Source organism: Myotis nattereri (assembly GCF_964212035.1).
Source record: "Myotis nattereri genome assembly, chromosome: 6".
Classification (NCBI taxonomy): domain Eukaryota; kingdom Metazoa; phylum Chordata; class Mammalia; order Chiroptera; family Vespertilionidae; genus Myotis; species Myotis nattereri.
In genome coordinates, this window is record NC_138081.1 from 70,992,391 (window position 1) to 71,136,569 (window position 144,179).

Here is a 144,179-nt window from a genome sequence, read left to right on the forward strand (position 1 = left end):
CCTGATAACTGAAGTGTGCTAGCCTGTAAATACTGGATTCCAGAATCCCATCACAACTCATCCAAAGTTCCTGTCTTCACTAGAAATCTGATGTGTCGGGTGTACATGGAAATGGATAGACAATTGGCTGGGGCCTTTAAAAGATCTGCTGGTCTCTCTCGTATGGTACTTGCAGAGTAAAGCGTGATGCGATTTCCTCCCTGTTGATGGGGGTCCGCTTGGGGTTTTCCATATGGGTAAGGTAGCAGGTAGCATGCAATGAGGGAAAGAGCGTGAGCTTTGAGGTCACAAAGATTTTGGTTTTGGTTCTACTACTTTCCTGCTACCTGTGGGACGGACTTGGGTGAGTTACTCCACCTTTCTAAAGCCAGGTTCCTTATCTAAAAGTGATATATCGCTATGTCATGCGGTTGCTATAAAGATGAAATGTGATAGCGTGTGTAAACAATGCGGCACTGGAATGGCATGAGAGTTCACTTCCTTCTGACCCCGCCACCTGCACTCTGGCATCCAAGCCCCAGCACTAGCACGCCAAGGCGGCTGGCGCATGCCTGTTCCTTGGGTTCCATCATCACCAGCAGGAGGCTGGGCTGACACTCACCAATTCCCTTTCACAGTTTTCTGTACATGTCACACAGCGTAGTTTGCCCCATATCCTCAGAGAAGCTCTAGTTATCTCATGAGTAGAGTTTTAAAAACACGACTAGTTCTGTTTGTTGTTTATTTTTTGGTTAATCCTCACCTGAGAGTATTTTTTCCCCATTAATTTTTAGAAAAAGTGGAAGCAGGGTGGGGGGGGGGGCGGGGAGAAACATCGATCATCAATGTGTGAGAGACACATGGATCGGTTGCCTCATGCACATGCCCCAACCCAGGCCAGGATGGAACCTGTAACCCAGGTACATGTCCTTGACCAGGAATTGAACCTGGACCCTTCAGTCCATGGGTCAACACGGTAACCAGGAAGCCAAACTGGCCAGGGTGTTTTGTTTTATTTTAACACATTTGGGAATAATAGCTTTTGCCCAATATTCCATTTATATTTTTTATCACTTTGCCTATTTTTTGGTTTATAAGAATTTACTAAAACTGAAACTTTGATCTTCTACCTCATGTGCTTCTGTCCAGCTGCCTTTCAACTGGCCAGCTGCACGACTGGCGCCAGCAATGCCTTGACATCTCCAGGGTAGCAGGTCTGCCTTTGCTTAAAACTCTTTACTCCAGGCCTCGTAGCCAACCCAGCTCTTCACACCATTTCATTAACGGTCTCCAAAGTCTGCACCCCAAGCATGCCCTCCACACATAAAAATGGGTAGCCAACAGCAAAAAAAAAAAGAAAAGAGGCCAGTGCAGACCTGCCAAAGCCTCAAGTCCACTATTCCAACTTCCCGTTAGTTCTCTCTGGTGTCTATCTGCCCTTGGCCAGGGTGTGATGCTTGTGTTTCAGGACCTGGGAAGAAAGTTTCATGTCAACTTAGGTGCAATCTTTATCTTCTCTAAAACACCATGATTTGCAGATATTCGGTGTCAAAAGCACTGACTTAAGGAATTTATGCATTCATTTGGTAAATATCTAGTAAGCACCCAGTATATACCAGGCCCTGCATTAGGCACTGAGAATACAAATATAAATATTAGTAAAACACACTTTCTGATTTCAGTGTTCTTACAGTATGAGGAAGGAAACAAACCCATGCATATTTTGAATATACCATAGTAAGTCCTGTAACAGAAGTGTGCAAAGGGTGCCATCATTTACATGGCACTTAATTAAAAACATTTTTAAAATATATTTTTATTTATTTCAGAGAGGGAGAGAGAGATAGAAACATCAATGATGAGAGAAATCATTGATAGGCTGCCTTCTGCATGCACTACACTGGGGATCGAGCCAGCAACCCAGCATGTGCCCTGGCCAGAATCGAATCATGACCTCCGGGTTCATAGGTTGATGCTCAAACACTGAACCACAGGAGCCAGACTACATGGCACTTTAAAGTTCAAGGGCACTTTTCATACAAGAACTCTATGAACTAGGTGTTGCTGTTACCAGCCATTTCCAGGTCAGATGTAAGGAAACCAGGCAGGAAAGGGAGGGACAGTAAATTGACCAAGATCACACTGATAAGGACCATGACTCTGTGTCCTAAATCTTAGCTGTCTGTCTTCTTTCCTCCATTGTCCCTCCGTGTCCATGTCGGAAGACACTAGAACACACCCCCGTCAAGCTTGCAAACGCCTTACAAATGTCACTGAAATCGTGTCTCCCAGGAAACATTCAGCTGCAGGAACCTATCATCCTCTGGCTTTGGCCTAACTCCCTAATCTCCCTTCTCTCCCCTCTTTCGCGGGAACCCTACCGAGAGCCAAAGGAACCACTGGGGGTTTTCTGCTGATGTTGGGTTGTTTCAGGCCTTGGTGCTTTTGTGTGTACTGTTTCCTCTCCCAAACGCTCCTCCTCCACCTCACCCAAATCCATCTACCTGATGATGGAGACAGCACAGCTTTCATCTCCTCCAGGAAGCCCTCCCTGGTTACCCTTCCCAAGCCATTTCCTATAGCTGAGTCTCCTGGGTTCTCTTCCAGGACCAAGGCAGGGCACAAGTCATCACTCTTACTTTATTGCACCTCAGTTGTTCGTTTATTTACCTGTCTTCCCCTCACTACACTGTGAGTTCCTTAGGGATGTGTTTGCAGCCTCTGTGTTTAGCTCATTCGCTGTTTATTGATTGAATATATGAACTAAAAAGTCAAGATATGCTCTCTCTCCTAGAGTAACCCCTGCAGTAGCTGGAACTCAAAATAAATCCCATGGCTTCGCTATCAGTCTCAGAGCTACTATTGAACTACTGACGCAAACTAGAGTGTGCCCAGTTCAGGTATAATTAGCAAATCGTGCATCCTCTGAAAATAAGAACAAGAGTAATCACTATCATCATCATCAGTCATTTTTCTGGCATAATCACGGCAAATAACAATGGCTTAGATCACTAGACATGCTGCTGTATCTGTCCTGCCACACCTTGTCTGCCCCCAGAATTGCAGAATCACATCCTGTTACCTCTGTACACCCAGTGCTTAGAACAATGACCGGCACACTCAAGACCAGTTGAATGAATGAATGAACGGGACCTTCCCTGACTCAGTCCTTTCTAAGTGGCCATATTGGCATTGTGTGATGACTTCACCTTCTAGGCCACAGCTGGTTTGAGCTCGGGTAGGTGTCACCCGATGAAGGACAGACACATAGGCTGCACTGAGGTTTCAAATAGGTCTTTTCTAGGAAATCTGAACCAAGGAATACAAAGACATTTTCCCCCTAAATGTAGGGACAAGAACTAAGAGGAAGCCAAGATAAGGATGGGGTAGTGTAGACAGAAGCCACAAGGTGGTGTTTGTAAATAGGTGGATGAGGAAGCACCTGTGAGGAGAGTCTGTTCAGACTGGACACCCCGAAGCAGAGTGTGTTCCAGCCTTGACTACTGGTTCAGGTGAAGATGAATTTTAAAATGTGCCAACCTCACGTACAGGACCACCATCAGCTTCTATAGAGGTCTTTGTGAGAATTAGATAAAAGATATGCCTTCTGGGATGAGGCCTGACCAATGGTCAGCTCCTAGCTGGCTAGAAGTCCATGGCCTTTGGGCAAAGAGAAAGGGTCCCTCTTGGGGAAGGGGCACAGGGAGGCTGTGCATGTCCACACCAGGGGGCACTGCTTGACCAGGGCTGGGCACAGGCTTGACTTGAGCCCCCCTGTGTGCTCTGCCCATGACTCTTTGTACTCCCAGGAGGGAGGCTTTGGTCTTCTGTGAATAGAAACAGACAGAAAGTAAACTTAGAGCCAGATGGTCTTTGTTTAGCAAAAACCATTCTGAGTTTAGCAAATGGAAAGTGAGCAGGCATCCATTGTTCCTGACCTAGGGCAGCTCCAGCCCAGCTGTGACTGAGGGCCCCTGGGACCCAGCCTCCCAGGCACAGCATTATGCTTTTAGAACAACGGCTGAGCCTGCAAGCATCGACTCCAAGAGTTATAACCTTGGAGGTCAGGGAGAGGCACTCTGGGAGCACCAGCAAGGTGTGAACAAGCAAGGACTCCCCTCAGTGGGATAGATCACCACTGGCTGCTGACAGCAGCACTGGCTTTGCAGTTACCTATACACCGATATATACCATGGCATAGCAGGGCAAAGGGATGCTGGAGAGATGAGTCAGGGTACCAAACATCTATCCATCAAGCTAATAAAGTCTTCTACTCATTCATACCTCCCTTTTTTCTAAGTGGCCCCAATAGTTCTCTGCTCTGTGCATCCCAACATGCAAGACTGAGAGTCGTCACTTGGCGATGGCACCCCTCTTGGGCCTCCCTATGGCCTGACAAGTCCAGTACAGTGCCTGGCACACAGTAGGTCACAGTCAGTACTTGCTGAAATCTGAGAGCGGGAACTGCCCTGGGTTGTATCCTAAGGTTCTTTACTCACTAAGCATTGGGCTTATCAGAAGAGCACATCAGAATCTACTGAGTATATTCAAGTCTCTAACATGAGGAAAGATTGATCTGAAAATTAATAAAACACCTGTGCATATACCACCAAAAGCTTATTTCAGGATTTTATTTTTAATGATAAAATGCCACTAGATTTACAAAGAAATACTTGGTTTTTAAAATCCAGAACTTCTGTTGAGTTCCAAAACTGTGAGTTCCAAAACCATAAAGCAAAATCAATCTGTGTTTTTATAAAGCAAAAAAAAAAAAAAAAAAAAAAATCTCAGTTTTTATAAGCTCAATGAAAGGGCTGATGTATTTAAATAACATCTGTAAAGAGCATTTTATGAAAATATTTGGTTTCTTGGCACTTTTTGAGTGGATTTTACAAAATCCACAAAAACGTGCCTGGCCAGTGTTGCCCAGTGGTTAAGAGTGGTTGAGCATCAACCCACGGACCAGGAGGTCATGGTTGGATTCCCAGGCCAGGGCACATGCCCAGATTGTGGGCTTGATCAGTAGGAGGTGTGCAGGAGGCAGCCGATTAATGATTCTCATCATTGATGTCTCTATCTCTCTCTCTCCCCCTCTCCCTTCCTCTCTCTGAAATCAATAAAAACATACATTAAATACAAAACAACATATAGGTTATGCTGACAACACGCATGCATTTTTATCAAGTGAAAAAATAACTGCTCACATCACAAGTTAAATAAAAGCCATTAAGTCTGAGGTGCTCTTTTTTGACAACAATCTAAGCATAAAGCACAGACGGGGAAAATGGATCCTCTTGTGATATCCCCTCAGCATCAACACAGTGCGAGCACAGAGCTGGTCTTTAGAAATATGTGTCCTATTGGAATAATTCTTATTGCCATAGTTGGCAAAGTTTTCGAGGTCAAGTTGCAAGTTCTTAGTTATTTTTTCATGGGAGAGGGGTGGAGAGGAGGCTGGGTGGAAGGTGGGGTGACAGATGAGGGCAGCAGGGAGGGCACGGTTGTTTTGGAGTGAGGTTCTCCTTGGCCAGCCCTTGGAGAACACCTTCAGTCTTCTCTTCCTTCCCTCCCTCTCCTCCCTCCCAGACACACATCATTGCAAAATGTGATGTTCCCTCCCCTCTCCTCCCCCACCCCTCACCCCACACCCCACATTCTCCCAAGGACTCACACCAGGTCATTGACTCATTATTAGAAATTAACCCTTAGAAGAAACTTGTTGACAAGAAACTGGAATTGAGAAAGGGAGTGAGAAAGGCTGCTTGGGAGGTGGCAGTAGTAGGAGAAAGTGCCAACAGGGATGTGAGAAGGTCCTACACCTGTGATGGCGAACCTTTTGAGCTCGGCATGTCAGCATTTTGAAAGCCCTAACTTAACGCTGGTGCCGTGTCACATATAGAAATTTTTTGATATTTGTAACCATAGTAAAACAAAGATTTATATTTTTGATATTTATTTTATATATTTAAATGCCATTTAACAAAGAAAAATCAACCAAAAAAATGAGTTCACGTGTCACCTCTGACACACGTGTCATAGGTTCGCCATCACTGTCCTACACCAAATCCATCAACCTTACACTGGCCCAACCCTGGCCACAGCATCACAGGACAGACTGACATATACACGCCACAAGGCAGTGGTTCTCAAGCTTTGTTACACATTAGAATCACCTAATACCAGGCCGCACCTGATGCCAATTAAGTCAGAATCCTGGGGGGGGGTGGGCCCTGGCCGTACTCTCGTTGTGGTTTTTTTTGTTTTGTTTTGTTTTTTATTCCCCACGTGACTCCTATGTGTAACCAACTTTGAAAACAAGTGTCAGAGAGTCATGCTTCTCAAATATGAATGTATCCAAACACAAGCGGGGGACCTTGTGAAATGCAGATTGGGGTTAAGTAGGTCTGGGGTGGGGCGTGAGATTCTGAGATGAGGCGGGTGCTGCTGGTCCCGGGCCATTCCGGTGAGGCTACATATAACGAACTCTGGGCACTACCCAAGTGTCCACGGCTTCTGGGGAGGGCCTGGAATTTAGGCTGCTCTCCCCCAGGCCAAGGGATGTTTTCAGAAGGTGGCGTCACCTCCCTGTTGTGCCTGTAGGACAATCCCGTTACCCAGCCCAGTCGTCTGGCTGAATCTCGCATGCCTGCAGAGGATACAGTACTCTGGGAAAACACTCTGTGTGTGTCCACGAGGGACCAGACCACTTTTTTCTGAGTCTAAGAAACGCAGGAGCTCCTGGTCACGTTTAGCCTGCTCTTCCAGAATCCCAAAGCCCCGTTCTGAAAATGGAACACAGTCACATGGGAGAAGTTCGCTCTTTTCCACGTGGGTCAGCATCCAGGGGCACCAGGACAACGCAGCGGACAGTTGTCACTTCCAATGTCCTTCAAGAACATACAGGAGACACAGAGCTCTCGGAAGCAAAATAATGTTATAAAATGAAGCCCATAGCTCACACGATGTGCACTTCGCACACTCACATTTAAAAGGGTTTTCCTGCCCTTTTTCTGTTACATGTGCCGAATGAAAAATGGTGACACAAGCTATGCTTATTTATCTACAACTGGACTAATTTTCAGTTGTCCCTTTAGAGCAGTGGTTCTCCACCTTCCTAGTGCCGCGACCCTTTAATACAGTTCCTCATGTTGTGGTGACCCCCAACCATAAAATTATTTTCGTTGCTACTTCATAACTGTAATTTTGCTACTGTTATGAATCGTAATGTAAATATCTGATATGCAGGATGTATTTTCATTGTTACAAATTGAACATAATTAAAGCATCGTGATTAATCACAAAAACAATGTGTAATTATATATGTGTTTTCCGATGGTCTTAGGCGACCCCTGTGAAAGGGTCGTTCGCTCCCCGAGAGGGGTCGCAACCCACAGGTTGAGAACCGCTGCTTTAGAGTCATCTGAACAGTTCATTTTTGTAAAAATCAATCGAGATTATCCACAGGCCAAGTTCAGTTTGGCCAAGACATAAAAAGCAAGAGGTAAAATAATTTCCTTTCAATGCTTTCCACAGTATGAATTCACCAGAGGGGTCTTTCTTTTAATATATATTTTTTATTTTTATTGATTTCAGAGAAGGGAGAGTGAGAGAGAGAGAAATATCAATGATGAGAGAGAATCATTGATCGGCTGCCTCCTGCACGCCCCCTACTGGAGGTGGAGCCCACAACCCGGGCCATGCTGTTGACTGGAATCTAACCTGGGACCCTCCAGTCCACAGGCCAATGCTCTATCCACTGAGCCAAACCGGCTAGGGAGCCAGAGGGGCCTTTACACAAATCCCACGCCCTACCTCCCATTACCTGTACTGAACAATTTTAACCAGCTCTACCCAATTTGATCTGCAAAGTCGGATCAACAATGCCTTTAATGTTTTCTAAGTATACACATTGTGCTGCAAAACCAATATTACAAGAATAAGAAACCTGAGGTCTTTGGTGGAAAACAGAGCTAGCTGGCCGGAAACATGCCCTTTTTGACCAGGAAACTCGGATTCGGGTATGAGTGGGGTTGAGTTAGAGCTCTGGCCTGAGCCTGGAGCCTGAAAGGGGTCATGGTGGGGGATAGTGTACACCTGCGCGCCACTGTGAGGGCCTTTCGCTGCTAAGGGTGCACTTGATGCTCGTTTTATTTTCAACTTCCAGTTCCCATGCATCAGCCCTCAACGGAAAATTAGAAAAACATCTGTGGAAACTTAACCAATCTGGTGGACTTTTTAAAAGTTCTGCAGTTCTTAGGGTAATGCGTTGTTCCACCGCATTTAAAAAGGATTAAGTATCCGATCCTCATGACCTCCCCATTTGGTGGGTAGTTCCACACTCTTCATTCCCACTTTGAACACCGAGATGTGAGAGACAAGGTGAGGTGATGCGCCCCACGTTACACAGCGCCTGGCACCTGGCCGGGCTCCTGGTCCCGCCTGTCCCGGGCGCAGGGCGGCCCCCAGCGCCCGCCGTGCCAAGCGGAGCCCAGGGTCCGCGGTCGGGCTACGGCTCAGCGAAGGACCAGATGAGCACACAGGCCGGCCGAACCCTCGGCACCACCTGCACGGGCTTTTACAGGGAGCCCTCTGGCCAGCAGCACCCCCACCCCCACCCGCACCCCCGAGAACGCTCGATTTCAGAAGCAGAGCAGTTGGGAGCGTTTCCAAAACCTGCGCTGGCCCAGCCCCGCAAGCGACAGGACCGCACCCTTCCCAGGGACAAAGTCGCGCTCAAGACCAAGAGAAGGTTCCTCTTCCTGACGGCCCAGCCGGCGAACCAGAGCCGCCGCGGGAGCGCCCCCTCGCCCGGCGGCAGCACCCTGCCCGCCGGCCGCAGCCCGCAGCCCGCAGCCCGGCTCCAGCATCTCCGAACCCGGGGACCGAGCCGCGGACAGCCTAGAAGGAGGGCGGCGGGGGAGTCCAGCTTCGCCCTGTCCCTACCTCCCAGCCCCTCCGCTCCCGCCGCCAGCCTCGGAGACCAGCGCCCGAGGACGCCCCGGCTGCAGCCTGGCCATCGCCGCCACCTGCCCGCGCCCGCCCCCCGCTCCCCCGCCCCGGCCGGCCCCCTGCGCCCCAGCCCTTACCTGAGCCGGAGATGTGCACCCGGAGGGGGCGGCCCCTGCTGGAGCAAGTCGACAGGTCGCTCTGGGAGCGGCCACGGGGGCTCGGGTCCCCGGGCAGCCGGCGTAGGGGCCGCGGCGGGGCGGACGCCTCGGACTCAGAGGCTTTGGCCGCCACCTGCCCGACCGGCTCCCCCGGGGGCTCCGCGGGGCTCCGGCCCGCCTCGGCCATCGGGTCCTCCGGTGGCCGGCCCGGAGCGCGGGGTGGGGCTGGCGCCGAGGGCGGTGCTGCCGGCCGCGCCGCGCCCCCCAGGCAGTGCGAGGGGCCGGGAGGCTGGACGCCGGGCGCCGAGCAGCTGGGCGGGAGGGCGGGAGGAGGAAGAGGAGAGAAAAGTTTGCACAGGAAGGAGCCGCCTACAGCCTGCTCGCTCCCGCCGGCGCAAGCCGCAGGGCTCGGAGCCGGCCGCCCTCGGTGCCTGCGAACCTGCCCAGCCGCTCCTCCCCCAAGGGCCGGCTCTGCCCGGTGCGGGGCGGCAGCAGGGGGGTCCCTCTGGCTGCCACCCAGCCAGCCGATCAGTGGGGTGTGGGCGTCCGGAGCTGGGATGCAAGGTCAGGGTTATCCATGCCTTGTCCATTAATGGGGCGGGGGGAGGGGGATGTCATACACACACTGGAGCCGCCGCGCAGTGGCACGGAAATGATCAGACCCGGTTCACAGGTAAGACACCGCAGGGCCAAGGCGCCGGTGGATAGTGGCAGACCCTGGTGTCCCTTAAGTCAAGTGCCATGGCCTTCCCTTGCCTGGAAACTCCTCCCTTCTCTCCCGCTCACTGTGCCCGCATCCCTGGATTTCTGTCTGCTGGGTAAACTCAAAGGCCATGTTTACAAGACAAGCGCCCGAGAACTGAATAAATAACACAGACGTGATGTCCGAGCCAGTGCTTTCTAACGGAAGGACGGGTCTCTGATTGGAAACGTCTTAGTTGACTCCATGCCTCGCAGGGGTTTGCAAAATGGGCAGTGGGGATTTTGCTGTTTCAGCTGGTGATTTCACAACCTAACCTTTATCAGTTTCCTGATGAGGCCCCCAAGTTAGGACTTGCCCAGAATCAAAAGGCTGTAAATCAGGCTCAGAAGTCACCATTCATTGCAGGCCATAGATGGGCCGCAGGAAGAGAGGAGGGGATGTGTGTGTGTGTGTGTGTGTGTGTGTGTGTGTGTGTGTGTAGGGGGCGGGGGTAGGGTTAACAATGAAACTTTGATACACACACACCTATATTCCAGGTGCTGCTTCAGACACTTTGCACATATTATATCTTTTAATAAGAAAAGCAACCGAAGCAGAGGACGTAAGAAAAAAGAGGGACAAAAATAAAGGGTGTGGGTCAGTAGACAAGCAGATTAAAAAGCTGTGGTACATTTATTCCACGGGATACTGTGCAGCAGTAAAAAAGAAGAATTTCTTACCTTTTGAGACAGCTTATCTCCAGGTGAAATAAGTCCATCAGGGAAAGACAAGTATCACATGATCTCACTCACATGTGGAATCTCATTAACAAAATAAACTGGTGAGCGGAGTGGATTCAGAAATGTGGAAGCATGGAGCAAACTTCGGAATCTCGGAGGGAAGGTGGGGGGAGGGTGGGTGGATGGGAGGTAATCAACCAAAGACCTTGCACGCTTATATGCAGAACCCATGGACACAGACAATAGAGTGGTGAAGGCCTGGGGGATGGGGGGCGGGCTGGAGGGAGTCAAAGGGGGATAAAGGGGGACATACGTAATACTTTCAAAACTAAAGATTTTTATATATATTTTATTTTTTAAATATATTTTTATTGATTTCAGAGAGGAAGGAAGAGGGAGAGAGAGATAGAAACATCCACGATGAGAGAGAATCATGGATTGGCTGCCTCCTGCAACTCCCCCACTAGGGATCGAGCCCACAACCTGGGCATGTGCTCTTGACCGGAATCGAACCTGGGACCTTTCAGTTCGCAGGCCGACGCTCTATCCACTGAGCCAAACCGGCTAGGGCAAAGATTTTTTTAGAAGGTGGTGCAAGCTAGAGAGGTTCATTAATACCCACTAAGCCCTTTGTAGCAACTAGGTCATAATAACAACAGTTCACCCTTGATCACTTATAAAGGACTTTCACATTAACTCTCACAGCAACGCTGTGGGGAGGGTATGATTATCTCAGTTTTGCTGTGAAAACTGTCCAAATACAGGTCCATTTCCACAAAGTCAGCCATGCTTGCCTGCTCCTGCCAGGCAATATTTTCTGCTTTCCCACCTTTTAAACTTTACTCCAAATATTATGTCACTTTCTTGATATCTTGTGTTGTTTCAGAAAAAGATGTCCGTGTGTCTCAGCATCGACTTGCGGTGTTTTAGTAGACAGGTCACTGACAGAGCTGAAAGGGCAGAGTTCCCACTCTGCCGGAATACTCCACATGGATTGCAGCGTACCGTGGGCTCTCCTGTGTATCGCTCGGTGATGCTGTCTGCACTCCTGGCTTCCCCTTCCTCAGCAGTTACCCACCCAGGTTGCCTTCTCCCTGGAGCAGCGGTCGCTGACCTTTCAGACCTCACGGACCGACTGCCAGTGTCCGCGGACCAGCGGTTGGTGGCCGCTGCCCTGGAGCACACATTCCTGTTCCCTGCACATGGGTCTCACAGTGGGAGTGCTCCCACCATCCTCCAGGCCACCTGCTTCTCCTCTGGTTTATTCTCTCTGCCATCTCTTCTGAATATAAATAATTAAATGCCTCAGAACACATAAAGTCTTCCCTGGCTCTTACCCAGTTATTCAGCAACTTATCATTTCAACGTTTACTCAGTACATACATATGTGAGTGGGCCAGGCACTGTGCGAAGTGCTCCACACCCTCAAGGAACCCCTCCACCCTCTATCTCTCCATTTTCCCTTCACAGTCAAGCTTCTAGAGAGAGTAGCGTCCACTTGCTAGTCCCCTTCTCCATTCGTTCCCTTATTATCTGCATTGTGACTTCTGCCCCCACCGCTCGAAGGAACTGTTTGGGCCAAGATCACTTTTGAGCACTAGTTGTCAAATGGGCTGGGGACACCTTGACCACCTGCTCCTTTTCTGGACTCTGCTTCCCTGGTTTCTGGGATATTTATCTCCCTGGGTGTTTGTTCCTCTAGCTTCTTGGACTCCTTGCTACTCACATCTCAGGATCTCTGATTTCCATCTGTTCCTACCAAATATTCCCCAGGGGTCCAGCATCAGCCTCTTCTCTTCACACTTGACATATTTTTTCCTAGGAGATGCAATCTTTAGCTTTGAACCATGTGCAGATGCCTCGCAAATCTCTCCCTCCAGCCCAGACGTCTCTCCTGATCTCTAGACCCCAATGTCCAGCTTGGAGAGGTTTCCTGGTCATGGACGGTCATGCATGCCTATTTCTTCTCCATGAACCTGTTCTGCCCATTCTCCATCTGAAATAAATTTCTCCAGAATCCATTTCCTCCCTGCTCTCCATTGCCACTTCTTCAGCTTCAACCTTCATCTTCTATTTCAGCGGTTCTCAACCTGTGGGTCGCGACCCCTTTGGTGGTCGAACAACCCTTTCACAGGGGTCGCCTAAGACCATCCTGCATATCAGATATTTACATTACGATTCATAACAGTAGTAAAATTACAGTTAAGAAGTAGCAACGAAAATAATTTTATGGTTGGGTCACAACATGAGGGACTGTATTTAAAGGGCCAGAAGGTTGAGAACCACTGTTCTATTTCCTCCTAAAGAGAGGGACCTCGGCTCACTTCCTTTTATTATGCCCCCATCTCATTCTTAGAATAATCTTCCCAAAATTCTCACGAGATTTACTTCCCTTCAAAACAAGTATCCATGACACATATTCAAGGGTATACTCCTCAGTATGGTATATCAGGATGTCTCTACCCTGCCCCAACTGTTCCCTTGCTGCTGTTATGCACACTCTGCTGTCTGGCATGCAGGCATATTTGTAGTTTCCTGTTCCTCTTCTCATGGTACCTCTGCACCCCCATTCCCTCTGCCTGCACCATCCTTCCTCACCTTTCATTCTGAACTGACCGGCCATCACTATCCTTCCAGCCTCAAAGCCAGGCAAGCCCCCACCCCCACTCCCCACCCCCCTCCACCCATCAGTGCCATATGGCCCATGTGTATCTCTATTTGGCCACTTTTCACACCAGAATGTAATTGTTGGGATGCTAACCTGTCCTACTCCCTGTGAACTGCTCCAGGGCAGGAAGTACCAGACTGGCCTTTGTTCTCCCAGCAGGCTGTGTGTTGAATGAATGCATCGATGAATGAAGCCTCTTTGGGGAGACAGACCTTCACAAATATTTACCTGGCAATCCATGGCAAGTGGCAAAACCGACATGTACATGGAAGTCACTATGGAAACCCAGAGGAGCAGGCACCTCACTGGCCTGAGGTGAAGGATCAGGGAAGGCTTCCCAGAGGAAGTGCACCTGAGAGGGGAAGGCCCCCCAGGCTGAGGGAGGGTGCAGAGTCTTGAGAAAGTGGGGCTCCTCAGGACACTGCACTATAATGTGAGGTTGCAGAACAGGAGTCCAGGTAGGGAGTGCCCATTTGAGCCTGAAAAGGTAAACAAGAAGTGGATTAGGACTCACTTTTCAAATACTGTCTCGCTTGTACAATCCTAAAATGATTAGCCATTAAATTTATTTGGGGTTTGGTTTACCTGGTATTTCCGGTTTTGTTTATCCTGTCTCATTCCTGCCATAAGATTTCTATTTCCTTAGCAATGTCCCTGGGCCCAGAGGACAATATTTTGCCCAGCACCTAACAAATGTAAGTTATTTGTCAGACTAGCAAAAAAGAGAGGCATGTGGTTCAGTTTTTCAAAACAAAATGTTTATAGATATGATTAGTTTGCTTTTTATTCAGCTATTTCCATTAAATGTTATTTCTGAAAGGCTAGAAATAAAAACTGAAGATGAAAAAGGAGTTACTTCTAATTATGTAGTGTTGCAACAGGGACTTAACACACCAGAAAGAATTTCATAGTTTTACCATTTTCTTTGAAATTATGATTTTTGTGAGATGATACAAGATTAAATGAACATGTCTTCATTCATTTCATTTAATCATTCATTTCATAAATGCAAATGTAGTGTCACCTGGACGTGGTGTGGAATCTGTCTGCTCTGCGGCCAGTGTCCTCCTCTTCCCGCACTGGGCCAGGTGGGCCTTTCCTAAAGCCATGAGCAACCAGAAGGGCTCTTTGTATATTACAGTTTAACTGATGGAAGGAGGAATTTTTAAAAATATATTTCTATTGATTTCAGTGAAGAAGGGAGAGGGAGAGAATAGAAACATCAGTGATGAAAGAGAATCATTGATGGGCTGCCTCCTGCATGCACTACCCTCCCCCCCTACCCCCCACCCCCACCATGGGGATTGAGCCCACAACCTGGGCATGTGCCCTGACCTGGAATTGAACTCTGACTTTCTGGTTCATAGGCCCACACTCAACTGCAGAGCCACGCCGGCTGGGCTGGAAAGAGGAATTTTTTGTTCAAATTCTTTAATGCATAGTAAACGGTACTGGTAAGTTTTGTGTGTGATTTTATAAAATATTTTTTCTGCATGCTCCACACTAGGGATCGAGCCCACAATCAGGTATGTGCCCTGACTGGGAATCAAACTGTGACCTCCTGGTTCATAGGTCCATGCTCAACCACTGAGCCACGCTGGCCAGGTGGTAATGACCGTTTTTTAAAAATTGGACACATTAGGGAGCTGAAGGATATTTTGTGACTGATCAGTGTTTTATTTTCTGGCAGTCTTCAGACAGGAATGGTATGCAATGCAAACAGTTGTGCTGCTCAAATGAAGATCAAACTTCCTAAAGACATTTCTTAAAGACAGTACTAACTCCCTTCTAGCTTGGGTTATTTTGATGATTGCAATTTTGTTTTGCTCCCCCTACATTTATACAAAGTTCCTTTTACCAGACTTTATATATAAGACACACACAAATACAGTATAAATTTGATTTTTAGGAAACATAATTCCAAAATGAAAGCATTAGAAATGAGGGTCTTTCATGGGCAATACTGTTTCCTTAATACAGGTGGATAAAATCACCATGAGTGAGAGAAGGGAAATCAAAGTAATATTTGAAAAGAAGTGGCAGAGGTCAGATGGGTGATGTACACAATTAAAATGAAATAACAGAAAGACAAGGAATTCAGGCAATAAACAGAGCTTGGTAACAAAGGAAATGAAACTAAAGGACCACAATATAGTAAAAGTAGGCCAGCATTTAAGGTCACATTACAAAGAAGAAAAAAATGCACATCAAGAAATAGGAAACTAGTTTTGATGACCTCTGAGGTTTCTTTTGCTCTGAGATTTGATGGTTCTATGAATGCTTTTATTTGTATTCATTTTAAAAATGAATGGCCTGGCTGGTGTACCTCAGTGGTTGAGCACCTACCCATTAACCAGGAGGTCATGGTTAGATTCCCGGTCAGGGCACATGCCTGAGTTGCGGGCTCAGTCCCCAGTAGGAAGCATGCAGGAGGCTCCAAGCAATGATTCTCTCTCATCACTGATGTTTCGATCTTTCTCCCCTTCTCCCTTCCTCTCTCTAAAATCAATAAAAACAGTTTAAAAAAGTGAGCAGGGTTGAAAAAGAGGAAGGGCAGGAAAAACCTCCCAGGCCGAGGGGCCAGGGCAGGAAACAGTAGAGAGAAGGAGGGAGGTGGGTCTGGAGTCTTGGGTACATGCTGGGATATGAAACAGAGAGAGTTGTCAAAGGATGAAGCAGAGTGGTAACAAGATCAAAGTCATGATCTTTCGCTTCAGTTTTGATTCCTAAATTTGATACCAAAGTGAGGCATATACTGAATTTGTTGGGTGGTTTTAAGGATCGAAAAATAACGTATATAAAGTGCTGAGTGCCATAATTGGCATATACTGGAAGCTCAATACAATACCCTAAGGCATTTGGGATATGCAGTCTATTTCTTTGTTTCTATAAATCATACCTGGCTCAGCTTCTCCTACAAAGGTTGCCCCAAAGACATCTTCGAGAATTAATTACTTCTCCCTGGATCAAACATGAACCTTAGTACTTAAGACTTTAGGGAGATAGGAGGGGACTGTTCTGATTCTTAGTCCAATGGTTGTCAGGCTCAGCTATAGGGTCCTTCACCTTGACTTCCATGTAGCATCCAGGACACCCAATCAGCATGGAGGCCACCTCTCCCAGGTCCCGAATCCTCGGAGACACGCTGTTAGAGGGGGGCTAGGGAGCCCATCAATCACTCAGATGTCAAGGGGTTGGAAGTACCCAACATGCCTGGGGATTGGGTCCTCCTCCATTCAACCCTTAAGACGCTGGAATCAATTGTTGGTGGGAATGCAAAATGGCACAGCCACTTGGGAAACTAGTTTGGCAGTTTCTTATCAAGTGAAATGTGACTCAGCACCCTATTCGTAAGTATTTATCGAAGGGAAATAAAAATGTATGTGTATCCAAAGATCTGAAAGCATAGAAGCTTTACTCATACTCCTCAAAAACTAGAAACAACCCCAATAAGTGCTTCCATACAATGGATACCGCTCAGCAATACAGAGCTACGAATGACTGACACACACAGCCTGGAGTGTCTCAAAGCGTTATGCTAAGTACACGAAGGAAGACCCAGAGGACTTCCTGCCGTGTTGTCTCCCGGTGGTGATATTCTGGAAAAAGCAAAACTCTAGGAACAGAAAGCGGAGCAGAGACTGTCGGGGAGAAGATGGAGGGGGTGACATTTTGCACTAATGGAGCTGTTCTCTCTTGATTGTGGTGGTGATGACACAGGGTATTTGTCCAAAGTCATAGCATTGTATGTCAGAAAGAGAGCATTTTAGTGTGTGAAAATTATATCTGAGGGAAATAAAAAGGAAAACAACAACAACACACCACCAAACTGGTTTCCCTTCGGAGACAATCCAGCCTAATTTCCTTCACTGGCCGAGACCCTCAGCACGCAGGGACCTGCATAGATTGTTCTGTGCTTAGAAACGTCTCTGGTTTGGAGGCCTTGTACTCACACATAAACACATCAAAGATGTTCACATGCTATTATATGACTCTCAGGAAGCAAAGGTCCACCTCTGCCTTTCTGGGTGGGAGATAAAATGGTCTCTTCTCCCTTCTGGATGCATCCCCAGCTGCATGGGGAGGGGGGTTGGGGGTGGGGGACAGCTTAGGGGTTGTCCTTGAGACTTGCCAATTTCTGGTTTGTTTTTAAGCTTGAACTCCCAGAAGGGAGAGGAGTAGATAAAAATTACCTTTTGGGAAAATTCGACAATGTAACTTTTCGTAAGTTTTCTGCTACATTGCTGTCTCAGAATAGCATCCCCCCCCCCCGCCCGCTGCGCGCCCCCCCCCTCCTCCCCACACAGGATTTATTCTGAAGGCTGGTTCTGTGGGATGAGGGGGGAAGGGGTGGACTGCCAGGAGAAACAGAGAGGGCAGCAGGGAAGACGGAAAAACAGTAAGCACACAAACAAGGCCATTTCTCATAGGCTGAATACTTTGAAGAAACTAAAGAGCATGATCCGGTAGGAAACAACTGGAAGGAGGGGTCCTTTAAACCCTAGAGTGCCGGGGAGCGCAATCTTTCGCCAAAAGTGCCGGGAGCGCTTTATTTTAACATTATATGTTTTGTTCAATTTTTTTTTCTACTAGTATTTTGTAATACAATCCGCAAACAATATATGTCAAAGATGAAAACAAATGTAGTAAAGGTTTCCTTAAGTTTTTGAATATGTAACTTCATTTACTTGCGATTCATAATTTTTTTCCTAAACTGCTGTAAAATCAGCAAAAATGCCTTGGCAATTTTAGCATAGTTCCTAGGATATTGGTTGGCACTCAAAGGGTTAACTAGCATGGCCAGAGGAGGCCTTTCTGAAGATGTGGCCTTTGTCCACACCTGAAACATGAGGCATCGTAGGCACCAAGAGCACAGAGGGCACATTACAGGCTGAGGGAATGGCAGGTGTGAACACTGCAGGAAGAATGAGCCGCAGATGCACTGAAGGAGGCCGGATGTAATGAGCAAGGGGTGTGTGTGTGTGTGTGTACAAGTGACACAGAGAGGTGAGGGGACAGCCAGATGCTCTGCTAATCCTAGTGGAATGAAGTCCATGAAAGACTTCTAGCAGGAGAGTGGCAGGATCGGAATTACACTTTAAATATCTTTCTGGCCCAGCCAGTGGGCTCAGTTGAGTGTCGACCTATGAACCAGGAGGTCACGGTTCGATTCCCATTCCCGGTCAGGGCGCATGCCTGGGTCGCAGGTTAGATCCCCAGTAGGGGTCATGCAGGAGGCCTCTCTCATCATTGATGTTTCTATCTCTTCCTCATAAAAAGTTAGAAGAAAATATGGGATAGGTAGAAAAGCATTTTCTAGAAATGAAAGTCATTTGAAAAATTACAAAGGAAAAAAAATCAATATGTTTGACTTCATAAAAACGAGACACTATAATGTAAAACAATGTAAAACAAATGTAATGTAAAACAAAATGAAAAGTGCATTGCTTTCCAGAAATATTGCATCCACCTTACATTATGGCTCACAAGATTGTATCAATTCATGCCCTGGCTTGCAGTATTCGAGAGTGCCCATCATACTTTGCCAGCTTTGGCCATAAAAATTTTTACCAACATTTTTTAGATTGACGAAAAAGACAATGGTAAACATCTGTTGCTATAATTAGCATTTTAAAAGTGTGGTGACTTTGAACACCTGTTTGATCTCTTTATTGGCCTTTTGTATTTCCTGTTTGTGAAATGGTTGTTCGTGCCCTTTGTCTGTGGGGATTTTAGTCTTATTGATTTGTATGAGCACTTTATAGATCGAGAAGAGTACAGGTTGTTTTTTTCTTTTCATATTTGCAGAAAATGTATCTTCCCCGTTTGTTGTTTACCTTTTAGTTTCTACTTCACATTTTTTGCTGCAGTTGTTAATGGCCCGCCCCCGCCCCCCCCCCCCGCCCCCGTCCCCGCCCCCTTCTCCAGCCAGTGGTTGTGTATACAGGAAAGCTATTGATTTTTATGTCTTTGTAACCTAGTACCTTATTGAACTCTTTTTAGCTCTAAGAGTTTTCAGCTGATTCTCTCTTGGGTTTTTTGAGTCTACGATAATATCATCTACAAAAGGAAGGGAGTGACTGAGTGAGGAAAGGAGGAGGGCTATTTTTTCCTTGCTAATAATAAACTCTTACTTAGGCTTGATATGTTAATTTTTTAGCCAAAATTTACAGAAATTTGGTGGTAATAAGTACCATAGTTTTTTCCCCTTATTCTAATAAGGATCTCTAGAATTTCACTCTTATCTGTGAAGTTGGCTCTTGATGTGATATAGATAATGAATGATTATTTTAGATCATCCATCCTTCTATTCTAAGGTTTTCATTTTGTTTTGTTTTAAGGACATGTTGTGGCAGGATATCATTCCTATCTATCAAAGATGATAACAGAAATAAAAGCAAAATTTTAAACCTCAGGCAGAAAGTACACTAGCAACACCATATATTTGGTTTGAGGACAAAAAAAAAAAAGTCCTTGACTATTTTTTGTGTGATGTGGACTTTTTATTTTTTTAACCAGTCTCTTGATTTTCCTTTGAATAGTACTCCTCACCCCTTTAAAAAAAAATCAACTTCCTTGAAGTTTAATTTACATGCAAAACATTGTGTCTATTTAAATGTACAATTTTATGAATTTTGACAGATGGAAACACTGGTGAAACTGCCACAATCAAGATACTGACAATCTCCATCCCAAAAGATCCCTCCTGCTTCTGAATTGTAGTCCATCCCCCCTTTTGCCCACAGCCCCAGGCAACCACTGATCTGTTTTCCTGTCATTATGGAGGAGTTGGCATTTTCTAGAAGTTTATATAAATGGACATACTATGTGAACTCTGTGTCTGGCTTCTTTTACTTAGCTCTACTCCCACTCCTAGAAGGGTAGATGCAGCCCCTTAAAAGATGAAGAAACTTGGTGTTTATTCATAAATCTCTATATTTATTCTCTCTCTCTCCCCCTTCCTCTCTCTCTAAAAATCAATAAAAAAACATATCCTTGGATGAAGATTAAAAACAAAATAAAGCCTGGGCCTTAGTCTATTTAGGTAAGTTACTTAGCCTCTCTGTGCCTCTTGTCCTCATCTGTAGAATGGGATATATGCAGATATTTAAATATATATATATATATATATATATATATATAAGAGAGAGAGAGAGAGAGAGAGAGAGAGAGAGAGAGAGAGAGGCATGGTGCATGAAAATTCATGCACTGGAGCGGGAGGTCCCTCAGCCAGCCTGCCCCCTCTCACAGTCCGGGAGCCCTCAGGGGCGGGAGGTGACCCGGCCATCAGGAGAAGGTGACTCCCCATCACACCTCTACTGCTGCCACTGCTGGCAGTGCAAGCCTCAGCCAGCCCTGGTTACCTGAGCCTTGGGTGGCCCTGGGGGGCTGGGGGGCTGAGGGGACTGGGTGCCGCCATATTTGAAGGTGGGGCAGTCAATTAGCATATTCCCTCCTTATTGGCTGTGGGCACCGCCATCTTTGTGATAGTGTGAGGGTCAATTAGCATATTCCCTCTTTATTAGATAGGACATATTCATCAAACACTTAGAACAATGCTTAGCATATAGTAAGAATGAAACAGTCCCTTAAAAACCCACCTCTTTGAAATCATGGAATTTTCATGATCACCTCATTCAGTGTTGCTATTCTAACGCACTTACCCTGGCTCACATTATTATAAATATTTCATCTAATCTCTTTGTATATTTTTAGTGCTTACTATCCTGTGTCTCTCAGTTCTCCAGGGCTGACTTATCTATCCACCCAGCAGGCACAGTGCCCAGGGCCACAGCTCTTGTAGAGGCCCATAAACATGTTTCCATTTCTCCTAAAGTCTGAATGGGGGGAAAAGGGAACTTTTAGCTTAAAGAAAATGCTTTAGTATATAATAATAATATATTTGCCTTTATACCACCATGTTCATGAAATACACTTTTTAATCTGTGTGGGTTTTCTGTGGAGGAGGAAGGGCCCAGCGGCAGCCAAAGTCAGCGTGCAGCCAGGCAGCTCCCACCTTGCCGCTCTGCACGGGAGCCTTCACTCCTCCGTTAACATAAAGGAGAACAAAGCTACCTGTGAGGCTGCAGCACTGCTGTCCTGCACGGTGTGAACATCTGGGCAAGGGCAGGCTGCTCCAGAAGAAAAGACTTCCCCGCAGTAGGCAATCTTTGCGTGCAGGCGCCACCCTCAGGGAAACAGATGCCTCAGCTAGAACGGAGCTGGGGGAGGAGTCCCCCCTCTGTCTCCTCCACCCACTCCCTCTCACTGGTTCCTCAGCCTCCACTTCTCAGCCACAGATTTCCTGCCCACATCACCTCCTTTCCCCTTCTCCCCGTGTCCTCCTCCACCTCGGCTTGCAGGCATGCCTCCAAGGAGCTTGGTCCCCTCTCCTTCTCCTCTGGGATGCTCCCCTGTGTCTGTCGCCTTGCTTTGTCTGCACCTCCTCTGGATCCTCCACTTGGCCTCCCCTGTCTTCCTTCTCGTAACTCCCTATTCTTGCACACTGCATGCTTTTCTTTGCATTGTAGTTTCTTTCTGAATCCAATTTTAGGCACTCGTTATTTCTCCAGTTTGTTAACTTTTTTTTTTAAGCTTCATGGTCTTGTAATTTTTTTTTTTTTTTGCTTCCTCTTGTTCCAAGGACCTGGCCCCTTCTAACCAAGGCTGTGGAAACTTCCCTCTGTGCTCTGATCCACGCAGCCCAGAGCAGGTTGTCCCCCTCAGCCAGGAGGGCCTGGGAAGGAGGCTGAGGTGGGACACCTCTTCGCCCTGGGCTGGGCCTCCATGCACAGGCCCTGACTGGGGCATTGGTCTTTCCATGGACACTGGGAAGGAGAGCAAGAGAAGATGTGTTGCACATTTGGAAGCTCAGGCTCCTCAAATTACCTGGCGGAACCCATGGCTGTGCAGAGAAAATGGGGCTCCTCTGTGTTGTAGATAGCCAAGCTGCCCGCCTTCGCAGAGCAGCATACTGTCCGTCTCCCCCATGCACACGCCAGGTGGTGGGTGGCCAAAATTGATTGTTCATTCAGGATTAAGTGTAGACAAGTCCTGTAAATTAAACAGCCTCTTTAGCAAATATTGAGGTTCTCCTTTGGGTAAAACCTCTCCGAGTCTCAGATGCTTCCCCAGGCCTTGCTTTTCCCTGAGGTGGAAGGGGCTGCAGGCAAGGAGGCCTTGGTGATGTCCCCCCCTCCCCCCGCCCCCAATGCTGGGGTACCCACACGCTCCTGTAGGTGCTCCCAGATGAAGCCTGAAGCTGCTCCTATTCACGTTCTGGTCTCTCTTGGGCCCGCCTCAGCTTTTGCTGGTGAGCTGGAGACCTCTGAGGATGGCTGCGAACTCCATATACTCGGCACAGAGGCCTGCCACAGGGAACCACTGGGGCCAGATTCCCTGTTAGGTTCACAGCGACTTCTGGGTTCCGTGTGTATCACTTGAGTTTCAAGGTCATCGGGGAAAGCTATACAGCAGCCTCTCCCTTCACCTGACCACACAGCTTCGCCTCGTGAAATCTGCCAGTCAGCCTCAGAGCCTTCCTCTGGGGTCCTCAGTGGGACCCCGGACAGAAATGCTGGTCCCTTAGCCTCCCCTTAGTGACCTAAGAAGTCTGCACTTGGAGGAGGCTTCATATGTGCTTTGCATGACTTAATTTTCACAGCAGTTCTCAGGGGAGGATCTACCACTATCATTCACATGCAATTGGTGCAGAAACAGAGGCCCAGAGATGCTGAATGACTCCCCAGGGATCGCACAGCCCCGCGGTAGAGCTGGTATGGTGGTCCGGGGCCTGGCTGCCAACCTGTGCTCTCGGACTCGGGGTCCTGCTGCTCTCCTGCCTCCCCTGAGCCCTGTGGCCTCCTCCTCCACTCCTCCTTCTCTCCCCCGGGCCAGTAAAGGGAGGATGCTATTTCCCCCATGTCATCTGCTTGTTCTACCATAAACTGGGCTATTTACCATAGAAAGGACGAAGTGGGCTCAGTTTGATTCGAATGTTGTTCTTCTGCATTTCCAGAGCGAGACTGTGTTGATGTCAGTGGTGAGGCAAATGTTTCACTTCTCCGACTACCCACTTGAGAGGAATTCTGGGATCTGCTGAGGCTGGCGGTGGCAGTCACCCAGGACCCACATGGAGATACAGAGTGTGCCCTCCAGAGCCTCGCTCAGACGTCAGCTCCACCTCGGCAGCTGATGGTACCCCTGAGAGGACAGCAGCATCGTGATGACTTCCTCCGGCAGCAACAAAGAGGCTGTGCAGGGCTGGCCTCCTGCCCTTGTCTCCTGGGAGATCCAGGAGATCAGGAGCAGCGACCAGGGTAAGCACCCTGTTACCTGCCACTGCTCAGCACGTGGCCGCCGACCGGGATGGCTTCCCGGTGAGGAACACCTGTTGCTACAGGGACGAAGTGCCTCTCGGTGACCTCAAACAGGATGGGATCAGGGCTCGTTGGCAGAGTTCCCCAATGAGGCCCAAGGCCCCCCCAAAATGAGCCACGTGCACCTGGGGAATCTGTCCTTTCTCAGGTATCTGGATCCTGGATCAAAGCCTTTAAATACCGAGGTGAAGCCTCAGTGCAGTGTGGTGCCATTGCTCACTGAGCAGTAGCTTTAAGTGCAGAGACTGTACGTTTGTAATGCATTACCAGTCAGCGGTTGCCAAGCGGTGGTGTGCGGACCACTGGTGGTCCATGAGGTCCGAAAGGTTGGCAACCGCTGCATTATCTGGTAAAATATGAAGTGCAATCTATTGCATTTGGTCTCTCCATAGTGACCATATTTTAAAATATTTTATAGATTTTCATTCTTTTAGTCATTTAACAAGTATATTTGCAGTAGAATCTCTTCTCCATCGTCATTTTCAAATAAATCTCTTTCTTATTTCTTCCAAATCCTGTTTCAATGGCGCCCCATGTGGTATTCTAGGATGCTTATGTGTCCTCCAGGGCACTAAGGAAGACCTTTCATCTGTTTATTTCCTACAGAGGTTGTAATTTTTTAAGGTTGTACTTACTGAGGGAAAATATTTCATTGCCTTCAAGTGAAATGATAAATGACCCAAGTGGCATTTGAGCAGATCAGGTCTGATTAGCACTGATGAACCAACATACATGGAAACGTAAATCATTTACTGACTGATAAATACATTTGTTTGGAAGACGGAAACCTTCAAAATGTGGGGTTTACGTGGGCAAATGCTTGATGAGAAGACAGGCCTCTCCCTGCTGCAGTCACCTAGCCATGTCTCCTGTCCCTTTGAGAGTTCAAAACCTCATCGTCGCTGTGAAATATGTCGTTTACGCTTGTTACACAAACATCTGTTTCAAGGGATGTCAAGACGCAGTGACTGAAAGGTTCACCTTTTTGTTGAAATGTGCCACTGAGCTCCTAGGTCATTCGAGCGTCAAAGACTAAATAATGAAACTCGTCACCTACTTTATCGGTAACGGGGGTTTTGCCGTTGCTGGTTGTGCATGTTCAGTGGATTCCCTGACCCCTCTCTCCCAGGAGACCCTCCACCTGGGGAGACTGGGGGTCCCATGTGCAGGTGTGGTCCCGGGGAGTCATTAACACTGCATCAAGTCTCTTTGCAGAGACTGGAGAGTGAGGGCAACAGCTACTGAGCATCATTTCCTTTGTCAGCAAAAATTCCAAAAGAAATTAAGAGAGTTTTAGCCATATATGATTTGCTATGCAGGGACTAGCCCACAGTATGACCTGAAGACATGTGCCGAGGTGGGAGTGGGAGAACAGTTTTTTTGGGTTTTGTTTTTTTTAACTTGCAGCAAAGAGATGGGTTGCTAAGGGAAACAAAACCACAAACTCACATTATGTGTTTTCTAATTGGTGGACAGCCGGCTCAGTGGTCAGCAAGGGGGGGCTGTGAGATGAGAACAACGGGTAACAGATCAGTCATCTGTCAAGTCCCAGTTCTGGTTCAGGGTTCTAGAATGAAAGCTCTGGGGGGCTTACCCACTGAAATCCGACAGCGCAGAGAGGCGCTGGTTCTGCAGGCGGTTTCTAAGTCCAAGGTGCAGAGTTATGCACTATGAAGTAGCCTCAGATTTCAAACTGCACAAATCCAAATGGTGGGCCACAAATTGTGGTATTAAAGTTCCTGTAAGTCCTCATCTTCTTTGTTCTTCCATAGGACCTCATCATTAGAACCCTGGTTCTAACCCACTGAAGGCCTTCCATCAACATGCCTTGAGTGCTGCTCTCTGCTTTAAATGCAGCGGCCGCAGAAAGGAAGGTCGCTATCCCTGTCCTCAGGAAGCTCACAGCCTGAGGAGAAATGAGAGCTGTGTCCCAACTACAAGGCAATTTTTGGAATCCTCTGCTAGAGGTTGGCAATAGATGCTAATGGGAACACACAGCAGGGAGTAAACTGTCTGGCAGGGAAGGTGTTGACAGAAAGCTGGGAGGAGGTGACACTGAACTGGCCCGTGAAGGAGAGAGATGCTTTGCGGGAGCAGAAGCGGGGAGGGTTCTGGCTTTACTCTGAAAGCAAAGGAGACGTGAGCCCTGATGATGCGCCCTGATGGGTCATTCCACATTTCTGGCTTCTTTTCCCAAGCCTTCGGATTTCTTAAACATGGACCCTGATACGGGATTTTTGGACAGGAACATGCGGGGTTCCCCTGGGCAGGATGGCTTCCCCAGCTTCGTTGTCCATGGACAGAAGATGGGATAGCAGAGGTGGAAATTTATTGAAGAACAAGTACAGACCTCCACGTGGGGAGAGGGAAAGACTCCCACCGAGTTCCTTTTTCCCAGGTTTATAAAGGCTGCAGTTTTTGTGCCTCGATATCCCCTGAGATTTGCCACCATTCTTTTTTGATTTGGTCACTGCAGCAACTCCTGAGCTCAAAGATCAAACCTCACATGAGAGGTATGAGGCCCTCCTTCTTTATTTTGTAACTATAGACCTTTGGCTCCTCCCAGTTCTCTTATCTTATGGAAGTGTAACTTCTGCCTTTCCCTTGTCTTATGGAAATGTACCCTTTTGTAATTCTGTGGTCAGGTGTTTTTTCCATGGACCCCTTAATTTAAAAAGATCCCCTAAACCTGTCTATTTCACCCATAAAAATTCCTATTTCAACACCACTGGTCTTGTTAGAGGCCAGTAAAGAGCTAGGAAAATTCCAGGGCAAGTAGAATAGGGAAACTGAGACAGGAACGTTAAAACAAGGCCAAACAGTGTGGGCAATCTGCAGTCAGCTTGTAAATAACAAACCATTATCTTCCCCAGCGGAGACACTCTAGAGCAAATGGTTAAAGGCCTCCCTAACAAGAGAATGCAGGAAAGGAGGGGGGGGAGGGGAAAGGGAAAAAAGGGCAATTTTACTCCCTAAGCCAGTGGTTCTCAACCTTGGTTGCACGTTAGAATCACTTGGGAATCTTTTTAAAATCCTGATTTCTGGGCCTCATCCTCCGGAAATTCTGTTTCTTTGTTATGGGGTGGGGCCACAACATTAGTAACAAAGAAACAGAATTTCTGGAGGATGAGGCCCAGAAATCAGGATTTTAAAAAGATTCCCAGGTGATTCTAATGTGCAGCCAAGGTTGAGAACCACTGCCCTAAGCAGAGAAGGCAGCTGTCTTGATGCTTGGCAAGATAAAATTGCCAGGTGCTGCTCATGAAATCTGGGAAGGCCACAACAAAATAAAAAGAATTAATCTGTACCAAAATAGTCAGCAGAGGAATTCTGAAACCTATAGACAGGAGGGTACATAACACCTCAAACCCCCACCCAACTCACTCTTCTGATTAGCTGAGAGCCGTCTGTGCAGCATAAGCCAGGTGTGCAGATTTGCTTGCCTTGCTTCTTCAATACAGGTCATACATTAATTGCTTTAATAAAATTGGCTTCATCACAACGCCATCAAGGCCTCTCGTATAAATTCATTTATAGGAGAAGACAAGAATCGAGGCTGGGACAGCCCTGACTCGGGGGGCTGTCCGGTAACACCTCGGGGCGTCCGTGAGCGGTGCCTCTAACCGTCACCGCCGTGGCCCGCCTGGGTTTCGGACGCAGTTCTGCTCAGAAGCTGGCGCCTGAACCAGTACAGCGACCAGCGCTTGGTGTGAAATGCCCATTCCGGGGCCCCGCCCTGAATGAGAAAGTTGCAATGCCACCTGACACAGACTCAGGCGCCCAGAGCTAAGCACGGCTCCGGGCGTGTCGGTCCCCTGGCCCTCTCGGCAGGCTGCTGTCCTCGCCCTGCAGCTGGAGGAGAGCTCCTCCCACAGGTCCCCAAGCCCGATCATTCTCGCCCCCCCACGGACAGACTGGCCCGGAGCCTTAGCTCGGCGGGCACAGGGCTGGTGGTGCCGGTGAGCGGTGCAGCCCTCCCGGGGCGGCCCGTCCAGCGCCCGCCCCCAGCGGCCGCTACCCCCGGACCCGGGCCGGAGCGGGACGTGCCGTCGCCCGGACAGTTTGGTCAGGTGACGGGGGCGGAGCCTACTCAGCCAGCGCCCCGGATCCCGGGGGCGAGCAGGCGGGACGCAGCGGCGGGGACATGGCGGCCCTGGCTCTGCCTGGGGTCGGGGTGCGGGTAGGGGTGGGGGTGGGGGTGCGGGTAGGGGTGGGGGTGGGAGTGCGGGTAGGGGTGAGGGTGGGGGTGCGGGTAGGGGTGGGGCTCGCGCTCCCGCTGCTGCTGCTGCTGCCCGCACCCGGTCCCGCCCGCGGCGCCCCGCGCTTCGACCCCACCTGGGAGTCCCTGGACGCCCGCCCGCTGCCCGCTTGGTTCGACCAGGCCAAGTTCGGCATCTTCATCCACTGGGGCGTGTTCTCCGTGCCCAGTTTCGGGAGCGAATGGTTCTGGTGAGTGCCTCCTTCCGTGTCTCCCCGGGCCCTCTTTCTGTCCCCCGGCCTCCAGCCGCCACCCGGCCACCGCTTGCGGTTTCGCCTCCCAGTGGGTTATCCGCGTTTAGAATTTCCGGGTGTGAAATGTCTAATTTATTGTGTAAGCTTTCGGCCTGGGTAAGCATTGCCTTTTCCTCCGTGTGGCTGCGGTTATTGCCAGGCACTTAAGGTGGCTCTGACTTCTCAGCTCCTGGATGGTTGCACTTGCCAACTTGTATTTATCACGCTACAGTGTAACCATCCAACGAGGAAACTAGCAGAAATTAATGGACTGTGTAGGGGCACAGGATGAGCCCTGAGGCTTGCACCTTAACTGCCGCTGGAGAGGGCGTTGTCCCCTCTGCCACCGGCGCATTTTCAGCCGTTTTGCCATGAAGTGTGGTGACAACATAAATGCATGGGTATGGGAAACATCTGTTCATTTGGGCATTCACTGGCTCTTCAATGTTAAAATGTTACCATGTGTGCCTCTAGGAATTTTTAAAAAAACGTTCTAGAATGTAGTTTAATAAAAATAACACCTTACTATATGAAGAGTATTGCCCTTTAGATAGATTTTACCTTGAGGTCTGTATAAAAATGTGCATGTAATCTCTTACAACTTTGAAGTGTTTCACATACCTTTCCTGATTAAATACTTTAAGGTGTTAAATTCTTCAAGATAAATGCTATCTATAGAGTATATATATGCAAATTGACTCAACTCCGGTAGAAAGACTGGTCGCTATGACCTGCACTGACCACCAGGGGGGAGCCGCTCAATACAGGAGCTACCCCCTGGTGGTCAGTGCGCTCCCACAGGCGGACAGCAGCTCAACCAGAAGCCTTGAGCCAGACTCACTGCTTGAGAGCCTGGTGGCGGCAGCGGGAGCACACCGCCCACCAGAAGGCAGCTCCTGAATTAAGCATCTGCCCCCTGGTGGGCAGTGCATGTCATAGCAACCGGTTGTTCTGCTGTTTGGTCAATTTACATATTAGGCTTTTATTATATAGGATAATACATTAAGTTATCATTTTGTTCAACTATGAAGATTAGGTAAATTATACATTTGGTGCTAGAAGAGGATTTGATGTTCGTTAATTGAGACCCATGCTCTGCCACAGACAACTAGTTTTGAGTAATTTTATTCTTTGCAGTGGTAAACTTTGTATTTTCTTCCAGTGAACACAAGACTTTTTGTTGTGACCGAGAACAATAAAAATACTTCTCAAACAAAACAAGATAGAGTATATTTCTGATGGTCTGTAAGTGCATTAACCCTGTAGACCTGTGGTCACCAACCACTGGTGGTCCATGAGATCCAAAAGGTTGTTGACTGCTGCTGTAGACGATTCTTTAATTATCATGATTTCCCTTTGTGTCTTTTCTAAACCTCTACCCTTCCCAGTTTGAGTCGTGGGCAGTCAACAGTGCCGATGAGTATATCTGGCTGTCCTTATAGGCAATGCAAAACCAAATATAAATGATGGACTGTTCAAGTGCCTCTTTTCATGTCCATTTGGATGAAATTTGAGAAGTGGCTCTAGACACTATAGAGAATGTAGGTTCAAATTAGACTGTACTAGGAGGAAATAGGAGAAATCCCTTATCCTTGTTCAGCTTTCTGAGTGTCCCAGTTTTTTCTTCTGTAGTTCAGTTTAAAAGGTACAAATGTGTCGTGGATCAATTAGGATACTTTCACTTCAAGGTATAGAAAAATAAAATGTGCGATAGTAGGGGCTTGTTATCATACATAAGGAGAATTTGAAGTAGTTGGCTCATTGATGAAATCAAAGACATAGACACTTTCTGTTATCATCAGCCTCTTGTTCCTTCATGGTCTCATGATGGTAGCCGGCCATAACTTGACATAACCTTGTCCAAAGGCAGGAAGGCCAGTTTTTCTTATTATTCATTTCCCAGAATCTTCCAAGTTGGCATCCACTTACATTCCATTGACCAGAATGGGTCACATGTCCATGTCCAAACTGCAGTGGAAGCTGGAAAAATATGTATCTGACTGGTGGTGGTGGAGAAAGTAGAAGGTGGGTCAGAGATGGGGCTTGAGACTGTTTCATAAGGAAAGTTACTGCTACATCTGTCTAAAATTATGTTTTTGATACAGTTTTCCTCATGAAGCCTTGCTTAGGAAGTTTAGGCCCCATTGCTCAGAATAAATGCAGTTAACAGGGAATCCTTGAAGGCTGAGTCAATAGATTAAAATAGCAGCATCTTCTTGATTTTACTGTTGCCTACTCCCCCATTTGTTCTCTGCTAGTGAAGGTAGTAGATCCATGTTATGTTTTAGGCACTGAGTTTTCCCTTTGAAGCTTTCCTCACTTATGTTACAAAGATATAAACCTCATGTTGCTATTTAAAAGTGGGGATTAATAGCAAATGCGTGGCTGGGTTGTTTAGAATGTTCTAGTTTATGAGTTGAGCAGACTTCACAGAGGGATAGATGGAAAACGAGGGGGATTGTGGTTTACATAAACTTTCTTTAAGGAAATGCCAAACTAGTGGGGAAGTGGAAAAGTGAATCTGGGGAATATTTGAGGGAGGGAGAATTAGTAAAGGGAGCTGGCCTGGTCATTTCAAATGTTTCATATGCTGTTTCTGTTCGTCCCTTTAGGTGGTATTGGCAAAAGGAAAAAATACAAACATTTGTGGACTTTATGAAAAATAACTACCCTCCTGATTTCAAATATGAAGATTTTGGACCACTATTTACCGCAAAGTTTTATGATGCGAACCAGTGGGCAGATATTTTTCAGGCTTCTGGTGCCAAATATGTTGTCTTAACTTCCAAACATCATGAGGGTAAGTAACTGCAATATTTGCAAACATGGACGATGGTTATGAAGTGTAAAGTAGTTCATTTGGAAGCAGAAACTAAAGCAAGGCCATCTACACGAAACCAGAGTATTCTCTTGGGATCAACCATAAGTGGCTACTGACATTTGCTTATAACTTAAGGGACCACATGTTCCACCAATTAAGAGGCATTAGGCAGGCAGAAAGATCATACCCTCCACATAACAGAGGAGGGAGGAGATCATATTTTTGTTATAGGCATATTTAGCAATATTTCTAAAATTTGATTAAAGCTATTTGAAATGGGATGTGGGTTGCAGGTCAAAGTTTATAATTGGAATTCTGCTCTTTCCTTTCATTTCACCTCTGTAATGCATTCTGGGAAGGCATCATGGGCTAAGGCCTCTGTAGTCTTGTGTCATTACTGACACACACGGCCGTGCTTTTGGCCAACTCTTACATGACCAAATGGTGGACAGTTTGCTAGTGATGAAAGTGACACAGATTACCTGAAAGAAAAAGGATTATGGAACTGTAATGGTGCCCAGAAATATCAGAAATGGAAGAATATCTCAAAGGAAACACAGTGGTGTATTAGTCAGGGTTCTCCAGAGAAACAGAACCAATAGGAAGTATAAGAGATATAAAGAGATTTATTACAAGAAATTGACTCACACAATTATGGAGGCTGAGTGGTCTAGACACAGGAGCTGATGGTGTAGTTCCACCCTGAGCCTGAAGGCCTGAAAACCAGGAGAGTTAATGATGTAGGTTCTATTTCAAGCCTGGGTCCAAAGGTGGAGAAGTCCAATATCTCAGCTCAAAGACAAGCAGAGAGAAAGAATTCTTTCTAACTCAGCTGTTTATTCTATTCAGGCCTTCAGCAGATTGGATGAGGGTGATCTGCTTTACTTAGTTTATCTATTCAGATGTTAATTTCATGCAGAAATACCCTCATAGACATACCAAGAATAATGTTTAACCAAATATCTGGGTACCCTATGGCCTACTAGTCAAATTGATACATAAAGTTAATCATCACTGTGGTCCTACATTAATAGGATCATTTCCACCCATTATCATTCAGCATTCAAGTATTTATAAGATCAAAGAAGCATCAATGAATTGTTATTGTTCCAACTTAATGTTAATTCACTTGGCAATTTCCTCTGCAAGATCATCTTTGCCTTGGTATAAGAAATCTTGCCCTATTGCTTCTTTCAGGAGTGGGGAGGGGCGTAGGAGGGAAGAACCAAAACCACAAATCTGGAATTATCTTAGAATATTTTCCTCTTTACCTGAATTCTAGTGGCTTAATGATTTTCCTATGGACGTTTCTCCTATTGGATGAATATGTATGATGTGTATTTGTTTGTGAATGTGTTGACTTCCTTGCTCTTAGAACTTCTCTCAGCTGTAAGGACAAGGTATTACACAGTGAGCTTATTCAACCAACAGACAAAGCCACTCTTAGTCATACTGTGAGGACAGACGATGAAGCTCACATGTATAAACTTTCTAGGACCCATGCTGTCAGATGTTTTCATTGCTCATGGAACAGATCCTGCTGGGCTTGTTAGGCAGGAAGACCACTGTGTGAGCATCCAGTGGTGACACTGAGCTGGACACCCATGTGGTTTCAGCACTGCTTGACCTTAGGGCCTGACAAGTTGAAACATTTTGAATCAGGGTTTAAAATATCCACACTGCACCTTCGAGACAGCATGGAAGGACCTATGTGGTTGGTAGATAATTCACTTTTAGGTAATTTAAGAAGCAACATCTTAGCTTATGACTTTAGAGTAGATGAGATTACTAATGGTGGGTCAAGTATTTTAAAGTACAGACTAGAATCTTACTCACCCCCACTCTACCCCCTCGTGAAAAGATTTATTGCTACACAAGGATCACCAGCGTTCTAAGAATCACACCATACTAAAGTAACCCTAAAAGCGGGGAATCTACTTTAATCTTAGCTGTGACCTCCTAATGTTGATTGCTGATTTCGTGTTAGACCGAGTGCTTGCAGCTGGTGGGGACTATAACATGGAACAGGGCAGACATGATGCCATTCCTCAAGGAGCTTATATCCTATGAGGAAAACACAGAAGACAGATTAGACTCTACAGATCTTGTCAGTACCCTGGGAGTTACTTTTATTTATTTTTTAAGTATGTTTTTATTGATTTCAGAGAGGAAGGGAGAGGGGAAGGGATAGAGATAGAAACATCAATGATGAGAGAGAATTAATGATTGGCTGCCTCTCGCATGCCCCATACTGGGGATTGAGCCGCAACCCGAGCATGTGCCTTTGACCAGGAATCGAACTGTGACCTCCTGCTTCATAGGTCAAAGCTCAACCCCTGAGCCACGCCGGCCAGGTGAGAATTACTTTTAAAAACCTCGGTTTACCTTGTTTAAATTCTCATTTGTTGTTCATATAAAAGCAGAATATATATCATGAAAAAAAAATTGCCATAACAGTTGTTTGTAGAAGCAGTTATTTATATACCATGGGTATGATTAGATATGTTTTTGCATTTGCATAGGTAGAGATTTACCTAAAATAAAGTGGACCTACTTACACAGGTTGTTAACCTAATTGTGCAGGCTTCACCTTGTGGGGTTCAGAGCACTCGTGGAACTGGAATGCTGTAGATGAGGGGCCCGCGAGGGACGTCGTCAAGGAACTGGAGGTAGCCATTAGGAACAGGACTGACCTGCGTTTTGGACTCTACTATTCCCTTTTTGAGTGGTTTCATCCGCTCTTCCTTGATGATGAATCCAGCTCCTTCCAGAAGCGACAGTTTCCAGTTTCTAAGATGCAGCCCGAGCTCTACGAGCTGGTGAACAAGTACCGGCCGGAGGTCCTGTGGGCAGATGGCGATGGAGGGGCACCCGATTGCTACTGGAACAGCACAGGTTTCTTAGCGTGGCTGTACAATGAAAGGCGTGTATGCTGTTAGACTGCTGTAGCTACCTTAAATGTTCCTAATACATGCATAACATTTCATTCCCTTGCTTCTTGAAATATTTCCTTTCAGGCTCATGTATCATATGGGGGAGGAAATCTTTATAAATAATTCTTATTAGATATATCAATATTTACTCAAAATAATCAAGAATTACAAATCAAGAGTTACAAATCGGGAGTCAAATACAATTCAGAAGTCCGATTTTGAAGTCAGACCAAAAATCACAGAATGCAGAATTTTGAAGACATTAATTTTGTGGGTCCCCTTTTTCATCTCCTGTCCTGGGACAACTCTATTTACCCATGACTGTTTCTGCTTATGTGCTCTTTAGTCCCTCTACTTGCTTCTTCTGTTCATCCTCTTACTCTTTGATAACCAGTCAATGTCCCCCTTGTCTGTCTCCTTTTTTCCTTCATCATTCTCACCTCTTCCTGTTCTTTCCCATTGCTTTCTAGCGTGTTCCAGCCTGTCCCATTGGCACAGGGAGTTCTGACTGAGCTCTGCTATTTAGGCTTAAACTAGATGGAACAAATTTATATTTGTAACTAGAAGGTACCTGGTACTGTGTTATGAAGTCAGGGAGTGTTCTGCTGTGTTCCCTGGGCCCACGAAGGGCGGACATACAAATACTCTGGATAGGCCTTGATATTTAGAACAGCAGGTACCCCTTCCAGTGGGAAAGACTGGGAGCCATCCACTTCAATTTGTGAATCAAAACGGGGGTCCCCTCTCAGTAGAGAGGTGCTGGAGGTACCACCTCTTATGAGAAACAATATTGTAGGATATTTCATACCACAGTGAATTTCATGATTGCAAGTCGACTTACCTGAAATGTTTCAGTATTAGGCACAATTGTATGAGAGAGAGATGAGATGATTCAGGCAATGGTGAGAAGAATGTCTTCAGTATGGATTCAGTTTTGGATATCATTCACAATATTGGGGGCAAGCTTCAAAAAATAGCGTAATACTCTTATTCGTGCTGGATGTGCTGGGCACTGGACTAGGTGTGTTATATAAATTTTTCTATTCTAATGAGAGCTGAAGAAATTGTTCACTCAGAGGAACTAGGTACCTTGCTGTAGGATAGGAAGCTTAGTAAGTGAGAGGGACAGGACTGTAGGCAGTCCAGGTCCATTTGACTTCAAAACCATGGGCTTTGTATTATATTACACATTTATTAGTGCATTTTTAGGAGTAAATTTCAGTCAGACCACTTTTCAGTGACATTTCCTCTTGTGTTGAAAAATTTTACTTTTTGTCTTTAAAAAGTATGTTTTTCATTCCAGCCCAGTTCGGGACACAGTAGTCACCAATGACCGTTGGGGAGCTGGTAGCATCTGTAAGCATGGTGGCTACTATACCTGCAGTGACCGGTATAACCCAGGACATCTTCTGCCACATAAGTGGGAAAACTGCATGACAATAGACAAGTTTTCCTGGGGCTATAGGAGGAATGCAGGAATCCGTGACTACCTTACAATTGAAGAATTGGTGAAGGTACAGTGAAATGTCTAGTAACAATTATGGTAATATTCTTAATAGTGTGGGTGTGTGAGAATCATTTTTTGTTTGTATAGCTCAGTGGCTTATAAATACAGGGCCCTGTTCTGCCTTCCATGCTTGTTCTCCTAGATAGTGACCAGATATTCATGTATAAACCCATACGTACAACATATTAATGCATTTGTGATGGAATTGCTTTATCTCTCTAAAAACTGTATGTATTCTTATTTATTCATTTTTTTTAGCAACTTGTAGAAACAGTTTCATGTGGAGGAAATCTGTTGATGAATATTGGGCCCACTAAGGATGGCACCATTTCTCCAATTTTTGAGGAGCGATTAAGGCAAATGGGGACCTGGCTAAAAGTCAATGGAGAAGCCATTTATGAAACCAACACTTGGAGATCCCAGAATGACACTGTCACCCCAGATGTGTGGTAAGTTATTCTTGTTATCAGTGCTATCTGATAAAAGAAGGCACTTAAAATTTCTCAGAGATATAAAGAGAAAAATAGGATAAAAGAGGAAATTGGATGAATGCCTTTCTATACAAAACACTTTCCAAACTTTATTTTCTATGAAGAGAAGGAAGGGGAAGCATGTTTTTGAACACTTACTGTTTAGCAAATTGAGCTCAAATCATCTCTAGATACCTCCTAATAGTTGACAAATTTTAGTGAAAAGTCGTCAACTCTTATAAAAATTATAAGCCACTTAGAAAATTGAAAAACCTTGAGTGGTTAATCCAAAAGAGAGACTTCTGTTTAGTCAGTTAAGTAAATTCTAACATTTGCAGGTGTCGTATCACATCAAATTAGCAAGCAAGAAGTGCCAAAGGGCATGAAAAAATATTAAAAATCAGCTCCAATAACAGCACTAGTTGATTGAAATAATTGCAACTTGTTTATAGTATCCAAGTAAATCTAAACCTTAAGTTTCTTTAAAATGAATTATCTTAACTTGATAATTTTTCTTTTTGCTGTAGTTTTCTTTAAAGGCCTTGCCTCAGACCCCTATCTGAGTTTTGGAAGGTTCTGTGGGCCAATGAGAACCTGAATCAGACTCTGCATATGTGATGGTTTCTAATGTGAGGTTTTATATATACACTAGAAGCCTGTTGCATGAAGATTTGTGCAATAGTCCTTCCTTCCCCTGGCTGCCAGCACCCAGGACCCAGTGAGGTTTGGCTTCTCCGCTGCAGCCTCTTCAGTCTTTAGTCTTCAGTCTTCACTCTGGCTGGAGCCTTCAGTCTTCGCTCCGTGCCTGCATATGCAAATTAACTGTCATCTTTGTTGGGTTAATTTGCATAGTTGCTCTGATTGGCTGGTGGGCATAGCGGAGTGACACCAATTTGCATGTTTCTCTTTTATTAGTGTAGATAAGAGTAGTATGAGTGGAGCTCTAAAAATTCACCTTGTGTTGCTACCAAAGTGAGTATAGCTGATCAAGTATAATTCAAAAGATTAGACTAACTGTTCTTTGATTTCACTTGATTGTGACTTAAAAAAATTGTTAGCCCATTGAAGAAAATAAACTAAGGCAATGCAGACAGAAGCAACCTGTTGTAGAATTTTAGAACTTTGGGTCTGTGAGAAGCCAATATGAGAACTCAGTACTGAGCCTTCATTTCACAGAGCCCAGTTTAAATCTGGTTGTGGAATTTTTTTTTCTGTACTTATATTTGACTATGAGAGTGTCTGATCTGGGACTTCACAATCATTAACAGTTATTCCATCAAGTTTCCTTTATTATAATATGTAAAGATAAGCCTGGCCAGTGTGGCTCAGTGTTTGAGTGGCAAACCATGAACCAGGAGGTCATGGTTTGATTGCCGGTCAGGGCACATGCCTGGGTTGCAGGCTCAATCCCCAATAGGGGGTATGCAGGAGGCAGCTGATCAATGATTCTCTCTCATCATTGATGTTTCCATCTCTCTCCCTCCCCCTTCCTCTCTCTAAAATCAATAAATACATATCTTTAAAAAAATAAATAACGATAAAAAGTCAAGGCATTCAACAAGGCCTATAAAGCCCATGTCTGGCTCCTACCAATCAATGTCCCCTACCTGAGGTGGCCCTGCTCTCCCCTCCTCACTGTGAGAGCTCTTTCCCTCTTGGTAAATATTTACCAAATGGAAGTATCTCTATAAATAACTCAGACCTGACCTATAAATAATGAGAAATATTACTATGCTTTCCTCCCCTTTTAACCAGGTACACATCAAAAGCTAAAGAAAACTTGGTCTATGCCATGTTTCTCAAATGGCCCACATCAGGACAGCTGTTTCTTGGCCAACCCAAAGCTACTCTGGGGTCAACAGAGGTAAGAGGGAATTTTATCTTTATTGTTCCTTTAAATTGTTGACTAGAATATCCTGATAAAAACATAACTTTTAACTTTAAGGAGATCCTTATATGTGTTCTTCTTATTTACCCATAAGAGTAATTTTAAAATGAGCTTCATTAATGGAAATATTTGGCCAGAACCTTTGAAAAATTTTTTTCATTTCCCAGAAAACTAAACTTATAAAGCAGATAAGTCATCTCCATTCACATCAATGTAAAATATTCTTCCTCACAGTTGTTTTATGTTGTTCGAGTTCACTGTATGCATCCGAAATGATTCTTCATAAAACTGGAATTTGTATTCTTTCCCTGACATCCCACCCAGAACACATTAGAATAAAAGGAAGAAGTCTTAGCCCTACTATGTTAAGTTCATAAAATACTTTGGAGAAAGTTAAAGGTTAATCTAATAGTTATAACCACTAAGTCTGGTATTGAATTCATTTTGATATATTTTATAGCTTATTTTAAAGAAATCAACAATTTTCTTGGAGGTGAATTGTCCACATGCTTCTCCTTGCATCGTATTTTCATATTTCATTTCTAACGCTTATGGTTGATCAGGCCAAAAAGAAGATGGAGTTGAAATCTAATGTTTAATAATAGCTTGTGAACTACTAAATAAAAGTAAAAAATGAATCTTCTGTCTACAATGCTTTTAAGGAATATCAACCACCCCTTCTCAATAAAGTGGGCGAGTCACAGATATACCTGGAGACATTTGTGTGTGTGTTTTAATTTCAGGTTAAGCTACTGGGACATGGACAGCCACTTAAATGGATCTCTTTGGAGAAAAATGGCATTATGGTGGAACTGCCACATCTCACCTTTCATCAGATGCCTTGTAAATGGGGCTGGGCTCTAGCACTAACTAACGTGATCTAATGTGCAGCGGAGTGGTTCATGCTGCAGTTACATCTAAGACTAGAAAATATCAGGTTTCTATAATTATAGCACATGGAGAAAGCAAATGTAAAATGTGTCAAGAAAAGTCAAGTACTTATTTAGGCAATACAGTCCCTTTCCCCTCTTACTCCTTAAATTACCCATGTAACTGTTGTAACTCTCCAGTGACCTTGTGTTCAGAACAGGCCTCGCCAAGATGCGCCACTTTGGAATGTATTCTTTTGAGCTGAAGGCAATTGAGACTCTGAGGCTCATGAGAAACTTTTATCTCTCCCTTAAGGAATTTAAATTTGGGGCCTTGCCCATAATAAGAGTTATCACCAGAGATAAATTTTTGGTGTTTTTTTTTTTTAAATATATTTCTCACCATTTTAATGTTTCAAGTAAACTGACAGATCTACAAAGTAAACAAAGAATATCTTAAAAATCTTTGATAGGATATTTAATTTTGTTAGAATTAATATAGAAATTAATTTTAAAAACAAAGGAGAAAATCCACATAATTCCAAGAATAGTGTTGTTACAAGCCTTCTTGGGTCAGTTAACAATCTTTACCATCTCCACTTAATTCTGCAATCACAAACCTTGCACATGTTCTCCCACTTAAGACATTTTTGACAAAGAAATGTCAGTCGTCGCTGTACACATCGTGGAAAGAAATAACTTCTTATGACCTTTCTATGATAGGTCAGGACAAACTTCAAAGTACTGAGCATCTGATTCTCTTCATCCTGCAAAGACCTCCCTCCCTCTGAAGCCTCCATGGGCCTTTCCTTACTCCTTAACCTTAGCTCAGAATGTCATAAATGCCTCATTTTAACTTCCTGTCTCTGAACCTCTCATATGTGTGGAGTTCTCATATGCACGCATGTGATTAAATTTGATTATCTTCTCTTATCTGTTTAATGTTGATTTGATTAAACCAGCTGGAAGAACCTAGAAGGGTGGAGGAAATTTTCTCTCTCCCCCATATTTGCTGTTAAAGTCTCTCCATAGTGAATTTAATTTCATGTGCAATTCAGAGTTGGAAATTTTTGTTTTAGAGTAGCTAGCAGTTGGTGGTGTTAAAGACTGAATTGTGTCTGCTTCCAAATGTTGAAGCCTTAATCACCAGTGCGACTATATTTGGAGGTGCAGCATTTAAGGAGATAATTAAGCTTAAATAAAATCAGGGGTGGGGGCCCTAATCCAATATGACTGGTGTCCTTATAAAAGGAAGAGTCACCAGGGATGCACAAGCAGAGAGGAAAGGCCATGTAAGGATACAGTGAGAAGGCGGGCCCTCTGCAGGCCAAGGCGAGGCCACAAGGGAAACCAAACCGGATGACACCTAGAATTGTCCGCCTTCAGAACTGTGAGAATATAAATTATTGTTGTTTAAGCTGCCTAGTGGGTGGCATTTTGTTATGGCCATCCTAGAAGACTAATACAACTGGAAGGTATATAATAAATTTGGCCCAATATATACATCCAATGCTTATAGTAATTGCATTTTTATTTTAAAAATTGTTTTTTTTCCTTGTGGTAATAAAACTAATAAATGTTCACTGTAGATATTTTAAAACTCAGAAATGCTCAAAGGTAAAGTCACTGCTCAGATCACTACTATTAACACTTCAGTACATACTCTTCCAGGAATCAAACCTGTGACCATTCAGGCACAGGATAACATTCCAACTAACTGAGCCACACCAGCCAGGGCTATTTATTTTTTATGATCCCTGTTTTAGTGACTTTTTGGATTAACCAAACAACTAAGGGTCCCAGACAAGAGGGTTCCTACTGTACTGAGAGAAGACAAGTTTGTAATGTCTAAGGTCAATTAACTTCAAATATATGTGGTTTTTACCTTGTCATCTCTTCAATTGCCATAACTACAGATGCAGATGATGGTAGGTGATAATTTTCAGCTGATCACTTTATCTTTAGAAGGCCACATCTGTTCAGCCTCAAATTTTCTTTGGACGAAATCCTGGGTTAATACTGCTGGAAGAGACACCCTATTATACACACATTGACTAGTTTCCCAAAATGCAGTTGTTATATCTCCCTATTAGAAATAACATCATATTCTGTCACATTTTGAAAAGAAGCATTTGCCCTCCTCCCACATTTAAATCTTTTTTTAAAATATTTTAGACATAGACTCTCTAGCTGTGGCGTCAGGCCTAGCCTGGACTTAGAAGACTTCATAATTCATTTTCTGCCTTCCACTATTGAGCTACATTTATGTTGGAGGAACATAAAATGATGTTACTGAAAATATTCTTATATTATTGAAAATACTAGTACTAGTATATCTAATATACTAATGATACATGATTTATTTCTGTTCTAATTTCCTACATAAATATAGCACTATAGATTTACTAAAGAAAATGAATTATTTATTTTCAGAAGGAAATGCTTATTTTTTTCTAAACAAATTAAAAGACATCAATTATATTATCAGTTAAAGTGAAATTTGAAAACTAGTGTCTCCCCAACATAACAGCAAAAATGCTATGGATATTGTACCAACCCTGCATCCCTGGAATAAATCCCAATCGATCACGGTGTATGATCTTTTCAACGTATTGCTGGATCCAGTTTGCTAATATTTTGTTGATGACTTCAGCATCTATGTTCATCAGGGATGTTGGCCTATAATTTTCTTTCTTTGTAGTCATCATCTGGTTTTGGTAAAATTCACCTGTGAAGCCACCTGGTCCAGGGCTTTAGTTTGTAGGGAGGTTTGTTTTTTTTTGTTTTCATATAATTTTATTGATTTCAGAGAGGAAAGGTGAGGGAGAGATAGAAACATCAATGATTAGAGAGAATCATTGATCAGTTGTCTCCTACATGCCCCCTACTAGAGATTGAGCCTGAAGTCTGGGCATGTGACTTGACGAAGAATGTAACTGTGACCTCCTGGTTCATTGATCAGCGCTTAACCACTGAGCCACACTGGCTGGGCTCAATACAATTTTTTTTTAAATGGGCAAGGACTTGTATAGATATTACGCCAAAGATGATTTACATATGGCCAACAAGAATATGAAGATCACTAATCACTGAAATGCAAATCAGAATCACGAGATGTCACCTCACACCCATTAGAATGGCTACTGTCAAAAAACAAAACAAAACAACTAGTATTAGCAAGGATGTAAAGAAACTAGAACCCATGTACACTGTTGGATTGTAAAATGGTGTAACCACTATGAAAATCAGTATGGAAGGTCCTCTAAAACTTAATAACAGAACTACTACATGATCCAGAAATCCCACTTCTGGGTAAATATCCAAAATAATTGAGAGTAGGGTTTTCAAGAGATATTTTCACATTCATGCTTATAGGAGCATCATTCATAATAGCCAAGAGGCGGAAGCAACCCAAATGTCCATCAACAGATGAATGGATAAACAAAATATAGTTTGCTATGGAACAAATAAATTAATGGCTATAAAGTATTAACAAAACCATATTTTACTAAAATATTTTATTGCAATATCCACTGTGCTTAAAATCAATACAAAGTAAGTTATTAAAGTTATTTACATACAAATGAATGACAGTATATAGTTAAAATAATATGTGAGTAAACGACATCAACACAATTTAGCCTCTAAATCACTATGTGATTTTCTAAGGATTGTTAACAACAGTGAAGAAAAAGGAATGCTGGTCATGGTTGTTAAATTCACTGATTTCTATAAAAAGCAAAGTCCTCCATCAAATATATTTAAGACACATAATTTATTCCTTTGAGGAGTAACTGCAGGAAAGTCTGATTTACTACTGTATGCTGCAGTTCAGTGAACTTTGATTCGTTAAATAGCATATTTTCCAAACTTCACACCTACTTCCCAAAGAGATTTTACCTCAGTATCAATGTCAAAGTATACTGAGTTTCATATTATACAAAACAAGTACCTATATTTAACTAAATGTCCATTTGGAACTAATATCCATGGTATAACAAATTCTGATCTGTGTGCTGTGTACATTCAGATATGCCCACAAAAACTAGTTAGTCTGTTGATGACTTTAAAAAATAAAGATGACAAATAAATCTTTTATTATGAATGAAGACTTTCAGAATATTTTTTATTAGGCATTTTCGTAACAAATCATTACCCTATATTTATATAGTTGACTTATTCAGTGTACATTTAAAAGTAAATTAATTCCACTGTAGGTTTTTTGAAAGGAAAAAGTCATTTCTCCAGTTGTTGAGAGGTACTAAAAGCTTCGTAGACATTAGCTGCAAAGTCTTTCACTTGCTCCATCATCAACAGATCCTACAAAGATGACAACAAAATGTTATAGTTTGAAAATGTGTAGATAATCTGAATTCACTTCTGCAATCAAGAAAGGAATTTAGCGCTAAGTTTTGTGGTGTTTAAGCCAAAAAAAAACCCAAAAGCCATTTAATGAAAGGAGTATTTTTTTCTTATAATAAATTCTAGGAGATATTTATTGGTTAGGTTCTTATATGAGGGATGCCATCTTTACCCTTACGCCTAGGGACTCTTCTCACTGCACATTATTGAGGTAGTTTGGAATTGAGGTATACTGCAAGTAATTCTTTACTTATAATACAGTTTCCAAGTTTGCAAATGACTCAGATAAAAAACACTTAACACGGATTTAAAGTTATCCATTTAATAATATCAGTCTTAACCAATGCATTCTAAAATGCGTTCCTAAGAAAGAAGATGGAGAAATAGGTAGTCTAGGGAAAAATTTAAACAGCCCACTGTCTATGTAGCTTTAGTGAGCAAATTCTTGGTGTATTATTAATAGTTATATTAATTATTAAAATGCTTCTCCATAAAAGTTTTTTTATTCTCAAAATTTGAGGACTTGTATACTGATCTGCCTTAAGGCTCAATATGCTAACACAGCTTAATGCAAAACATTAACACTGTAAATTCAACTGACCGCTAGATTTTATTAGGGCTACAATACAGTCTGTCAGGTGTTGGACTATAACATGGAGAAAGGTATTCCCAACCTCATAAATTTGCCATGATACATTATTACTTGCATGGGCATTCTATCACACTTAACATATGATTTTAAGTTTTTTATTTCTTTGAACAAGTATCACAGGAGGGAAGTGCAATTTTATATTAGACAAACAGGACAATATCCAAGAATACAATTTAGTTTTTGTATTTTTTTTAGATAAGAAAATAAGTGTATTTAACTAACCTTAAAAACTTCATAATCAAAAGACACCTTTACAAAAACAAACAAAAAACCCCCAAACATCCAAGAAACAAAAACAAAACCCAAATACAACCTATGTATCTGACAATGGACTTTTATGAGCATTTATAAAGAACTTCTACAACTCATTAGTAAAGAGAAAACCACATCAATAAAAGAATGGGAAATAGCTTGAGCAGATCATTAAAAAAGTATAAACAAATGACCAACAAGCAATGAAAGATGCTCAATTGACCACAGAAGATAACACTTCATATTTTTCCAGATTGTTAAAATTTAAAGACTGACAAAAACAAATGTTAATGCAATCTAGTTTTAATACCCCAAATATCCCAAAGCTTTCTTCTTACCTGAACAAAATGACTAGGTGTTTCACTGCAAACTGAATGGATCTGTCCATTTACTATTGGAATTATCTTAGCTAAAGGCAGGCTGACACTGGAAAGACTGAAACATCATCACAGTAATTAGGATTGTCTAAACTTTATCTTATATGTATTTAACATTTTAATTATAAATTCATAAGCAGCTATTGAAAAATACTTACAGAAATGTGTTAAGAAAATAAAAGTCACACATAATCCTACCACCTAGAAATAACAACTGTAACTCACATCATGGTTAATTTCCTTCAGTAATTTTTACACATATCTGTTTTTTTTTTTTAACATACAATTATAACTTCCCAAGTAACACTGTTTTGAATTTTTATTCATATATGCATGTTTTCATCTTATTAAATGTCCTTCCAAATTTTTTGTCTGTTTTTAATGAGTATATAGTAATCAAACTAGGTTTGATAATTTATATTATCAATCCCCTAGAATTAGGCATTTAAGTTTTTGCCTAATTTTCCTTAATATAAGTAACTCTTTGTATTAACATGGAATTACTGGATCAAAGGGTAGGAATGTTTTCAAGGTTTCAAATGTGTATTTCAAATGCCTTCTGCTTCTCCAGCAGTGTGTGAGAATACTGGTCTTTCATGCCTTCTTTCTGTGTCAAGCATTATCTTTTCTTTAATCTTTGTATGTCTGATAGCTGAAAATGGTATCTCACAGTTGTGGTCTGTATTTTCCTCAATAACTAGCAATGTTGAATGTTTCTTCCCTCTATTCCAGTGAATTGTGCCATGATCTATCTGAATGTGTAAACAGGAAACCTGAGCATTATCCTTGGTACTTCCTTCTCCTGTGTATATCCAATCTCTCCACAATCTTAAATATTTCTTAAATGGGTCTACTTCTCCCCACTGCCAAACTTAGTCCAAGTTAAGCATTATCTCCTGTCCAAAATACAGCAATTATCTTCTAACTTGTGTTCAGTAAGCATTTGAGATGAATAAATTATTGTGTGATTATATATGATATAATTACTGTTAAATGATAAAATGAATTTTTGTGTGTTGGTTACAGACTTAGGTTTATTATATTAAATATTATACATTATACATTTAAACCTAAGGCTAGACTAGAAATTTTCTTTTAAATATAATGAAAATGCTGAAGCAATGGTGTCTAGTGAGTATGCTATTGCTGAGATTTGAGGCAATGCTTAAAAAGAAAAAAGCAGGGAGGTTTTTTGAACTCCTGAAGAAATTAGTCATTCTCTTTTCATAGTACCTATGTAGCCATTTTTCAAAATCTGTCATGATTTGTTTGTTTCTTTTTTTTTATTTGTGAATTTGTCTTCAATAGGAATCGAAGACACCACTATCATACAAAATATTAGTACAAGGTCCATGATGTTAGGTACCATGTGTGCTCAATACATACTCGTTGAATTGATTAATAAAAGTCTTCATTCATCCATTGCTATGTCCCACCCCAACTTCCCCTTTCCCAATTCCTTTTCCACAAAGCAATCAAAATACTCCCATCATGTCACTCTTTTCTCACTTCTCTAGTAGCTCCCCAGCATTTCAAGCCAACACCCATAATCTGCATGTGCCGACTTCTCCAACTCCATCTCACACCATTCTTTCCCTAGTTCCATCTGTTCAGGTGCCATATCAGCCTTCTTCCAGGTCCTCAAATTGAACCTTGGTCCTCCTGTTTCAAAGTCTTTGCCTTGTGGCTTCTGCCCTGAATGTCAATTGCCTCTTTCGAGTTCAACACTATATTAAAGAGTTATAGTTCTTAGTTCAAATTATTTCCTCTCCCGCCTCCCGGCAGCACTAAGGATGTCTGACAGCAATCAGTAGGACATCCTCTGAGGGCTCCTGGACTGCAAGAGGGTGCAGGCCAGGCTGAGGGACTCCCCTCCCCCTGACCCCACAATGCACAAATGTCGTGTACTGGGCCTCTAGTTAAATTATAAACTTGTTTGATTTATAAGTTTTAAATTCTACATTTGTAAAACCTATCATTTTATTTATCTAAAGTTCTTTCAATCTTAGAATTATTTTTTCTCCATTTTGATATCAGACAAATATTCACCTGTTTTCTATTTTCTATCAGTTCATTTATGTTTTTATTGTTTAAACCTCCTGGATATATATCTACACTAATAAAAGAGAAACATGGTAACTGGCGAACGACCGCTACCCTTTTCATTGGCTAATTAGCGAGATATGCAAATTAACTGTCAGCCAAGATGGCAGCCGGCAGCCAGGCAGCTTGAAACTAACATGAGGCTTGGTTGCCTCAGTGACGGAGGAAACCAAAGTTCCCCGCCTGCGGCTGCAGGCCTCTGAGCAGGCAGTTTAAGAAACTCTGTAGCAAATACCGCCGGACTTCAGCCAGCAGATTCGCAACATTGTAAGCAAACTTTCAGCCGCGGAGGCCTAAGAGCTGGAGCCAAGCCTCAAGGTAAAGCTGGCCCAGAATAAAAAAAAAAAAGAAAAAGAAAAAAAAAAAGCAGTTGGGAGCTTCAGTCACCCACAGCCTGAAAACAGCCCTCAGCCCCTCACCCAGACTGGCCAGGCACCCCAGTGGGGACCCCCACCCTGAAGGGTGTGTGACCAGCTGCAAACAGCCATTATCCCCTCACCCAGGCTGGCCAGGCACCCCAGTGGGGACCCCCACCCTGATCCAGGACACCCTTCAGGGCAAACCAGCCGGCCCCACCCATGCACCAGGCCTCTATCCTATATAGTAAAAGGGTAATATGCCTCCCAGCACCGGGATCACCGGAGCCATGAGGCCTCCTGGCACCGGGATAAGCATGACAGGGGGCAGCGCCCAAACCCCCTGATCGCCCTGCGGCTCTGTGTGTGACAGGGGGCGGGGCCACAACCTCCCTACCCACCCTGCTCTGTTCATGACAGGGGAAGGCGCCCCAACCCCCTGATCAGCCCTGCTCTGTGCCTGATAGGGGGGAGCTCCCCAACCCCCTGAGCAGCCCTGCTCTGTGCCTGATAGTGGGGAGCTCCCCAACCCCCTGAGCAGCCCTGCTCTGTGCCTGATAGGGGGCAGCTCCCCAACCCCCCCGCCCCCTCACGGGCCCTGCTCTGTGTGTGACGGGGTAGAGTCATAACCTCCCCATCGGCCCTACCCTGAGTGTGAGAGTGGCGGCGCCCCAACCCCCTGATCGGTCCTGCTCTGTGGGTGATAGAGGCCGGTGCCCCAACCCCCTGATGGGCCCTGCTCTGTGCGTGACCGAAGGTGGCGCCGCAACCTCCCCATCGACCCTGCCTTGAGTGTGACAGGGGGCGGTGCCCCAACCCCCCAATCGGCCCTACCCTGAGCGTGACTGAGGGTGGTATCACAACCTCCCAATCTCCCTGCTCTGTGCATGACAGGGTGCGGCGCCCCAACTCCCCAATCGGCCCTGCTCTGAGCCCGACCAGGGGCTGCACCTAGGGATTGGGCCTGCCCTCTGCCACCCAGAAGCAGGCCTAAGCCAGCAGGTTGTTATCTCCCGAGGGGTCCCAGACTGCGAGAGGTCACAGGCCGGGCTGAGGGACTCCCCCTCCCCCCCGAGTGCACAAATTTTTATGCACCGGGCCTCTAGTATATAAATAAAACTCTAATATGCAAATAGACCAAACAACCGAACTGATAGCTATGACGTGCACTGAACACCAGAGGGCATGTGTGGAACATGGTGGGCTTTGGCCGTGGCAGGATGATGAGCAGAGGTGCCAGACCAAGGCAGGGCACTGGTCGCTGTCATCAGGGCGAGCCTCTGGTGGTTACTAAAAATTCTTTGCTCCTGTGTGCTGCGGTCCTGCCTGGCGCCCACACCTGCTGCCAGCGCCGGCCCTGCTCGCACCCGCTGCTGGTGCCAGAGCCACCTCTCAAACCTGCTGCTGGCACTGGGCACTGGCCCTGATCGCTTGGCACCGTAAGCAGGTGGGAGCAGCAGCTGCTGGCCCCAATTGCCCCTCAGGGCTTCTCCACCACCCCATGCTCCTGAGGGGTGATCAGGGCTGGCAGCTGCCTCTTGTACTTGCAGCTGGCGCCCGAGCCACTGCTTGCACATGCTTCAGGCACCCAGCGCTGGTCCCAATCGCTCAGCACTGTCAGTGAGTACAAGTGGCGGCTGCCAGCCTCTATCACCCCTGAGGGCTTCTCCACCTCCCCCAGCTCCTGAGGGATGATCGGGGCAGCAGCCACCACTGCACCCACTGACAGCGCCGGCCTGCTCGCACCTGCTGCTGGCGCTGGCCCCAATCGCTCTGTGACATAAGTGGGTGCGAGCGGGGCTGGCACCATCAGTGCATGGGAGCGGTGGGAGCGGGGCTGCCGGCAGAGAGGGGACCAGGGGCTGTGGCAGGAGGTGCTGGGAGGGGGCGTGAAGGATGGGCCGAGACCCGCCCCTGTGCCCACTGCAGCCTCGCGGCCCACAGTTCCTTTCAAGGTGCACGAATTCATGCACTGGGCCCCTAGTTGATTTAATACCTATTTTCTGAGTTTAATATAAAGGACAGAGGTTCTTAAATATTGTAAAGTTTAATAGGAGATCCAAAGTGCTATGTTAAGATAAGGATATAATAAAATCATAAAATACCTTTGGCAGCATAAATCCATGACTTAATAATAGTTATAATTAAAATTACTAACAATGGAACTAACTAAATATTCTCAATTCTACAAAATGAATACACTGACGTAGTTATAGAACTAGGAGATAATTCATCAAAAGGAAACCTATTACAGGAATGCCTGGTTATTACAATGCCCAATAGTATTGAATTATATAGGCCAATTATGGCTTGCAGAACTGGAATAAAATTAGAGAATGCATTAAAACATTTTCAGTTTTGTATTCTAAAGAGTTAAAAACACATACCAATAATTGGAATTTGGCTGATAGAAGGGTAGTTTCACAATTTAAGTACATATCTATATTGGGAAAATTTTTACAAGGAATTAAAGTTTTAATACTGAGTCTAGAAATAGTTCTACTCATGAAGGTGTAATTGGGTTAATGAAGTTTAACTTGTTGAAAAATGAGCATTCAAATTTACCCTCTAAGATTTTTTTGTTACAGAAAATAAACAGAACCAAAGCTCTACTTTATTAGAGTATTCATTAGACTGGTAACATTTTTACATGTTATCTTACCTATTCATGGAGTTCCCATGCTGAAGGTCCTGTTCCGTAGGTCGAAAGAACTCAGCCATATTGTCTAGCAGTCTACTAAAACCTCGGTTTAAACAGGTATTCAAAACTGTACTAAAATCTGGACTACACAAAATAAGAAGGGTAAGTTACTTTTTAGAGTCTCAATGGAAAAGGAAATAAATTCATGAACTGTGGCTACCACTGAGAGCCACCATTTCTAGTCACAATCTAGGTTTTATAGCCTAAAACACTATAAAAATATATCAAGGAGTCAATCCTTAAAAATTAGTATAAAAAGAGAGCTTATTATTTAACACAACACAATGAGAATATTCATCCACTTCTTTAAATTTTCTTACATTGGTTAGCATTTTGTACAATTTATTTTTAAAATTTCAGTAATAGTGTTTCTTCTCTTGAAGAAACTCTTAAAGAGAAATCCTCTTATAGCCATAGATTACTGGTTTGCTTTACATATTCCATCATGAAATACCAGTATTTTAGAACATTTTATTATCCTGTACAGATGAGGAACTGGATACTTGAGGGATAAAGAAATTTGTCCAGTGGTTTGAAATTAGTAAATGGGGGAGTAGAATTTGAACCCAAGCCTTTTTAAATTTAAAGTTCAAGCTCTTTCTGTTATGACATATTAGTACTTCACAAAAAATTGTATATAATAAAAGCCAATATGCTAAGTGTCCAGTTGGCCGGTTGGCTGTTCAACCAATCAAAGTGTAATATGCTAATGATATGCTAAGGCCACTCAACCGCTTGCTATGATGTGCACTGACAACAAAGGGGGCAGACAGTCGACCAGTCTCTATGATGTGCACTGACCACCAAGGGACAGATGCTCTGACTGGTAGGTTAGCTTGCTGCTGGGGTCTGGCTGATCGGGACTGAGCGAGATGGGCTGGACACACCCTGGAGCCGCCCGTGGTCCCTCCCCAGCTCTGATTGTGCACCAGTGGGGTCCCTTGGCCTGGCCTGTGCCCTCTCACAATCTGGGACCCCTTGGGGGATGTCGGAGAGCGGTTTTGGCCCAATGGTGGAACAACCGGCTGCTATGACACGCACTGACCACCAAGGGGCAGACGCTCAATGCAGGAGCTGCCCCCTGGTGGTCAGTGGGCTCCGACAGGGGGAGTGTTGCTCAGACAGAAGCTGGGCTCATGGCTGGTGAGCACAGCAGCGGTGGCGGGAGCCTCTCCGCCTCTGCGGCAGCCCTAAGTAATACCCAATTTAGGGAAGATGTGAAAAAAAAATTTTTTTTAAAATATATTTTATTGATTTTTACAGAGAGGAAGGGAGAGGGATAGAGAGTTAAAACATTGATGAGAGAGAAACATCGATCAGCTGCCTCCTGCACACTCCCCACTGGGGATGTGCCTGCAACCAAGGTACATGCCCTTGACCGGAATCGAACCTGGGACCCGTGAGTCTGCAGGCCGACGCTCTATCCACTGAGCCAAACTGGTTAGGGCAAGATGTGAAATTTTTATCAAAGTTTTAGAAACATTATATTCTATCCTAAGATAAAGAGAGAGAGAGGAAGAGAGAGAGAGAGAGAGAGAGAGAGAGAGAGAGAGAGAGAGAGAGAGAAGACACTAGTATACACTGGGTATACCAGAATCATCCCTGAAAGCTTTATTCAAAATATAAACACTATTTTCCAGTCCCTCTACTAGTATATAGACTCTCTAGGCTAGGAAAGTAAGTGGGCCAGGCATGAGTATGCTGAAAAAAATCTCTGCTTCCCTCCCCACCCTAATAAGAGAACCACTAGTTTCAGTAGGAAATCCTACCTAAAGGCAGGGCAACAGATTCAAAATTTAATTTTGACAAGAGATTATGTTGAATATGTTTTTCAAGAAGGACTAAAAATGGTAAGAGTACAATCAAAACAGAAACACATGTTCTCTGTTACACACAGTATACATACCTTTCCAACATGTCTCTAGTTTCATTGAGTAATTTAATAGTGGTAACATCTCTAGGAGAAAGCCCACAGGCCTATGAAATTAAAATGCCATACTTCAGGTTTCAAATATTAGCACAGGGTTATGATGAAAATAGTCATATTAATAAACTCCAGAGTTGATGAAATCCTAAAGTCTATGTTCTACCAACAAGCAAAAAATGTTAAACTATAAAAGAACTGTAAAGACTCATGTGCTTTTAAAGATAAATCAAAGAAAATCATAATACTTTGTAAGATCTTTGTTTATCTGGGCCCTCTTAGACACATTTCTAGCATATATTTGCAAAGAACAAAACAGTCCTTATGGTTGCAGAGGCCTGCGATTTTTTTTCCCCTTTATTGGAAAGACATTTTATCAGGATATATATGTATCTTTTGGACCAATCTACGCTAGTCTGGGGCTCTGTGTGTCCTTTCAATCTGAAGTTTCAGGTTTTAACTCAATTCAGGTAATATTTGGCTCACTATTCCTCTCTACATCTGTTCTTTTGAATCATTTTTTTTTTTTTTTTAGTTCCACAGCTGAATTTTAAAATTCCAGAATGCTTTTTAAATACTCTTATCACACCTCCTTGAGATTCTGGCTTGTTAGTAAGTTTTCTCCTATTTCTTTTATTAATTCTGTCCCATCTGTTCTGCTGGTTCATTTTAGCCTCCATCCATCCTGCAGGGATGCCTTAAACAGGTTGCAATTTATTTTTGGCCTCCTCATGAATACAAAATATCTCAACACCCAACAGGTCTATCTTTGGGGTCTTTAGGGAGGGGGTTGGGAACCTGCAGGCAATGAAATATATGGCATTCTTTTCTTTTTTTTTTAAAATATATTTTATTGATTTTTTTGCAGAGAGGAAGGGAGAGAGATAGAGAGTTAGAAACATCGATGAGAGAGAAACATCGATCAGCTGCCTCCTGCACATCTCCTACTGGGGATGTGCCCGCAACCCAGGTACATGCCCTTGACCGGAATCGAACCTGGGACCTTTCAGTCCGCAGGCCGACACTCTATCCACTGAGCCAAACCGGTTTCGGCAATATATGGCATTCTTTGTTCTCATGCTAAGGTATGGCATAGGGACCTTTCTGGTCTAAGCCTTCTCTAGTTGTCCAGTGAGAGATGCATGGGTGCAATCCACTTACATATGAAAAAGCCAATAACTATTTTAAAATGAGATACAGAACCAGCACTCTTTGGCATTTTTATTATTCTTAATCAATGAAAAACGTAAATCACAACTGCCTGAAACACACAGGTGCAGCAACACCATGGTGGGCAACTGCTAGATTAGGCTTTCTTTGTTTCTCAACTAGATGACAACTTCCTTCAGTCCACTTAGATAGTGCCATCATTGATTTATTTTAAAAAACAAATGTGATAGTGGTAACTGGCCTGATTAAAATTTACCTTTCTTTTTTTTTAAATATATTTTTATTGATTTCAGAGAGGAAGGGGGAGGCAGAGAGAGATAGAAACATCAATGATGAGAGAGAATCATTGATTGGCTACCTCTTGCAGGCCCCCTGCTGGGAACGAGCCAGAAATCCAGGCATGTGCCCTGACTAGGAATTGAACTATGACCTCCTGGTCTATAGGTTGATGCTCAACCACACGGCTGGGCTAGCTCTATCTTCTGCTACTTGATCTCATAGAAATACAATATTCTCTAGCCACATGAACTGAATTTGTCTCCTGAGCTTCTCACATGTAATGAGCATGTCCTATTCATTTTATATCCTAATCATACATCATAGTACTTGTCACATAACTAATACTCAATAAAAATTTGATGAATATCTAAAATTATAAATGTTTCTAACTAGAAATCATATGAAATTTGTTTTCTAAATTAATGAGTTTTATTTAAATTATTGAAATATATATTTTTCAAATATTTACCTTTTAAGAGACAGTAAAAAATTTAAATATATAGAGTAAGAGCTTTGGTTAAATGGTCATGAATTAAGTACCTGAACCGCTAATGGAGTTTCTTCATCTGGCATCATATAATGGCATAATAAAGATTTATATCCATTGTTATTAGTCCAAGAGGAAGAATTATGCTCCTCAACGAGATTTCTGATTTCTTTCAGATTTTGCTCCAAGTCCAAAAGGGACAAAGAATGTTTAAGAGAAACACTAGAAACAGAGAAAAGGAAATTGGGATTAATTGAAACTATACCATACATCCTACACACACTTTTTTCCTATCAGGTTACTATCTGAGATCCTGTTTCATCCAGTCAAACCTGAAACTGCTGACTGTGAAATCACTTGAGTAGATTAAGAAATTAGCCATCAGTTAAGGGGCATTACTACAGAGCCAAGAAAAATCTTGCTGCAGATTTCACAAGAAAATTCCCACTGTAATTATAGACATTACCAGTATAAGTGGGAGATAAAAGCCTCAGAGGCAAATTTTAAAGTAGGTTTTTACCCCACAATCCAAATATTTCTGGTTTGGAAATCAATACAAAACAATGAAACATTAAGAGTTTATCCTCAGTATCAAAAGGTTGTTACTAACGCAGAAAATGGATTCCACAATGCAATATCCAAGGGCTATGTCTCTTACTAGCTTACAAAGAATTTCATGAACAACCTTTGTCAAGTTACTAGCTTCGCTAGAACAATTCTAATTTTTCTTTTATTCATTAGAATCAGAAGTCAGAAAAGCCAAAGCAAAATGCCTCACCTTCCTAAAGTCTTACGCACAGCTTGTTTAATGACAGTGATCAGCTCTGTCAGGCCTATTAAAAGAAAACAAACATAAAGCCTTGTTTACTTTTCAAATTCCTCAATAATACAAATGAATGAATTACAATTAGTTTACAGGTCACAAATAAGAATCTTACCATCTCCAAGGAGGTGTTGAATACTTGATAAATATTGCTGTTGGACATCTGGGGGAGCAAGGACTGTCTGTACAAAATAGAAGGTTAAATTACACAATATTATTAGTAAATAATATTTTCAATGTAACTTGAGCTGAGATTTTCAGGACCTGGATGAATGGGCAATATAAAATTCTTTAACATAACAAAAAGTCTAGTTTCAAAATATAAAAAAATAATAATGCTAAAAGTTTAAAATCACATGAAATATAAAGATATTTAATTTAGAGAAATTATCAAAAGTAGTAATATTCGGTTAAAATTAGAACCTCTTAAAACAAAGGGCACTATCTATTTAAGTTTATTCCACTTACAGTGCCATTTTTGCCAACTGCTGCATTATCCAGGTAAATATATCCACCAATAATGTTTAATTGGACTCGCAAAAGAACCACCAGCATACATGTACTATATACAGCTACAATACTTCTTGTAAAACCTTCATAGAGGAAAAAAAACAACCATTGGTACTATTATTAAAACACAAATAAATGTGTAAAGACACGAATCATTGCTATGGTTATTTTTTCATAAGATGACTTAAAAATACATTTGTAATTGTTTCAAATACAAAAATATGTCAATTCAAAATATTTCAAAGTCTATCTCATAACTTTTTAATGTACATTAGGTATGATCTCTTAATTAAAACAATAACCAATATATTGAATGAAGGATTACATATTATTAACTTTAAAAAGTTAAATAAGAAAGGACTGGGAAGCACTAAGAGTTGCAGCCTCAGAACTCTGGTTTTCCCAGGGAGCTAATTCAGAGAAAAAGAATTTTACTAAGCTTGGAATAACTCCAGCTTTCAAAGGCAGGCAAAGGAGGATGAGCCCATTAAAGGGTAGGGGAAGGCACAGAAACACAGGGAGACATCTGGAGATGAGGTGTCACAGTAGCATAGAACAGTGTTCAAAACAGAGGAGAGTGCAAAGGTGTTGACTGCTGCCATGAGGTCTACAGGAGAAAAATGTCCACTGGATTTAGCAACATAAAAGTTACTACTAATGTTGCAAGATCTGCATGGGTGGAGACATGGGAGTAGAATCCAGGCTGTAGTGTGTCAAAGAGTGAGTGGGAGTGAGGACAAGGAAATGTAGAAATATTTGGTATTATATAGGGGTGGAGACTGCATAATAGATCAAAGGAAAAAGAGGGTACTACAAAGATTTAATTTATTTTCAAACAGGAAGCCTTAAGCATGATTCAGTTGATAAAGTTTAGTTGAATGGATAGGAAAATGGAGGAATGATAGTATGAAGTTATAAGACATGGATATATATATGTGCTAGGACAGTTCTTTGCTTCAAACTTTTATCACTAATGAAAGTGTGCACACAATACAAAGTAAAGTTACTATCTGGGTTGGAATAAAAACTTTAAAGTATAATATTGCAGATATCAGTACCTAGTATAAGCATATATAGTCTAGGACAGGTGTACATATTATCATAACAATCCAATAATACTACCTACACTATTAATACTCAGTACTTTCTATGACCAGACACTGAACTACTTGTTTTATGAAAATTATCTAATCCTGACAACTCTATGAGATAAAGAAGAGTCATCAACATAGAGTACAAAATTTTCCCTTCAGAAATATTTTAAGGATGTGCTGCTGTTATAGAGTATGCAAGCTTACTTATTATCTTCAGATCTTCCCATATTTCTAACTTGTTTGAAGGCCTAAAGGAAAAAATCAGAATATATGAAAATAATATTCAGATCATCTAACAGAAAACTTTGCATTTTATAGCTGTATATTTAATTATAGTTTATTACAGGGTAACTGCAAAAACAAAACCCACAAAATATAGTAAAAAACAACTATAATTTCAGTAACCAGTGATAACAACTATTTGCACTAGCATATTGGTATATATCCTTCTAGTCTTTTTTCCTCTTTCAGAGCATATGCATATCCTATATAATAAAAGGCTAATATGCAAGTCAATCAAACGGCAGAACAACCAATTGCTATGACATGCACTGACCACCAGGGGGCAGACACTCAACGCAAAAGCTCTTGGCTGGCGAGCACAGCAGCAGTGGTGGGAGCCTCTCCTGACTCGGTGGCAGCACTAAGGATGTCCTACTGATGGCTTAGGCCTGCTCCCCAGAGCTCCCGGACTGTGAGAGGGTGCAGGCTGGGCTGAGGGACCCCCCTCAAGTGCACAAATTTCATGCACTGGGCCTCTAGTATGTATTATAAAATCATGTAGGAAAAACAGAAACAATGTTTATTTTTCCCCACATTTACCATTTTACATATAATGAAGTAGATTCTATAATCATTCAAAGGTAAATAATGAAGTATTTTTTTGCTTTAAAGTATCATTACAGACACATGAATTTAAATATATATTTGATGCATTTCAGCTCACTTATTCTTATTAATGTTCAAATTGTCCATCTTTGACCAAGTGGGGGGGAACTATTCAGGTTAGTTCCTGAATCCTTTTGACATGACCCCATTTAGTCTTTGATAGCTTCCTTGCTTACTGACATAAAAAACTGTCTGTGTTTATCTTGTTCATTTCTTGCTTCAGACCTGAAATCAGCTATTTCTCCAAGAGTCCTACTTCCTGGTTGCAGGAAAAGGTAGTCTGAGATGGCAACCTTTGATTAAAGATATTCATCACTACTGGGTAGCAATTCTAAGCTTCTTCAGCAGACTAAGATAGTACATATATGTGTATTTATATACTTATATGAACATACGTTCAAAGAGATAAAATACATCATGAATTCATACTTTGAATTATTTAGTGTCACTAAAATGTCTTAAGAATTAAACTAACCTTTCAAAGTGTTCTATTTCTTTTATGAGAGAAGATGTTAAAGATTATTTGTCACCAAAACATCATTGTCATTATCGATCTTCAATAAGAATGCCAAGTACTAAAAACAGTGACGGAAGCCTATTTGCTAAACTTACAAAATAGGACTACCAAATCTTTTCTTTATTTCTGATCAGCTATTATCATAATTAGTTTAAAGAGAAAAGTAACTTGCTTGACAGACTTATAAGAGACCTTAGTTGACTGAAAACTAATACAAAAACAATCATTAGGTTGGAGGCCTATTTAATTATACTTTGTAAGGGTTCAAGTCCCGCTTTATGCAAATGTCTTTCAAATGGACATTTTTTTTTCTTCAAACTGCAAACAGTAATTTCAAATCAAAAGGAAGGTAAGGAAAAATAATACTGAGATATAAGAAGGAAACTGAATTAGAACTGTTGCCCATTTTAAACTCTTAGGAACTTAAGAAATTCTCTTCTCTGCAATGGAGTAAGAAAAGAGGAATGACACCTTTTCTGTAAAGCTGTCCAAGATTAGCCTTCAAAACGAATCCCTGTTTTCTCTAGCCCAACACATCTTCACCCCACATTTTGCTTTTGCATTTTTTAAACCACAGATCAAACATACTATGTCTTGAATTATAATTTATTTCATCTACTTCTTTCCTAGGATGGCAATGTCTTAAAGGGAAAGAGACGCTTTGTTAATTATCACAGGGAACCTAGGGCCTTGCAGGAAAGAGTCACCAAGAAGGATGAATGCCACTGTTTTTATGTTGCTTTTATAAAAGTGCTACTCACTTATTTCATTTGTCATGTCTCCCTAATAAAACTAAAACTTAAGATAATTAAAATACATTTTTATTCCCTACTTATATACATATTTATTTATCCCCTATTTATGGACATACATGTGATAATTAAAGATTTACTTGGGAGTAATCTGCTGATATGTTTCTTCTTCATATAATTATATGAACTAACATAAACTGAACTTACATCTGTAAGTAATGGTGAAATTATGTCAACCTCTAATAAAGATGAAATTTAGAAGGAAAACCCCTTATCATAGGATTACATTTTAATCAGATAAAAAAATTTCCAAGTACACAAATCTATTGTTACTTTGGGAGGTATTCTCTGAATACAGAAAATGTTTCAAAGACATTTTCCAGCTTGCTATTGAAGCTATCTGAGCAGTAAATTCCTATGTGCAAAATGAATGAATAATCTTCCTCACAAGGATATTGTGAAAATTAAATGGAACAAATGTGAAAATTAATTCGATGTGAAAATTAAATGGGAGCATGCATGTAAGGTATCTGCACTGGGCCTGGCACAGAGAGAGTTTAGAAATAGCACTTTCGCCCTGACTGGTTTGGCTCAGTGGATGGAGCGTCAGTCTGCGGACTGAGGGGTCCTGGGTTCAATTCCGGTCAAGGGCATGTGCCTTGGCTGCGGGCACATCCCCAGTGGGAGGTGTGCAGGAGGCAGCTGATCGATGTTTCTCTCTCATCGATGTTTCTGGCTCTCTATCTCTCTCCCTTCCTCTCTGTAAAAAATCAATAAAATATATTAAAAAAAAGAGAAATAGCACTTTCTTCCCCTGGGTATTGAAGGATGATTACTAGGAAAGTGAATATTTCAGTAAGGCCACAATGATTAAAACTTATTTAAGACCATTTCCCTCCATCTTGTCCATTAAAATAAGAAGCCATTTCTTTCTAGAGCTCTTCTCAAATTTACACAGCACCACCAAATTAGAATACCCAACACATACTGCACTCCATATACAAGGTCCTATGTGTGAAAGTGCTGTGTAGCCAGTAAACTGTCATGGTAAGGTAAATTATCATTACTTTTGCTCATGTTGTATTTGTACTTCACTTTGTAAATAATATAAAATGTAAGTTCAGGGTGGTGGTGGGGGGGAGCAATGGGGTGATAAGGACACATATGTAATACCTTAATCAATAAAGAAAAAAATAAAATAAAATGTAAGTTCATATGCCTTATTTACCTAAAATGCATGTTCACATGATTTACCTCTTAAATTGTAAACTCTCTAAGAAGCCCACTGTTCAACATAACTTAGTATTTGGTTCAGAAACACATTCCATAAGGACTCAATAATTACATTTCTGAGTAATGTCAGTGATATAAGATTTATATAAAAACCAGAATGTATATAAATATTTGTTCACCCAAATATTTTGTGCATCAAGGTAGAGTATAAATAAATGGACAAAATAAAATATGAATTCAAAGATATAGTATTTTTTTTCAAATAAGCCTATATATTGTAAGCTTTAATTAGAAAAAAAACAAGGAAACAAAGATGTTTGAAAAGTATTTCAGTGAATTGTACACACTTTAAGTGCAGAATATAAGTAAAAAAATACTGTACCTTGCATTTACCTGTTTTTTAGCAGAGCTGTGAGGCTCTCAGAATTGAGTTGCTGCATTAAGGCCTCTCTCAGTGTTGGAAGCATGGACAGCACTGTAACACAAACAGAAAATAAGAGAGGTCACAGTGCTATGATTGACTGCCTTCCCTGAGAAATGCACATTGTTTTAGGCTGGGGGGAAGGCCAGGATTAGAGTTTTCAAATAATTATTATTAATGTTAATAAAAATGGATAATATGCTAATAAATCATTTATCTGCTTATGTTAAGTGAACAAAATTTTATACATACTATGATTATAGAAATGTAAACAAGTATACATAGGAAAAAGTATGGGAAGAATTATTCCCAGATGCTAACAGTGATGGCATCTGGGCTATGGATTATGGGTGATTCTTTTTTTTCTATTTTCTGTACTCTCCAAATTTTCTTTACAAAAAAAAGTCTATTTCTGATATAATAAAATAACATTTTTATGTTTAGCTATACTTTTTGCTTCACATTTTACTTCTAATTTTAGAAAAACACTTATATATTAAACACTACAAAGTGATAAGCATTTATTATAGGCTCAGCAAAAGTCACCAGGCTAGGAATGAAGAGTTGCTAAGCCGTAGTTCTAGTTTTGCCAATGGCTACTGCCTGTAACTCCCAAGAGTAACATGAAGATAAAATAAAATACAGTACTCTATGGAAGAAAGATTACATGTAATTTATAGGAGTTGTTTCATTTATGGCTCTATGCATGGTATAAGAAGTATTGGGAAATGTACACATATAAATTTAAAATGAGTTTATAACACTAAATAAGTAATAATTTTAAAAAAGTCGATTATAAATCTCACATTCTTAAAGGGAAACTTAAGTGTATGTTTTTTACTTCCTGTAGGCAAGGCTTATTAATTACAAAATCCACATTATTTTTTCTATAGAACATTTAGCTTTTAACCGACTCTAGACATTTATTTCAGTACTGTACTATGCAGCTTTAGCATACTTCCTCAAGCTGTATGATTAAATCACTCCAGGTAATTGTTTTTGTTAATCCTCACCTGAGGATATTTTTTCCTTTGACTTTTTAGAGTGGAAGAGGGAGGGAGAGAGAGAAAAACATCAATGTGAGAGAGAGACATTGTTGGTTGCCTCCTGCACACACCCCAACAGGGGCCTGGGTTCAAACCTGCAACCCAGGTACCGGCCCTTGACTGGGAATTGAACCTGTGACCCTTCGGTGCACCAGACAACACTCCAACCACTGGGCAATATCTGCCAGGGCTCACCTGAGGTATTTAGAATGTTAACTCAAGTAGTAGCTCAGAGCCAACTGAGTAAAAAGGTGGCTTATCTCTTAGTGTACTTATCTATCTATATTTGGCCAAACATGATATGTGACCTTCCCCAGAACAAGCAAGGCTAGAGTCCTACATTCAGCAAATGGAGTTAGTAGGGAATGAGTTTAAAGATTGTGTAGTAAAACATGATTTGAGGAGAATCTCTTCAATAATTCTCCTGAGAGGTAGGAGCTTTTTACTTTCCACTTTAGCCTATTGAACCAAAGACAAGTCTACTCTTCTCTTCTAGCCGTCTGTATGAACACTGAACAAATATAATTCTGTATCTGGTTCAATACAGCATTCATGTCTTTTTTAGCCATTTGGTCTCCATGATAAACATATCCAGTACAACCACAAATCACAAGACAACCCTTTGCCAGCCATGTATGTGTATGGCCCAAAGCAAGTAACTTAACCTCTCTGTGCCTCAATATCCTCATCTGTAAACCAAGAATGACACTAGCTGTACCTCACAGGATCGTTGTAAGGATTGAGACATATAAAGCATTTAAAACACTGCTTCTCTGCACATGGAAATGCTCAGTGTTTGTGCTTATTATTACCCTTACTTAGCGTCTTCTGACACATTCTAGTTTGTATCTTCTTAACATGTGTGTGAGAGGCAGAAATGGACCCGTACGTACTCTGACTACCGCAGAGCATGCTGTAACTACTTTTGATCTGAACCACAGACTTTCTTACTAAAGTCTCAGATTAAATTAGTATCCCTAAATAAGTAACAGCATACTATTTGTTCAGAACAAGCCTATGCTCATTTAGAATTCCCAACCGTTACTCATACACCCTGCTTCCAAGCAAGCTTAGATAATTCTATATCTGTACCACTGACTTTTAATGCAGACAATTCACTTATCCCAATCTAGCACTTATATGTGACAAGACTATTTTGCATCCTAAAACTTTATTTACAGTGTCAGCTATGCACCCAAGCACTGTGTCATTTGTAAATTTGATAAGCATTCCTTCCAAATCTTTAGTAAAATCATGAAGAAGACAAAGCCAACAGTCAGGGCACAGAAGCACAGTCATTAGATGCTATCTTTCAAGTTGGAGATAATTTCTTGGGCAGAAAAACTAGCTACATTTACCTAAAAGTACCAAATTTGTTATAGTATATCCATTACATCTTATTCAAAATGATAGAAATTTAATCACATGATTTGTAACCCCATTATCAATGCATACCAGAAAGCTAATTTGGAAAGTTTTTCAGAACCTATATTTTGGCTTATATTGATTACCATATTTTATTTTGAATTGCCTGTGGTCAGCTATTTATTCATCTGAGGGCTGAGATGGTCATGGAAATGTGCCACCACATCTTCTTCTGGGAGGAGGTTGTTAGGTGATAGCCACAGCTGCCACCCCTCATGGACCATTACCATGCCTGCACTGCTCCCAGCCAATGAGAATGCTCAGTGGGGATACTGAAGCAGGCCCATTCCCGTGGGACTCCTCTAACAGGGAACTTTGAGTCTGGTGCCTTACACCATTCGGCCATCCTGACACACACCTACCAGGGGACTTTGGCTTGAGAACTCCACACTGGCCTGCTGAAACCTTCTGAGAACTGCACTGTACATAGAGACTCTTCTTCCCGAATCTTCCTTCCTTCTCCCTTTCCATTCACTGGTCAGACCTGTATTGTGGTCTAAAGGATTTCCTTGTCTACTTCTGCTCCCTCCCCTTTATTCTTCATAGGTGCTTCCTCCAATTAATTTCTCCCACATCTAATCCCATCTTAGTATCTGCTTTCCAGAGGACAAACTGACACGTGGATCCATGCCAAACCGAGATATATTTTGAGACTCCAGGACCTACCTTTTTCAATTTTCTGAAGCAAAACTGGATTGTTCTTAGACTTTAAAAATGCATTAAAATGTCTTTGGTAGCACCACTGTATTCAATGCTAACTATCAATTTAAATGATTATGCCATTTTAAAAAACGTTCTTTACTGCGTATTGTATACAAAGCACTTTATCTGTATTATCTCATCACATCACAAAACATTCACGAACTGGGTTTTATGATGATAATTTTATAAAGGAGAGAACTAAGATTTAGATTCCCCCCCGCCCCCCACCCCCACACACACAGATATTACAAGGCAAAACTGGGAACTGAACCAGATCTGACTTACCCTTGAGCCTTTGCTCTTACTCACTGTGCCTTATCCAGTATTTATGATTACTATTTGCTTTATAGAATTAAGTATTATCATTTTAAATATAAAAATCATACTCCAGCTATTTTAGATGTGTCTCTTTACCTCCTAATATCAGCCTCTATATCTGTCAAATGGAGCTGAACTAAAAATAAAAGTCTTTTCAACTCTGAAAAATTATTTAAAATTTCACAAAGAGAATTTACCTTTATAAATTTGTTCTAAATTAACTGTTCTTGAAAAAATGTTAGTGAAAGGATTAAGCTTTAAATATTTTTTAAGCCCCGCCTTCCCCCCAAAATAACCCCACCAGGTTTGACATGGATTTGAGAACTAACTTTTTCAGGAGTTATGCCATTCGAATGATTTGGTATGGCATTCTCCCAGTAGGTTTCTAGCTCTGGAGGTTAAATTATTAGCATTAATTAACACTGCTTGACTATATACTATAGTGCTAAACTTACAGGTGTGTAGTTGCTTACTGTAAATTTAACAAACTTATGACTGTTTACTATGACAGATAAGGCCCAATGGGATCAAGCCTACCTGCAGCCTTACTTCCTATCACTCTTTTACTGCTCATTGCTCTAGCTCAGTGGTCGGCAAACTCATTAGTCAATAGAGCCAAATATCAACAGTACAACAATTGAAATTTCTGAGAGCCAAATTTTTTAAACTTAAACTATATAGGTAGGTACATTGTTATTAACTTAATTAGGGTACTCCTAAGCTGGCCTTTGCTAAAAACGTCCTCAATCTGATTGAGGTACATTTGCTGAGGTCGACCCCTTCCAACTCTCCCATCCACACTCGTCTTGTATACTTGTTTTTGTCTATCTCCTTCCCGAAAACCGACTTCTGTGCATGGGCCATGAAGTTTCAATCACACTGTACGTACACACCCGCACGTGGTATTTTGTGGAAGAGCCACACTCAAGGGGCCAAAGAGCCGCATGTGGCTCGCGAGCCACGGTTTGCCACCACTGCTCTAGCTACATAGCCTCTGTGCTGTTTCTTGAATGTGCCACGCTGGTTCCCACCTCAGGCATTTTGGCTTTTGCATGGCTTCCTCCATTGTATCATTTGATTTCTCCTCAAAGAGGCCTGACTCTCCAGACTGCCTTATCTTAAAGAGCAACCCCACCCTTCCCACACCTTTATTCTCCTTATAGAAGCTGTCACTGCTCAAAGTTACTTATTTGATGATTATTCTGTATCCTGTTTTTCTCTCACTAGCACATAAACTCTAAAGGTCACGGACCTTTTTTTTTTTTAAATCATTCACCTTCTGTTTTCAAAAAACACTGTTGGGTACCCAAATTATTTGCTGAATGAATAAATAAAATGAATGAGTGAATGTTTATATTGCATATTGATTTTAAAAATCCACATGTAATTTAGTTAAATCATGAATTAAATACTTGCTGGATTTTATCATTCTTCCTTTGCCTTTTCTGTCCTGGAGGTATAAAAATTAATATAAGTCAGGAGAAACCAAGATGGCAGCATAGGTAAACACCTGAAATTGCTGCCTCGCACAACCACTTCAAAAATACACCTAAAGACAAAACGGGCATCATCCAGAACCACACGAAGGCTGGCTGAGTGGAAATTCTACAACTAGAAGGAAAGAGAAAAGCACACCGAGACTCAGAGAAGGTGCGGAAGTAAAGTGCAGAGGTATGGAGGCGCGCGTGGAAAGGGCTGGCAACTGAGGAAACGGTTGTCTTTTTCAATCGGGAAGGAGACACAAGCTCCCGACTGCTCTGAACTCCAGTTCCAGGCGAGTCTCTGGGGACCCAGACTCATACGGGGAGAAATTAGACTGTCTGGAATCGGGCAGAACTCAAGGGCGGCTTTCTCTCAGAGGTGCTTGCAGCGATTATTGCTGGACACTGAGACTCAGGGCCTCTTAGGGCAGGGCTGAGGATCAGCCATAGCTGTTTGCTCCACCCTGTTGATTCCCTGAGACCCCACCCCACCCAAGCTGTGCCCAGAGGCTTTTGTATATGAAAGGCCTGGCCCTTTGCAATCTAAAAGAGAGCAAGATATTGAAAACCTATTTGAAGAAATAATGACAGAAAACTTCCCCTACCTGGTGAAAGAAATAGACTTACAAGTCCAGGAAGCGCAGAAAACCCCAAACAAACAGAATCCAAAGAGGACCACACCAAGACACATCATAATTAAAATGCCAAGAGCAAAAGACAAAGAGAGAATCTTAAAAGCAGCAAGAGAAAAACAGTTAGTTACATACAAGGTAGTACCCATACGTTTGTCAGCTGATTTCTCAACAGAAACTATGCAGGCCAGAAGGGAGTGGCAAGAAATATTCAAAGTGATGAATAGCAAGAACCTACAACCAAGATTAGTCTACCCAGCAAAGCTATCATTCAGAATTTACGTCAGATAAAGAGCTTCACATATAAGAAAAAGCTAAAGGAGTTCATTACCACCAAACCATTATTATATGAAATGCTGAAAGGTATTCTTTAAGAAGGGGAAGAAGAAGAAAAGGCAAAGATAAAAATTATGAACAACAAATACATATCTAGCAACAAATGAATCTAAAAATCAAGTGAATAAAAAAATCTGATGAACAGAATAAATTGGTGAATATAATAGAATCAGGGGCATACAAAGGGAGTGGACTGATAATTCTGGGGGGGAAAAGGTGTTTGGGGGTACGGGAAGAGACTGGACAAAAATCGTACACCTATGAATGAGGACAATGGGGGGTAAGGGCAGAAGGTGAGGTGGGAACCAGGTGGAGGGGAGCTATGGGGGAAAAAGAGGAACAACTGTAATAATCTGAACAATAAAGATTTAATAAAAAAAAACATAAATAAAAAAATTACTATAAATTATTAAATAACTTTGTACATGTGTAAATTTTTCTCTGGCCTTACCTGTCATATTGCAAGTCCTCTGGTTACTTTCAAAGTGATACTGTCGTCGTGCTTGAGCAATATATTCTGCAGCCTCCTTTTCTTGTATTTCTCTGATTTTCTTCTGTCCATATTTCCCCAGGATATATATTCCTAAAATTTTATATTTAAAACAAGCTAGTATATTAATCCAATAACTAGTGTATTAAATATTCCAAACAGTATTTTAACCTGCTTTATTAAAATACTAGTGGCCTGGTGCAAGACATTTGTGCAGGGGGGGCGGTGAGGGAAGGGTGTCCCTCAGCCCAGCCTGCACCCTCTCCAATCTGGGACCCCTCGGGGGAAGTCTGACTGCTGGTTTAGGCCCCATTCCACAGAGACTGGGCCTAAACTGGCAGTTGGACATCCCTCTCGCAACCCGGGACCACTGGCTCCTAACTGCTCACCTGCCTGCCTGGCCTTCTCACCCCCAACTGCACCCCCTTGCCGGCCTTATCGCCCCCAACTGTCCTCCCCTCCTGGCCTGACTGCCCCTAACTGCCTCTGCCTCGGCCCCACCACCATGGCTTTGTCCAGAAGGATGTGGGGAAGGTCTCCCAGTCTAATTAGCATATTACTCTTTTATTAGTATAGATAATGCTTATATTAGCAAAATGCTAAAATTACAACTTTTAAAAATATAAATTAAAGAATTATATAAGAATTGTAACTTAAAGAAAAGGAAAAGGAGATTATCATTTTAACAGCCAAAGATAGACAGGTACATAAGGACTAGGTATGAAAAACAAAGGAATTAAGTCTACAAAGTCTTTAATAGTAAACTGGAAATATTCTAAATGACCAGCAATAGGGAACTGCTTAAATAAATTACGGTCTATCCATACAATGGAATCTGATGTAGCTATTAAAAACCACATTATGAAATGGTTAATGACTCAAGGAGATAATCATGTTATATTTTAGATGATAAAATAAGAAGTCTTTCTTTTTAATGTAAGCAAAGCAACTGCATAGAAAAACAGATGGGCTTTAATTTCTAACATATAATAAATAATTATCATTGTTGAATAGTGGGATAACAGATGCTTTTTTTCTTCTGTTCGCTCCTCTGTATTTTTCATCTTTTCTTCAATCAATATATAATACTTTAAAAAATATAAGACAAAATGTAGCACCAAAAAGGACATTGGGATTTCACTGAATTCATAAAACAAGCTTATCATACTGTTTTACCTATGCCTTGCTAACAGATGTTTTTATGTGTGACAGAATTTGCTTCATTATAAACTGGCAAACAAGATTGTAGGGGAGTAACTAATCCTCACCTATCTCCAACTGGCTGGGCCCCTAATATCTACCAAAAAGAACCTAATAATTGTGCATGACCTAAATAATTGAATTTGGTCTGTTTGTCACAGATGGGGAGGGAGCATTCCTCTAGGAACTCTAGAGGAGCGGTTCTCAACCTGTGGGTCGCGACCCCTTTGGCGGTCGAACGACCCTTTCACAGGGGTCGCCTAAGACCATCCTGCATATCAGATATTTACATTACGATTCATAACAGTAGCAACATTACAGTTATGAAGTAGCAACAAAAATAATTTTATGGTTGGGTCACAACATGAGGAACTGTATTTAAAGGGCCAGAAGGTTGAGAACCACTGCTCTAGAGCAAAAAACACACATCCACAATTATTTTCACTAACATAAGCATTATAGATGAACAGATAACATGTTACGTATCCTTAAAAATAAGTTCAATAAAAGGGTATGTAGTACAAATAATTAGGCAGAAATAAAGTATGATTGCTGTTATGTTTGTGCACAAATAAAGGCATTATAATCATGCTTAAGGAACAAATAAATTTCATATAATTGTCTTCATAGCTACCTTTCTTTTTACTCTATCCTAAACTGATGATGGTGTCACAAAACCAACAAAATGAAGAAATTGACTGATGTTTCACAAAGTAACTCTTTGACAGGCAACTGTTATATAACAGTTACTTCTCAATGAATTGCTTATATTTTCTTTATACAACAGATTGCTAAAAGTTATGTGTAAAATTATTACTTCTCAAACAATGATAGTGTAAAGTGAAACACTACAATAATGCCCTGTGTGTAGCTTTGTATAGCTAACATTTTTCTGGAATAATAGTAAATTTGATTAGTATGTGTTTTCCAGGAGGGAGGTCCACTGCTTTCATTAGATTCTCAATGTGTCTGATAAAAATTCTTTAGGAACTACTGTATTTGTTTAATAAGCGTAGTATATTCTATCTAAAGCTAAAAGGAGAAAATGAATTGCTATGGTTGAACTGTGTGCCCTCCTAAAGTCCCATGTTGAAGCTCCAGTACTTCCAGAATGTTACGGTATTTGCAGATAGGGTCTTTACAGAGGTAATCAAGTTAAAGGGAGGTCTTTAAGGAGGCCCCTAATTCAATGATTGGTGTTCTGATAAGAAGAGAAAATTTAGATACAAGCATGTGTAGAGAGTAATCCAATTTGACTGATGTTCTTTTAAGAAGAGAAAATTTAGACACAAGCATGTGTAGAGAGATGATGATGTGAAGACACAGGGATATGGATGAAAAGGGGGCTCTCTAATAAATATGACTGAAAGTAACCTCACAGGGTGACCATAAATCCCTAATTGGGCAGGTCACACCTACCGCCTATAAAAAGGTTTATCTTTGCCTGAAGCAAGCCCTGTCCATTGTTCTTATGCATCTAGGTAAACACAACCTTGAAATGCCAGAATAATCCTCTTTTGTACATAGCTCAAAGGAGTAACCACCCTGGAGGGAGCACATAATCTTGTTAACTATTCTGTATCTTGCTTTTCTCACTTTCACATAATCTTCCATACATTCCCTCTTTCGCCCCAAATTTATAAAAGAAACTGCAAAACTGTCATTCTCTGGAACATCTGAGATCTTGCTTCCTGGCATGATGTCGGTTTGGCTGAAATAAACTTTTACAAACTTCTCCACAGGTTTGAACGTTCTTATGTCAACGGGGAGGAGATGGCCATCTCTAAGCCAAGGAGAGGGCTCTGAAACAGATTCTTCTCTTACAGCCAAAAGGAACAAATCCTGCCAACACACTGATCTTAGACTTCTGGCCCCCAGAACCATGAGACAATAAATTTCTGTTGCTTAAGCCACTCAGTGTGTGGTACTTTGTTATGGCAGTCCTAGTAAACTAGTAAACTAATACTGGATTGAGGGTAAAGTTCCACAATCCATTATTTTTCTTGAGTTAGGACTTAAGTTCCTACACAAATTCTAATTTACTCAGGTTCTCATTCTCAAATTTTATAAATTCTGATTTGTCAGATTTGTCTCTCTAGGAAAATAAGAATGAAGAAAGAAAATTAATTAGCTAAATTATGGAGCTCAGGAGCATCAGATTGTGACTGGGTGCCAGAATTCTGGCCTGGGGATTGACCTCACAACCCAGGCCTGTGACCTGACCTGGAATCCAACCCTGATGTCCTGGTTCATAGGTCGATGCTCATTCTCATTCTCTCATGAGTTTACAGTGGCATATTCTAGAGGCTATATGACCTGTGGCATTGCAAATGACTAAGTACAAAATGAAATATGAGAATCCAGCTTTCGTCAATTAAGCCAGACAGTAAAGACATTTGCAAAAATTTAAAACAATACCACTCTTCTTGCTAAGTTAGAAAAATAATTATGTTAATATGTTACAAGTTTACTATTTTTTAAATTATTATTTTAAAAAAATTCTTAGTTCTAATTTCTAATATGGCAACTATTAATTAGATACAAGTTTTAAAAGCCTCTTTAGAGTCCTTAATTTTTAAAAGTGTAAAGAATACCTCCAGTCAAAAAATTTGAGAACCAAAATCTAGTCTTTGCATAAACTGCTCAAATTGTACAAATTGGTCTAAAGCAATTACTCACCCAAAATGCAGGAAATCCCTACTTAAGAAGGCCTGCACCTCAAAGTTTTTACTTAGATTTTTCCCCCTACCTCTTGGAGCATACATGTTGATATCTAGCTTTTGAACCTGTTAATATGTGGCTTTCATTAAGCCCTTTCTTGATTTTTTTTAATAATCTTACATGCTACCTGTTAGTTTGATCTGTATAATATTTTTTCAGCTTGTTTTGTACTTTAATTATTTGTATACTTGTTGCTAGATTGTGAATGTTTGTGTGCCCTCCTGCCCCGAATTCATATATTGATTTCCTAATGCCTGATATGAGTGTATTAGAAGTTGGGGTCTCTGGGAGATGTTTAGGTAATGAGGGTGAAGCCCTTCTACATGGGATTAGTATTCTTATGAAAGGGTTTCCACAGCACCTTCTGCCATTTGAGGCTACAAGTGTGCAACCTGGAAGCAAGCCCTCAATGAACCATTCTGACTCCCCCATCTTGGACTTCCAGCCTCCAGAACTGTGAGAAATAAGTTTATGTTGTTTATAAGCCACCCAGTCTGTGGTATTTTGTTACAGCAGCATGAATGGACTAAGACACTTCTCATTTCTAACAGACTATTAAGTCCGTGAAGGCAAAACAGTATAGTGTGGAAAGAGAATGTGCTTTGGGATCTAACACACTTGGATTTGAATTCTAGCTTCCTTCTTAGCAACTGAGACCCTGAGCACATTTCTTAAATTCTTAGGGCTCTAGTTCCCACATTCTTGAATGGGGATAACAAGAACTATCCTGTTGTCATCCCCACTGAATACAAGAGCTTAGCACACAATGGTAACTAGCACGATTAGAAATCTCTGTAAATCCTCTATTTCCAATCACATTACTTTGTTTGATAAGTACTACAGGCACTTGATAAATATTTCTTGAATTAGATGAATTGAAATGTAACATGTTATAGGACCTTTCCCCGTGAAGCAGAAAAAAAAATGAGGCCATAAGGTCATCTACTTTTTGTCTTTTAGATTAACTTTTTTTGTTATAAAACACTAGGATTATTTTGTCTCTCTGAACCTTGTCTTTCTTTCTCATTCCTCTTAATCTGTAACTATAAAGTTCTCAATAGATTTTTGACAGAATCTATAACTACCTCTTAAGTATAATCTTTTGCTTCCCCTATGATTGCTCCTAATGTACCATTAGATTTTTTCCACAAATTTGAAAGGTATACTAGTCTTTCTGAGATTGCTAAAGAGAGATTCTTTCATTTCCTTTTGTGGTGGCAAAAATACTTTTTTATACTTCTTCCATCAGACATACATCTTTAGCTTCTACAAATAAAATGGATTCAATGGTCTTAGCATAACCTAAATACACAGATGTCAGTGGCTGAATATATCAGAAAAACACATTTTATCTGTAAAAAATTTTTTCAAAAAATTCAATGAAAATTTGCATTTCTTCATTATCAAATTATGACAGATCTCAGAGACTAGGAAAAGCCTCTCTCCTTGCCTCATCAAACTTTCAAGAATCAACAGGTCTAAATCACTGATGCTAAGAGTACTGTTAATTTCAAATTGTTGCGGGGAGGGGAGGGAAATAATAGAATAGAATCTAATAATAGTAAAAGAAAAACAGCCCAACTCCTTGGGAAATTTCTCTCCTTGTTTTTTTTTTTTTTTTTTTTTTTACACGCTTCTGTAACCAAAGCATGTAGTTAGTGACAACATTTCTCAAACAGACTCAAATTCTAAAAATTTCTTTACATCCCTGCATTTTCTCCTATATCTCGCCGGGCGTTTTATTCGCTCCTTTACATTCCTGTCATTATGCAATGACTGCACATGAGGAAACAGGCTCTCGGGATGGTTATCTGTTCCTAAATCTCCTTTCAGCCTCTGCAGCGCGGTCCTGCCTGGGCGTCGATCCCAGCCCCGCGGAGCCGGGGGGAGGACGGCACACCGGCGCGCTGCGTCCGACCGCCCAGCTCACTGCACAGCTCGTGTTCCAAACGGCAGAAGCAGAGCTGAGTACTGCCTTGTGCCTCTCTCGTCTGGTGTATATCGTCCTGTCCTTCTGCACCAGGGTGCTATTTACAAACGTGCAAATCGCCTTCACACAACACTCGACGTACAGAGCCGAGGTAGCTCCTAGAAAATCATTATGAAACTTGTACGAAGGGGGAAAGCCGAGCCAAGCGCCAAAGAGCAACCCAGGATCTCAGGAAAAACAACAGAAGAGCATTAAACAACAACAACAACAACATGTGCCTATACGAGAATGGTGCCTTAAACAGAAACTTATGGTGGTGAGTTCTCCCAGGTCCGTGAGAACAAAGGACAGGCGACCAGCAGAGTCAGGGCAGTGTCAGGGCGACGGCCACGCGCGCCACAACTGGGGAGACGGGGAGCACTGGAGGTGTGTCGCCCGCTCCCCAAAGCGGGTTGAACGACTCCCCTCTACCTATGCCGGACCGCGGCCCCCGGCCTCTCCATTTTAGAAGACAGCCACCCCTCTCCCATCCCCTCCGCCCCACGCTCCGTTCCAAGAACGCTGTCACCCACCTCCGAGGACCGTGCCCAGGAAGATACATTTCTTTTTGTGACGTTTGAGAAAATTCCACGTCGATCTCAGCATCTTCAGGCCCTGGAGGTGCGGGCTGCCTAGGGGGAGGGGCGGGGGGGCACCAGGAAGCCGTTTCTCTGTCTCCGGCCCTGGACCACCGACCCGGCAGGAACGCCGTGGCCCCGCTGGGCGCTCTCCAGAAATCGCAAAGGCGACTTTCCGCGGACTGTCACCCGAGCGGGAAGGGGGCGTGGACTGCAGCAGCCCGGCGGCGCTTTCTGTGTGGCCGCCGCGCCGCCGCCTCCACTGATTGGGGCCACCCAGGTCCTCCCAGAAATCGCTCCCGAGTGCCTCGCCGATCGAATCCCCCCGGAAACCGCAGCCTGTGCGCGCCGGGTTCCGGGCGGGGGCTCAGTGGGCGCCCGGGCTTCCGGCGCTGAGCTCGCTGCCGCCCCAGCGCGGTATGGAGGCGAAGGAGGCATCCACGCCAGCTAACGGCGGCGGGTGCTCGGTGTCAGCGGAGGAGATCGGAAAGTGGATGGAGGAGGCCATGCAAATGGTGAGGAGCCCGGGAGGTCGCTGCCGCGGGTGGGAACGTCCCCGGCTCTCTGCCCAGCCTGATCGTTTGAGCAAACGCCCCATGTGCTTTCTTGTCACCATAATCTCGTTGGCGCCACGCTCTCTGGGTAAACTGCTGGCTTGAGGCCATTCCCACAGTGGCTCTGGGGAAGGAAAAGAGGAAATACAGAAATTGTTTCTTTTTTGGCTGGCATGAAGTATGCGCCAAATGTCCCTATTCAGTTGCTGTTGGCACATACGTGCCGCGCTCCCTTTACTGTGAACACACTAGCAAATCCGCCAAATCACATTATTTTGTATTTATGACCCCTTGGCCCCGTAGAAGGAAGGAAACTGAGGGTGTTTCTGGTAGAGTAGATAAACCAAGCCCCTGTATAGCCAGCCATATGCTACCATCCATCCATCCATGCATCCATCCATGCATCCATGCATCCTGCCGCTTTCCCTTGCTCTGGACTGTTGATTGAGGAGGGCTCTAATCAGATTTGTGTATAATCCAAGCTTTCCCCACACTTACGTGTGTCAACCAGCTTTTTAACAAGGATAAAAGTGCATTCGGCATACATACAGATATCCCCCCAAAATGTGTACACACTTTGAATAATTATAAAGGCAGTGTTTCAGCCCTAACCGGTTTGGCTCAGTGGACAGAGCGTCAGCCTGCGGACTCAAGGGTTCCAGGTTTGATTCGGGTCAAGGGCATGTACCTTGGTTACGGGCACATCCCCAGTAGGGAGTATGCAGGAGGCAGCTGATGGATGTTTCTCTCTCATTGATGTTTCTAACTCTCTATCCCTTTAACTTCCACTCTGTAAAAAATCAATAAAATGTATTTAAAAAAAATAAAGGCAGTGTTTCAAAACGTAATAGAATTTACAAGCATTGTGTGTATACATTTTGGGGGGGACACCCTATCAATAATAATAAAAGCATAATATGCTAATTAGACCGGACGTCCTTCCAGACTACCTTTTGGACGAAGCTGGGGGCGGGTCCTGGGTGCCAGCAGCTGGGGCAAGGAAGGCCTCTTGCACGAATTTCATGCATTGGGCCTCTAGTTAATTCATAATTATGTCTTCATTCACTCCACAGATGTTTCTTGAGTGCACTGTGCTTGGCAGTGGGGATTCAATCCTGAAACTGTTTTCGGCACCGTCTCTGTTCTCTTGTCACATTATTTTCTCTGCATTCATGCACTATTACAGCCAAACACTTTTCTCTAAGCCATGAGGCATTACAGCATCTATGCATTTGTTACATAATGTTCTTCTAAACTTGTTTCTTATGCTTTTTTGAAAGTGAATCATAGTAAAAAAAAAAAAATCTATTTTATATTACAGCCCAGTAAACAGAATACAAATTATTTTATACTATACATACAAGCTTAGAGGTTAGACTAGCCTATGTGCAAACCCTAGAATGGCCACTGACAGCAAACTAAGATTCTTAACCTTCCAGCCTAGTGCCTTCTATAAAATGGGCAGATAGTATCTATCTGTTAGGGTTGTATAGGGAAGTTCTTCACTTGTTTGTAATAGTGGAGATTTGAAACAGTGTAAATGTCAGACAGTTAAATGAATACAGAGGAACACTGTGCAACCTTAAAAAAAAATGTGCTGAAAAATATTACCTAACATGGGGAAATGTGTATATTTCTAAATGGAAAAGGTAGACTGCTGAACCTGTATATACAGTATAAATCTATTTGACTTTTTAAAAAACTACAAACATGTATATGCAGACAAGAAAAAACTTGAAAATCTTCTGTTACAGAATAATAACTAAGTCATTTTATTTTTTAATGTGGATATTTTACCCCTAAATTTTCCCCCTTGAACATATCTTACTTTATAATTAGGAAAAAAGATGGAGTGTGTGAGTGTTTATCAATATCTATCTATCTATCTATCTATCTATCTATCTATCTAGTTCTATCTATTTGAGAGAAAGCAAGTGTTCTAGAATAAATCAATTACATATTACTAGAGGCCCAGTGCATGAATTCGTGCACAGGTAGGGTCCAGCTGGCCTATTGGGCTGGGGGAGGGGACACAGGAGGTTGGCAGGCCGGCCCGCCCCCTGGTCAAGCTCCCGGTAGAGGGGACAATTTGCATATTAGCCTTTTATTATATAGGATTGTAGTATTCATTTTCTGGGTGTCTGGTATTGGTATAATATTGTGCTAGGTCTGAGGAAAATTCAAAAAGAAATCAAGCACAGATACTTATCCATTTCAACAATTGTGCTGTAATAGTTTCCCATGTTTTAGGTCTTGTGCCAGGTACTAAAGCTGCAAAGGTGAGCAAGTCAAGTTTGCTAGTGCGAGGATCGGGTGCTTGCCTCCCAGGAACATACTGTTTAATGGATGAACGTAAAACATGCACCAATGCAAAAGTTAGTAAGTAACATGTCCAGGGTCCAAAATTAGAGACAGGTATAAAGTGCTATCAGATAACAGGCAACACAGTCCTGAGCAAGTCAGTGAGATCAGTTTGGGATGCTTACTGCGTTTTAAAAAGAACAAAAGCAATGTGAGCTGGTGAAAAGGAAGGGAGTGGTTAATCAAAGCAGGGTAACTGTCAAGTGCCAAGAAATAGAGGACTTTGTCTTGGGTGAGCAGGTGAGCCAGCTATCTGTCTAGAAAGGGCTTCCTAACCTGAAACTATATAACAACGTTCTGTGCACGTGCCTGTTCCATGCCATGTGAGTCATCAGGTGCTCAAAGGGGGTTTGACTGCAGTTTGCACAGACTCTTGATGAGTCCCCAGATATAATTCCTATGAAAGAAAGAAAAAACAAAAAGCTGGAGAAAAAACCAAGTTAGCCAGGAAACTCTTAGGTAGAAGGTAACAACATCCAAGAGATTACACTACAGCAGTTACTGCTAATGCATCGGTTCTCAACCTGTGGGTCGTGACCCCTTTGGGGGTCGAACAACCCTTTCACAGGGGTCGCCTGAATACATCCTGTATATCAGATATTTACATTACGATTCATAACAGTAGCAACATTACAGGTATGAAGTAGCAACGAAAATAATTTTATGGTTGGGGGTCACCACAACACGAGGAGCTGTATGAAAGGGCCGCGGCATTAGGGAGGCTGAGAACCCCTGTGCTAATGACACTCAGAAGCTCTGTTTTCCTCTCTCACCTTTAAATTCCTCCGCCTGCCTCTGGCAGCCTCCCAACTTCCACCTATCCTCCCCGCCAGCCTAACTTTTCTTTATTCTTCTAGGTTCCTGGTTCTTAACCTTTTCACCTTCTACCCAAACTTGCCTCCATATCACTGACCCTTCTTTCTGGGCCTGTTTTTTCCTCAGGTCTTTCATAACACCACACACTTCCGGTTTTCCTCCTGCTTCACCAGGCATCTCTTAGTCTGCATTCCAAGATACTTCTCATTTGCTCCACCTTTTTTTTTTTTTTTTTAAACTTTTCATTTTGAAATAGTTATAGTTTCACAGGAAGTTGCAAAAAAGTGTCCAGGGAAGGCCCATATACTCTTCACCCAGTTTCCTGCAATGCTAGCATTTTATATGACACTAGTACAATATCAAAACCAGGCAGATGACATCAATGCAGTCTGAGTTTATTCAGGTTGCCTCAGCTTTATAGGCACGCATGTGTGTGTGTGTGTGTGTGTGTGTGTATGTGTGTGTGTGGTTCTGTGTAATATTGTCACGTGTCTAGTTTTGTTTAATTACCACCAGAACTGCCCTTTTATGGCCACCATCTACTCCCAACCCTAAACCCAGGCAGCCACTTGTCTGTTCCCCATACCTATAATTTTGTCATTCAGGAATGTTATATACAAGAATATGTAACCTTTTGAGATTTTTTTTTCCATTCAACATAATTTCCTTGAGATTCATCCACGTTGTCGAGTCAGTCAATAGTTCATTCCTTTTTATTGCTGTGTAGTTTTTCCATGGTATGGATGTAGCGGAGTTTGTCTCAGTATTCCCCCACTGAAGGATGTTTGGGTCATTTCCAGTTTTTGGCTATTATGAATAAAACTTCTACGAGCATTCGTGTCTATATATGAAATTATGTATCGTATGAACCTAAGATTTTATTTTCCTGGCTAAATATATGTGCAAGCGTGCAATTGCTGGGTTATGTGTTAAGGGCATATTTAGTTTTTTAAGAAACTGCCCAACTGTTTTTCAGAGTGGCTGAACCATTTTATATTCCTACCAGCAGTGTATGAGTGATCCTGTTTCTCCATAGCCTTCCCAACATTTGGTGTTTTTAACTTTTCATTTGAGCCACTCTGATAGGTATGAAGTACCATCTCATTGTGGTTTTAATTTGCGTTTTCCTAATGGCTAATGTTGTCGACGTTTTTTCATGTACTTATTTGCCATTTGTATGCCTTCTTTGGCCAAATGCCTGTTGATATATTTTGCCCATTTTTTAAGGGGCTTGTTTGGAGTTTCTTGTTTAATTTTTGAGAGTTCTTTACGTAGTCTACATATGAGATCTTTGTTCAGTATGTGGTTTGCAAATATCTCCTTCCAGTTTTAGTTTGTCTTTTATTCCTCTTAAGGGGGTATTAGTTTCCTATGGGTTTGTAACAAATTGCCACAAACTTGGTGGCATAAAACAGTAAGTTTATTTTCTTGTTTTTCTGCTGGCCAGGAGTCAGCAATCAGTTTCTCTGGGCCACTAATGTTTCAGCATGGCTGAGCGCCCTCTGGAGGCTCTAGAGGGCATATTTCCTGGGCTTAGACTCTAGAGCAAGCATGTCAAACTCAAAGGCTAACATGAGCCAAATAAACAGGGTTTAAGTCTATGTGGGCTGCAAAAAAACAAAAGCTTCACTTTTCATAGAAACGTAGTTTTATTTCGATAGAGACATGCTGAATACAAAGGGCTGAAATAAATGAGTCATCATGAACATAAAATAATAGAACATTTTAATAAAAATTAATATTTTTTCTTGAACATTAACTTACCAGACACTGAATAACTGCACAAGTTAATTAGCGCAACATAAATAAACCTATTTTTCTTGTCCTCTGAAAGCGAAATATTTCCTGTTGTGCACACCAAACAAGTCAGTACAAGACTAATGACGTGGCAATCGGCTGCTAAAATATTCGCTGCTAGTATTAGAGAGAAATGGTGTGCCTGCGCATAAGGCGCGTAAGGGAAATGAATACAACATGATGATAGTAATCAGTCATTATCGAATGTTGTAGTTCATTATTAATAATCATGTATAACAGGATATTGTAAAAATTAAGTTACAAAATTTTTATTAAAACCTTTCTTAAATACTGTTATATTGGCTGGGCCACAAAAATATTCGTTGTGGGCTGCATGTGGCCCGCGAGCCTCGAGTTTGACATGCTTCTTCTAGAGCAGCGATTTTCATATCATGGCACACAAACTAATTACTAAAATTCTGGAGGACACAAAAAAATTGGTAAAATTTTGATTTGTTCACACTGGACAGCTATTGTATTGGCTGTTGTCATTTTTTTTACTTGACAGTCTGAGGGAAAAGAGGTCAGTGCCCCTTACTAGTCAGGTATTGCATGTGTTAAAAATTTTTGCGGCACACCAGTTGAAAATCACTGTTGTAGAGGGACATACCTTGCTTGGCTCATGGCCACTTCCTCCCTCTTCAAAGCCAGCTGTTGCATCTTCACATCTTTTCTCTGCTTCTGTTGTCACATTACTTTCTGCTTTCTGGGTCACATCTCTCTCTGCCGCTCTCTTACAAGGACACTTGTGATTGCATCAGGATCATTTCCTTTTCTCAAGATCCTCAACAAATATTTTTTGAACAAATAAATGATTCACCTCTCATGTGTACTGGGGTTATGTGTAATTCTAAGCTATTTTAAATTACAATATTGGCCCTGGCTGGGTAGCTCAGTTGGTTAGAGCATCATCCTGATATGCCAAGGTAGGGGGTTCGGTCCCGGTCGGGGCATATACAAGAATCAACCAACGAATGCATAAATAAGTGGAACAACAAATTGATGTTTCTCTCTCTCTAGAAAATTAAAAGTTGCACCTTTGTGTGATGCTTGCCTTAACTGCACTGACACTTAGCATCACCATCCTCCCCGCTGTCAGTCCTTCTCCTGCTCTCCTTTCAATAGTAGGCTATGGTGCATGGTCGTATTTATTTGTATGAATTCGCCAAACTTGGAACTCTTTAAACTCTCAAACTTGGCATCAACTGGGCATGCTTTCACTATTTTTACAGGGACAAGATTAGCCAGGGGGCAGTTCGTGACACAATTCTGAAGGATGTAGTCTTACTGCTTTAAATACTGCCACCTTGCGTTTCACCATGCCCCAGCCCTACCCCACCACTCAGAGGGGAAAGGAGAGGTTCAGTTCACACACTACTATGTACTTCTCCTTTTTCCTCTTTTGGCCAAATGAAAAGTGTCAGTTGAGCATGCTTGAAGTAGCTAAGGAGCCCATGTTAACATTATGAAAAGAAGTTATTGCTATTATAAATAAAGTATAGCTGGAAGTAAGAGGCTAGTGCAGGAGACAGAACACTGTTTTCAGCAATGCCTTCAACTTTTCAGTACATGTGCCCTATGGTGTGTGTGTGGGTATGCCCTACACTTACATGGGAATCTAGTCTTCTAAAGTGTCTTCTGGCCTGCCAAAATAAGAAATGCCGTGCCTTCCCAGGAACAGCTGTCCTTGGATTCTTTTAACTGTACTGAGATGGAAATCTAAAGGGTTGCACTCTTCCTTTATTCTCCCCCAGTGGCATTATCAGGACATTCCCAGATAAGACCTGCCTGCTTCCGTTCTCTGCCCCCAAAAGGTATTCTTTCCTGTCCTGGGCCCTGGAGCCACAGTGGTTCACTCAGCAGAAGGGATAGAAGTAAAATGGCAGCTGGTGGTAGAGGGGAGACTTTGCGAATAGAATAATTAGCTTGCCATTCCCAGGATGGTGGTGGTGGAGTTGTTCCTCAGCTTATTTTTCATTTGGGCTGTACTTTACATGCAGTGAAATGCATAGGTCTTAAAGGCATTGTTCATTCAGTTTTGAGAGATGTAAGCATCTGTGTAACCCAATTTCCTTATGTCCCTTTCCAACCGATCAATGTACACACCCCCTTCCAGGAAGCAACCACCATTGCAATTTCTCTCATTGTCTAGTCGAGTGCTTCTCATCCTCTGCTTTGTGTTGAACTTCTTTTATCCAGCATGTCTGAGACTCATGCGTGTTGATGTGTGTATCAGCACCTCATTCCTTTTTATTGCTGGGTTGTATGCCTCTGTGTGCATAGACCACAGGTGGCTCATCCATTCTTTTGTTGATGGACACCAGTGCTATTTCCAGATTTGGGCTGTTGCGAATCAATCTATTATGACCATTCTTTTGCTGTTTTTTTTTTTTTTTTTTTTTTGGTAGATATACAATCCCTTTTATTAAAGAAACACTCGGGAGTAGAATTTGTCCATAGGCGATACGTTTGTTTACTTTTAAAGGAAACTTCCAAAATTTCTCCAAGGTGGTTGAGCCATTTTCCCCTAGAGTGCTCCTCAGCTTTTCTTGTCTCCCTTAGCACAGAAGTCACCTGTGTGTTACTGGAACGCTAGAGGATATTTTCTGTCCTTTTTGGAGAAACAAAATTAAGCAAGTAGAATTTCAACAAGGAAAGATTTTTAAGAAAGGATTTATATCATTGATTCTTCTACCTCTTTGCAAATATATATATATATATATATATATATATATATATATATATATATATATTCTCTCTGAAAAGGTGCATAGACCCTGGAAATTTAAGAACAAGAGTCAATAAGTCTTTTGATCACCTCTGCTTCCAATGAGGAAAAATACATCAGGGGCTCAGGACCTATGAAGGGATTTGTTCCTGATCTCCCTTCATATGGACACCCAGAGAGCAAAGGCACCAAGCACGGAACTGTATCTGAGAGAAGGGAAAGGCCAGTCGCCTTTCTTAGTTCTAGTATTTATACAAGCGTTTACTGCTCTTGCTGCATCTATTTCTTTCCTGTAGTCCTTTCAAGTATTGAACATTACATCTTAGATTTCCCACTTTGTTTTTCAGGCCAAAGAAGCCCTAGAAAATATTGAAGTTCCTGTTGGCTGCCTTATGGTCTACAACAATGAAGTTGTGGGGAAAGGAAGGAATGAAGTTAACCAAACCAAAAATGTATGTGAGTATAATTGCATATACAGGGCAGTGACAGTAAAAGTGGATGCAGTTATCACAGCTGGTGAGACGATGGGTCTCTGTAGAGTCCAATAAGGTATCAGTGGAAGGGTAGTTTCCCTAAACATCTCTTTTTTTGAATGCTTTTATTTCCTTCTGATTCTAAAAGTGACACATGTTGGCTTTAACACTTGAGTGAAAACCTAAGAGGCAGTTTTATTACATTGGTATGTCAGTGTAGAAGAAATGAGTCTTCTCCATTTTAAGCAAAGCTAATATAGGAAAATTTCACTTTATAAAACATCTCTCTTTAACTCATATCATATTCTTTAGTAGCTCTAAAAGGATGTGTAAAGAAGCTATTTCTATTTCAGATAATTCAGTGGGATGAAGTCTCCACTACGTGGAGTATGTACACTTTACTAGGTTGTGAGACTTTTCATTTATTGTGGCTAGGGTGGGAAGTGCATGAATTAAGGCAGCCCTTCTTTTTTTTTTTTTTTTTTTTTTTTTTTTTTTTTTTTAAATATATTTTATTGATTTTTTACAGAGAGGAAAGGAGAGAGATAGAGAGCCAGAAACATCGATGAGAGAGAAATATCGATTAGCTGCCTCCTGCACATCTCCCACTGGGGATGTGCCCGCAACCCAGGTACATGCCCTTGACCGGAATCGAACCCGGGACCTCTCAGTCCGCAGGCCGACGCTCTATCCACTGAGCCAAACCGGTTTCGGCAAGGCAGCCCTTCTTGAATGTGGTATCACAACAGTGTGTCCCAGTAACTATAGATGAAGTGTCAGATTTTATGATTATGAGAAGTACCCGGTGGACTCAAGGAGAGCATAAGCCCACTCTCACAGACTTTGATCATGTTGTGTGACCTTGCCAGCCAGGGAATAAGCTGGTGTTGGTGCTAGTGCTGTGTGGACTTTCAAGTTCATCCATCTTATCTATCAAAGACAGAACTGAGTCTTAGCAAAACACATGCAAAGTGGGACACAGATTCCCAAAGCAGTTATGTGGGTGTCAAAATACCCATGAGATAAGTAATAAAGATAATACAGCTATTAGTGACTATATAGATACTATATTTGGGAGTAGAATTTTGTATTTTAGATAATTGTCATATCTCCCCATTTATATTTTGTGATTTATTTGGCAGAGTATCTTTAACATAAGAACTTTGAATGTCCTAACAATATCCATCTTACGGCCCATGACATGTGTTTCTTCTTTACTTTGAAATTAACCTGGATTTATTTTGGTATTCTGTGTCCTATAATAGATACCCTATAATCCCAGTATAGAAAGATTCCTGACCCCAAATGAGGAGACCTGAGTCCTACTTTGGCTTTAATGCCACCTCCACTCCCCTGTTACCACCGTTACCACCTGTTCCATTGTGCGGCTCTAATACGTTCTGTCTTAGCTTCTGGTTCTTCTGCCATAAAAGAGGAAGTTGCTTAATATGATTCATTCCAACAATTACTTATTGAGAACTATAGGGAGATTTGATTTAGTCATTCTGAATCTGATTTATAAAAAGCACTTGAGTTGGGGAAACTTTTTCAAGCTCCCCGGTGGGTTCTAGTATGCCTCCAGGTTTGGGAACCTCTTTTCTAAAATCCCTTCTGACTCTGAGTTTATAATCCTGGCTTTCATGGTACTTGGGCCATTGTGCCAGCATTTTTCACACCCTGTCCTTGGTCACAGGTAGATGAGCAACTTTCTGTTTACCCTACCAGACTTTAGTCTTGTTGAGGACAGAGAGTTTTTATTCCACACAGAATTTAGCACAGTGGCTTGGACATAGATAACACTCAATATAAGTTTGTTGATAAATGTGATGATCATGAATATATATATACATATATATTTATATATATAAAAGCTTAAGTGACCGGTCCACCAAACAACCGGTCGACCTATCACTATGTTATTTTTTTTAAAATACATTTTATTGATTTTTTACAGAGAGGAAAGGAGAGGGATAGAGAGCTAGAAACATCGATGAGAGAGAAACATTGATCAGCTGCCTCCTGCACATCTCCTACCGGGGATGTGCCCGCAACCCAGGTACATGCCCTTGACCGGAATCGAACCTGGGACCCTTCAGTCCGCAGGCCGACGCTCTATCCACTGAGCCAAACCGGTGCTGGCTTGACCTGTCACTATGACACACACTGACCACCAGGGGGCAGACACTCAATGCAGGAGCTGCCCCCTGGTGGTCAGTGTGCTCCCACAGCCAACCTCCCATGGTCTGTCCCCCTGGCCATCCGGGTGATCAATGTTCTCCCACAGCAATCTCCTGCGGCCAGCCAACCTCCTGCAGTCCCTCCTCCCAGCTGGCCAGCCCTGATTGGGACTAGGCGAGACGGCCTCCATCACCGGTCAGGCCTAGGAACCCCACCCATGCACGAATTCGTACACTGGGCCTCTAGTTATAAATAATTATTGCATAGCAGAGTATATTATAGCATTATACAGCATGTGCTTCCCATAATTCAGATTGCTTTGAGAGGTATAGAGACCATTGTACCCCATTTTACCTATGGGTAAACCAAGACTTAGAGAAGATATGTAACTTGCTCAAGGCCACATAATTAGTAATGTCACAGTAAGGATTCATATTTAAACGTGGTTGATTCCAAGTGCTGTGTGATTTCTCCTGTATTCTACTGCTTACATGAGGTATCTGAGAGCTATACCAAAAATCTGCCAGTATATACAATCTTACCCCAAAGAAAATGGGAGACATTCAGTAAAAACTAAATGTAGATTTGCTTAGAGTGAAGTCAGTGATAACCTTGAAAACATTTGAAACCGGAGCACATTCTTATAAAAGTTTCAAGCTTTCTCTAAAATATTCAGAAATACTAGGATCATTTTTTTTTAGACACATCTTCACTGTGGCATTTTAATTGAAGGAACATCCCCCAACTTCTTAGGTACTTACCAGTAACTAAAATATAGCATGATTCGTACAGCATTTCAGATGAAATGTCTTTTTTGGTGATGTTATTTCTTTTTTAAATTTATTTATTTATTTTTTGGTGATTTATGGTACTTGACCTGGGGACTATGTTGTCAACTGCTAAGGGTGTCCTGAAACCTCCATTCTTTAAAACGTTGGCAGAAACAGGAGGTCCAATTTTTTCGGTATTTATTTTTGAATATTTGCAGAACACAGTTACGTGTAGCAAACATTGTCAAGGCAAGCTCCTCTCTCTTTTCAGGCTACTCGACATGCAGAAATGGTGGCCATCGACCAGGCCCTAGCCTGGTGCCGGGGGAGCGGCCGGAGCCCCGCGGCGGTGTTCGAGCGCACGGTGCTGTACGTCACGGTGGAGCCGTGCATCATGTGCGCAGCTGCCCTCCGCCTCATGAGTATCCTTGGGCTAATGTCTGTAATCTTCCTGTGAACGTGAAAGTGGCCGGACAGGTAGCCTGTCCTTACAGAGAAGTATGAAACAAATTCTAGGAGGTGAAGGCCAAAAAGCTTTAGAAAGTTTTTTAAATAGTAAAATAACCTTTTTAAAAAATGTCTATAAACATGTAACTAGTATATAAGCTAGAGATAGAAAAGCTTAGCACTAATTTGAACTGTAATAGAAGAATAAATCATAATTTAAGTTAAAATAGGATAAAACTACATAAGGAAAGGTCTGAAAAAAAAAAATCCACCTAAGGCTTGCCTTTGGATAATAGATTTTGGTGATTTAAAAATTTTCTTTCTCCGTTTATATATCTGTTTTTTAATTTTTTAAAAATATATTTTTATTGATTTCAGAGAGGAAGGGAGAGAGAAAGAGAGATAGACACATCAATGATGAGAGAGAAACATTGATTGGCTGCCTCCTGCACGCCCTCTACTGGGGATCGAGCCAGCAACCCAGGCATGAGCCCTTGACTGGAATCCAGCCTGGATCCTTCAGTCCACAGGCCAATGCTCTATCCACCTTGCCAAACCACCTAGGGCCATTTATAGTTTTTTATTCATTTACTTTTGCCATAAATACCTATTATGATATATGACAAATTTTGTCAGAAGTCAATACAAATTAAAGAACAAACCAATACATTATGATGTCGTTGTTAATAAATGGGAAATTGATAGTTACAGCTCTTTGTATTTCATAGAGTAAGTGACACAAATATTGAGTGCTGCAAGTTAGTCTCTAAAGATTTAAAACATGTATGTAGTATTTAAAACTCAGTTTTACACTTGCATGTTTTTATCTACATATTTTACTGTGTATGGGTGAAACATTTGATCACTTAAAAAAAATACAGAGGGTTTTGAGTCTGATAAATGTACAATCTTGATAAAGAGGCTAGTTATGGTCAACAGGATTTTGTCCCCATCCTGCCGTACAGAGTGGTTCAGCTTTAGCCTGTTTTGTACGGGGTCAAAGAACATATTTTATTTGGGGAAATCGCAGGTAACCATATGTTATCTTTACAAGGTGAAAATCTCTGGATTAAATTCCTGCCTCTTTGTTGGCTCTGGTTCTCTAATGATTCCAAAACAACTGATTTAGGAAAAACCAGAGAGAACACCAAACTGAACATTTGCCAGTGACGTATTTCGTTTTCATTCTCTTTGCAATTGTGAGATATTAATTTCTAAATCCTTTAAACCTCTTTTGTGTAACTGCATTGCATGATGTTTAAGTTTAAGCCTCAGTTTAGTTCTTTTTAAGAGTAGCATAAGCGTTCCTCTCCAGAATGGCTGGTGTAAATCCTAGTTTTGTCTTGAACTGCGCATTTTCTGTAGGACCTTAATTCTCTCACATAAATCCCGCTGGTTGTGTATGGCTGTCAGAATGAACGTTTTGGCGGTTGTGGCTCTGTTCTAGATATTGCCTCTGCTGATTTACCAAATACTGGGAGACCGTTTCAGGTAACATGAACTGCTACGCTTTTTCTTTCTTTCTGATGACTTTGATCTCATCATGGGCTTGTGAATGGTGAGCATGTGGTGGGTAGACCAGAAACCATGATAGGACTAGACAGGCTCTCAGGACTGCTGGTCGAGTTCAGTGTGAGTGACAGGCAGTCATTTCCGGGTGTGTGCCCAGCTCAGAGTCAACCGAGCCTCTGTTGGTGGAGCGTGCCCAGCCTTCCGAGGGATCTTCTGACAACCTTCGCCCAGGCCGGGAGGCATGCCCGAGGACACTGCCGCTGTTGGCGTTTTCACTCCATGAGTGTTCCCGGCTCCCTGCTCTACCAAGTTTGTGTGAAGCTTGGCCTCTGACAGTGACAGTAGATGCTGTTTACCATAAACACAGTGTTTTTGCACAAATTCAATAATTTTGCTCGATTGCCACATACTATTTTTGGTGCGTAGCAATCAATACCTGTATTTTTATATTTTCCCTGCCCTTGATGTTTGAGCGGGTAGTTCCAGTGGAGTCCTGGGGGCACAGGCCAGCGAGGGTGAGGTTGAGGAGGAAATGAGAGCCCCCAAAGTGAAGGCCATGATTCTGAAAAATTCTTAGGGAGCAGCTTGCCTGGGCGCAGGGTAGAAGGAAGGTCATTGGGCTGTTTTCCCCAGCTTTATTGAGCTATTGTTGACATCTAGCATTGTGTAAGTTGAAGCTGTAAAACATGATGATTTGATACATGTATATATTGTGACAAGTTTACCAAAATAAGGTGAGTTAACACATCCTTCACCTCACATAGTTACCATGTTGTCGTTGTTTCTCTGGTGAGAACATTTAAACTCTACTCTCATAGCAACTGTAGTATATCTAGGGTATTATCCAAAGTCAGACAGAAAAAGACAAATACTGCATTTCACTTGTATGTGGAATCTAAGCGTGTTGAACTCGTAGGAGGCTGTTTGTTTTGATGGGGAAGGCTTACGCAGCCTCTGTAGGCACAGGAGAAAGGGGCTCATTTTGAGCAGCAGGCCGAGCCTGCCAGCCCTCTGTGCTGCTCTCACGGGGTCCCTCCTGTCCTGTACGCTGCCTCCAGGCCGGCCTCCCTGAAGATTCTGCTCTGATCCTTTCATGCATCCGGGAAGGGTGCAGTGTATCAAGTTCAAACTCCTGTGACAAGCTTTCAAAGCCCTATATATTGTGACTTTGTTTTATCTCTCATTTCTTTCCTTATACTCCCTTAATAATTGCCCCTGCCCCATCAGCTGGTTTCCTCACACACAACCCAAGCTTGTTCTTATTCTTTCCCTAATATGCTCTGTTAGCCTCTTTAAATGTTCTCTATCATTAAGGCAAGTTCAAGTTTCAGATCCTTGCGTTACCACAATTTCGCTTTCTTCCTGTTGTTCTTTTCTCCCAATTCGGTACCAAGATAGCACAGAGTGAACACTTAAAAAATCCTCTATAGTAAGTAAGGATTGACAATTTTTTTCCCCTGTAAGGAGCCTGATAGTAAATATTTTAATCTTTGTGCGCCATTTATGTCTCTGTCGCATATTCCTATGTCTTTAACACTTTAAAAATATAAAACCCCTTTTTAGCTAACCATTTTTAGCTGTGGACAGCCAACCATAGCTCTATAGTATCAAACACTTAATGGGCCACAGTATATAAGAGCAGATAAAGATAACTAATGCTTAATGAGCCCTTATGATGTGCTAAGTTCTTGACAGGCATGATTTTATTTAATTTTATTGAATCCTCACAAATCCTTCTGGGTTAAATTGCTATAATTAAATACATTTTACATGTGAGGAAACTGAGGCATAGAGACTTTAAGAATCTTACCCAAGATCACATAGTTCATAACTTCAATAGTAGTTAATTGAGAAATAATAATTAGTTGATTGAGAGTGATATTTGACAGGCCAGATAGCTATTCATTTGGAAACATACTTCCCATGTTACTAATATCCACAAAGTGTATTAACATGATCTGTTTATATAACTATGTATATATTGCCTTTTTTTATGGAACACAACACACATTATCTTAGGCCTCTGTTCATTCTGAACTTTCTCTTTTCATCAGTGCATTCCGGGGTATCGGGCTGAGGAAGCAGTGGAAATGTTAAAGAACTTCTACAAACAAGAAAATCCAAACGGTCAGTGTTCCCTACAGTATATAAAGTACTTCCCTTCAAACAAATCAGGACAAAGAGAGTCTGACACGGCCTGCCTCTTCACCTTCTCTTCTTTTCTGTCCTCACAGCACCAAAATCAAAGGTTCGGAAAAAGGAGTGTCAGAGATCCTGAGTTTGTTCTAACGAAGCACTAATGCCCCTGGATGAAACTCTTGCCTGAGTGCTGGTGACATCATTGAATCAGATGTTATATATCGTCCTTAACCTGTGGGAAAAATGGTCTTTCATCATTTCCTCTGTTAAAGGAACAAATGAACACTTTGACAAAGTCTGACAATTGCAATAAACTATTAATTAGTTTTTCCACAAGCTGGAAAGTAAAAGATTGAGGTTTTAGAAATTAGTAAGCAGGAAAATGCACTTCTTGCCAAAAGCATCACCAGTTCAGGACAGTGCTATCAGAGCAGATACCTGCAGGTGCAATTACCTGGCGTGTCTGCACCGGGCTGTGCCACTGCGGACCCCTGCTCCACGCCTGGCATTGCAGAATTGCATTCTTCATTCTTTGCAGCCACCATGTTCTCTCAGAGTGTTGGGGGCCCGTGACTTGCTTGGAAATTGTCTACGTTGCATAACTGTAGACCATGATTATATGGTCTTTTGAACAGATTTTTGCCTTTATAAAGCATTTAGAGAAAATGCATATTCTAAAACAAGTGCTTAAGTGTCATTTGAAATTGCAACATATTGCTAAAATAAAACCGTATTTGTGCCTTTTTTGAAGATGGATAATGTTAAAAATAGAAGATAAAAGCATAAAGGGGACAATTCCTTCTTTGTTATTGAGCAACTGTATTGGGAATCAGTGAACAAAACAAAGCATCCTGCCCTCATGGAGCTTATGTTCTAGCAGGGGAGACAGATACTAAGCAGAATAGATTATACAGCATGTGAGAGGGTGGTCCGGATTAGGCAAAACGAATGGGCATGCCATTGGTGGTGGGAATGCTGGTTGCACAATTAAATGGTTACTTTGATCTGAAATCGAATACAGTTCTTTCTTTTTATAAAAATCCAGATTTAGAATTTAAAGTCTGAAATTGTACAGTGTGAACGCAGCCCTGGGAAGGATATCCACAGCAGGCACTCCCAGATATTCGCGCTGACGAGTGCGGTGCTGCAGAGCTGGGCTGCAGTGCTCCGCGTCTGCCCAGAAGGGGGCCTCCGCGTTCTACCGGAAGCCCCGCTCCAGGCCCTGGACAGCAGCTCCTCAGTTGCATTTCTTCAGTGGATTCATTTCCTTGATACAAAGCATCTGCATTGTTGGTTCTGCTATTTGAGCGATGTCTCTGACTTGTTTGTTTTGAATTACATTACAGGCTGGAAAGTAATTGTGAAAGTCTTTTTATATTGCTGAGAGTAGCAGCTAATCACAGTGACATGCTGCAGAGGATTTATAATTGCTCTATGTTGTACGTGTGCGTTTTTAACTGCATTTGAGTTTTATGGAGAAGAATAGGCATGATTTTAAATCCATGTTACATGTAACTTCTCTTCAATTTCCCCTGCTTTTAAGGTTATCCTCGTTAAATTTTAGTGCTTTGACTAGTTTATTTCTATGCGTAGTCGGTCATAATTCATTTCTGGCTCCTTACGCTTTTCGGCAAGCAGACGTCATTGCACTTATTGTCTTCATATCATTTTCTGGAGGATTATTTGCAGACAAAAAAACTTGGAATCTTTCCTCCAGAGAATACCACCCAGTATGTCTGGTTAAGCATTGTATGCCAAGTAGGTTCTTAGTAAACAAGTGTTAAATAGAATTATTAATTGGAATTTTGGGGGAAATGAGCAATAAAGAGAATATCTAGAATAAAAAGCCAAAACCAAAAATGGTATGTGGCTATTTTAACCCAGAGATAGTCACTACTAAAAGGATCTAGAAAATAATAAAACTATAAACAGGAAAGGATAGAAAAGACTTACCAATATATGTATGTTCTGGTTTTGTTGTGTTTTGGAGAGTGGGTATTTTCTAATTCCTAAGCATGGCTGAAAATTTTAATTTTGGTTATAACCTTTTTGATTACCCAGTGACTGACTTAGAAAAGTCTCCTAAATTTTTGGTCTTAGGCACAGTTCCCTGCCTAATTATTATTATTATTATTTTTTGGCGGGGACGGGGGGGGGGCGGTCAGTATAGATGATGTATTGCAGATTGCAGGTTGGCACCTCCTGTGCTGGTATAGGACCATTATGGGGTCATAGACATTAAGGCTGAGGAATTCTGACAGCAATTTCGAGGTGGTGGGGAGGAGTTGTGGATATCTGATGAGGCGATCCTGCTTTCTGAGGACTACATTCTCCAGCTACTTAAACATGGCTTAAAATATAAGATGCTCCAGTTAAAAAGATTGACTTCAAATGATTGATACCGATAGTGACTATCTAAGAGACTAGCCGAGAGACTTGCTTTGTGTATGAGATAATTCTGAAAGTTGTGGGATGCAAAAAGGGTTTAGAATTTCTACCCTATTTAGAGAGATTACTGGCAAGTGATTGCATATATGTTGCTGGAGTATCCAATGTTTACTGGTTTTTGCAATGGACTCTGCTGAGAATGGGTGGTATATAATGCTCTGGCAGGCTTCAATTGCTGATAAGAGATCATGTTAAAATATCTTTGCACTTTCATGTTACTTGGCACAAGCATCACTTCCTGTGTTGTATTTGGAATATCATGGAGACGTATTAGACAGCCAATGTAGGCAAGAACTATTCATTTTTCCTTAAATTCTCTGTTTGGAAGTAATTTCAAATGATAGCAAAGTGGCAAAAATACCCATGCATCTCTTATTCTTCAAACCTATTGTTAACATTTTACACCTTTAGCTTTATTATTTGCTCGCTTTCTTCTTTCTCTATTGATATATAATGTTTTTTCTGAACCATTTGGTACAAAATTACATGCATCATACATCCCGGTCCTTTACCCTGAAATGTTTCAGTATTTCCTAGGCATAGGATATTCTCTTATATAATCACATTGATAGATTACTTTTATCTACTATGCTGCCCCCTACTCTCCCCTGCAATGTTAGATCCATTCTGGGATCCAATATCATGTGTCTCATGTGTCTTTAGCTTCTTTTAGTCGAACATTTCCATGGCCGCTCTGTTTTTTAGGACATTTAAAAAAATCATACAGCCCATCTACCCCAACTTTTCCTTTTTTTCCTTCATAATAGGGTTTAGTCATGATTAGATTTAGGTTATGCCTTCTAGGTGAGGTTATGTTCTCAGAGTGTCATATCTGGAGGTACCCAAAAGCCATCTTCACCTGGTCAAGATTTTATCTGATGCTACACTATATAATTACTAGAGGCCCGATGAATGAAATTTGTGCAAGGAAGGGTAGGCCTTTGCAGCCCCAGCTGCCTCACGGCACACCCCCCCCCCCCCCCCATCAATCGCCACGCAGAGGGTGGCCTGGGCCTCCCCCTTTGAGGTGAATGCGGAGCCCCCTGATTGATCGCCCCGCTGGCCGGTGGCCTGGGCTTCCCTCTGTGGGGCGATAGTGGCGCAATGGTGCCCCCCCCCCCGCCCCCTTACCAATCGCATCGCACCCGCCTTGGCTGGCCTGGCGCCAGTGTGTGTCATAGCGTGGTCGTGGTTTTCTGGATGGTCGTTCTGCTGTTCAGTCGATTTGCCTATTACACTTTTATTTTTATAGATTGTGTGTTTTTTATTTTTTTCCTTTTCAATGAATAAACAGTTTGGATTGGGAAACAGTTACATTGTTTTTTAAGTGTATTTGACATTGGCAGAAAGGAGGGGAAGAAAATTAATGACATAAATTTCAAAGCAACTGTTAAACTATTCGATTGTATGCTTTCTTTTTTATTATGTTTGCCAAAATTTACAAAATTCCCTAATAAGACAGTTTTAAAGAGGGATCTCTTAATAAAAAATTGAAAGAAGTATCAGAAATTAGTTCTTTCTCTCTTGACCACCTCAGCAAAACTAATAATTATATCAACTTAATTATATCTGATAAAAATAGAGTTTGGGAAAATAGGCCTAAGATGTTTCTGGAATCACAGATGGCCCGTAGTGATCCAATAGGATGTGTAATTCTAGGTAGGTAGTCATTTGGCCATAAAATAGTTTTCTTGGGTTTCCATAGAGACATCTAGACTTAAAATGTTTCAAGCACTGCTACATTTAAAATGAGCACCAGTAAAAATAGCAAAAGCCAAGGCTCTTTAAAAAAAAAATTAAAAATGTTTTAAAGTAGTGAGATTCCCGGTTAAAAATCCACGTTGAAGCCAAAGCTTGTCCTTCCCCGTCATTCTGCAGCAACTGGAGAAGAGGCACCGAGAACTGGTTTCCTGCCTTTTGGCAGAGGAATGAGACTACATTGACTTCATCCATGAAGACAGCTGCCAACTATTTTCTAACCCATAACTGTTAATTGTATGTGGTGAGGGAAGGGGTGATGGGTGATGTTATTTTTATGGGTATAAGTTCTGGTGAAAGTTTGACATCTTTAGGATCTTACGTTTTTTCAAGTGGAGTTAATAAAAACAGGCTCAGGGGATTACTTCTTACCTGATTTTTAAGTGAATGTTGCAGTTGAAGAAGCATGAACTTGGGAGTCTAGGGCAGGATTTGGCAAGTATGGCCCATGGGCCAAACCCAGCCTGCGGCCTATTTTGGTACCACTCACAAGTTAAAAATGGCTTACCTTTTTAAAAGGTTGAAAAAAATCAAAATAATTTAGTGACTGGTGAGCATTAAATGAAATTGAAATTTCGGGGTCCATAAATTTAGGTTTTTTGGAACGCAGCCATGCCCATTTGTTTCTCTATTGTCTATGGCTGCCTCTGACAACCATGGCAGAATTGAGTGGTTGTGACAGAGACCTGTCTATGGCTCCCAAAGCCTAACTATTTCCTGTCTGGCCCTTTAAGAGAAGGTTTGCTGCCCCCTGGCCTAGAGATTCTAAAATGTTGAGGTTGGATTTCCAAGGTGCTTATTCAAGTTCTGTGATTTTTTGGAACTGAATAATGTGGCTCATTGTGCAACTGTGGTGAATTGCTTCAGTACCATGATTTTTTAACATTGGTTTATAAATGTGAAAGAGAGATCCAAGACACTGACATATTTATTCCGCCTTAAAATATTTTGTTTCCTTATATACACTTTAAGAGAGTGGCAAGGAGAAAATAATATATCATTTTATTAGTGTTTCAAATAAACAATACATTTTATTTATAATCATCATAATAAAAATGTTATCAAGTATTTATCATCTTTAGGAACCGTTACTATAATGTCAAAAGTCTCTTGGACTCTTAAAAACCAGAATCTTAACAGAATCTATCTCCATACCATCCCCTATCTCAGACCTTCCCCAATTTTCTCTGCAACACATTTGGTAACCCTTTGATGCTAGAATCACATACACAAGTTTGAAAGAAAGACAAAAAATAAACATGTATTAGGTGTTCTATTATTATTATTATTCACCCAGCATTGAGTTTAGGACCAGGCCTTATGTGTAATAGACAAATACTAGGTCCAAATTCTAAATTGCATAGTAAAGAAGTATTTGAGGGAGACTTCCTGGAGGGAGACCAGCTGTGCCCTGAAAGGCACGTAGGATTTGGGAAGGTAAGCAAGAGGGTGAGGGTTAGCATCTGCAATATTAGAGTAGGAGAGCGACAACGATGGAAGACACAGGTGATGAATGCGTGGGCCAAGTGACTGTAATGAAGATCCCCAACTTCTTTCTGAGAAGAAGTAATTTTTCATTCTCTTTCTGATGTGTGATTTCATACTTGTTCCTGGAGTGTATGTGGTTTGGGTAGAGGATTGCCAGGGACAGAGGTTGTCACACTCCAGTCTCTGAGGTAAGCAGACTGGAAGTAGAGATTTAGGGATGGAACATGTTAATAATAGAAGCCAATATTTACCTAGACCTTGCTAGGTGCTCATATGTTCCCTCATTAATCCTCATTACAATCCTTTGATTCAGTGCTGTTATCTCCATTTTACATCAGGGAAACTGAGGCACAGGAGATTAAATACCTTGCTCAGGGTCTCAGAGTACTAAGCGACCGTGTCAGAATGGGCTAGGTCATTGCAAGGTAACACTCTTTGTGGGTTAGTGGCTGAGAACAAAGGTTTTATTCTCTCATGCTGCACTCCTTGTCCATCTCAGTCAGGCCAGGGGGTAGCCATAACTCCCCCATCAGGATCATCACCAGTCACCATGGCAGGGCAAAGAGAAGTGGTGAATAATGCTCTATGTCTAGAGCAGAGCTTCCCAGACTTGAATGTGCATCTGAATCACCTGGGGAGCTCCTTAGATGCACATTGGATTTAAGAGGACAGGGAGGGGCCTGAGATCCTGCATTTTTAGCAAACTTCTGAGCGATTTCTGTACTGCCCCACCATGGACCACTCTTGAGTGAGGAGGGCTTACTAATTTTTGCCCAGAAGTGACACATCACTTCTGCTCACCAAAGAATTAAAGTAAGTCACATAGTCACGCCCACGTTCAAGGTGGGAGGAATGTAATCTACGGTCTACCCCGGCAGAAGGACAATTGGAGTATTTGGGAACAGCCCCAGTGAAGAGCAAAAAAATCTGAAGGTAGGATTTGAATTCAGGCAGGTTGTCTCTCCATACAGTCAGAAGTATTGGTACCTTCTCCACTGAGAAAGGGCAGCAGGTGGCACCTGCCCTGCTGGGCAGGCCGCCAGGCGGGGTAGCCCTCGAGACTGACTGGTTGCAGTCCATTTGTGTGACTTCGGTGCCAGGTGTTCCAAGCTGTTTGGTGTCAAAGGCAGCAGTTCTCAACAACGTGTTGCAACTCCGAAATGTTTCAATTCATTTTTTTCTTAATAACATGCTGACATCATTGAATTCTTTCTTTTTGTTCAAAGCATACCCTCGAGTAGATTCAAGTCTTTCTCTATGTCACTGTGTCTCCTCTAATCCTGCCACACATTCTTGTTTTGGAGAAGGGGTGAGGTTGGAGCCAGCATTCAGAGAGCTGTGCATGATCCCGGGAACGCCCGTTCTTCATGTATGTTTGCTGCACAGGGCTGGAGGTGCTGGTCTGGAAGAGCCCTGGGTGTGTGGTTGGCACAGTGAGCTCCATTTCCAGATGGTGGTGACTGAGCAGCAGCCTCTCTGGGCCTGCAGCCCATGTGCTCGCTGGGAAGTTCCGACATGGTCATAAACATGGAGGACTGTGGGAGAGAGTGGTGCACTGCAGGCCCACGTTAGAGTCGTACGTGGGGAGCAGTGGGCAGGTTCCTTAGAGCTCAGTGCTGAGTGAACCCTATATCTCCTTTAATTGGCCTCCAGCGTCCACAGAAAACCTTACTGTTGGGTCCCAGGCTGAAGTGTCAACAAACTGTTCAGAAATATTACAGGGTTTCCCCCCAAAAATGTATACACACTTTTTTTTTTTTTTTTTTCAGATAGCTCAGTTGATGTTTCTTTCTTTTCAGATTTAACCCACTGGAATTAATAGTTACTCCAAGTGTGTATACATTTTTTGGGACACCCTATATTTTAAGCAAGGCCCCTGTCTACCTTATGAAAACCTGGTCTGCAATGATACTTGGAATGAAATAAGATTGTTCTTCCTCCATTTAAAACAACCCCTCGCCCTAACCGGTTTGGCTCAGTGGATAGAGCGTCGGCCTGTGGACTGAAAGGTCCCAGGTTCGATTCCGGCTAAGGGCATGTACTGTACCTTGGTTTCAGGCACAGATTGATGTTTCTGTCTCATCGATGTTTCTAACTCTCTATCCCTCTCCCTTCCTCTCTGTGAAAAATCAATAAAATATGTTTAAAAAAAAAAAATCCCTCCCAGAAGGGAGCTAGAGGTACATTTCAGTTTTACCTCATAATCAGAGATAAGAGTTCCGAAGTAACCGACTACCTGGTCCATTCAGTCAGCAAGTTAGCTAAACATGAGGGAGAAAACGGGCCCTGAGAATTTTTCGTTTGGAAAGCCAAGTTTGCCAGGTTGAAAAATGCCCGCACCCCTGCCCCCCTGCTCTGTCATTAACCACGGGAAGAACTGGAGAAACCTAATGTTCCTGAAACTCGTTTGTCCTGTAATTCACGGAGTTCAGTGAAAATACACAGATGAACGCACAGTTAATAATTAAGGGAAAACAACCAAACAGAGTGCTGCTATTTTCATTCGTTTCTTTGACTGGAACCCGCGGTATGACTTTTACCTTCGTGGAAGTGAATTCTACTGCTTGATCATTCTTTGGAAAGAGACCCACCCCTCCACTGGTGATCCTGATGTCCCGGGAAAGCGCTCGCAGCTTTTAATGCAGCTGGACTGGCATTGACAGCCATTTCTTTCAGTGACATGTCTGTATTGGAGGCCTACGTGAGTTAAGGACGGCGGCTTGATCTTCCCATTGGCCACATCACCATCCCATTCAGATGCTAAGCAATTTCAGGAAAGATTACATTTCTTCTGGACCTGAGAGCAAAACCATTTTCTTAGTGACTGGCGCCCCTGGCAGGGTGCCCAGGGAAACCCCGCAGCGCCCTCCTTTGTGGGCCTGCTCCGCAGGTAGGCTCCCCACTCGGCACCGGGTTCTTTCATCCTGAGCCCATTTCATCTCAGAAAGCTCCAGCCTTCTCTTCCTCTTCCCTTCAGAGTCCTGCAATCGCCCGGAAATGTTCCCCAACTACTGCAGCAGCCCACAGAGTGTGTTCTTTAAACACTGACTCAGTGTCACCCAGTTTAACACTCTGGGGGGCTCTAATTATAGTAATTAGATTGGAAGCTCCCCCAAAGCCAGGACTTAGCCAGCGCTAGGCCCAAGGGCGGTTTCAGGAAATGCCTGCTGAGTGATGGCTTTCCGCGGTGGAGAGTCTCCAGCGGGTAGGCAAAGGGTGACTTCGCGCCCCGGAGGCCGTCTCGGCTGCCTGGGCAGGGCCTCCGGCTCCGCCTGTGCTGGTGAAAGCCGCTGCTGCCAGACAGCTCTGGGCAGCCAAGGTCGGGCGACTTAGACACCCAAGGTCGTCCTCCAGCTCATCTCTTCTCATTTAGAAAGGTACATGTTGAACTCAGGCATGCAATTTCCCATTTTCAGGTTCGAGAAGTCAGAAAGAACAAGCAGCAGAGAGGCAGAGAGATAAACATTTTATATCTGCTTTGCTAGACCCTGTAACTTTCCAGGGCAGGCAGAACACATAAAAGGGAGGGCACGTCGCATGTTGAAGAGCGGATAGTGTGCTGTGTGGAGACTGATTTATATAACTCTTTTTGCTAGACTAATCCAGAGCTGGATTAATATTTTAATCATATTCCCTGGAGAGGAAAAGGCAGCTGGTGAAATTGTTGGAGGTGACATGCCAATCTACATAGAAACCAAGTGTGGTTTGGAGACCACCATGGAAATAATAACTTCAGTCATTAAGTAGAGAATGAAAGAAACCAGATAAGTTTTCCAGGATCAAGAAGTTATTTTTATTACAAACTAACCTTAGGGAGACCATAGGCTTGATTATTATTTTAAGATTTAAATTCAAATACTGATGGTTTTATCTTTTCACTGTTGATTACCCTTGGCAAGAACAGAGTTAGCCATGAGTGCAATAGAACATCCTTCATTTTTTTATTTTTAAGTTGCCATTTTAATTGTGTACATAAACTTAGTTTGTAGGCAAAGCCTGGCAAGGAGCACACATGATTAGGTCTTGATGTGGGATTTCTCTTTCCCTTGAACGTGACTTTCCAGGATCTGAATTCTGATGGTTGGTAAAAATTTACTGGCATTTGAAGGAAGTGGTCTTTCCCCTTTTTTGTTTTCTTGCAGACCTGCGTAACACCAAATCTTTACAACGGTCTGTAGCTGGCACTAGCAACAAACATCTGGAATATAATGTGTTGTGCTCTGGGAAATGCTATCTTTTGCTTGGATGGATAATTACTGAGAATTTGTTAATGCTTCTGGATTTTGTGGGATTAAGGCTGATACTGTGATATTCCCATGTGTTCTGTTGACCCTTAGATATTTGAGAAAAGAGGGAAAAGAGTGCCTTAGGGTTGAAATAATCAAATTTTGAAGGTGCTAAGGTTCTACTCCAGTTATACTGGCTGATGGCCCCGGGTGCAGCTGCTGACCAAGGACCCCAGATTGCACGCGGAGTCCCAAATACCATCTCTTCTGCCTGGAACTGAGTCAGTAAAAGGAAATAGTGTAGGGCAGAATTTTGGCCTGAAATTTCTCTGTGGAAGCAACAGACTGAATTGATAATGGAAGAAAGTTGGTATTGTTAACTTTTATGAGGTGGCAGTAATTTCAGGAATTATATAGTGCTGGCAAATTATTTGGGCCATATTTTCACCTGGTGCTCATTGTTCACGCTGCTGGGTTGGGTAGCATAGCTGAGCCAGATCCAAGATGAGAAAGAGAATTGGGGCCGACTGTGGCACTGGGCTAATGCAATTAATGTCATGACACGCACGTTGCCGCAGCTTCTGGGAACCACAACAGAAAGCCATTTACAAAGGCCCTGAGGGGATGAAATCTCTGACACCAGGAAGAAATGAGCAGGAGATGGTGAGAGGACGTAGAGGAAGTGGCTCCAGGAAGGAGAGAGTAAGGTTTGTTAGTTTTTGTTAATCCTCACTGGAGGATATTTTTTTCCATTGAATTTTAGAGAGAGTGGAAGAGAGGGGGAGAGACAGAGAGAGAGAAACATGGATGTGAGAGAGACACATCACTTGGTTGCCTCCTACCTGACTGGGGCATCGAGCCTGTGAGCGAGGTACAGGTACGTGCCCTTGACCGGGAATTGAACCCACGACATCCCATTCCTGGGCCGACACTCTATCCACTGAACCTAACTGGCCAGAGCATTTGATTGTTTGTTTGTTTATTTATTTCTCTCTTGATCTTTCCTGAGCAAGACAGCAACCTAGGGTAGACCATGGCTTTAATAGTTAATTTCACTGGATAAATAAGAAAAATATCCGAAAAAGGAAGAATGCTGGTGTCTAAGGTGGGGAGAGTCACTTTTCTATTCATGCCTTTGGTTAGGTGAAGGGCATTTGATATGCTTTGTTCTAATGTACAGAAATACAGGGCAAAGTTAGAAGCCACTTTCAACTCTCTGTCATAAGAGGCTAGATAAGATGGCTTGGGAGCAGCTGAGAAACTCTCTTGGCATGTGTCCACACCCTGTTTCTCCTTCTCTCTTATGGGTGTGGCTTTTCCCTACACTGGAGTGTAAAACCTGAGATTCAGTTTTTAATCTAGATTTAGGGTGGGTCCAGGTAGTTCAATACTAGTAGGCTATTTTGAATCAAGGACAATTAGGCCCACCTTGCATAGATAGTGGTGTTCTCTATAATCTAGCTAAATTAGAAATGCAGTTGTCAGAAAACAGACTCATTCACTAAACTAACGAGCAACAGCTAATATTTATTAACTGTTCATTGTGCACCAGGCACAGTTCTACAGGCTTTACAGATAGTATATGATTCTTGTAGCAACCTTAGGAGATTACTGTCCTTTTCCCCATTTAAGTAAGTTTATAGAGGTTTATAGAGTATAGCTTGCTCAGGATCACAGGGCTAGTAAGGGGCACAATCAGAATTGAAACCTGCCGTGGGCAAACTACGGCCCGCGGGCTGGATCTGGCCCTTTTGAAATGAATAAAACTAAAAAAAAAAAAGACCGTACCCTTTTATGTAATGATGTTTACTTTGAATTTATATTAGTTCACACAAACACTCCATCCGGCCCTCTGGTCCAGTTTAAGAACCCATTGTGGCCCTCGAGTCAAAAAGTTTGCCCACCCCTGATTTAAACTCTAGAGCTCACATTTTACAACCAGCAAACTAAACTATTTCAAGATCACCCAAATAGGAAAAGAACAGAAAGGATGGTGAGTGTTGTTCCCTGCCACGCCCTCCACTGTGTGTATTCATGAGGCTAGCCTTTGGCCTTTGTCAGTACTTTTTGAATTTGAATGTCTTATCCTACTCTGTGTGTGGGGTGTTTTTTGTTGTTGTTGTTGTTGTTTTTTCATTTTAGCAAAGTAAATCTTCTAGAAAGAAGAGAGGTGTTTTACTTATAAGAACAGATCCCAGGATACTTACAAGCTTAAAAAAACAATTAGATCATCATCTTGGTTCTTTACAAAAATTGGAAACAAAAATTGCCTGATTTTATAAAAAAATTTTTTTCAATGAGGTAGGTCTTGTTCAGGATCCACAGATGAACTGACTTGCCGATACCTTTGTGTATTCTGTAATTGTTTCTCTGAAAGAACAGCACATATTATTATTGTGGTTGTTATTGTTATCATTAGGTACTGTGCTTAAGTGATTTACATGTATTTTCTCAATTACATTGATATGTATGTGATAGGTACTACCATCATGTATCAGTTATCTATTGTCACAGCAATGATAGATAACAAAACCCCCAAAACCCTCAGTGGCATGTAAAAATAACTGTTTATTGCTTGTACACTTAAGATGGTTTGTTCAACAGATCTCCAATCATGACTAGACTGGCTCACAGCACATAGGATTCGGCTCACTGAAGGCTAAGCTAACCTGGCCGTGGTTGGGATGAATGAGGAGATTCAGCGCCTCCATTTGTCTCTCATCCTCCGATAGACTGGGCTAAGCATATTCTCCTGGCAATTGCGATTGCAAGCTCTGTACAAGCTTAATTGCGTAAGTTCATTTCATCCTTCTGCTTCCAACTTGTGTGTTAATATGTCATTGGTCAAAGCAAGTCGCATAGCTAGGTCTAAGAGGGTGGAATTATGCACTCCATCCCTTGGGAGAGCCCTGGAAAGCAGCATAGCAAAAGGCCTTAGATCAGCGGTTCTCAACCTGTGGGTCACGACCCCTTTGGCGGTCGAACGACCCTTTCACAGGGGTCGCCTAAGACCATCCTGCATATAAGATATTTACATTACGATTCATAACAGTAGCAACATTACAGTTATGAAGTAGCAACGAAAATAATTTTATGGTTGGGTCACAACATGAGGAACTGTATTTAAAGGGCCAGAAGGTTGAGAACCACTGCCTTAGATAAAGGGAATGGTAAACAATTGGACCCATTTTTGCAATCTAGCACATGTTCTCATTTTATAGATGGAGAAACTGGGACTTAGTAAGTGGCTTGCCTAGGATCACACAGATATTAAGTGACAGAGCTGGAATATGGACCTGGGTTGGTCTTTTCTCAAAGCTGGAGCTCTTAATGATGTGCTATAAATGCAAGATTTAGAAACTAGCTCTGCCTCCAACTTCTGTCCAGATCTGAGCAATCTTCTAAGTCCCTTTTTATGCATCTTCACCAATGAGGACAAAATGCAGCTGTTGGTATTATGTAATGAAAATGCTGCAAGGAGTAATTAATGTTAGCAAATTCCCTGAAAAAGTGCTAGGTATTATGATCAAAGAAATATACAGGCTTTTAAATCACTGCTTGACCTCATTTTACATTCTGTAGTTTTTCAAATGTCTCTCACCTGCAATGGTTTAGAAATGTATAGTATAAAATCTTTTCCTATTCTCACTTCCCCTCCCCCACAAATCATCATAGCAGTGCCCTAATCTTCCTACATTAATCGTAACTATAAATAAGAATAAAACTCTATACAAATTGCTTTTTAAAAAATATGACAGTAACATCTTTAAGACTGTCAATAAAATTGTACATTTTAGCAATTGATAAATGTGAACTCTAAGCTGGTAAAATCCGGTCTTTATATCAACTCCCCTTTCAACAGATGTGTCCTAGTCTAGTTTTGCATTGTAACTAACTACTACTGTTGCTATTCCTTGTATTAAGTCAGTGTCATGGTACATGTTTTGAAGAAAGTTGAGAAGTTTTATATACTTCTGTTGACCCTAAAAGCAAAACAGCAGAAGGACACATTCAGACATACTACTTGCCAAAAAGCACTCCTAAAGAAGACATTTCTGGTGTACCCTTTGACTCTTGGCCCTCTGGTCCTGTCCTGGAGCTTTGACAATAGAACAGAGACAAGTTTATGCTTCTCAGGGAAGGATATTTTTTTACAGAGCTCTGAGGACCATTAAAGGTCCACCAGCATTTGTGTGAATGCTCCGTGGGTCCATAACAATGTTGGAAACCACTTTAGAAATATGGAATTAAGGAGACTATGAAGAGGAAAGGGGAACATTTGGAGAGAGGTGATGCTGTGAAGATGAAGGGCCATTGGCTCTGAAATAAGGGGGAAGAACAAGGCCATTAAGTTTCAATCAATATACAAATGATTGGGGAGACTGAGAAATTAAATTCAGATTCTTTGTGAACATAAACATTTGGGGAACATGACTATATGCTGTATTTCCTCATCCTAGCACCCAGCACATACTTGGTGCTCACCTGTTCTCCCACAAGACCATGAACTTGCTGAGGGCAGGGACTATGTATGTCCTGAGTGGTGTTATCATCACAGGAGAGCCCAAAGCACTGTATGTAGCATGCACTACATAAATATTTGTTAGTCAAATGTCCCAGAACCAGCTAATACTTCTGTCAATTTCCTCAAGCAAAAACTCAGAAATTGCCTTTATCTTGTGCAACAAAAGAATAACCTATGAGTTGGATGTAATGTGGGAATTAAATAAAATATAATACCCATATTTAATTGTGTCCTGAAGGAAACGTTTCTCATGTAGTAGAGAGGGAAGGAAGGAACATCAGTGTAATAAGTCAAGGGACCTATCTTCTTGTTGCAGATCTGGTTTTGATCTTGGTCACGTGACCCAAAGCAGCTTACCCTGTATATAATACGAACAACAAATGATGTGTTACATTTGAAAATACTTTAGAAATAAAAGTGCCAAATTAACACTAGGCACTAATAATCATTAAGACACAGTTAAACTGAAAAGAACTCCAGATACAGGAGCCAGGCAGCTGCCCTGTCTTTTGTCTTTTTCATCTTGTGTGTGCAAGACTTCAATGTCTATTATAGTGCATGGTCAACAGTTGGCACTTGGGATGTGTTTATGGAATTAATCAAGGATCCTAAACTGCAACATAGAATAAAAAAGATGCTCTCAGGTAGTTATTCTTATTTATGGGTGAAGATTTTCATATGATTATTATCATGCAGTTGAATTGTTAAAATTTTATATAAGTTATATAGAGTCTTAAGGCAGAGTTTCTTCCCTCAAGAAACTTCGTATCTCATTGGTTCACAAGACTTAATTAGCTCCTCTCCCCTCATATTAAACAGTGATAAAAGACAATATGAGAGTCCTATTTAAAAGTGTATTTGGATATAGGGAGAGACATTTATTTTGGCCAACTTAAGGGGAAAAGAGAAAAAGGGTGGGTCACAGAAATGAAAGAAATATGGAAGAGCCAAGTCCAGGAGACCAGAACCTATATCTCCCAAGATCAAGGGGGTGGGACCGGGACACAGGCTCACCAGGACCCTGCAGCCGGGGTGGCTTAGCTCCATCTATTGTCTCTTTTGGTCACTCTATTCAACATTCATATTTTAAGGGGAGAGTCCAGTTAGCATGACTAGGGCACATCCTCACTCGCTGGCCAAGAAGGAGCAATTAGGCAAGATTGCATGAAGCCGGTACTGTGTAGTTCCTCAAAGCATAACTTGGGTGCACCTCTGTGCTACAGTGGGTCCTCAGAGAAGAGCAGTTCTGCTGAGACTTCACAGGTGAAAAGGGGCTCAAGCTGGACCTTTAAGGATGGGTAGGACTGAGATAAATGAAGAAGAGGAAAGATTTCAGGTGGGGCCACATAAGGAGCAAAGGTTTAGAGTTAGGACTGAACCCAGTGTGTTCACCAAAGTCCCAAGTGTCAGAGAGAGAGAGACGACAGGCCCTTGGATTTGTGTCAGTAGAGAAGTGAGGGTAGATGTCAGGTTTAAAGGAGAAATCAAAGATTTGGGCAGGGACACTGTTAGTGTAGAACTAACTGAATAGCAAAATATTCAGGGAAAGTATAAGGGAAAGCTATGTATTTTTGAACGACAATCAGAAAAAAATATAAGTTGGGAGATGCTTCTGGGAATAAGATTGAGAAACCAAGCAAAGCGGTACATCTTGAAGAAGAAGAAAGTCAAGGACACATATGTAATACCCTTTGTAATACTTTAAGCAATAAAAAGGAAGAAAAAAAAGAAGAAGAAGAAGAAAGTCACCACTTGTTCGGATGCTGGACGAGTAATGGGGGCTGAAGAGGGTGTAGATATCAGCACAGTGATTTAGATGACATGTGAAACACACTAGATCTTAGCAACGTCAGGTGGGAGCCACTGTCGAGTGAAGTGGAACAGTGGTGGGTGAGGACTCAAAGGCGAAGATGCTTTGGAATATTCAGTGTGGCCAGAGTGCTTAGGAATCAGTCAGGGGTCAGTGAAAGATCACAAAACAACATCTCTGCCTTGGTTAAAGTTAACGTGAATTTGAGTTGTGTTTCCAAATGACTGGATGGAAACTCTTTTTGGTTAATATTTAAAAGCTAAGGTTTCCAAAACGTTGGAGCCGATTTTAACGATAAGAGAATTTATTCAGGAATTTAATGTTTGTTCCTAGACTTAAAGGATTATTGGAAATATTTGGAAGACAGCAGATTGGCATATTTTATTTGGGATGGTTTGCATCTCTCATTTATATATGGAAGAGTTGCCACAGAAGTCTCTTGATCTTATATCCTTTTCATAAAATAAATGTGTTACCAGAAACATCAGACACGTTAGTGTTTGACTAAGCACTGAAATAGCACTGAATAGAATATCTTTAGCCATTTCAACCCTCTTCTGTGCCTGCACATTATTTATGCTGGAGTTATCTCAAAAATGGATTAAAGGAGAAAGCACGAATCTACAAGCAATCCTTAACCTCAAATATTGGTCTATGTCATCACATTTAAGCAGTTCAGAATCTGCTTAGAACAGACAAACCAGGGTTTGGCTTCTCTTTATGCCTTTGAAAGAGCCAACATTTAAAATTTATTAGTGATCCAGATCCTCACTATAACTAAGTCACCTACTGGTGGCCCTCTCTGTCTGCGTAAGACAATACACAAACAATTGCTCTATGTCATACATCTATTTCTGCAAAATTAAAAGTAAACCAAATGCTCTGTGCTACAAAAAAGGCCTATGAATCATGTTTCAAGAAAAAACAATCCCTCATTACTTATTTGTTTTGTAAGTTTAAAATTCCATGTATTGGCCCTAGCTGGTTTTGCTCAGTGGATAGAGCGTCAGCCTGCGCATTGAAGGGTCCAGGGTTCAATTCCGGTCAAGGGCACATGCCCGGGTTGCAGGCTTGATCCCCAGTAAGGGACGTGCAGGAGGCAGCCTATCAATGATTCTCTATCATTATTGATGTTTCTCTCTCTTCCCTTATTCTCTCTAAAATAAAAAAAAGAAATAAAATAAAATTTCATGTACTGGATTTACTTACAATGAGATGCATCAGAAGTTTAGAAACATAGTGTGTGGGGTATCTACTTGTTCTTAATTGTAACTGTTCACAAGGAGTAGCCTAGTCATTGATATGGCTAATTGTAACCAGCACAATAACAACTACTGCAAATTCTATTGGTTGAGTTTTCATTAATTCTTTATAAATATTGTCTATTGAATATAGATAATCATAATAGAGATAGTAGTGTAGACAGTCATAGTCATATGAAGTAGGTATTATTATGATGACCCGTTGTATACATGAGCAAACTTTAGCTTATGAAGATTAGGTAACTAGCCTGACGTTACACAACTGGTGAATAGCAAGGCCAGAGTTGAGTCTACATCTGGATGGTCCCAAAGCCCATGCTTGTACCATACATGATCATTTCCTGACTTAATTAATGCTCCTGTATAAGACATTCTGCTATGTTCTTAACCAGAAGCCTGTACCCTGGCTGGTTGTTTGTCTTTAATATTTTTTAAATTAAAACCTTTTAAACTTTTCATTTCAAATTAAATGTAAACTTTAAAAAGTTGCACAAACAGTAGGGAAATTCCTGCATATCCAGATTTCTCAAATATTAATCTTACATAGCTATAGTACAGTGACCAAAATCAGGAAATTAACCTCTATACAATTCTATTATATAGTCTACAGACCTTACTCAAATGTCACTAGTTTTTCCAAGTGACATGTTGCATTTCATTGTCGTGTCTCCTTGGTGTCTTTCAGGGTCAGCTCTACGCTTGCATGACCCTCAGAGCAAGTGCCTCTTCAAATTTTGCACCCTAAGTGCTTGGCTTGCTTCATCCCAGTCCCTTTGGTGTAGAAGAGTTGCTCAGCCTTTCTTTGACTTTCATAACTTTAACACTTTAAAAAATTACTGGCCTGCCGAAACCGGTTTGGCTCAGTGGATAGAGTGTCGGCCTGCGGACTGAGGGGTCCCAGGTTCGATTCCGGTCAAGGGCATGTACTTGGGTTGCGGGCACATCCCCAGTGGGAGATGTGCAGGAGGCAGCTGATCGATGTTTCTCTCTCATCGATGTTTCTAACTCTCTATCTCTCTCCCTTCCTCTCTGTAAAAAATCAATAAAATATATTAAAAAAAATTACTGGCCAGTCATTTTTGCAGAATTTTCCTCAATTTGGGTTTGTGTGATGTTTCTTCATGAATAAATTTAGGTTGTTCATTTTATTTTCAGTTTTTTGTTAATCCTCACCTGAGGATATTTTCCCATTGATTTTAGGGAAAGTGGAAGAGAGAGGGAAAGACAGAGAGAAACATTTGCGTGAGAAAAATACATCAATTGGTTGCTTTCTGCACGTGCCCTGACCAGGGCCCGGGCCGGGGAGGAGCCTGCAACCATGGTATATAGCCCTGACCAGAATCAACCCGGGACGCTATGGTCCGCAGGCCGATGCTCTATCCACTGAGCCAAATCGGCTAGGGCTAGGTTGTTCATTTTTGATAAAAATACCATAAAAGTTATCTTTTGATCAGCACATCATTCCAAGAGGCACAGGATGCTGACATGTCCCATCACTGGTGATGTTAACTTTGATCATTTGGTTATGGTATCATCTGCTAGATTTCCCCCCTGTAAATGAACTATTTTTCCTTTTTAATTAATAAGCATTTTGTAGGGGATCTACTTTGAGACTATGCAAGTATCCTGTTTCTCATAATACCTTTGACACTAATTTTTATCATTCATCGATAATTCTTTCTGAAACAATTTTACTATAGTAGTTGAAAATGGTGACATTCAGTTTTCATCTTTAATTCTACATTTACTAGAGTTTTACTTCAAGAAAGAGCTTTCTCTTCTTCCCCATTTATTTATGTATTCAATTACTTATTTATCAGTATGGACTCATGGATTCTTATTATATCCTGTAGGTTAGAATTAGTTACCACCATTATTTATTTTGTTTGTTCAACTTGTCCCATATTTGCCCAGAAGAGGCCCTTCCATTGGCTCCAGTGTCCTTTTGACATGTTGCCATCATTTTGTTTTAAAGCACTTACTTTCTGGCACCACAAGATGTCCCAGGCTCATCGTGTACTTGCCCTGTCCAGCGATGGCAGGAGCCATTTCACCTTCGGATGGACAATGGTGTCCAGAAACCAAGATCTTGGCACCAGGTGCTCTTACTGCTACTGGAGCATCATTGCTTCTAGTTTCTTTCAGGGGAAAGAGCTAGAAATATATGTGAGCATACGCATACTTCTGTATCTATTTGTACGTCTAGCTTTCTGTAAATGTAATAAAAATCATTGCCTCATAGTGATACCTCCAATTCCAATAGACCACTACAAGGTTTATTCTAAACTTACTCTTTATTTGTGGCTCCTTTCTCAGACAGTGATAAAACTGGCTCTGATAGCCGTGAGTATAATCACTTATAGTCATTGGTCAATACTAGAATTTACAGAAAATGAATTCCCATATCCCTGTAAGTACATTTGTGTATGGCTCGTCTTATCTGTAGTTTCAGTGTATATAGTGAAAATACTGTTTTCAAAGTAACTGAGGTTAGTTAGCTCCTTTTTCTCCTTCCCTTTCTGTGTGGTTGCTATTTATTAGCTCTTATGTAGTTAGGTTTATATGTGTGTTTGTTTTCTCTGATGGTTATCAACTTATTGCCCTTTATCTCCAAATTCAAATTCACTCTTCATTGTTCATTGTCTACTTTGCAATAACGGAGCTGGAACGCTTTTTTTTTGTTTTGTTTTGTTAATCCTCATCCGAGGATATTTTCCATTGATTTTTAGGGAGAGTGGAAGAGAGAGGGAAAGACAGAGAGAAACATCCATGTGAGAGAAACACATTGATTGGTTGCCTCCTGCATGAACCCTGACCAGGGCCCTGGGCCGGGTAGGAGCCTGCAACTGAGGTACATGCCCTTGACCGGAATCGAACCTGGGACCCTTTGATCTGCAGGCCGACGCTCTATCCACTGAGCCAAACCCGTTAGGGCTAGGGCTAGAACCTTTAAGCATGTCTCCTCTGTAGCAAGCATGATGTTATGATTTGTAAGTGAAGGGCCCTGGAGAGACTTCAGGAGAGGGGGCCTTCTCTTCCTGATTCTAGAGTGCTGCTGTTTATGTCCTCCCTCTACCATAAGGCTGACAGTAGTGTGTGGGAAAACCCGGGGCTGCTCAGCCTTAGCTGCTTGTCCAGACCATCTAGTCTGTTAGTGAGCTCACAGCCTGGCCCCAGGGACCCACTCACTGTGGCCCTGCAACATGGTATCACACACTCTAGGCCTCTTGCTGCTCTGCTGGGGGGCAGGCTTCCAAAGTCCCAATTCCTTTTGTGTGCCTGTCTGCAGGCTTGTCTGCTTGTACCCCAGGGGAGTGCTTTTGGCTTGCTGGCCCTGGCTGGTAGTCCTCCCTGCCAGCCTCCAGCCTGCCTGCGCCGCAGAGGATATTTCCTGCTTGTCTGGGGAATATGGGGCAGCTCTGGCCGAGGCAACCCACTGATTTTTAACGTTCACTGACTGTCTCTACCTACTACCTCCCCTTCAATGAGGCTGAATGTCATTCCTGGCGAGGGCCCCCTTCCAAGTTTCTTCATTCCTCAGGCTTTCTCTCTTTCTGCCCTAGAGTATTCTTTAGAGTTCTCTTTTACCTTTACAGTTATTGATATTCATTTATATTTTGCTTTTTTTTTTTTCACGTAACAATATATCCTAGTAAGCATACCATATCAGTTCACAGAAATCTTAATCATTTTTTTACAGCTGTATTGTACTCCATTGTCTGGATGAATTATAGTTTATTCAGCATTTTTAAAAGTATGCATACAGTCATGCATCACTTAATGAGGATGATACATTCTGAGAAATACACCTTAGGCAGTTTCATCATTGTGTGAACATTGCCGAGTGCACTTACACAAACACCCAGGCTGCATGGTATGTTGCTCCCAGGCGAAAACCTGTACAGCATGGTACTGGACTGAACACTGTAGGCAATTACCTGTAGGCAGTTATAACACAATAGTAAGTATTTGTGTATCCAAACATATATAAACAGAAAAGGTACAGTAAGATGTGGTTTAAAAGATAAAAAGTGGTGCACCTGTAGAGGGCACTTACCATGAATGGAGCTTACAGGACTGAGAGTCACTCTGGGTGAGCCAGTGAGTGAGTGAGTGAGTGAGTGGTGAGTGAATGTGAAGGCCTGGGACATGACTGTACATCGCTGTAGACTTTAGAAGCACGGTACACTCCACCTACACTAAATTTATAAAACATGTCTTTCTTCACTCACTGTAGCTTTTTTACTTCCTAAACTTTTTAATTTTTAAAAGCTTTTCAACTCTTTGTAATACCTACTTAGCTTAAAACAAAAACACATTATTGTACAGCTGTACAAAAATATTTTCTTTCTCTGTATTCTTATTCTATAAGCTTTTATGCTGCTTTTACTTTTTCAAGTTTTTTTTTTAAATTAAATCTTTATTGTTCAGATTATTACAGTTGTTCCTCTTTTTTTCCCCCCATAGCTCCCCTCCACCTGGTTCCCACCCTACCCTCTGCCTTTACCCCCCCCCACTTGTCCTCATCCATAGGTGTACGATTTTTTGTCCAGTCTCTTCCCGCACCCCCACACCCCTTTCCCCCTGAGAATTGTCAGTCCACTCCCTTTCTATGCCCCTGATTCTATTATATTCACCAGTTTATTCTGTTCATCAGATTATTTATTCACTTAATTTTTAGATTCACTTGTTGATAGATATGTATTTGTTGTTCATAATTTTTATCTTTACCTTTTTCTTCTTCTTCCTCTTTTTAAAGGACACCTTTCAGCATTTCATATAATACTGGTTTGGTGGTGATGAACTCCTTTAGCTTTTTCTTATATGTGAAGCTCTTTAACTGACTTCAATTCTGAATGATAGCTTTGCTGGGTAAAGTAATCTTGCTGGTAGGTTCTTGCTATTCAGCACTTTGAATATTTCTTGCCACTCCCTTCTGGTCTGCAAAGTTTCCGTTTGAGAAATCAGCTGACAATCTTATGGGTACTCCCTTATAGATAACTAACTGTTTTTCTCTTGCTGCTTTTAAGATTCTCTTTGCTTTTGCTCTTGGCATTTTAATTATGATGTGTCTTGGTGTGGTCCTCTTTGGATTCCTTTTGTTTGGGGTTCTCCGTGCTTCTTGGACTTGTAAGTCTATTTCTTTCACCAGGAAGGGGAAGTTTTCTGTCATTATTTCTTCACATAGGTTTTCAATATCTTGTGCTCTCTCTGTTCTTCTGGCACCCCCATAATTCAGATGTTGGTACGCTTGAAGTTGTCCCAGAGACTCCTTACACTATCTTCATATTTTTGGATTCTTTTTTCTTTTTTTTTTCCGGTTCTGTGTTTTTTGCTTCTTCATATTTCAAATCTTTGACTTGATTCTTTTTTTTTTTAATTTTTTAATTAAATCTTTATTGTTCAGATTATTACATTTGTTCCTCTTTTTTCCCCCCATAACTCCCCTCCTCCCAGTTCCCGCCCCACCATCCGCCCTCACTCCCCACCCACTGTCCTCATCCATAGGTGCACGATTTTTGTCCAGTCTCTTCCCGCATCTCCCACACCCCTTTCCCCGCCAAGAATAGTCAGTCCATTCCCTTTCTATGTCCCTGATTCTATTATAATCACCAGTTCATTCTGTTCATCGGATTATTTATTCACTTGATTCTTAGATTCACTTGTTGATAGATGCATATTTGTTGTTCATAATTTGTATCTTTACCTTTTTCTTCCTCTTCCTCTTCTTAAAGGATACCTTTCAGCATTTCATATAATCCTGGTTTGGTGGTGATGAACTCCTTTAGCTTTTCCTTATCTGTGAAGCTCTTTATCTGACCTTCAATTCTGAATGATAGCTTTGCTGGATAAAGTAATCTTGGTTGTAGGTTCTTGGTATTCATCACTTTGAATATTTCTTGCCACTCCCTTCTGGCCTGCAAAGTTTCTGTTGAGAATTCAGCTGACAGTCGTATGGGTATTCCCTTGTAGGTAACTGAGTTTCTTTCTCTTGCTGTTTTTAAGATTCTCTCTTTATCTTTTGCTCTTGGCATTTTAATTATGATGTGTGTTGGTGTGGTCCTCTTTGGATTCCTTTTGTTTGGGATTCTCCGCGCTTCTTGGACCTGTAAGTCCATTTCTTTCACCAGGTGAGGGAAGTTTTCTGTCATTATTTCTTCAAATAGGTTTTCAATATCTTGCTCTCTCTCATCTTCTGGCACCCCTATAATTCTGATGTTGGTACACCTGAAGCTGTCCCAGAGGCTCCTTACACTATCCTCGCATTTTTGGATTCTTTTTTCATTTTGCTTTTCCGGTTGGGTGTTTTTTGCTTCCTCGCATTTCAAATCATTGACTTGATTCTTGCGCTCCTCTGGTCTGCTGTCGGGAGTCTGTATAATATTCTTTATTTCAGTCAGTGTATGCTTAATTTCTAGTTGGTTCCCCAATATAAGATCGAGGGTCTCATTAGTTTTCTTGTAGATCTCATTAAGTTTATCGGCGGCTTCTAAACAGTTCTTGAGAGACCTTAAATGTGTGGTTCTGAACTCTAGATCTTCCATTGACAATTTTGTCCTGTTTCTTTGTCTCCGCATTTTGTTATGCTTCCTTGGTGCACCCCCTAGTGGTCTTTGTTCGTGGTTTTATACTTAAATCTTGATTGTTGTAGCTAACTCCAGGGAGGGTTTGACCTCCAGGCCAAGTGGCTATGAGAATCAGCTGTGTCAGCAGTGAGAGAACTTCTGTCCTCTAGGGAGGTGCTAATCTAGCCTTTGCCTGAGGCTATCCGGCAAATGCCTCTGTGCAGGGCTTGGGTGGGGCGGGTCGCACAGGATCAACAGGGTGGGCCTGAGAGAGCAGTTATGGCGGCTCTCAGTCCTGTCCCCAGGGGCTCTGCCTCTCTGAGTCCCAGCACCCGCTGCAAAGCTAGGAGAGAAAGCTGCACTCGCTCTGACCGAAGCCAGACAGACCCGCTTCTCCCGTTTGAGTCTGGGTCCCTAAAGACTCGCCTGTATCTGGAGCTCAGAGTCTGCGACTCCCTCCCGATTGAAAACGCCAACTGCGCCCTCCGCCGCCAGCCCGCTCCGCGCACTCCGCACCTCAGAATTTGACTTCAGCGCTGCGCCTCCTCTGAGTGTCCATATGCGTTTCTCTTTCCTCCTAGTTGTAGGACTTCCATTCAGCCACCGTTCCAGTGGTTTTGGGTGATGTCCGTTCCGTCTTTTAGTTTCACTTTTGAAGTAGTTGTTCAAAGCAGCAAACTCCGGCGTTAACCTATGCCGCCATCTTGGTTCTCCCAAATCTTTGACTTGATTCTTGCGATCCTCTAGTCTGCTGTTGGATCTCTGCATAATATTCTTTATTTCAGTCAGTGTATGCTTAATTTCTAGTTGGTCCTTTTTCATATTCCTGAGGGTCTCACTAGATTTATCGGTGGTTTCTAGAAAATTCTTGAAAAACCTTATAACTGTGGTTTTGAACTCTATATCCAGTAGTTTGCTTTCCTCCATTTCTGTCATTTGTCACCTGTTTCTTTGTCTCTGCATTTTTATGCTTCCCTGTGTTGATAGAGTGGCTTTCTGTGCTAGGTGTCCTATAGGGCCCAATGGCTCAGCCTCCCCAATTACTGAGGTGGACACAATTGGTGCACCCCTTTGCGGGCTTTGTGAACAGTCTTGTTGTAGTTAAGCCTTGATTGTTATTGGTATCACTGGGAGGAATTGACCTCCAGGCCAATTGTCTGATAATCAGCTGTGTCTACGGTGGGAGAACTTCTGTGCTGGAGACACCCATATGGGGCAAGACTTGTTTCAGTGGGGCTTTGGTGCTCATTGAGTCTGCCCCCTGAGTGTGTCCCTTATGGATCTGAGTAGTTGTAATCTGGATGGTCCCACTCTGATCACTGTGTACACTGGCTCTTGGATCTCTAAGGAGGTGCTAATTTAGCCTCTTCCTGAGACTACCCAGCAGGAGCTACAGACAGATCTGCAGATTCCTCTTATTTGTTTGGGGTTTGGAGGTGCTCATATGAGGCCCAGCTGTGAAGCCATTCAAGCTGTTGTGGGGCCTTAGGCCTTCTTTTGGATGTTCTGGGTCTCTCTGACCTAGCTGCAGTTTGTTTGGTAATTTTCAGATTGCAAAGGGCCAGGCCTTTCATATGCAAAAGCCTCTGGGCACAGCTTGCGTGGGGTGGGGTCTCAGGGAATCAACAGGGTGGAGCAAACAGCTATGGCTGATCCTCAGCCCTGCCCTAAGAGGCCCTGGGTCTCAGTGTCCAGCAGCAATTGCTGCAGGCACCTCTGAGAGAAAGCCGCCCTCGAGTTCCGCCCAATGCCAGACAGTCCAGTTTCTCCCCATATGAGTCTGGGTCCCCAGAGACTCGTCCAGAACTGGAGTTCAGAGCAGTTGGGAGCTTGTGTCTCCCTCCCGATTGAAAAAGACAACCACATCCTCATGCGCCTCCGTACCTCTGCACTTTACTTCCGCACCTCCTCTGAGTCTCAGTGTGCTTATCTCTTTCCTTCTAGTTGTAGAATTTCCACTCAGCCAGCCTTCCTGTGGTTCTGGATGATGTCCGTTTTGTCTTTTAGTTATATTTTTGAAGTGGTTGTGCGAGGCAGCAATTTCAGGTGTTTACCTATGCAGCCATCTTGGTTTCTCCTTTTTCACTTTTTAAGCTCTCTTGGTAAGAGATAAGAAGCAGATGCATTAGCTTAGGCCTACCCAGGGTCTGGGTCCTCGCCAGCACTGTCTTCTGCCTCCACGTTTTCAGGGCCAACAGCAGGCAGGGGGCTGCATCTGCTCTGTGACAAAGCTGTCTCCTGGAGGACCTCCGGAGGGCTTCCTGGGGTTCTTCCTGAAGAGGTGTTGTCAGAACTGTGCCCACGGTGCTTTGCTTGGTTTGTTTCTTTTTTAATTTTTTTCATCATAGATTTGCTTGTTTGCACCATGAATATTCCTCTCCATTAATGAAAACCTTTCAGTGTTGAGGGGGTCTATGTTTTCAGTCTTTTTAAGGTGCTTGTAGAGGTCCTCAAAAGCTTCTGTTAAACCCTTCACTGAATTTTCTTGAAGTTTCTTATTTTCCTTCTCCTCCCCTTTTCCTTTCTCTTGCTTATTTTTCAGCTGTGTGTTCCTGTTCCAGTTCCAACAACTCCTCATTAGTCAGTTCCTCAAGAGCCACGTCTAGTTGCTCCTTAATGCCACCCTCATCAACACCCAGATGGAAGTTGTTTGCCATCTTAACCACAGCCTTGTAGCGTTCTGCAACCTCCTCATCCTTGGAAAATCCTTTGAAGTCATGGATGAACCTCTTGAGTGTTCCAGATGCCATCATAAACTTCTCGGTGACATCATTGTGAAAGGTGTTTGGTGCAGTCACGGATGTTGGATTCCTTTCAGAATTGTGTCAGGGTTTTCTCAGTTACAGCAAAGCCTGGACAAAGGTTCTACTCAGGCAGTAGGAGTTAAAAGCTGCTATAACTCCTTGATCCATTCATTGGTAAAATCAAAGAAGCGGTGTTTGGAAGGAGAAACACAGTTTTGGTATTGGCATGAAGATCACCAATAAAAGGAGGATGTTTAGGAGCATTATCAACAATAAGCAAAATCTTGAAAGGTATGTTATTTCCCAAATGGTACTTCCCCATTTCTCTGACATAGCCATTCAGGAGGGCCTCTTGGAAGAGAAACTGGATCATCCATGAGTTCTTTTTTTTTTTTTTTAAATCCTCACCGGAGGATATTTTTCCATTAGGATAGTTTTCCATTGATGTGAGAGAAACACATCGATTGGTTGTCTCCTGCATGTGCCCTGACCAGGGCCTGGGCTGGGAAAGAGCCTGCAACCGAAGTAGGTGCCCTTGACTGGAATTGAACCTGGGACCCTTTGGTCTGCAGTCTGACGCTCTATCCACTGAGCCAAACTGGTTAGGGCCATCCATGACTTTTTGTTCCTCCTGTAGGACACTGGCAGTGTGTGCTTATAGATATGTGAGAAGGCCCTGGGATTCTCATTGTGCTAGATCACAAAAGATTTCAATCTGTAGCCTGCAACATTGTGCTCAAGCAAGACTATTAGCCTGCCCTTAAATGCCTCAAAACCTGGCATTGACTTAGCCTCCTTGTGGATGAAAGTCCTCTTAGGCATCCATTTCCAGAATAGAGGGTTTTCACCCATACTGAATATTGTCTCTAGCAAGATATTTTCTTCCACATCAGCTTATCAGGCCTTTCCAAAAATTCCTTAGCTGCCTTCACATCAACACTCGCAGACTCCCACTCACTTTCACATTATGCAATGCCTAACGATTCTTGAATTGCTTAAATCACCCAGAGCTAGTAAGTGCAACATTGTAGTTGCGTCCAGCCTTTTCTTTCAACATTGCAAACAAACTTTTTGCTTTGGTCATGATCTTCATGGTGCTGAGAGGGATATGCTTCTGTGTCTGCTCTCCAATCTAGGTCATTAGAAGTTTCTCCATGTCTGATATAGACGCTTATTGAATTTTTGTTAGTTTTGTTACCTTCAGTGAAACAGATCTTTTAACAGCTTCCATCACTTTGTGCTTGTTCTTCAAGATCATACCTGTGGTGGAATGGGACATGTCTGCCTGGCAAGCAATAACCATCACTGACTTCCTACCTTCTTAGTCCTTAATCACTTTAAAAAATATATGTATTTTTATTGATTTCAGAGAGGGAGGGGGAGGGAGAGAAAGATAGAAACATCAATGATGAGAGGGAATCATTGATCAGCTGCCTTCTGCACACCCCCACTGGGGATGGAGCCTGCAACCCAGGCATGTGCCCTTGACCGGAATTGAAGCTGGGACCCTTCAGTCTGTAGGTTAACGCTCTATCCACTAAACCAAACCAGCTAGAGCAGTCCTTAATCACTTTTAATTTTGTTTCCAGGTCAGTCACTGGATGTGGCCTCTTACTAGCAACATTAGCAGTGGATTTTGTAGGCTTAGGGGCCATGATGAACAAAACTCCACAAAATTAAATCAAATACAAGAGAAAGTGATGCAATCAAGAGACAATGTAAACATGAGGTATATGAGGCTGCTGTCAGCATAGCATGGCATGCTATTTTACAACAACCTTTTTCATAAGTAGAAAGAGCACACTCTAAAATAATGACAAAAGTATAACATAGTAAATACATATGCCAGTAACATACTCAATTATTATCATTATCAAGTATTATATATTGTGCATTATTGCATGTGCTGCACTTTTATAGGACTTGCAGCGCAGTAGGTTTGTTTGCACCAGCATCACCTCAAACACATGAGTAATGCATTGCACTATGACCTTACAATGGCTACAGTGTCACTAGGTGATAGGAATTCCTCAGCTCCATTATAATCTTAAGGGACCACCATCATATATGTGGTCCATTTTTTGACAGAAGCATTGAATGGCGTATGACTGCATTTAAGATATTTCCAAATAATGTTGCAATGAATTGCCTCTGCATGTATAATTTTCTATTTTTGGAGATGTATCTTCAGGGTAGGTTCCTAGAAGTGGGATTGCTCAGTGGAGAGGTAAGTGCATGAATTGTTTCCTTCGTCATTGCCAAGTTCCCCTCTTAAAAGGCTGTGCCAAATTGTATCCCCACCAGCAATGCATGAGAGCACCTGTTTTCCCCTAGCTTTGCCAACAGGATGTGTTGTCAAACGTTTAACATTTCTGCTTATCTGATTGGTGAGAAATAGTGTAGTTCTAACTTGCACTTCTTTTTTTGTTTGTTTGTTCTTTTTAATCGTCACCTGAAGATATTTTCCATTGATTTTTATAGGGAGAGTGGAAGAGAGGGAAAGACAGAGAGAAATATTGATGTGAGAGAAACATATTGATTGGTTGCCTCCTGCAGGAGCCCTTGTAACCTTGACCAGAATTGAACCCGGGACCCTTCAGTCTGCAGGCTGACGCTCTATCCACTGAGCCAAACTGGCTAGGGTTCTAACTTGCACGTCTTAACTATGAGCTATTTGAATACGTTTTTGTATGTTAAGTGCCATATATATGTTTTAAAATAAATTTTCTGTTTATGTTTTTTCCCCATTTTTCTGTTGATTTTGGTTATATCTCCCTCTTTAAGATTCTCTAAACTTTGAGGATGTTGGTCATTTGTCTGTGGTATAAGTTATAAACATTTCCCCAGTGTGTCAGTTGTCTTTTGACTCTGTGTATGGTTCTTTTGCCACACAAGTGTTTTTATAATTTCATGGAGCCACATTTATTGATCTATTTATTTTTTTTCTGAATTGTGAGTCATGTTAGAAAGACTTTCCCTCTAACATGGTTAAAGAGGAATTCACCCATGTTTTCTTCTAGTACTTGTATATTTTAAATGTTTCCATTCAGATTCCCAATCCACCTCAAGTTTATTGTCTTTTTCCAGTGGCTACCTGTTTTTCCCATCTTTGCCCCAGCAATTTGAGATGTCCCCTTTGTCACACATTACATTTCCATATGTACTTGGGTATTTTTGATGGCTTTTTGTTCTATTCCATGGTCTGTTTTGGTTGCCAGTACCAGACTTTTTCAGATATGGTGGCTTTATAGCAGGCTTTGGGTCTAGAAGAGCTAGTTTACCCTCATAGATGCTCTTTTTAATGGACTTCTGGCTATTCTTGTATGTATATTTTTCCATACGAATGTTACTAACACCTTGCCCTTGATATTTAATATGACTCAATTATATAATGCCAAATTGAGGAAGCAGTTCAGGAGCCCAGAGGTACATTTGCATTAACAGTGAATAATTCATCCAATGGGCATCATGGCAGAGACCTGGATCCTGGAAGAAGACTGGAGACTGGGATGAGGAGAGTCATGGAGGTAGGAGACAAACTCCAGCTAAGAACCAGATCGTGGGAGTCACGGGTGGTTAAAGCATCACATCGGAAGGCCAGAAGCTGTGGCTAGCCCCAGAAGGACTCGGGAATCATGGCCTTACACCCTGGTAGTGAAGAGGTTTGATGTGGTGTCAGCAAGTTTGATGTGGGAGCCTGCCAGTTCTCAGTCGCAGGTGAAGTGAACTTGTAATATCCATTTGGTAGGAAAATTCTTAACTCTCTATTCAGTTAGCCAACAATGTGGCTTTAAAGGGCATTTATGCCTGACATGTTTCTGGAGTAAGTTTTGTTCCTAGGAAATCTAAGTTCTTTTTTGCAGACTTTAATCATTGGAAACTAAAAGTTTAAAATGCATTTTAAACAGTCACTTTCCCTCCTCTACCCACACATTTACCAAAATAAGCAAGGCCACTCTGCAAGCCACTGTCTGATTTGCATAGTGGTGAGAGCTGATGCAATTTCTCACATTTGGGGCTATTTCAGTGTTGGTGGAGATGGCAAAGGGTTCCTTTCCTGAAATAGTCTTGAGAGTGGTACCCTTGAACGGGTGCTTTTCTAAAGCACAGCTACTATAAGTTGAAAATATTTCAGGAAGTAAAATACTAATGATAAAATAAAAATTTTAGGTGGTGTCAGGTTTGATTTTTGCTGTAAGACAACATTACAGCCCGGAGTGGAAAGTTAGAACTTATTGTCTGGTCATGTCTCTGTTTCATGGAAGACTAAGTTTTATACAGTGAGTTTTAGGAGAGGGGAACTAGCCCAGTCAGTATGGCTCAGTGGTTCAGCATGGACCCATGAACCAGGAGGTCACGGTTGGATCCCCGGTCAGGGCACATGCCTGAGTTGCAGGCTCCAACCCCGAGCAGGGGGTGTGCAGGAAACAGCTGGTTGATGATTCTCTCTCTTCATTGATGTTTCTATCTCTCTTTCTGAAATCAATAAAAACATATTTTTAAAAATGTAAGCGAGGGATCTAAAGTCCCTGCTTCCTCTACCACATTTAATCGGAATTTAATTTCAGAAATCTAACCTTATAACTTATTTGAAATTGTCTTTCATTTTGCACTTTTTTTGTGATGCTCACTCACTCATTCGTAATTGGTTTGTGTTTGTCACGTATGCTCTCCACAGAGAGACTATGTACTTAGGTTGCTCGAGTCACACGGTATTGTTTAAGAACGCTTGGCGTTTGTGCCAGTAAAATGTTTCCAGCCATCTCGGTTCCTGTACTCGCTTCGATGTGCTTTTGTAGTTTCCCAAGAATGCAGCTGTCTGGGGAGTCAGACGGCAGGGGTCGACACTTAGCTCGTGGAATAATTCACCCTTTTCCAGTGAATAGCACCAAACCGCGCATCACTGGGTTTCAGAATTCCAGGGGACGGTGATGAGCGTGTTAACTCAGCTCTCGGCCAGTGACAAGCGTGGTGAAATGGTTTGCGTTAGGCTTGGCTCTCTGGAAGTCCACACGGAGTCTTGCAGGGGGCCAGAAATAAAGCAGGGCCAGTTTTATTGATGGGTTTTTTTTTTTTTTGCTTGTTTTTAATTTTCATTTTCCTGGGTTGTTCATTCCAACCAGGAAAAGACCAGTTTACAGTTGGCCACATAGGTAAAGAGTTGAGGGTGGGAATCCAAATGAATTGGTGCCATGTATCTTTCTAATGTATTGTGATATTTTATGGGTCGTCATCCTGGGCACGGGTCTGTTTGTTAGGCAACCTCTAGTGAGGAGAATCCTTCAACACCGTTTTCTTTGGAAGGCTGTGTCTTTGACCTCAGAACAATTACCAACGTGCTGATGATGGCCCCAGGGCGCCAGGATAGCATAGCGGCTCCTCTCCTACACCCTTAGATTGTGTGACTCAGAATCCAGGGTTTGGAGGGTAAATAGCTTCAAAGGACACCTCTGCCCCCTGAGGTTCTGTTGAGCCATAGCTTCCTGCTTTGTCACTGTCACTGTGGCGGCGGAGGTGGTGGTGGTGGTGGTGGTGGGGCAACATTTTCCTCAGAAGAGAATCTTTCCATTTAAAGAGTCTTTATTTTAAAAATAATATTTTTGGTTTCAAGGTTACTTTTTATGAGCAGAAACCATAACAATGTATTCATTTATAAGGAGGAGAGGGATGAAGAGAGCAGAAAAGTAACATATACTCAAACAAACAAACAAAAAGCTGTGAAGATATCTTAGGATAGTGTAAAAAAAAAAAAGAAAGAAAGAAAGAAAAAAGAAAAATCCCAGTACCGACATGTCAACCTTACAGGGAGGAGTTTGAGTGTCTGGTTTTGGTGGAAAATGTAAAAGCATCACCTTGTCCGCTCAGGGTTTTGCTGAATGCTGTAGGCAGAGCCAGGATTGCAGGGCCGCAGCAGTGCTGGGGGCCGGGCCCTGTGTGATTTACATTGAAGCACAGTTGTAGCTGTTTTCCACAACTATCAACATTGCTTAGCCTAGACATCAGGGAGTCAGCACAGGAACCCCGGGGCAGGCTGGGGCTGGAGGGTCAGGGAGGATGATGAGAAGAGAACCCAGAGTGAGGAGCACCTGACCCCGGGGGACTCGGGGGGCTCTACAAAGCCGAGGAGGTTAGCGTGTTCGCTTGTGTGGTTACACCCTTTGAACAATGCAGTCTTAACAGTTATTGCCGCATCAAGTAATAGCCTCCCAGTCTTGCTAAGACCTATCACACTTCTCAGCTTCTTCAAAGCGTGATGAACAAAATACCCACCCCCTCTCTTTTTAGAGTTTAAAGTGAAGGACAGTTTACTAGTGAAGGAGTGGGACAGAGAGTGGCTACTCCATAGGCAGAGCAGCCTAACACCCTCTTTTGATGTTTAAATCAGAATAGCTTTAAAAGCAACAACTGCTGGGCTGAGCTATTGGCCCAGTGTTCCAGGCGTGGAGGTTTGGGAGATGACCTGGAGACCATCCTTGAGAACAGTGAGTTTGTGTTTTGTGTGTGTGTGTGTGTGTGTGTGTGTGTGTGTGTGTGTGTAAATATATTTTTATTGATTTCAGACAGGAAGGGAGAGGGAGAGAGAGATAGAAACATCAATGATGAGAGAGAATCTTTGATAGGCTGCCTCCTGCACGCCCCCCACTGGGGACTGAGCCTGCAACCCGGGCATGTGCTCTGACCGGGAAAGGAACCTTGACCTCCTGGTTCACAGGTCTATGCTCAACCACTGAGCCAGGCTGGCCGGGTTTTGATGGAGGTGTGCCTGCCTTGCTGTCTGGGGCGTCTTCTCAGCGCTATTGATGGTCTGGCCTGTGGCTTGGGGCCCATAGGAGCTTCTCTTCTCTCTATTTTCTTGTTCTTCCCAGGCTTCTGGGAGCTTGACAAAACTTCAAACACTTGCTAAAGTTATTAATCTGAAGTCAGCGACAACAGCAAAGGCCTGAGGGGACTCACTGTGACCTTTGGTGTACTGATTTCTGGCTGCATTTTGTGTAGATGGGTTTTTTTTTTTTGTACCATAATTTAAGATAGAATAGGCATTACCATAATGCAAAGGAAGAGGGTGAATACAATATGGGAAAGGCACTATTGTGTATGGAGCTGTGTTCTCCTCTGACCACACTAAGGCAGAATCCCCTCCACTGCCTTAATGCCACGTGGCTGAGCGTTAGAAAAACGGTCACTGAGGCTGGACAGTTTGAGACTGTATAAACAGCCCACTTGGGTTGGCTTTTGGGTGAATTTGATAGAAGGATATGTGACTTTCAGTCCTGGGTCTGTGGTTCTTTGAAAAATTACCTTCACTATGGATCTATTTCCTCGTTGTAAGTTGAAAGATTTAAAATAGAATGTAAGATTTCTTCTAGCTTAACATTTTGAGGAGTGTGTGTGTGTGTGTGTGTGTGTGTGTGTGTCTATTTAAAGTCCTTTAAAATACGACTCATGGCAGGTGGCCAAAAGGCAAACCCCAAATCTGGTGTCTTCCTGAGATCAGATATGGGGGGACAAGGCAATGCAACACATTACCTGGGCCTCTCTCAGCAAATCTGACTTGACGGAACAAGTTGGGCGCCACTTTTCTGCATGGGAACCTTTTAACCAGTATCCATTAGGCAACACAGGGTGGGGCGGTATCTTTGCTGGGTCCAGGAGCCACCAAAATGGATGAATAAGAACAATTATGACACACTCCTGTCAGTTAGGCTCTGGTTGATGTTTGCTGTGATGCCTGAATTTTATAAACTTTCTTATTCTAAAAATTTTAAATTCTTATTCTGTATACTCCAAGATGACCTGTGTTTAAGATTTTTCTGCCCCTTCAGATTTTGCCATCCATATACTGAGGGGTGAAGGAACATGTTATTCTGAAAATCTTGAGTGACTTTTTTTTTTTTAACAAAATTGCAGAATTCATAAGTTTTAAAAGGAAGGAGGCGGGCAGGAGGCCGGTTTCACTTTCAACGTATTGTCAGAAATGAGTGAGTTGTGGTCTGGAGAGAAAATCTTGGCCGTGAAATGATGACTTGATACCCATCGTTCTGATCTGTCACAGTGATGAGAACAGACAGACTGGTTTTCCCCAGGTCCCGGGTGCTCTGGGGGATGGGAGCAGGTTTGGATTGAGAGCCCAGATTTCCCTCTCTCCCTTTCAGACTGTGCTCACAGCATGCTTGCCAGACACGGAGCCTAGACACGAGAATACTATGTGCGATGTGTAGCACTTGCTGTATCTTAAATTGATCATTCTCAACCACACACATGCCTGGAAATGGAGTATGCATGTGTTATCTGGGTACTCATGGTACAATATGTATACATCTGAGACAATGTCTGTGTAAGGTGTGAGAGTCCCTTTCAGGGTCCAAAAATTACCATGTGGATATATCCACTTTATCGATCCCAGGTTATACTCTGATCACTAGATAGTTGTCATCCATTCACTTATGTCTCAGGTGCTCTGAGAACTTCTAGGCTTGCCTGTTAAGGTCTAATTCACACACCATGTTTATAGGTTGAATCATAAACCTACTCTACCAAAATCCCCACTTTACTTTTCTATTCCATATCACAATGAAGTCAAATTCTTTGCTAAGAGTTGCAAGGGCCCCTGTGATCTGGCTCCTGCCATGCCTCTCACCTCCTCTCCTGTCATTTTCTCTCTCAATCACTCTCCTCAGCTGCCCTGGTCCTCTTTCTGTGCCCGGCATATGCACTAATCTCATTTCTTCAGGGCCTTTGCACTCTGTTCCCTCTGCCTCGAATGCATGCCTCACTCTGCAAGGATGACTGCTGCTCATCACTTAGGCCTCTGCCCATGTGTCACAACCTTGGAGAGGTCTTTCCTCAGTCCCCTAGTGAATGCTGCTCCCTCCCCAGGCCTTCATCACAGAATGCTTTGTTTTCTTGAGACACATCACACTGAGCTGATCTATCCACCAACTTGCTATTTGCCCATCTCCTGCTCAGCACAGACTCCCCTGCTGTCAGGACATGGCTGCTGTTGTCCGAGGCCCAAGGCCAGCTCTTGGAGAAGGACCTGGCACAGAGGGCTGGCTGGATACCCACTGGTGGACTCCATGACTACACATGCATTGGCTGCAAAGTGAGGCCTATGTTTTCGGAGTCAGACTACAACAAAAACTATTTAAAAAGGTCTACTGAACAACTGTCCCTACCATGTCATAATCTGTGTTTCCCAGTAGATTCCCTTCAGGGAGATGAAAAAGTAAAATCCTGTGTTCCACAGACTTTTCCACATCTACTTGTTTGCCTCCGTCCCTGTTCCTAACTCGCCGTCTCTGCTCGCCACGCTCCATTTTGTCTCTGACACCTGATTCAGGGCTCACCACCCTGCAGACGCCTTTCTCATCACCCAGGCCTTCTGCCTCCCTGAACGCTCATCAGTATGCCCTGCGCACTTGCACACTCAGATGGCACCCGATGTGTGACTTTGCATGTGCTGATACCCTGGTCTGGAAGAGAACTTTATCCTATGGTGTATCAGGTGGCAGGGAAGGAATAGGCAAGGGTTCTCCCTAATTCTATTTTCAGGTCTTTGAAAAGAAAACTCGGTGATTCTTTGCTTTTGCAAAAATGTTCTTACTCTATGAACTGACATAAGCAGCCACCGAGTCTTCTATTCAATGGGCCTGTTGTCATCTTCAGAAAGGTACTTCCTGTCTGAGGGAAACAACGAAGTCATGTTGCCTCTGCCTAAAATTTAAAAACCAATGTGAGTGTGTGCTTTCAGAATGGACTCATCCTTCCCAGTAATGACCGTGCAATCTGTGGTCCTCGGCAGCAGAACATCAGGGAGGGCTTATTCCTGTGAGTCACCCATTGAAGGTTGCTGGAGGTCTTCTCTGCTAACCGCCCACCCTAGGACAGTGAAGCCATTCATTGCTGCAGCGGAATCAAAGAGCAACCGGGTTAAGGCACCTAGTCCTTCCTCCTGCCCCCGGGCACGAACAAAGCCAACCCACCCTAGTCAAATCGGGGACTTTTGTGAGATCCGCACACCCTGCCTCCGCCTTCCGGAAGACAAAAGCTTGGTGTGGTGATGTGAAGCGACAACACAGGAAGTCAGTTGTGAGGCCAGGCCAGCAGGGACGCTCAGCTCCCTTTCCCAGGCTTGAGGCCAGCCTGCATCCCTCGGTCGTGGGGAGCAGAGACGTTTGTGTGGGTTCAGTGATTTCCAGGAGAAGGTGGTCACGAGGTGACGGCTCTTCCTTCTCTGGTGCCAGGCATGAACCCAGTGACTTCTTACGGCAGGCGTTTCGCCCACGTCCTCTACCCAATTTTTTAAACCTTAAGGTTTCATAACTCAACCTGACTCAAAGTGAGGTGTTACTTGATAGCATGATAAAACAAGGATACATATTTTGCCATGTTCTCACCTGTGGGGTTTTGAATTACAAGACTAGGAAAGAGAAAGAGCAGAGGCCAGTGAAACCTTATAAATCATTTCATTTCTCACCAGACCTGTTTCTGATACCCAGGCCTTTCTTCTACCATTTTTATCCTCACTGAGTCCTCACTGCTCATGTAGAAAACAGGCAAGGAAAAGCACCAACAAGCACGATCCAGAGTGTGAGACTTGTTCAGATCTCCTGTGTTTGTCCTACCAGGGCCTCACTGCTATCTGGGCTGAGCGAGCCCTCACCCAGGATTGATGGATCTATGCAATGTGTGCATGAGCATGTGTGTGTGCATATGTGTGAGCATGTGTGTGCATGTGTGAGCCTGTGTGAGCCTGTGTGTGTGTGTGTGTGTGTGTGTGCGTGCAAGGAGGAGGCTCATGATAGGGAGGTTAGGAAAAAGGTTTAAAATTCAACCTTCAAAGAGGATGTGCTAACCCAAGAGTCCCCACCAAAGAATTCTAATACAAAACTAGAGACAAATGCATTCAAAAGGTGTTGCCAAGAATCATGTCAAATACTTGTGCTTTTCATTCAAACATAGAGTTAAATCATAGCTAATAGCCCTAGCCAGTTTGGCTCAGTCGAGAGAGCATTGGCCTGTGGACTGAAAGGTCCCAGGTTTGATTCTGCTCAGGGGCACATGCCTGAGTTGCGGGCTCGATCCCCAGTGTGGGGCGTGCAAGAGGCAGCCGATCAATGATTCTTTCTCATCATTTGATGTTTCTATCTTTCTCCCCTTCTCCCTTCCTCTCTGAAACCAATAAAAATATATTTAAAAATAAAGAAATGAAAGTTCCTGCCGGAACAGAATTACCTAGAGCTCCACAAGAAAACTGGCTTTAAGATGCCTCGTTCCGCTGATGTCACTGGGTCCCGGGTGTCTCTCTGAACTTGTTACAGCCCATGTTTACACCATCTCTTTGTTCTCCATCGAAAACAGTCATTTTATTTGATTAATCTCTCATGCCTATTTCTTCCAAACACAGAAGGGAAAGCATCACCAGTGTCCTCTGATGCAGGGTCACAAAATCATGGCTTTGACATCTAAATAGCAGCACTCCACGGCAAAGCCAACGTTCTCTCAGCTCCCAGCTTTTCTGTACTTTAATGCATTTTCAGCCAGATTACTCAGAATGTTACCATTGTATAGCACATTGGAAAAGTGATGGCCAGGTCATTTTCTAAGACCCGTGTCTTCCTCCATTGTATCCCCAGCTGTGCTGTTGGCCTGGCTGCATGGAACCCTCTCAGCTTTACTATTTATAAAGAGGGGCACATGAGATGGGCCTTCAATGTGCTTTCAGAAAGACATGATTTTTTACCATTATTTTGAATATTTAGAAATGAGCACAATTGCTCTTTCTGCCCTTAGACTGGCTAATAGAGAACAGGGTTTCTCAAGCTAAGATGGAAACTTCTAGAAGGATCATAAGTTCTATGGCTCTTATTTTAACAGGTAGCCCAGGTCTGGGGTGGGATGAGTGGCTAAGCCCCAGCTTAAATCACATGTGGGATGGCGAGTGGGGTGAGAATTCCAGACATGGTTAGGAGTATAACCTCTGAATCAGGACACATGGAGTGCCAATCCCAGCTCCACCATCATGTGTGACCTTGGTCAAGTAAGTTAACATCACTCTGGATCACAATGATAAGTAGCATAGTTATGTTATCAGTGGGATAGCATGAGTAGCTCCTCAGAGGATTATTGTAACAGATACATGAGCTGATCCATTATGGTTATTAATTTGGTGCATCATGATTGTAGAGAGAAGAGATTTAATAATCACTGAGAAATTGGGAAGATGAAAAATTTAGAGAAATTGAAAAGATATTGGAAGAGGGCAATAATTACATATAATTAAAGTCATAGTTTATTTTTATTTTACAAAAGCTGTTTGGTTTTTTGCATAGGTGGGGGTGGCTCACCTTCCCTGTACTCCTGGCACTTCATGCCAGACCAAGACAGCTTCCCCAAGGACTGTATTTTGCCACTTTAAAGTTGGTTAGATGGAGGTGACATTCATCGTATTTAAAGTGATTTTGCCCCATTTTTGAGGTCTTGGATGAGGCTTAACTATTTTCAAAAGCTTGCAGGAAGTTCTCACCGAAAATGCCCTGGTGCATTCTGGAATTACAGAAATTGCTTCTCAAATCATATTCAAAGAGCCAGCTATACAATCTGTCAGTTATAAGATGAATAAGGCCTAAGAATCTAATGTAGCCGAAACCGGTTTGGCTCAGTGGATAGAGCGTCGGCCTGCAGACTGAAAGGTCCCAGGTTCGATTCTGGTCAAGGGCATGTACCTGGCTTGCGGGCACATCCTCGGTGGGGGATGTGCAGGAGGCGGCTGGTCGATGTTTCTCTCTCATCGATGTTTCTGACTCTCTAGCTCTCTCACTTCCTCTCTGTAAAAAGTCAATAAAATATATTTAAAAAAAAAGAAAAGAATCTAATGTAGAACATGGTTACTATAGTTGATAACACTGTATTATCGAATTGAAATTTGCTGAGAGAGTAGAACTGAAGGCAAATATGTGAGGTGACGGATGTGTAATTCACTTGATGAGGGGTGATCCTTTCACAATGTATGCATAATTCAAATCATCACCTTGTGCATTTTAAATATCTTACCATTTCATTTGTCAACCATACCTCACTAAAGCTGAAATCCTATATAATAAAAGGCTAATATGCAAATTGACAGAATGGCGGAACGACTGATCGCTTTAACACACACTGACCACCAGGGGGCAGATGCTTAATGCAGGAGCTGCCCCCTCGTGGTCAGTGTGCTCCCACAGGGGAAGCGCCTCTCAGACAGAAGCCTGGCTCATGGCTGGCGAGCACAGTGGTGGTGGTGGTGGGAGCCTCTCCTGCCTCTGTGGCAGCAGTGAGGATGTCCATGGGGAGTGGGCCTAAGCCAGCAGTTGGACATCCTCCGAGGGCTCCTGGACTGCGAGAGGGTGCAGGCCGGGCTGGGGGACACAAATTTCATGCACTGGGCCTCTAGTAAATAAATAAATAAATAAATAAATAAATAAATAAATAAATAAATGCTTAGAACAAATGGTTCCACCTCAAATGGAGAAAGATTTTTTTTTTTGGTTTGGTTTCTTTTTGCCAAGAGGAGGGAATTTCTTTTCCTCACTTATCTCCTCAACTCTCAATTCATCCCCAAATAAAAATTGTTTAAATTCTCAAATTTTCTTAATGGTCTCCAATGGGAGAGTGAGCTATTGTTGACATGTCAACCCTTTTTGTTCACCCATGATTGAGCTTCTTTCTGCTTAATTCCTTTCAAAAAATGGAAATTAAGTGGGGAGCAAAGTACCTGCCTGTGAGTTCTCCCAGTGTTCAAGGTTGGTAGAGGGATGGAAATTTGGATGATGCATCTGTCTCACGGGGCAAAGGTGTGCATGTCTCCTGGCCATAGCCATCAGCCTGTAGCAGGTGTGCATCCAGCCCAGAGGAGATAAAATGGGTGCTGGCAAGTTTTGCCTGGCCCCAGGATGAGGGGTATGGCCTTTGGGACCAGGTCTTCATGCTTACATCACCCTACAGGCTCCAAGAGGTGGGCCTGGGACCATGGCCTCTGCTGTCAGGGCCCTTCCTCCAAGTCCTTCTCCTCTTTCTTTTCCCCCTCACCTGGATGCCTTGATTTTCCCCAGCTTGCTTCTCTGCCCACAGGGACCTTCCTCTCCACCCTGACTGTCTAGGCAAGAGGAGTAACACCAGGCTGGTGGTGAGGGTGAACTCAGGACAGGCTGTTCACCATCATTCTGAATTTCCTAGGTTTTGTCAGTGTAAGCCAGACTCTTAATGCTATTTTAATGCAGTTGTTTTGTGTGTGAATAATATGCTCTTTTTGCCAAACCTCAAGCCCTGGAACTAAGATCTCATAAAAATGCCTAGCGTCCAAAGCTAATAGCTGTTATTCAGCTGTTATGGGTGAGGCCTGAAAAGTTTCAGATTGATATTATTCTCACCAGGGCAGCGGGTGACGTGAAACTATTGAGGGGTGGCTGGGACTCCAGATGCCTGAGGTGTAGGAGGAGATGCGCCCCATCAGCCTGTTCCAGCTGTCCCACAGTGTGGAGGGCCCTGGAGTAGATTTTTAAAGCTCATTGTCTCTGCAGCCCCTGGTCCCAGCTTCCCTTCTGTGATCCTCAACTCAGTGAATAGCCTCACTTTCCACCCATGCTGAGAGTTCTGGAAGTTATCTTTGATACCTGCCCCCAACCTCCATCCCGCCACCATTTTCACCACACATATCTGATCACTACCAGCGTTCATGCAACAAGAATTTATTGAGGGCTTATCCATGCCAGGCATTCTGCTGGGTGTGATGACAGGTGGTGGTCTGCTTGAGAGAGAGAGAGAGAGAGTGTGTAGGGTCCTGGTTAAGAGCATGGACTCTGAAGCCAGAGGTTACATGCTGGCGCTGCCACCTATTAGCTCTGTGACCTTGGGTAAGGCCTTCCTGTTTCCCTAGAGGGTAATACTAGTATCTGCTTCACAGTTGCTTTCTGATACTAAATGAATTAAAATTTCTATTGCGCTCACTGCCTGGATCATGGTAGATACCATGTATTTGAAAAATAAAATAATGGTGGAGAAAAGATTTGTATCAAGCTTTCACATAGACAGGTGAAGTGACTGCTGGGAGAGAGCAGTGCCTGGATCTGAGGATCCTGGGCTGGGATGTGAAGGACAGGTGGGCATCAAAGTTGTGTGGGCTCCACTGTTCTAATTCAAGCCATGGTCACCTCTCATCTGGACCACAGAAACGCCCTTCTTAGTGATTGTCCTTCCTGTTCCCCTATAGTCCAGATGGCGGTCAGTTGATTTTTCTAAATCTTAAGTCTAAGCATGTCATGCTTCAGTGGCGCCCACGTACCCTTAAGTTTATATCCAAACTCCCCAGCGGGCTCACAAGGCCCTCATCATTTTCCTCCCAGCATTGTCTCTGTCCCCCAGTCCTTGCCTCCTTACACCTAGGATACACGCTAACACCTCACATATCCTACGTCAAACCTAGAGATGTTCTTTTTGTCCCCTCCACCTGGAATATCTCTCTGGCTGGTAGTCATTGCAGCAAGCAGCCCATTTTAGCTTTTGAATGACCCCCTTGCTGATGGGTATTTCGAACACTTCACCCAAATGGGCAGAGGTGGCGACCTCTCAGCAAGACCCCGCAGCAGGGGGATGTGAGTTGCTGGGCACGCAGGTGCTTGCTTCTCTTTTCCCTGGCGACTTCCTATCATCCTTCAGACCTCAGCCTCAAACTCACTTCCTCAGGGCAGCCTCCCCTGGGCTCCATGCCTAGGATGGGTGCTCTGCCTGTGTGCTCCCAGGAGGACTTTATTACTTTCTTGATGATATAATTTTTCTTTTATTCTCTCTGTCCTCCTCCCCACCCCCGACACACATGTCCTTCAAAGGTAGACATTGTCTTTCTTTTTCAAGAATGTACCCCAGAATCAGCACAGTGCCTGGCATGTGGTAGGTTCCCAATACATTTATGGGCTAAATTTTGTCTCCTCCAAATTCATATGCTGAAGTCCTAACCTGCAATACCTCGGAATGTGACCTTATTTGGAGTCAGGATTGTTGCAGATGTAATTAGTTAAGATGAGGTTGTATTGGAGTGAGGTGGGTGGGCCTTTAATTCAATGTCACTGGTGTCCTCATTAAAAAGAATGCCTTGTGAAGAGAAAGACACAGACAGAGGGAAGATAGTGTGAAGATAATCAGGGAGAGGAAGGTCCACAAGCTAAGGAGAGGGGCCTGGAACAAATCCTCCCTCTCGGCCCTCGGATGGAACCAGTCTTGCTGACACTTTGATTCAGACTTCTAACCACACTGGGAGACAGTAAATTTCTGTTGTATAAGCCACCCAGTGTGTGGTATTCTGTTATGGCAGCCCTAGTTGGGTTCCCAACTCTTCTATATGTGCTCCTCTAAGGAAAGACTTTGCATGTGTACAAATATACCCCAAACAGCTTCATGTTCCACAGATAGATGGATCCACGGGACTGGCAGGCCCAGGTGGCTGTTAGTCATCGCAGCAAGCAGCCAATTTTAGCTTGTGAACGACCCCCTTCCTGATGGGTACTCCAAGAACTTCACCCGAATGGGCAGGGGTGGCACCTCTCAGCAAGCCCCGCAGCAGGAGGATGTGAGCTGATGGACACGCAGGTGCTTGCTTCTCTCTCCCAGCCAGGAGAAGCAGCTGAGAAGGAATGGGAGTGGGGAGGGGAGGAGGGCGGGCAGGAGGGGGCAGAGCAAAGGGAAGAAGAGAATGAGAGCGGGAATCTGGAGCCAGAGCTGGGTTCGTGCTGCACTCAAAGCCGTGCTGACACCGCAGGATGTCAATGCAGGCTGTGCAGAGCCAAGATGTCAGGGAGGAATTTCCCCCTTCTTAAGAAAAGTTCTCCCTCTTCATTTGATTGGAGCCTCTAATAAGCAATTCTTCCAAATTTCTTCTGACTTAAGAAGTTCAGAGAGTGTTGAGCTAAAGAAACACCAGGATCATAATTACGGTTATTATAGAGAGCTGTTGTGTGCCCATCACCACAGCATCTGGCTGTAATCACATGCTTAATGGAATGCAAGATGATCCCGGCTCATAATGGGCACTTTCCAAGCCAGGCAGCCACCAAGTGCCCACCTCCCACTCGGGGCCCAGTAGAACAGATGTTTGTGGAAAGAGAAGATGCGTGTGCCTGTCTGGAGAGCGTGTGACCTTGAGGCAGTGTTCAGGGAGTTAGGCCCAACACCAGGTCCTGGAGCTTGTATGGTTCCAACTAGCAGCCAGGCCAGGAAGTGGGCTGTCCCCCTCTGGCAGGTAAGGGGTGTGTGTGGGTGGGTCCCATTGCTTACCTCTGATCACATTGATTCTCACAGGTGGTGAAGTGGAGAGGTGTGACTATGGGATGTGGGCCCATATTTGCTCTTGGTAACCCCAAGCAACTAGGATATCCCAATGCACTGCAAAGGTAGAATGTAAGTCCCTCTCATCAAACAATTCCTCTGAAGCATAACTGTCTTAGCTCGGGCTGTTTTATGTATGTACTAGAGGCCCGGTGCATGAGATTTGTGCACTGGGGGAAGAGGGGTCCCTCAGCCCTGCCTGCGCCCTCTTGCAGTCCAGGATCTCTCACTCCTTACTGCCCGCCTGCAGCAGAGGTGAGAGAGGCTCCCGCATCACCACTGTGCTCGCCAACCGTGAGCCTGCTGGTGAGCCCAGCTTCTGGCTAAGTGGCACTCCCCCTGTGGGCGCGCACTGACCACCAGGGGGCAGCTCCTGCATTGAGCGTCTGGCCCCTGGTGGTCAGTGCGTGTCATAGTGACCGGTTGTTCTGTCACTTGTTCAGTTAGCATATTATGCATTTATTATATAGGATGTATGTATGTATGAATGTATGTATGCATGTATGTATGTATTTATTTATGTTAATCCTTACCCGAGGATATTTTCCCACTGATTTTTATAGAGAGTGGAAGAGAGGGGGAAAGACAGAGAGAAATATCAATGTGGGAGAAACACATTGATTGGTTGCCTCCTGCAGGAGCTTGACCAGGGCCCGGGCTGGGGAGGAGCTTGCAACTGAGGTGTGTGCCCTTGGCTGCAATCAAACGCGGGACCCTTCAGTCTGTAGGCCGACGCTCTATCCACTGAGCCAAACCGGCTAGGGCAGTTTGGGCAGTTTTAATGAAACACCGTAGACTGGGTGGCTTAAACAACAACACTTATTTCTCACAGTTCATGAGGCTTGGAAGTCCAAGAACAAGGTGCCAGCAGATTCATTTCTTGGTGAGGAGCCTCTTCCTGGTTTGCAAATGGCCACCTTTGCCTTCTCATTGTATCTTCACAAGGTGGAGACAGGAGGCTCTGGGGTCTCCTCCTCTCCTTGTAAAGATACGAATCCCATCAGGAGGGCTCCACCCTCGTTACCACATCTAAACTTAACCACCTCCCAAGGGGGGCTTTGGCTTCAACACATACCATTTGAGGGCTCACAACTATTTTGTTTCTAATAATAATTAAACTTACTTTATTATTTTATTCCACCCATTTCTTTCTTTATACTCAGTTTTGAGAACTAAGAACCCCAGAGCTACAGGTGCCTGAGCAGGTCCTATTTCCTACAGATGGGACCTTGGACTCCTCAGGCCTCACCCTGCCCCAGCCTCCAGACACAGGGCTTACCTGGCACCCTGTGCTGACTAGAGCGTGTTTTGGGTTTTGACTATAGTGTAGTCTTAGCTCATGCCTTTGGTGGGTTCCTTTAGACTGGTACTATTGGCAACCTCAAGGCCACTTGATTCCACTATGCCCCACATTCTGGGTATCATTGTTAACGTCCCCAAAGATAAAACCCTGTAGTCATCTCACCTCTCCTATGTCATCATACTCAGTCTCTATGCTCTTCTCTTTTCTAATTTTCTGCTGCTGTATTTATTCCCTCTGCAGTTCCTATGCAAGTAAACTTTCCTATTTCCTTAACTCATTCCACATCCAAGGATCTTCTGTGTGCCCTCAAAGGCATCTCAAACTCAACATGGCCAACAATGAAATTTTAATATCCCTGCCATCCTTTGCCCTATAAACCTACATGTGTGCCATTGACTCGTTCCAACAGACTTGTCCTTCATCATCCAGCATCCTACCAATCAAGTCCTGCAGGGTTTACTCTCAAAATATTGCAGAACCAGGAAAGAAGAAAATGAGCATTTAAAATAGATTTTTTTCAATTAGATCATTTCCCTAAACTCAACCATATTTTTTTGGGGGGGGGGGCAATTTATTTTATTTTATTTTTTATCTTTAATTTCTTTATTGATTAAGGTATTACATATGTGACCTCATCCCCCCATAACCCCCCCCCCCCCAACTCATGCTCTCATCCCCCTGTTGTCTGTGTCCATTGATTGGGCTTATATGCATGCATAAAAGTCCTTTGGTTGATCTCTCCTCCTTACCCCCATCCTCCCCACCTTCCCTCTGAGGTTTGACAGTGTGATTGATGCTTCTCGTCTCTGGATCTGTCCCTGTTCATCAATCTATGTTGTTCACTATATGGGGTGGGAGGGCTAATTTAATTGCTACATAGTCAAATATCTATCTATACTTAAATGATGATTTTAGCTTCACATGCATACTGAAAATAACATAAAATATAAGGTACTAATTTAGAAATGAACATCCTTACTTATATTTCATGAAACAGTTTTAGTCAAACTTCTCATGTGCAATTTTGACATCAGGGTCTTTGCCATCACTGGAGCCAACTATAGACTTAAGGTGGTTTTCTAGAGCAAATCACAGTCAATTCCGCGGTGTTTGAGACACAGCATTTTTGGAATCCTGATGTGATTCTGTCTCTGGAAATGTTTCTGAAAGTCACAAGAATCCATGGAACAGCTGGTTTTTTCAACTGTGTATTATAATCCTTACCATATAATCACTTAATACATTCATTTTAAAGTCATTTTTCAGTCACTTCTTTATAACATTTGTGATTATGAAGTCATTATCCCAGGAAAAATTGCTGCAGTTCTATTAGTTGACTTTGCCTTATTCTTCTTTGTTAACAGAATCAATCAATAGACCCCTCTAACACCCCAAACCAGCATTGATTCAAGCCATTTCAGGCAAATGTACCTTTTCTTAACATAGGATGACCATATGCCCGGTTGGTCGGGACAGTCCTTGTTTAACATGTTGTCCCCGTGTAATTTTTAATAGAACCATTTCCAAAGTGTTTCAGTTTAGATCATCAATTAATTGTCTCATCAAATACCAGTTTGCTGTTCCAATGAGAGTAATTGAGAGAACTCCCTCAATAAGGATTTTAAAGATTCCAATATAAAGTCACACTATCTTTTCTAAGGAATTATGTGGGGATGGGAAGCAGTTTGTCTTACATTTAGGCATAAATAGTAATTCTCATTAACTCTCACAGTATCCTCCCAAGTGGTTTCTCTGCCTCCAGGGTGTCCCCCTCAGGTCAGCTTCAGCTGTCCTGTCTGACCCCGGCTTGCAACTGTTCAGTGGTTCCCCACGGACTGCAGGATTATATCCAGACTCCTAATGTGGCTTACAATGGCCCGTTTTTCTTAATCCTTTGTGCTTCCTAAAGCCATTTCCTGCCATTCATTATATGAGAGGCTGAATTGCAGCCTCCCAAACATGCCCTCATCCTTATCCCTAGTACCTGTGAGTAACCATAAAAAGGGGACCTTGCAGATGCGATTAAGTTAAGGATCTTGAGTTGTGGAGATTTTCCTAAAATTATCAGGGTGGGCCTGATGCAATATGAGGGCCCTAATGAAAGGGAGGCAACAAGGTCAATGAGGAAGTAAGAAATGGAAGGGATGTCAGTCAGAAGAAAATGACAGATGCACATTTGCTTTGAAGACGAAGGAAGGGACCACAAGCCAAGCAATGCAGACCCACAGCAGAAGATGAAAAAAGGCCAGGAGCCTCCAGAAGGCACCAGCCCCGCTGACATCTTCATTTGAGCCTGTTGAATCTCAGTACAGACTTCTGACCTCCAGAACTGTAAAGAGAATAACTTCATGTTTTAATCCACTGTGTTTGTGACAATGTGCTACAGCACCATAGGGAACAGTATATCCTACTCAGTGCTGTATGTCCCAGAAACACCAGTCTGTCTGATGCTTGCCACCAACATCACACTCTTTTCTGCCTCTGCTGTTTTGATGCCATGCCCACTGCCTGGAATACCCTTTCCTTCCTACCCACCTTCCTTTCTCACTCCAGCCCCCATTTTCTTGGTCAAATCCTCTTTACCCATGTGACTCAGCTTGGGCCGTCCCCACCACGGGAAAGAGTTCACAGACCTGCACAGCTACATCCACCTAGGCAGGATCAGATCTCTTCCTCAGACTCCCATGTTCCCATTCACATTTCTCCAGCATTTCTTTTACCAGAGTTTACTAATATTGTCCATGCAATTGTCATTCCCAATAGTCCAAGAGTGCACTGTGTGAGGGGATTGTGTCTTTTTTTTATTTTTCTATCTCCATATTTAATAGATGCTCAATAATTGTGGAATACTGGAAAAACATGAATTCAAATAGCTTAACAAAACAAATATTTCGTAACTAAGAAATATTGAGTATTCCTTGCCACTTTCCAAGTGCATAGAAGAAGAACCACCTATGCTCAATATTCTGTTATGTATTATGCGAGAAGAAACTGTGATTTGCTGCCAATTGGAGAACTCCTAGGAATCAAAACGGAAGAGCTCTGGGTCCCCTTCATCCCCCCCAGAGAGGGCTTTCTGAAATCCTGGTCCTGCAGTAGTTATCTAGTGTATCAGAGGAAGCTTTCCCCTCTGATGAAATTGCTCATCAGGGACCAGGACCCCAGGCTCTATGCTCCTTTGGGTAATGGGGGCTTCAGTTCAAATTGTTATGTGTCAGGAACGTCTCATCCTACACCTTAGCCCAGTGGTCGGCAAACTCATTAGTCAACAGAGCCAAATATCAACAATACAACGATTGAAATTTCTTTTGAGAGCCAAATTTTTTAAACTTAAACTATATAGGTAGGTACATTGTTATTAACTTAATTAGGGTACGCCTGTGCCGCGTCTCCTGTCGCCCGACCGACCGACCGACCCCCCCCCCCCACTTCTTCTAATGCCACTTCTTCAAATAGACTCGCCCAGTCTGAAAACTGACTTCTGCGCATGGACCACGAAGTTTCAATCGCACTGCACTGTTCGAGCGCGCCCGCACGTGGTATTTTGTGGAAGAGCCACACTCAAGGGGCCAAAGAGCCGCATGTGGCTCGCGAGCCGCGGTTTGCTGACCACTGCCTTAGCCCAACTGGACTGTACTTGTACTTAGACACACCTGCCTGTCTTGACACCTGTGCTCACTCCTTTTCCTGCTAGAATGCTGTTTCCTCTCACTCTCTATGTTTTCAGATTTCAACCTTCTTACCCACTGAAGTTATACCTTCTAAAACTATCCCAAATCCTGGTAGGCCATTTCATAGTTTAGATGAGTGGATAAGAAGAATTCAGCCCAATCAATCACTACCCTGAAAGTAGCTGAAATTCAAGTTCCCCCAAGATGGAGCCAATATTTCTTCACAAAAGAGAGCACATTTTCAAGGGAAAGCAAGCATATCTTTATAATGGTGGTGAAATCTGCCCTATAGGCCTCTGAGCATTCTCTTGTGTATATTCTGTGGCCCATTATGGTAATTTCTTTTCCTCTTTACCTTCTTTGTAACTGGGTGATTATACTGCAGATCCCTGGGCACTATAATTTGCATTGCAATATGAGGCTTTATTGGATGCTGGCAAATTATGGGCCCAGGGCTGAAGCTCTGATGTGGGAGTTGCTTCCCCATAAGTCAAAAGAAGTTACATATATATGAGTGCAGCTCTGGGAGTAAAGAACCTCTTGTCATAATCACAATGTAATATTTAAAAATAAACCCTCAGTTACAGAAAAATCACAGGAGCAGGCCCACTGTCAGAGGAAGAGGAAAGCTGAAATGAAGTGCTTTCATAAAAGACAGCCTACACATATTATACACTTGGGAGGAATGCCATAAAATTTCTATTCAGGAAGAGGCAATGTTCCCTCGATCTCCTTCCTGTTCAACAAGGATTTGTTCTGAATTGTGAAGTCCCAACAGGTGAGTGTTCACTTGCGTCATGCATTTCAGAGGAAAGAAGTTACAGTCATTGGGCTGCGAAGATGGGAAAGAGAAATGAGCTCTATCCAGGGAAATCACAGGTTATTGGTTTCAGAGGACAGGATTTTCATACAGATGTGCTCTTCGCAATTCAGGCTTTATAAGAATACATCGTTTCTGCTGCTCTTGAATTCAGGAGAGAGCTTGGTGTGTTGAGGTTGGGGAGTTTCCCTGGAGGGGAGAAGACCCGAGTTCTGGTCTCATTTCACCTCCTAATTACCTAATAGTTCTCTAACAAGATGTTAGTTTCTTCATCTATTTATCCTGGAGGTTGAATGAGGGTATCTTCAAGGTCCATTCCACATTTAATGTTCTAGTTCTATTATCAAAGCCTCTCTTGTGTGTGAGGACTATTTTTGTCAGGGTCACTGTCTATAGCAACTGAGGCCAAATCTGTACCTGGAGAATATTATTCCAGCATTGATCTACATAAAGGAGTTAGTACGACACCAAATCCCGAGCCTGGTAGTTAACCCATCTCTGTTTTGTTGGCCTAAGCAAAAAGCATTATATTCTGCCATCAAAATCTTCCATAGAATTGATTTTGCTGTAGAAGGGGTGTGTGTGTGTGTGTGTGTGTGTGTGTGTGTGTGTGTGTGCGGAGAGAGAGAGAGAGAGAGAGAGAGAGAGAGAGAGAGAGAGAGAGAGAGAGAGGAGAGAGAGAGTTCAAGCTTGGAGTCAGGCAGTTCTGGACTCAAATCCTGGCATTGCTACTTCTGTGTGATCTTGGGTAAATTTTGTGATCTGTGTAACTTCAGGTTCCTCACCTGTCAAATGGAGATAGTATCTTAGGGGATGTTTGTAAAAATTAGAGATAATGCATTTAGGTACACAGTGAAGCACATTTGATAGGCTGTTATTAACACAAGCTAAAATTTTCCAGCTCAGGGTAAACAGTGGGCCTCATGTGAAAAAAAAAAAAAAGCGAGCATATGAGCTCTACAGTGTTTTAACAGGAAAATATTTGTTTATAGAATGCCTACTATGTGCCAGAGGAAGTGTTAGGTATTATTGCAAAGAGACTTCATCATGTTCTATGGGCCTAAGAAATGCGGAGTTGAGTAGAACAGACAGGCTTACTTATGTTGCGGTTATAGGAATACTCATTCTGGTGGATGTTGACATATTTCAGACTTCTAACGGAACCTAGAGGATGTAAGCACCTCCTGGCCAGCTCTAGTCTGTGGTTTGGCTGAGGGAGATGCATCAGACATTAAAAATCAAGAGAGGGCATTTTCCTTTCCTTTTTCCCCTCAACCTCCCTTCATCCCTCTGTCCCTCCAAACTTCCCTCCCTTCCTTTCTTCCTCCTGACAACCTTTTCTTACCGTCTTCCCACCAGTGTCTGCTCTTTATTTCCTTTCACAACCTAGTGGTCTAAGTGAAGAATAACGCTTTGGATCTCTTGTTCCAAAATGAAAAAAAAAAAAATTATGCTCAGTTTCTCAGTTTCTTTGAAGTATTTGGTCTCAAAAGCAATTTTACAATAGCCCTTCCAAGAGCCGCCCAGCCATCTGCTCTGAAGTCCAGAGCCTTCCTTGCCACAGGAGGGGAAGAGGCAGTGTATCACACCCTGGGAGTTGGGTCCGGTATGTTTGCTGAATTCATTGCTAGCCTGCTTTAGGGTGATGTTGGTTCATTAAACTGTTTCTTAATGTTCAAGAAACCTGATAAGACCATCTGGACTATACCAGGGGCAACACTAGCTATTTATAATTCCAAATTACCTACACTTTCAAATTAAGTAGCCAGTTTCACTCTCACTAATTAAGTCATATCTCCGCCAGGAAACAGAGGCAAAACAATTTTTAAATAGTTTCCTGATCTGTTCTTGCATTGTTTGACTGAATATAGTAGTTTCAGATTTTTGTATCATATATTTATGAAAAGTAGTTTAGAATTAAAATGGATATTTATGTTAATATCAACTATATAAAATTGTCATTTTATATACATAATTCCTTCAAAGTACAGCCATACAAGTTAGGTAGTGTTATTGTTATTTTTCAAATAAAAAAAGATGATCATCAGAAAAGTTAGGTATCTTTACCAAAACTACACAGCTAGTAAACAGCAAAGCCAAGATTTACTAGTAAGCATAGATGTGTATATTAACATTCTCATAGCTATAAATAAAAGCATAATATGCTAATTAGAGTGGACATCCTTCCAGACATTCTTCCAGATGAAGCCAAGGCTGTGAGGGAAGCCCAGGTCCTGGGTTCCAGAGGAAAGCCAGTGCCAGCAGCTGGGGGAAGGAAGGCCTACTCTTGCACAAATTTTGTGCATCGGGCCTCTAGTATATATATATTTATATATGTCATGTAAATTATGTGATAAAATCATCCTCATGTTTATTTTATTTTCAAGAATGGTTATTATAAAAATATAGCCCACAAGTCAGTCAAAGACAAGTATCACACGACCTCACTTACATGTGGGATCTAATGAACAAAATAAACCAATGAACAAAATAGGCCCAGAGGCATGGAAGCATTCAATAGACTGATGGATCTCAGAGAAAAGGAGAGGGGGCAGGCAGAGACTAACCAAAGAACTTTTATGCTTATATCCATAATCCATGGACGCAGACAATAGTGTGTGTGGTGAAGGCCTGGGGTGGGGTGGAATTCAGGTGGAGGGGGGCAATGGGGGAGAAATGGGGACATCTTTAATACCCTCAACAATAAAGATAAATAATTTTTTTTAAAAGATGACTTTTGGGAGAGGAGATGACAATTGATGATAGTTTCAACAAATTTTTAGAACTCAGAAAGAAGGTTTTACTTGTCATAAGATATAAACACTAGATATTTATTTAACAACAATGTAATAAAATTATAGTAGGATGATAGGGAGGGAAAAATGTCTCAGGGGTGAGGAATTGTAAGTAATAGAGGTGTAATTCCTCTTTGCCCATGGTAGAAAGCCAATAGAAAAAAAAAGAAAATATTTTTAAAAGTTTAAACCTTGGTTAGAAACAAAAATAAATATCAGAAGACAGAGTGAAAAAAATTGAAAGTAGTCACTTAATGTGGCAGGACTTGAGAATGGGAAGACTAGCTAGAGCCTTATAGTACAGTTGACTTTTAAAATTAAATTTGAGTATTACCCTGATGCAAAACAAAACAAATGCATGTGCATTGTAGATAACAGAAAATACAGATTCGAATTAGAATAACAAAGATTACCTCTGAATAATTTTGCCACCCAAATTTGCTATAATTAACATTTAGTGTTTTCCCACAATGCATATTTTTTGTTATAAACTAAGTATATTTATAGGTTTACATAAATGTTAAAAGGATTCTGTTTGTTTAAAATACTTAATGTCATAGGCATTCTCTATGTGATTAAAAACTTGTCCTAATGTTTTGCACAATATTCAGTTGTATGGATATTACATAATTAGTCATTTTTGTACAATTGGGCTTTAACTTTTAAAATGTATTATTTCATTTAGTCATTACAATAGCATTATGAGTTACTCTCAGTATAACACTCTTTTTAAAAAGCCAAATCTTGAAAAGGTTACATGATGTGCTATTATGGGCTGAGTTACATCCCTCCAAACTCATATGTTGAAGCCTTAACTCCCAGTACCTCAGAATGTGACTGAATTTAGAGATAGGGCCTTTAATGAGGTAATTAAGTTAATATGAGGTAATTAGGTAGGCTCTAGTTCAATATGATGTGTCTTTTTTTAAAAAAAATACATATTTTTATTGGTTTTAGAGGACAGAGAGAGAGAGAGAGAGAGAGAGAGAGAGAGAGAGAGAGAGAAAGAGAGAGAGAAACATCAATGATGAGATAGAATCATTGATTGGCTGCTTTCTGCATGCCCCACACTGGGGATCGAGGCTTCAACCTGGGCATGTGCCCTTGACCAGAATCAAACCTGGGAGTGGGGTGGGGGTAACCTTCAGTCTGCAGGTCGACACTCTATCCACTGAGCCAAACTGGCTAGGGCCAATGTGATGTGTCTTTATAAGGAAAGGAAATGAAGACACAACTCCAGAGGGAAGACCATGTAAAGCACAGGGAGAAGAATGTTCATCTATAAGGCTTCAAGAGAAACCAACCCTGCTGACACCTTGATCTCAAACTTCTGGCCTCCAGAACTGGGAGAAATAAATTTCTGTTGGTTAAGCTGCCCAGTCTGTGGTAGTTTATTTGGCAGCCCTAGCTAACTAATGCATGTGTCTGTGTTCATGTCACCAGTGGAGGCTACATCTGGATACAAAATACATGTCTCTTTATTACAGGTCTCTTGAATTCATATTTCAGATCCCAAGCTCTTTTCCTAACCCGCTGCTGCATTAATATACAAACACATGAGTGTGTACAAATATATTCAGCTTCCATGAAAGTCACAATCTTACTTTAATGAGTTGATACTCTTATCTTCTCCCTTTGCTTTTCTTTTTTATTTTTCTCTTTATCTCTTCTTATGTTTCCAAATTCTCCTACCTTTTCCCTTCTGCTATTCTTTCCATAGTCATGCCTGGGCAATTTTTCTCACCATAAACATTTTCTTTGGAATATCCACAAATCCACTTTTCATATCCTGACTTGTAAGTCTCTAGCCATCTGATGTTCTGTATCCTCAATTTTTCAAGGAACATCTGGTTAAGAACATGATGCCACCCAGGGCTTTGGTTGCTAATTGGGATTGATAGAGGCACAGACTTTGCAGTGTAATGTAATTTCTAATATGAATTGAGATTTGATCAAAGAAAAACAATGAATATAGTCACTGGCCTGGGATGATCTTGATCTGTAATTATTGTAGTTTTAGCTAGTTTCTCGTACGATCAGGGAGTTGTACGCCTTCCCCACACACCCCATCTTCTTTTCTAGGATCCTATGATCAACAAAAAATAAGTAACATAAGTAACATTCTGTTTGGAGCAGTTCTTCCTTTATTTAAGCAGGTGCTAAGTACGTATAGACATACTTAGCATTTAAAGGGTGTATTTTCAGTCCTTAAAACATATGTTCACATTCATGTTTCTAATGTAAAAACAAATTCCAAAAAGAAGAATAAAATCTCAAAATTTGACAAGTTCTGGTAAATAGAAATTGAACAGGTGATTTTACCGTCTTGAAATCAATATTTTATTCTGAAGAGAGTGGAAGTCATTCTAGCTTAGAACTTCTTTAGAATTGATGAGGGCTTTGAACTCTTCTTTCTTAAAATACAGATGTGAGTTACATATACTTTCTAGAGAGTCACACACAATCGGTAGATGTGTTGACATCCAGAGATTAGTTGTGTCATGCATCTAATTTTCAGGCTCACAGATTTAAAATATCTTGAGAATGACAATGAGAGTTGATGAGAGGGTTACTAGACACTGAAGATTTTTTGAGTTATTATTGTTTTTACATCCCAGAATCTATTTTTTGAAATTATACAAAAATTTGATAGCATCTCATATTTCTCCAGTGGTTCCACCTGAAGGCAGAGAAATGGATTTAAATGGCTTTTTAAGACCCCCCCCCTTGAGTCCTAATGAGTCTGAGCTTGACACCTCTTCTGCAGGCCACCAGACAATGGTCATCATTAACCACATAAAGTTCCATAGCCCCATGAAAATAGTAATTCATAAAAGGCATATCCAAAGTCCTCATGGGATCTATTCACTTTCTCCTTAGATATCTTAAATGTGTCAGAATTAAGTTGAGGGATGTCTAGAACAACCAGAGGATGGATTTTCAAAAGGATTAATTAAAGATGATGCCATTTTTATTGTTTTAGTTGTACAATTTCTAATGAAGCCTATGAAGATTCATTGACGTGTTGTAAAAGAGCTGTGATTGCAGAAACTTAAACCCCTTTAATCTGGAATTTGAGTGAAAACCACCACCAAATTAGAAGAGTGCCAATTCTCCTTTTAAAAAATTTTTAACCATGTAGATGAAATGTAATCCCAGTAGGGTTTTTCTTAGAACACATCTGGGTGCCCGGGAAAAGAAATATGAGGAATCCAAAATGTGCTTGGGTGTAAAAATAATGAGCATGTTTTGATGTGTTTCAGCTCAGTTCAAAATTCCTACTCCATGGTTATAAAAATA

The 144,179-nt window shown here is 42.3% G+C and overlaps 3 protein-coding genes across 4 annotated transcripts; 2 read left to right on the forward strand and 1 right to left on the reverse strand.

Moving 5' to 3' along the window:
- Window positions 1–27,699: 27,699 nt before the first annotated feature.
- FUCA2 (alpha-L-fucosidase 2) lies at window positions 27,700–39,467 on the forward strand (the record flags this gene model as incomplete). Of its 2 annotated transcripts, none has more annotated exons than XM_081095098.1 (7): window positions 27,700–28,004; window positions 30,659–30,846; window positions 33,451–33,790; window positions 35,104–35,314; window positions 35,566–35,756; window positions 37,533–37,641; window positions 38,409–39,467. In XM_081095098.1, 7 exons carry the CDS (start codon window positions 27,700–27,702, stop codon window positions 38,547–38,549), a joined length of 1,485 nt encoding a protein of 494 aa, XP_080951224.1. In that variant the 3' UTR covers window positions 38,550–39,467. The 2 variants fall into 2 exon arrangements, with proteins under 2 accessions (XP_080951224.1, XP_080951225.1); XM_081095099.1 differs by lacking the exon at window positions 27,700–28,004 and adding an exon at window positions 30,014–30,071.
- A 2,551-nt stretch (window positions 39,468–42,018) lies between these two features.
- Window positions 42,019–72,611, reverse strand: PEX3 (peroxisomal biogenesis factor 3). Its single transcript, XM_081095100.1, has 12 exons — window positions 72,289–72,611; window positions 65,827–65,958; window positions 59,408–59,489; window positions 55,829–55,872; window positions 54,489–54,613; window positions 54,136–54,202; window positions 53,976–54,030; window positions 53,251–53,419; window positions 51,244–51,314; window positions 49,299–49,421; window positions 44,139–44,235; window positions 42,019–42,854 (listed from the first exon to the last, which is right to left on the reverse strand). Exons 1-12 carry the CDS (start codon window positions 72,359–72,361, stop codon window positions 42,771–42,773), a joined length of 1,122 nt encoding a protein of 373 aa, XP_080951226.1. The 5' UTR covers window positions 72,362–72,611; the 3' UTR covers window positions 42,019–42,770.
- A 78-nt stretch (window positions 72,612–72,689) lies between these two features.
- ADAT2 (adenosine deaminase tRNA specific 2) lies at window positions 72,690–89,116 on the forward strand. Its single transcript, XM_081095101.1, has 6 exons — window positions 72,690–72,848; window positions 80,937–81,041; window positions 84,282–84,432; window positions 85,842–85,948; window positions 88,024–88,096; window positions 88,204–89,116. The coding sequence occupies exons 1-6, from the start codon at window positions 72,753–72,755 to the stop codon at window positions 88,245–88,247; spliced, it is 576 nt and encodes a 191-aa protein (XP_080951227.1). The 5' UTR covers window positions 72,690–72,752; the 3' UTR covers window positions 88,248–89,116.
- Window positions 89,117–144,179: the final 55,063 nt, after the last annotated feature.

Coding starts and splice junctions, on each gene's coding strand:
- PEX3 (XM_081095100.1), bottom strand. CDS start 72,361: ATGCTGAGATCGACGTGGAATTTTCTCAAACGTCACAAAAAGAAATGT. Junction 65,959..72,288: donor CCTGGGCACGGTCCTCGGAG/GTGGGTGACAGC, acceptor ATAAAATTTTAG/GAATATATATCCTGGGGAAA. Junction 55,873..59,407: donor ACAGCTCTGCTAAAAAACAG/GTAAATGCAAGG, acceptor TTTTTCCTTTAG/GCCTTCAAACAAGTTAGAAA.
- ADAT2 (XM_081095101.1), top strand. CDS start 72,753: ATGGAGGCGAAGGAGGCATCCACGCCAGCTAACGGCGGCGGGTGCTCG. Junction 85,949..88,023: donor ATACTGGGAGACCGTTTCAG/GTAACATGAACT, acceptor TCTTTTCATCAG/TGCATTCCGGGGTATCGGGC. Junction 88,097..88,203: donor CAAACAAGAAAATCCAAACG/GTCAGTGTTCCC, acceptor CTGTCCTCACAG/CACCAAAATCAAAGGTTCGG.